Source organism: Coregonus clupeaformis, chromosome 25 (assembly GCF_020615455.1).
Source record: "Coregonus clupeaformis isolate EN_2021a chromosome 25, ASM2061545v1, whole genome shotgun sequence".
Classification (NCBI taxonomy): Eukaryota; Metazoa; Chordata; class Actinopteri; order Salmoniformes; family Salmonidae; genus Coregonus; species Coregonus clupeaformis.
Genome location: NC_059216.1, coordinates 11,868,404 through 12,009,823, shown reverse-complemented (window position 1 = coordinate 12,009,823; position 141,420 = coordinate 11,868,404). Strand labels below are relative to the sequence as shown.

The 141,420-nt window shown below is 44.9% G+C and overlaps 1 protein-coding gene across 3 annotated transcripts; it reads right to left on the bottom strand.

The window, feature by feature from the left end:
- Positions 1 to 20,127: 20,127 nt before the first annotated feature.
- Positions 20,128 to 75,826, bottom strand: LOC121538782 (fibronectin type III domain-containing protein 5-like). Of its 3 annotated transcripts, none has more exons than XM_041846947.2 (6): positions 75,302 to 75,826; positions 40,904 to 41,019; positions 37,206 to 37,407; positions 22,360 to 22,443; positions 21,828 to 21,961; positions 20,128 to 21,271 (listed from the first exon to the last, which is right to left on the bottom strand). In XM_041846947.2, exons 1-6 carry the CDS (start codon positions 75,372 to 75,374, stop codon positions 21,212 to 21,214), a joined length of 669 nt encoding a protein of 222 aa, XP_041702881.1. In that variant the 5' UTR covers positions 75,375 to 75,826; the 3' UTR covers positions 20,128 to 21,211. The 3 variants fall into 3 exon arrangements, with proteins under 3 accessions (XP_041702881.1, XP_041702883.1, XP_041702882.1); XM_041846948.2 differs by having other exon boundaries at positions 21,202 to 21,271; positions 21,774 to 21,961; XM_041846949.2 differs by lacking the exon at positions 22,360 to 22,443.
- Between the last annotated feature and the right edge of the window lie 65,594 nt (positions 75,827 to 141,420).

Here is a 141,420-nt window from a genome sequence, read left to right as displayed (position 1 = left end):
CTCCTACGTCTGTTTAACCCTTTCCTTGGTTCCTGGTGACTAATTCTAACTAGCTGAACCAGTAGAACCGGGGCGCACGTACCTAGCCACCCTTTTGGTATTCCCTGCCTTATACTGCCTTTACTGGTACACACCCACCACACATCGGTTACAGGGGCTGTAAGGTTCAGAATTCTCTCCTGTGCTTTTCGAACCTAAATCAGTCACATTACTACTATTTCCAATTGACAATTCGTGGTATCTTTGTTTCTCTTTACCTCCCATCTGGATGTCCTCCCATCTGGATGTCCAGTTTAAACACTTGAGTCCAGGAACAATCCGCTGTGGGGCCCGAACCCAAATATGATGGGATTTTATAATCCCAAATTGCTTGTTGACATGTACCCCACCCATTGGCTACGTCCCTAACCCTTATTTTGAATCCTACAGTCTGCCCTTCTCTGACTCCTATTTTGTAGGCTACTCGTCCTTGATGGTCAGTATGTCGGGTCGCTTCTCTTCTCTTTTACTTTTTAACAATGTTAAGGGCATAACGTAATTGGTGCGGTGTGGTGGTGGATCTGGACATATCAGGACCATTGCCAAGACTATGATGCAGCTCAGGGTTACCCACATTCCCAAAAACCACCAACCCTCTCCTGCCCTTAGTCTTTCTGCTTGGTACCTCCCCATACTCACACCCTAAGAACACACTACAGTGATAATAGGTTGGGGTAGGAGATCTTCGTTAACAGAGGTGATCCCCAGACCCTATTGGTCCAGTTCTTCTCTCTAACTCTGCGTGTGTTCAGTGGTGCTTGTATGTGTTCCTACCTTTTTGCAGTGGGTAACGTGGACCCAGGTTGCTCTTTCTGCTATTCTAATGGCAAAGGCGGTGACCAATATAACCTGATAGGGCCCTTCCCAACAGGCCTGCTTCCAGTCTTCCTTCTTTAGGGACTGGATCCACACCAGTCACCTGTTTGGATAGAGTGGGTCACCTTCTCCTTTAGTTCACCTGTGGGGCACAAAACCTTTGACATACAGGTGTGGTTATAAACAACCTTCTCATGTGTTCTGCTAGGGTGCTCTCAATTTCTATCTCTGCCTGCTCCGGTCCTCATAACTCGGGCATTCTGTATGGTCTACCAAATACTTTCTCCAATGGCAATAACCCTTCTTTATCTGGAGTTCTCCTGATCATCATTAATACTATCGGTAGACATTGTACCCCATTTCTTCCTGCTCTCCTGTGTGTTTTCCTTAACCCCTCTCTAATCATACCGTTCACATTAGTATTTTCTTTCTAGACTGTATCTAAAAAAAAGTCTAGTATTTAGTCCTCTCCTTCGTCTATTTATCTTTAATCCTACCATCTACCATCATCCCCCCTGTTGACACATGGCTCTGCCCATGTGTCAATATTACCACCTACCTAAACAATCACTTAGGTAATATTGGTAAATTATCCTTATGCCATCCCTTTTCTTTTGAGATTGCCCCTTGCTTCTTTATTGCTCCTCCCACTTCCTTTGTCTATTATGGCGGCTAAATTCGACTTTCATTCAGTTCAGAATCAATAGTAATACAATCAATCAATCCCTTATCTTGTAAAAACACTCATGTTTAGTTTAAACTCTGTTCTACCCCGGCTCTCCCGGGCTTGACCTGAAGACTGATGGTTGGACATGACAGGTCCATACTTAAATCTTTCAAACATAAACAAACCCCCCATCATGCTGTAATCAATCAAGAAGTTAGAAAAGGAGAGAAAAAGGTTTTAGCCTGAACTCTGCTAAACCCTGGTCGCTCTTTCCTCTTTGTTTGAGGAGAGAAGCAAAAGACCCCCTTCTGCTTTCATTCACTAATAACGAGTGAGCAATTCGACCCTAGGTCAGATTCCCACTTCACCCACACACACCCCCACAGTGCAATGACTCAATGTCGTTCTGTATTTCGTCTCGGCATTTATTCCTTAACTCGTCTTTTTTTCCCCCATATCTGGACAGCAAGTCCTTATCTTAAATTATTCTATCTAGATTTCTATTATTATTATCATCCTGGTCTCATTACTGAATCCATGACCTAGGTAATAGCTGTTTCACATTAGATTGTGCCTTTTTCTGATTACTGCAGCCCATTGCATTAATTTAGTTTAAAATACCAACTTGTTGTTTAACAAATCTAGAACCTACATAAAGTTGGTGCTATCCCATCAGCATAATATTTAAAACTACCTACACTCCACTACATTCTACCTTATACCACAAATACATTTTCACCTAAAACATTTAATCTAACCCATAACACATGAATTACTACTGCTCATATTCTTGCTACAATATGCAAATGTACCAATAAATCCTCTTACCATCATTACTACCCCCTTTTCTGAACATATGAGTCACAACGTGATTCATGCTTTCAAAAACAAAATACCAACATTGTTTGTTAAACCATAATAAAAATGAAATTAAAACGACAACATTTGATAATACCTCAACTTACTTCTATCCCGTAAAGTAATCCAAGATTAGTACAATTGACTAGCAACAGGTATCCCTCATTCAGGGAAAGCTCTCTCTCTCTTTTGTTATTTTATGGTTCGAATCATATATATTATTACCAAATTATAAACTTCTTCACACTTTTCACAGTATTATAAATTACCCTCAGCTTGGTAAAATAAACTATCTTAAAGTCCTCGTCTCATGCCTTTAGAATTACCAGTGTGGATGATCAATTCACACCAGAAAGTCAAAACTGAGTTCAGAGGTCATTGAAATCATTCAACGAAATGTTCCATCCCATACATTTACATTTTAGTCATTTAGCAGATGCTCTTATCCAGAGTGACTTACAGTTAGTGAGTGCATACATTATTATTTTTTTTTTTTTTTCATACTGGCCCCCCGTGGGAATCGAACCCACAACCCTGGCGTTGCAAACGCCATGCTCTACATCCCTGCCGGCCATTCCCTCCCGTACCCTGGACGAAGCTGGGCCAATTGTGCGCCGCCCCGTATCAAATGATCCATTATCGTTTACTTGATCAACAACCTAGGAAAATCTGTTTCCCCTTCTATTATTCCTGTCACCCCTGTAAATGTCATATTTCATTCATTAACCAATACAATCACGTACTCAGCTTAAGTAAGACTAGATATTTTGTCCCAGGCATCTATTTAAAAATTGTTTGATACGTTGTCTCCTACTCTCCCCTTAACATAATGCTATAGGAGACCTCCATCAATCCTGGAAGACACTATATAATACCACGTTTCATTAAGTTCACTACACCTCCTAATATAAACCTATAAGCCCTTTCTATTAATTTAATAATCGCAACTTGTTGCATTGATGTTTTAAAATATAAACCTATTGTTTAATAACTTCATACTTACAAAAAATGTTTATTTAATCCATCATCCTAATAGTAACAACTATATCCCATTGTTCTACGTACCATAAACAGATTATAGTTTTTAGAATTAATGAACTGTCTGCATAACTCACTGTTGTTTAAACAAACTATACAATGTAATAATAATAATTACCAATTATCAAATAACGTTCCATATTCAACTATTTAGACATGTTCTTCTTATCATCCCAATTAACTTACTTTGTAAATCCTCTACCAATATCCATTATTCTCTATTGCTAACTTTCCATATAACAGTACTTTAACAGATGACAAATTATTGTAAAGTTATAGTCAAAACTAACAGAACATCTATTCACCGATATGCAACTTTAATTACTATGTTATACTATTCGCTATGTGCTGGTAAGACAATTCCTTTCACGTAATGTTTTCAATTAATCTAGTAATCTAGGTCAATAGCATCAATGCAAAATATTTGCTTTCTGTTCCTTCCTGGGCTCGAACCAGGGACCCTCTACATATATCGACAACATTTACCATCGAAACACCATTACCCGTCGCTCCACAAAATCCGCTCTCCTTGTAAAGCACGTCAAACAACCACTTCCGTCTCGCACAGCAAGCCACGTCACTACTCCAAATGTCACTAGCTCGCAACCCCAACCAGCCAGCCCTTTCATCCCAAACACTCAACCCCCTATGACTTTCTTCTCCACAGCCACCATTGATCCTCGTGCACTTAACGTAACCCATAATATCCCTTACAGCGCTCTCACGTTTCAGCAAGCCCCAATGGTTAACACCCGCAGACAAAAAACATGGACATTCTTCCATTTTTTTTACTAGTAGACATAATAAAACACACTCTCAAACAGCGTTCTGCATTTACCTCTATCATAGGGTTTAAAAACGAACGTAACAACATTAACCATCCTAAATTGCTGTAGTAACGTCACGTTTGGTTCAGTTTATCACCAATCCTCCATTATCAGAATACATCAGATCTAGGTAATATCCTTTCTAAGTAGGCTAGAAGTAACACCAAACACTTGCTGTATTTTACCATCATATATTGAATTCATATCCATATTAAATTCGATAGTCCACATTACAACTCTTTTCTCAGTAGTTCTTAAACTATCAACTAATTTAGCAACACAAAAATAATTATTTTACTCCCCTCACTATTCTCGTTGAATAAGTGAGTCATTACTAAAATTCCCTTACTATCTTACCTCTGCTCCGAAATGTAGATAGAAATAATGCTTAACCTATTTCTACCATGAATCATTTCGGACCCACTTTCTCAATGGATCTCACCCGGTGCCATTTTCTATTTATCCAGAATACTGGCGCATAGTTTTCTCTAGATAAACGTCTAAAAACGGTTCACCTGATGAATCCCCTTCGGATTATCGGCGGATCACTACCCTCACTACAGCAGATTAAAAACATTTATATTGCAGCTCTCAGATATCAATCCCTCCAAAAGCCATGAATACAAATTACTGACCTCGTCCTTGCAGCTGGGACTCAATTTTGGTTAGATTTCATCACTGTTTCTGTCGTTCATCAGTTTTTGCCACCGGCCTGTAAAGAACCCCCCTGTCTCAGAGCCCAGGACTTAGTCTATATACGGATATATTATCCGCCCGTGCACGGTTTTTGTTATCCCCTGGAACGACAAAAACGGATATTGAATCCGGGCTCGAAGGACCAATTGTCACGAGAATTTTATCTCTAATACTCAAACTTTGAATAATCCCCAGAGGGTGTAAGACTCTAGTTAAGAATGAATTAAACAAATTGTCCGGTCTGCAAGGGATCAGCCATTTTTATTCAATGAGAGCGCTCTCCCGCCAAAACATACAACCAGCCTTTTTATATCCCTTCACACAAAGGAACTTTGCTCTGCCTGCCTTTAGGCGGCCTGTACATTTCCACAGTATAGAATGATTAAGCAGTTTCTAAGTCCCCCTCCTTGGTTAATGGGTTTATACTACATTATAACTCTAAAACCGTTTACACAGTCATCATCAGTATCGGGGTGGAACCATTTTAGTCATTTTACCATAATTCCTCTATCAGCAACATATATCGGATCCTTGCCAGCCAGTACGATCCACTCGGCTTCATCGTCCCATACCCCACACGGGCCAAGGTTGTGGTCCAGAGGCTCTGGAATAAGAAAAGAGGGTGGGATGACCCAGACCTACCTGAAGATATTCTCCAAGCGTGGCTTATTTGGGAGAACAAACTTCCACAGCTGTCTCAGGTCACACTGGCAAGGTGTTACGTCAGCCCCGTCATGGACCTCACAACCAGCATAAGAAGTGTTCACGTCTTCAGTGATGCCTCAGAACGTGCGTACGGTGCCGCTGCATACCTCTGTACTGAAGACACCAATGGACGGATCCAAATAGCATTCCTTGAAGCAAGATCAAGAGTGGCCCCAAAATGACAACAGTCGATGCCAAGACTCGAGCTCTGCGCTGCACTCACCGGTGCACAGCTGGCCGTGACCATCAGAAATCCATGAGGTCACGTACTGGTCGGATTTTACAACAGTCTTAACCTGGCTCCAGTCAGACTCCTGCAGGTACAAAGTATTTGTAGGCACAAGAGTCACAGAACTACAGGAGCTCACAGACTCCCAGGCCTGGCGTTACGTGGAAATGGAGAGAAATCCGGCTGATGATATCACACATGGCAAGACGCTGTGTCAGCTTTCAGAACACAACCGTTGGAGTCAAGGTCCTCCATTCCTGTGGCAGGCCCAGTCCTCCTGGCCGAGAAGACCAGACGAAGTACCTCTTGCCAAAGCAGATGAGCTGCGGAAGCCTACCTTCTGTGGACTCCTGTCAGCGGACACCAAGTCGTCTCTCCCTGATGTTGCCCAGTTCAACACTTTCCATGAGCTGGTGGAAGCCACAGTGCAGTTGCTACACGGGGTGGCCAGTAGTGCCGACAGCCCTTCAGCCGAAGATTTCAAGCAAGCAGAACTCAAAGTACTCAGACATGCTCAGTCTGAGAGCTTCCCAGAAGACGTCTCCCTACTAGAGGCAGGCAAGCCAATCCTTCCAAGCAGCCGTCTGGTGACGCTGGCACCGGAGTATGATGACGACACCGGACTGATTCGTGTTGGAGGTCGCCTTCGGAGGTGTGACCAGCTGGGCCCTGATGTTCTTCACCCAGTGGTTCTGGACCCAGGTCATCCGCTCACCAGGTTGCTAATCAAGAAATATGATGAGCAGCTGAGGCACCCGAGCCCAGAGAAGGTGTTTGCTGAGTTACGTTGAAGGTTCTGGATTCTGAGAGGGAGGGCAGCCATTCGCCGTTTTCAGCTTGGCTGCACCGAATGCAGGAAGTGGCGAGGCCAGCCAGATGTGCCTAGGATGGCTGACCTGCCTCCAACCCGACTGCGGCTCCACAAGCCCACATTTTATTCTACAGGTGTGGACTGCTTTGGACCGTATATCATCAAGATTGGCCGAAGAAATTAAAAGAGATGGGGCATCATCTTTAAGTGCATGACCTCCCGGGCTGTACATGTGGATCTACTGATGAATATGGATTCTGATTCATTCCTAATGGCGTTGAGACACTTCATCACTCGAAGAGGAAAGCCCTTTGAGATCCTGTCCATTCGAGGAACAAATTTCAAGGGAGGGGAGCGAGAGTTACAGGAGGCCTTCATGACTCTCCACCCACAGCTCCAGGAACAGCCAGTCAGAATACTCGCTTCGCCTTCAACCCACCAAGTACACCACACATTGGAGGATGCTGGGAGAGGGAGATCAGATCCATCAAGACTGCCCTGCAAACCACTCTTGGTGCGCAGACCATCTCCGAAGAGGTGCTGAGGACAGTCCTAATCGAAATAGATGGGATCTTGAACTCCAGCTCATCTCCTTTCCAAGACCCCAACTTTCTTTTGGTTTTCCTATTGGAATAAGGTCAGGCCAATCATCATCATTTTATTAGCCAATCAGCAGCATTTTCCCCCGGGACTTAGCGTAATACCCGACCAGGCAGGGCCTCAGGCAGTCTGTAGTTTCCATTCTGATGACCAACCAGTTTTTCTCTCTTGCTTATACTACCTCCTTAGAAGAAATTGCATTTCTTTCTGATGTTTATTGTGCGTGCAGCTAAATAACCACAATTGGTATCAGAGAGAGTGGTGTTGTATGTGTGTGTGTGGATCTTCATTAAACCTTGATCTGGAACTACTGCTTCCTTGTGTTCTGAACGGACACCCTGTGATGGTTGCTACCGGCCTAAAAATCCAGCACCTACGTTTTTTATCCCTTTTTATTGGTCCTTCGAATTCATAAACAACCCATATTTTTCACATAGGCTTAGTAGTGAGAAACCAAGCAGAGATGATAATGATAGTTTTGGCCACTTGAGACCACTCTGTGTATTCCAGAATGATAACTTGCGAAAGTGGTAGGGTTAGTCCATTCTGAAACTTGAAAATAGAGATTGTGAACAACAATGCCCTTAGAAGTCACAAGAGGCAATTGGATGACTCCTGCCTTGATGACACGTACAAGACTCCTTACAAAAAGCCCCGTAGTCCAAAGGCAGTCTCCCCAGACCTGGCTTGTGTTGTAGATTCATGCAACCCCCTTCCAGATGTAGTCACTGTCTCCCCTGCTTCTGACCCCCAAGAAGTTCCATCTAGTGTGGAAAATACAGTCAAAGATAAAGTTAAAGGTACACCAGAAGCTATATGTGTGCCAAACTTTGATCATGTCCAGAGTGGGCAAGCAGGAGAAGCAGGCAGTAGACAGGGCTCCAAGGAGCCCAGCGTCTAACGTCACCGAGGCCTGGTTTGAGAGCCACAAGCCTGAGAAGGTCACAATGGACCTTGGTCCATGTGCCTGAGCCCCATTGACAGCGACGGGGGAGTGATGAGGGCATTGAAGCCTTCGTCGAAAGCTGTAACAGCTTTCAAGATGAGGACAGTGCCCATAACCCCAGTGACGGAGACAACCAGCAAACTAAGCCTCTCTTGGCTCAGTCCAACACAGGTTACAGTGGAGGGAGATGATGAGGGGGAGGATGAAAAAGGAGAGGAGATGGTGAGAGAAGGAGAAAGGGAAGAAGAGGCCAAGGGAAAGATTAACCAACAAGAGGAAGAGGAGAGCGTGAGCGATGAGGGTTATTTCTCCAGGTCCTACCTAGAAGAACTGAGGGCAGGGAAGGATGTGTCTCAGGCTGTGACGCCCCTGCAGCCCCACATCTTGTCTAGTACTTTGGTCAGGGGGAGGGAAGGATTGCAGAGGCCGCAGGTGGCTGTGTCAGAAGAGGGGGAGCCACTGTATCCCCCAGGTTTCCCTGAGCCCAATGAAGGCTAGGCTGTGGTTTTCCAGCCGATCGACTCTTTCACTCTGGAGGTTGTATCTTATGGGTTACCAGCGACCTTCTCGGGGCGGCAGGTATCTTAGTGGTTAAGAGCGTTGTGCCAGTAACCGAAAGGTCGCTGGTTCTAATCCCCGAGCCGACTAGGTGAAAAATCTGTCGATGTGCCCTTGAGCAAGGCACTTAACCCTAATTGCTCCTGTAAGTCGCTCTGGATAAGAGCGTCTGCTAAATGACTGAAATGAAATGAAATGAAATGTTATATGGGGCACCTCTGGTCCCAGTGGAGGGTGCAGATGAGGGCGTGGAGGTGGAAGGGGGGCTTGATTCATTCCATAGACTCTCCAAGTCCAGGTAAGAGGTCCTTAAGCTGACCAGAAATGTGACAAATTGACAATTATGCTTAGCGTTAAAACAGCCATTAAAAAAAAACTGCACCTTGTTTACTGTCTTTATTTGCTTTTTGAATGCTGTGCGTATTTCACTGCCTAAGTACTTATTTGTGCAGTTTTAATTTCTTACCCAATACATTTTGTGTTCATGCTGTTGAAGTACAAAAAACGAATCATCCAACATTTGTTTTTTTTTGTACTTGTGATTAACCTTGGTTCAGTTCGAACAGTTTGAAGGGACAATCACTTATTGATCCACCACATTTCTAAAGTGTGGTGTGATATGTATAGGTCCAGACATGCTCTTCACTTGCTGCCTCAGATGGTCTGGCATTTGTTTATTAGCATTTGTCAGAATTTAAGGTAATTTGGTCTGTGAGGCCATGTTATGCTTAATTTCCATGAGTCTCTAGCCTTTCTAGGCTTTACATGCCAGTTTTCATATCATGCAGTTTTAGTTTTGTTTCGTTTTTTGTACTTTTACCCCTTTTTCTCCCCAATTGTGTGATATCCAATTGGTAGTTACAGTCTTGTCCCATCGCTACAACTCCCGTACGGACTCGGGAGAGGTGACGGTCGAGAGCCATGCGTCATCCGAAACACGACCCTGCGAAGCCGCACTGCTTCTTGACACACTGCTCGCTTAACCCGCAAGCCAGCCGCACCAATGTGTCATCATGCTGTTTTCTACTGGTTCAGTGACCTTTGATACCTCTTATCTGACTCCTTCCCAGGCATCTTAATAGCACTATTCCCTCTGGTTCCCAGCACCATTCACAGGAGGTGACACACTTCTTGAGAGTGTTTTCAGGGAATGAGTAGAAATTTCACCTGAATTATGTATGCCAACCTCGTCTAAAGATGATTGAATCAGTCACTTATGAGCACCTGCCTTCGACTTTACAGGTGACATTGAACTGCTTCCCAGAACTTCCTAATGGAATAAAATACATTTTTAAAACAGTTTTGTAGCTACAGTTAATGTGGTGCAAATGCCGTCCCTGCAGATATCACGCTTGGTCTGTGAAATTGCCTAAAATGCCAAGCGTCAGTTCAATGTGGAGGAAAGGGAGAGAGTCATTTCTTATGTAAATGTATGTTATATAAGCCCATAGCCCTTTAACTTGCATAACATTTATAGTCCTGCACAGCCCACAAACCTCAAGAGGTCTCTCTGTGAATAAGCCAGTTGATTCTTATTATTGTAGAGTAGCATTGAAGTGGTGACAATATTTTGTATTATAATGGATCTCTATAGAATCCGGTAAAATGTATCAGTCCCAAGAGTTGGATTGTAATTATGTGTTTGTTTGTGGGTGGATGCCTCATGAATACCATCAGCTTTGTATCACCTTGTGTCTGTCTACATGTGTACATTTTTGTTGTTTCTTCTAACATTTATTGTATACTATACTGTTGTATGTGTAGCTATTTATTTGAGCGGTAGTAGTGTGTGGTCAGGTATACTGTAGCTACAGGGAGAAGTGAATGGTTGGCTGCACGGAGCGAGCCCGTGTAGGTCCTGTCACTATGTCCTCCATCAATTAAATAATGCAGGCAGCTAAAGTAAGCCTGTCTCCACAGATATTCTGACAGGCTGTCTCTAGCCAGCCATCCAGAAGCTGTGTGTGTGGGTAGAGAGGAGAGAAAAAGGGGCTACAGGACCTCTACACCCACTGACAATTTTGCGTCTAATATCACCTGTAAGATCCTCTCAGCAATGTGCATACTGTGCTTGTGTTCATCTAATGTGTATGTGTGTGATTAACATTCTTCCAAAGCTGTATTGTTAGGGTCTCTAGAGGTACGACTTTTGTTAGACAAGAAATCATAGTGTAGTAAAAAATTTTTTTTTTAAAGATGTAATCAAATTGTATTTGTCACATGCACCGAATACAACAGGTGAAGACCTTGCCGTGAAATGCTTACTTACAAGCCCTTAACCAACAATGCAGGTAAGAAAATAAGAGTTAAGAAAATATTTACTAAATAAACTAAAGTAAAAAAAAATAATAACAATAACGAGGCTATACAGTGCATTCGGAAAGTATTCAGACCCCTTGACTTTTTCCACATTTTGTTACGTTACTGCCTATGTTTTTCATCATCAATCTACACACAATACCCCTTAATGAAAAGGCAAAAACAGGTTTTTATAAAAAAACGATACCTTATTTACATAAGTATTCAGACCCTTTGACATGAGACATTCGAAATTGAGCTCAGGTGCATCCTGTTCCATTGATCATCCTTGAGATGTTTCTACAACTTGATCGGCATCCCCCTGTGGTAAATTCAATTGATTGGAAATGATTTGGAAAGGCACACACCTGTCTATATAAGGTCCCACAGTTGACAGTGAATGTCAGAGCAAAAACCAAGCCATGATGTCAAAGAAATTGTCTGTAGAGCTCTGGGACAGGATTATGTTGAGGCACAGATCTGGGGAAGGGTACCAAAAACTGTCTGCAGCATTGAAGTTCCCCAAGAACACAGTGGCCTCCTCCATCATTCTTAAATGGAAGAAGTTTGGAACCACCAAGACTCTTCCAAGAGCTGGCCACCCGGCCAAACTGAGCAATCGGGGGAGAGTGGCCTTGGTCAGGGAGGTGACCAAGAACCCAATTGTCACTCTGACAGAGCTCCAGAGGTCCTCTGTGGAGATGGGAGAATCTTCCAGAAGGACAACCATCTCTGCAGCACTCCACCAATCAGGCCTTTATGGTAGACTGGCCAGACGGAAGCCACTCCTCAGTAAAAGGCACATGACAGCCCGCTTGGAGTTTGCCACAAGGCACCTAAAGACTCTCAGACTATGAGAAACAAGATTCTCTGGGCTGATGAAACCAAGATTGAAATCTTTGGCTTGAATGCCAAGCGTCACGTCTGGAGGAAACCTGGCACCATCCCTACGGTGAAGCATGGTGGTGGCAGCATCATGCTATGGAGATGTTTTTCAGCGGCGGGGACTGGGAGACTAGTCAGGATTGAGGGAAAGATGAACGGTGCAAAGTACAGAGAGATCCTTGATGAAAACACTCAGGACTTCAGACTGGGACGAAGGTTCAACTTCCAACAGGACAACGACCCTAAGCACACAGCCAAGACAACGCAGGAGTGGCTTCGGGACAAGTCTCTGAATGTCCTTGAGTGGCCCAGCCAGAGCCCGGATTTGAACCCGATCGAACATCTCTGGAGAGACCTGAAAATAGCTGTGCAGCGACGCTCCCCATCCAACCTGACAAAGCTTGAGAGGATCTGCAGAGAAGAATGCGAGACACTCCCCAAATACAGGTGTGCCAAGCTTGTAGCGTCATACCCAAGAAGACTCGAGGCTGTAATCACTGCCAAACGTGCTTCAACAAATTACTTAGTAAAGGGTCTGAATACTTATGTAAATGTGATATTTCTGTTTTTAATTTGTAATAGATTTGCTAACATTTTTTAAAACCTGTTTTTGCTTTGTCATTATGGGGTATTGTGTGTAGAAAAATCAATTTTAATCGTTTTAGAATAAGAATGTAACATAATAAAATGTGGAGAAAGTCAAGTGGTCTGAATACTTTCCGAATGCGCTGTATACAGGGGGTACCGGTACTGAGTCAATATGCGGTGGTACAGGTTAGTCGAGGTAATTGAGGTAGTATGTACATGTAGGTAGGGGTAAAGTGACTATGCATAGATAATAAACAGCGAGTAGCAGCAGCATAAAAAAAAGGGCAGTCTATGTTAATAGTCCGGGTGGCCATTTGATTAGCTGTTCAGGAGTCTTATGGCTTGGGGGTAGAAGCTGTTAAGAAGCCTTTTGGACCTAGGCTTGGCGCTCCGGTACCACTTGCCGTGCGGTAGCAGAGATAACAGTCTATGACTTGGGTGACTGGAGTCTTTGACAATTTTTAGGGCCTTCCTCTGACAGATGAATGTCAACTCTTAAAATCCCCAAATGTATCATCTAGCCCCCTCAAACTCAGCCAGTTCCACTGCTTTTTTTCATTGTTCCCCTCTATTCAGGGACTGATTTAGACCTGGAACACTAGGTGGGTGCAATTAATTATCAGGTGGAACAGAAAACCAGCAGGCTTCGGACCTCGTAGGATAAGAGTTGAGCACCCCTGACTAGCCTATTCTGTGCAGATATGCGATACAGATAGGGATTGGCCCTGTATTGATGCATGTGTTGGAGAGACATCTGTAAACATAATCTAACTGAATAATTGAGTGAGATAAAAACCAATTTGTAGGGTTCTGCTATGTGCAGGTATTGATTTCTGTGACAGTGTGACTCTCTGCACATTTCTAGCACAGGTTGCTAACTCTACATTAAAAGCAGTTGCCTGAAACCCTGTTGTTGATAGATTTTTTTACAAGGATAAATATCTATCCCAGTCAGAATACCATATATAAAGCTCTCTAACATCTTTACTTGTTATCTTTTAGATTCTCATAATCATATCATTGCTATTCTAAACCTCTGATTTAAATGTATTGCTGCTAACGGCTTTAAATAGCCTATGATTGAAGTACCCATATGTGGATATAAATACTAAGTTTGAGTTCATCCCTCTCAATTACCATGGTTGGAATCGTGGAAGAAAATAATTTGATGTACAGTAGTATTTGGACTCAAAAACGATGTGAGAAAAGGATAAAAACGAATATACTTTATTTGAAAATGTTAAATAATTTTTATTTGATTAACCATACAGAAGTAACTTAAGCATACACCATATTCCTCATTATAGAAATTGTGTAACCGTGTGCATAATTGTAGAACCATGCTGGCCCTCATTAAGCAATTACTTGTTTATTTTATACATGGAATATAAACATGATGGTATTGATAAAGCGTTTAATATTTTCTTAATCATGCTTCTTTGTAAATCCCTTTGCTGTGTTACAAAGTACCAAAGTAAAAGTAAAGATACCCACACCCAAAAATCATTGCTTTTCATTTTAAGTTTCTTTTGACTCTGCAAAATGTACAACTTAGTATAACATTGTTTTTCTCTTTTTCATTGCCTTATATAATCATTAGACTAAACCTCATGAGACAAGTCCCATCCCCTGGTTTTTGTCCTACGAGGAGATCAAATCAACAACCCAAGCAAATCTGTTTAGCAAACATAATTTTTCAGCATTATAAAATGTGTGGGTTACCACCACAAGACCGAAGTGGAATGTTAAGTTATTATAGTCTTTAAAAAAAGCTACCTTTCCCCTCAGAAGCTCCAGCTGGGTCCTATGCTTGATCAGGCCCATCTGAATACTGTATGAAAATGTCACTATCAGAAACCTCTGACAGTTGAGTTATTTTACAACTTTAAAGAATCTGTATCTCTCAAGGGACTATGATCCAAAGAAACCAGTTAATTTTTTACATTTACATTTTTAGTCATTTAGCAGACGCTCTTATCCAGAGCGACTTACAGTTAGTGAGTGCATACATTTTTCATACTGGTCCCCCGTGGGAATCGAACCCACAACCCTGGCATTGCAAGCACCATGCTCTACCAACTGAGCTACAGGAGGCCTTAATATATGGCATGTTTGCAGAGAACTGTTGGCCATATTAATAATATCTTATTTTTATGCTGTTGGCCTCCTTGCATGGATGATTGTTCAATCCCACTGTATCCCTCCTATGACATGAGGATGTGTTGAGAGGTTGTGACTGGAGACGGAGACCCAAGTGTCAGGCTGAACTCCTCCTCAAAGCCCCCATCCTGTCTGGCTGTTGGCTTTTGATGTGTCTGACACAGCCTTCTCTGATGTTTATTCAAATAACACACAGCAACAGTCGTGCTTTTAACCAGCGTCCGACTGCAGGGAGCTGCTCTCAGCTCCCAGAGCCAGTCAAGCAGATAATGCATCAATGCAGAACTGAAACAGTAGGCTCTTCAAAGCATGGTTGGACCACAACTTGGCAACATAACAAAATATGCTTTACAGTACATTAGGCCTAAATATATGAATTTTATTGAAACAGGAATTACATTTAGATTTTATTTACATTGGCAACATAGGGCAAACGGTGTGCTGTAATGAAAAGTTCTTATAGTACACTTAATTGAGTAACTTTTTTTGAGAATCAACATTAAGCAACTTTTAATATAAGACTTGAGCACTGTATTGATTATGTTTGGCCCTGACTATGAATCTCAACGTAACTGAAAGTTTAGAGTTGCCAAATCCAATGCGGACAGTAAGATACCCAACTCTGCAAGTAAGTAGGTGAATGAGAAATAAGCAATTCCTGGGTGCAATTGAGGGATGTTGTGCTGGCACACTGCAGACAGACATGGCCCCAGTTCACAGAAATCATCCAGGGAGATGATCATCACTATCCGTTACTGAGTCGACGGATGCCTATCAATTGCAAGGAGCTACCAGTTACAGCAGTCTTAAGGACAGATGGTTTCAACCTTCAGCACAGAAACTTTTGTGAGAAGTGCTGAGGGCTCTTGGGGTAATGCAGCAGAACAACGTTTGGAGACCTCACCACTAAGTTTGTCCTCCAAACATCCATATGTCTGTATTAATCAATCAAATGGGCCCTCTCCTTCTCATTCCTTCCTTCCTCTCTCTCTCTCTTTCTCCCTCCCTCATTTTCTTTTCTCTCTCTCCCTCTCTGCCTAAAGCCTGCTCTTGTTCCTGACATGAATCACTGTTCCCCTATTTCTCATTAACGGTGGAAGTGAGGAGAGAGAGAAAGAAAAAACCCTGCCACTGTATTAGTCATCAGTCAGCCCCCTCCCTCTATAACCTATGTATACATCGCTAGGCTCTGCCTGTCATTACAGTCTGCCTCTCCCCCACAGCCAAGGTTAATCACCTGCAGGGAGGACTGTCTGCACCGCGACGGGTACAGCTGGAATTACTGTGTGCTACCTTACTGTGTGTGCACAATTAATGTGTGTGCTACCTCAGTGTGTGTGCGTCTAGGTGTCTGTGTGTGTGTGTGTGTGTGTGTGTGTGTGTGTGTGTGTGTGTGTGTGTGTGTGTGTGTGTGTGTGCGCGTGAGCTGTGCGCGTGAGCCGTGCATGCGCGTGTGCTACCTCAGTGTTTTGTGTGTGTGTAGGTCTAGTTGTGTGTGTGCGTGCGTGCGTGCGTGCGTGCGATTGGAAGGTGGAGAGTAGCGGATGGCTGTTTGATGTGTCAACAGTCACAGTTCAGTAATGGCTAGTCTGACACATAATATGATGTAACAGAGCTGGAGTAATTCATGAGAGTAGAATACAGATAGTCAATACAGTACAAATCAGTGGAGGCTGGTGGGAGGAGCTATAGGAGGACGGGCTCATTGTAATGGCTGGAATGCAATTTATGGAACGGTTTCAAACATATGGAAACCACATGTTTGACTCCATTCCATTGATTCCATTCCAGCCATTTCAATGAGCCCATCCTCCTACAGCTCCTCCCACAAGCCTCCACTGTTTTGTTTATGGCTATTGTGAGAATTGTTTTATTTTTTATTTGGTAATGTCTGGTTGATCAGTACATATTAGGCAGGTAGCTTTTTTAGAGTGTCCACAGGAACGTTCTGTGACAAGTATTAAACTTGCTCTATTCCTCTATATTCACAATTAACAAGATTGTTTAGTATTGGATATAGGCTAAATAAGACAACCATAGAATGTGATAGAAATACATTGAAAGCAAAGAAGTGTCATGAACACATTTTCAAAGAGTCTCTACAATACAATTATATTTACATTGCCCTTGAGACTCCTAAACAATTTCCTGAAAACATATTTCTGTTACCAATACCACTCCCACTCTCTTACAGAATGTAAAAAGGTTGACACATTTCTCAAATAATATGTGTATGCAGCATTTCTAGAAAGCACATAATAAAAACGGAGAAAATGTATGTATACATTTATGTGTCATGCTCTTCATTGAGCATTACGTTCAACCATCCCTTAGGAAAGTTATCTGAAATCAAATGATCGTTTTCCTCTTAGCATGTTTCCCCTAAACCAACTTCAAACGGTTGTAGACAGACCACCATACTGCTGCTTTCCCATGTGACAAGTGGCAGGGAATGGCGAAATGGAAAACATGTGGAACAAATTGGACCTTTATCATTCCATCCTATCAAACAAAATGGAAGATTTAGGTATTTAAGGCGGTGCTTTTTTAGTCAGCCCTAAAACACATAACCTCATTCACCACAACGATGTCCCCTTCATGGGGATGTGAAGGAGGTTGTTTGGCCCATTGAGAATCTCCTCAGCATAGTCTCTTCATACAGCATGTCAACAACATCTCTGTCTGTGATACACAATACATGGGGTGGGGAGGATGCACTCACACACGCTGAAGAAGATGAGTCAGTAGAAGCAGAGATACTGTATATAAAGACGAGATGTTTTTGTCTCCTCCCACCCTTAGCGGATGCATCCGGTTTTAATAATAATAATAATATAATAATATGCCATTTAGCAGACGCTTTTATCCAAAGCGACTTACAGTCATGCGTGCATACATTTTTTGTGTATGGGTGGTCCCGGGGATCGAACCCACTACCTTGGCGTTACAAGCGCCGTGCTCTACCAGCTGAGCGGTTTTCAGGGATACAGCCCACTGGGCACAGACGTCAATTCAAAGTCTATTTTACATTGGTTCAACTTAATTTCATTGAAATTACGTGGAAAAAATGTTGATTCAACCAGTGTGTGCCCAGTGGGAGATATCTTCAACCTAGCTTCCTTTTCCGCTGAAAATCGGATGTGGGAAATCCTCTCAAGCGTTGTGGGAAATCCTCTCAAGCGCCCTAACAATGGGAGTTGTTATCCCAAAGGCGGGAAGGCAGGCGGTCTGCTTATCGGTATGCTTATCGGTCTGCTTATCGTGGACAGATTTTGACGGTAGTAAACCCTTTCGCTTCGCCTCTTTCTCTTTGGCAGAAGCCCTTCTGTCAACCTGGCAACTAGTGATGGGACTGAATTAAAGGGATCAAAGTTTAGAACGAACAGATGGAGCTCATGTGATCAAATCTTTGATTAGGCCTGGGCACCCTAGTGCCAACCTTCAGGGCAAGTTGGCAGTGGCAGGCATTTCATAGAAATGTATTTCATAATCAAGGATACTCATCAAATAAAACGTATTTAAACCCCTCAAAAACTCCTAACAATGTTCATCACCTTTTAAAGTGTGTTGAGTATTGGTGCCCCCGAGCTGAACATGCTGGGAAGTACGTGGACAGATGTGGACCTCCCAGGTTCTTCATGGCCTGCCGGTGTGTGAAATGCTCCACTGCTCCACTCAGCGCTGTTATTGCTAACACGGGAGAGGCCTGTTTACCCCTTCCTCAGAGATACATCCAGTCAATGCACATGAGTCAAGCCCCAATTGAGTCCATAAACTAAACAAGACTTGACTAAATCGCATTTGTTTTCTCCTCTCTAGGATGCTCACTAATAAAAGTAGGTGATAATCAACAATATAAATCTAATAATCAGTAAAAAAAATTACTTTAAGGAAAATGCAATATTTAAGATAAATTCATGATAAATAAGAATTCTCTTGGTGTGCGTATGTACAGACCGGATTTGTTTATCAATGACATTGTTCTTTCTGCTGTCAGAGCTAATAAGCTTTAATACTGCAGAAACAGTGCATTCGGAAAGTTTTCAGACCCCTTGACTTTTTTCACATTTTGTTACGTTACAGCCTTATTTTAAAATGGATTAAAAAAATGTTTTTTAAATACCCCATAATGACAAAGCAAAAATAGATTTTTTGAAATTGATATTTAATAACAAAACGGAAATATACATTTACATAAGTATTCAGACCCTTTACTCAGGACTTTGTTGAAGCACCTTTGGCAGTGATTACAGCCTCGAGTCTTCTTGGGTGTGACGCTACAAGCTTGGCACACTTGTATTTGGGGAGTTTCTCCCATTCTTCTCTGCAGATCCTCTCAAGCTCTGTCAGGTTGGATAGGGAGCGTTGCTGCACAGCTATTTTCAGGTCTCTCCAGAGATGTTCGATAGGGGTCAAATCCGGGCTCTGGCTGGGCCACTCAAGAACATTCAGAGACTTGTCTCAAAGTCACTCCTGCGTTGTCTTGGCTGTGTGCTTAGGGTCATTGTACTGTTGGAAGGTGTATGTTCGCTCCAGTCTGAGGTCCTGAGCACTCTCCTTCATCAAGGATCTCTCTGTTCTTTGCTCCGTTCATCTTTCCCTCGATCCTGATTAGTCTCCCAATCCCTGCCCCTGAAAAATCCCCACAGCATGATGCTGCCACCACCATGCTTCATCGTAGGGATGGTGCCAGGTTTCCTCCAGACGTGACGCTTGGCATTCAGGCCAAAGAGTTCAACCTTGGTTTCATCAGACCAGAGAATCTTGTTTCTCATGGTCTGAGTGTCTTTAGGTGCCTTTTGGCAAACTCCAAGTGGGAAGTTGTGCCTTTTAGTGAGTCTGGCCACTCTACCATAAAGGCCTGATTGGTGGAGTGCTGCAGAGATGGTTGTCCTTCTGGAAGGTTCTCCCATCGCCACAGAGGAACTCTGGAGTTCTGTCAGAGTGACCATCGGGTTCTTGGTCACCTCCTTGACCAAGGCCCTTCTATCTCAATTGCTCAGTTTGGCCGGGTGGCCAGCTCTAGGAAGAGTCTTGGGAACCTTCAATGCTGCAGAAATGTTTGATACCCTTCCCCAGATCTGTGCCTCGACACAATCCTGTCTCGGAGCTCTATGGACAATTATTTTAACCTCATGGCTTGGCTTTTGCTCTGACATGCACTGTCAACTGTGGGAGCTTATATAGACAGGTGTGTGCCTTTCCAAATTATGTTCAATCAATTGAATTTACCACAGGTGGACTCCAATCAAGTTGTAGAAACATCTCAAGGATGATCAATGGAAACAGGATGCACCTGAGTTCAAGTTTGAGTCTCATAGCAAAAGGTCTGAATACTTATGTAAATAAAGTATTTCTGTTTTTTATGTTTAATACATTTACAAACATTTCAAAAAACCTGTTTTCATTTTGTTATTATAGGGTATTGTGTGTAGATCGATAATTCAAGGGGCACTGTATTTTGAGAATTCTGCAGCACAAGTGTCTTGCCGTCGCCTTGCGTCAGGAAGGCCTCCCAAATTAGCCTTGTGTTGTCTGGATTCCCTGATCGAATGAAAACATCTCTCAGATGATGTTTCAGGGAGTTTAACCAGAGGGAGATTTATTAAAGTGGTACCTCAGCAATAAGATAACTGATCTCTGTTGGTATACTCGCAAATAAGTTTTCATGAGTAGATTGATAAAAAAGAAAACAGATTTTGATACAGTGATATAGTTTGAGTTTGAATAAGAGGCATAATATGTCAAACGAGATAAACGGTAGTAAGGACAGTATATGCCTTACAGCAAGAGCTTGATAGGAGACAAATAAGTAAATAAACAAGGTTACTGTGTAAGAGAGGAGATACAACAGGTGGTATTCATTTTCACAGGGTTCTCAGTGCTCCAGCCTCGGTTGCAGCATGGTGAACAGGGGGGAAACAGTGTGTTTCAGTTCATTGATAACAAGCTGAGCAGTGGAGGCTGCTGAGGGGAGGATGGCTCATAATAATGGAATGTTAATGGAATGGTAACAAACACATGGTTTTCATGTTTTTGACAAGTTTGATACCATTCCATTAACTCCATTCCAGCCATAAATCTCTGTTCCAGCCATTATTATTAGCAGTCCTCCCCTCAGCAGCCTCCACTGAAGCTAAGAGAGTGATGGTCTCTGGCCCGGGTTACCTGCAGTCCCCTGGCCATGTTCATATCTCCCGTCTGTTTCTCAGCTTACAGCTGAATCCATTTGGCCCTTAACTCCTTGGCCCTGTGGCAGTGATTAGAGCAGTGACAGCCACCGTCCTGCCACCACACCTAGAGCCTCTCCACTGAGGCCTGACCCCTGGAGTCCGGGGGGCCCAGTTCACACCCAGGCCCGTGCCAAAGGGCTGGGCACGACCGAGGGGGCGCGCCCACAGTCCCAGCTTCACCCTAACAAGCAGATGGGCATTTTGGTTGCTCTGTTCAGAAGACACTCAGTCCTTTGGATTAGAGAGGGTCCTGGCCATCACAGCCCGATGATGTTCACAGATGGCGTCCGGTTGTTGTTGTTATTGTTCTTGGGGAACTGTGGAGGGGAAGAAGGGGAACAGCAGTGATGAGAAAGATGAAGGCCACTCTCTAAACCTGGAATAAAGTATCATTCTGCTATGAGCACGGAGCACCTCGACAGAATGGGAGGATGCCTTGGTCTTATTTGATCATTTTAGTGTTGCTTTTCTAAGTGTCAGAATTGGTCTGAGTTGGCTTGATCGGAGATGGGGGCATCAGCCAGTTGTTGAGAGAGATGGAGAGGAGCGAATGGACATGGGACAATCATGCCAGCAGCGTATGGGCTGTCTGTGCATTGATTTAAAGGATTTGGATTTATAGCACTGTTGTGGCTTATGTCCTTAGAGAGATGCATGTTTACATTTTAACTGTGTTTTTTAAGATGAAGTGCTGCCGAAAATGCAAGTAAATCAATGCATATTCTGTTTTAGGGTGGGCGTAGCTCTGATGGTACTATGTGTGTTACTGTGTTAGGTGCGGGTGGAAGTGGAAGGTTTTAAGTCACTGGGACGATTCACCTGTCCGGTGCCGGTGGGGACCCAGTGTGGAGGCGGGGGGGGGTGTGGTTATACCTTACTGCGCAACAGCCCCCCCGTCGGGTGCTCCGGAGTACTGCATTCTGATGAGGTCTTGGCTTTGTCCTTGTTGTTGTTGGGCTCGTTGTCTTTGATGATGTCATACTGACGGCAGAAGAGAGCGATCACACCTGACAGAGAGAGGAGAAGAGGGCACACAGACAGATCGTAAATAACAACCACATTACAGAAGTGAAGAGCAGACGGAAATAATTTTACAACGACAAATTACTACACATTGTGGACCATATTTGTTTAGAATATACCCTTCCTTTGTTCTACACTCATGAGGGTGTATGTGTGGTGGTCTGTGGTGTGTGTGTGTGTGTGTGGTAGGGTTGCAAAATTCCGGTAAGTCCCCAACCAGAAATCCTGGTTGGAAGATTCCCGGAATCAGGAGGAAATAAGTAGGAAATCCAGAATCCTCCAAACATTTCTGGAAAACCTGAGAATTTGGGGAAACTTACTGGAATTTTGTATCCCTAGTGTGTAGGTAGCACTCTGACCTTTGGAACATTCCACCCCTCACCTGCCCACATGATCAGCACCACCACGATAATGATGAACTCCCCCGCCCTCAGCTGAGCTCCCACTTCCTCCATGGTCACCTCGTCTGGAGGGTCAAGATACAGCAGCACAATCAGTTGATCGCCATGGCAACACCATCATCAGGGTTATTATTGGTAACTGGCAGCTTATTAAATATTCTGACTTCACTGGTGCTCACAACAGGCCAGTCTAATGATGGGGGAGTGTTGGGGTAAAAGCCGTCATCTGTTAAGTGAATAGGAAGGACAGAACCTCAGTGAGCTCCGCATACACTCTCCTCTCTACTGTAACTATACATACACCGTAGTGGATCTGCTCCTTGTCAGCTGGATAGAACCGTTTGCTGCTGACAGTGTATTGTGTAGACTGATCTCTCAATTACTCTCCAGTCCCAGGATGGCACCACTCATCACTGTCTCTCTGTCAGTTAGCACAGCTTCAAACAGGCCACGCTTTTCATGATTCCAGGTGATTCTGGCACAACCCTAAAAACTTGTGCACAGCCTCCACAATTATACTGAACAAAAGTATAAACGCAACATGCAATTTCTTTGATTTTACTGAGATACAGTTCATATGAGGAAATCAGTCAATTGAAATAAATTCATTAGGCCCTAATCTATGGATTTCACATGACTGGGAATAAAGATGTGCATCTGTTGGTCACAGATTTAAAAGAAGGGCCACAAAATGGGCCTCAGGATCTCGTCACAATATTTTTCTGCATTCAAATTGCCATCGATAAAATGCAATTGGGTTTGATGTCCGTAGTTTATGCCTGCCTGCCCATACCATAACCCCACCGCCACCATGTGGCAAACTGTTCACAACATTTAGATCAGCAAACTGCTCGCCCACATGACGCCATACACTTGGCAAAATTCTCTGGCAACAGCTCTGGTGGACATTCCTGCAGTCAGCATGCCAATTTCACGCTCACTCAAAACATGAGACATCTGTGATATTGTGTTGAGTGACAAAACTGCACATTTTAGAGTGGCTTTTTTATTGTCCCCAGCACGAGGTGCACCTGTGTAATGATCATGCTGTTTATTCAGCTTCTTGATATGCCACACCTGCCAGGTGGATGGATTATCTTGGCAAAGGAGAAATGCTCACTAAAAGAGATTTAAACACATTTGTGCACAAAATTTGAGAGAAATAAGCTTTTTGTGCTAATGGAACATTTCTGGGATCTTTTATTTCAGCTCATGAAACATGGGACCAACACTTTACATGTTGTATTTATATTTTTGTTTAGTGTAGCTCCCCAATGAAGAGTGCTGCTATGTGGGAACCTCACAGCACACGCCCCAATTAGCCCACTCTGTCTGAGAGAGGCTGATAGTGTCAAATGATTCAGTAGAAGCTGAGCATGAAGAGAATACATAAGGCTGAGGCAGGGCCAGTGGGGATCCCCACTCTGAAGGGGTTGGAGAGAGACAGTTAATCACAGCAGCCAGGATTGATTGAGCTGGGCCTAGATATAACTCAATAATCCTTATTATTACTACTAATAAAGCACTAAAAAGGATAAATCCTGGCTGCTGTGTGTGTATGTGTGTGTGTGTGTGTGTGTGTGTGTGTGTGTGTGTGTGTGTGTGTGTGTGTGTGTGTGTGTGTGTGTGTGTGTGTGTGTGTGTGTGTGTGCATGCGTGCATGTGTTTTGTGTGTTCATGGTCCACTCATACAAAGCAACTGAAAGCAACATCACATCTTAGACTGTTTGTGAAAATCGCTGGCTAAAGTTCACCACACAACAGCATACTGAGTGCCCCCCATTTAAAGACCAAACAGAAGGAGGCAGTGACCCTGACATTCTGAGGGCCCTGGGTAGCTCCACCAAACTCCTGCAGGTTCTCCCAATGAGCGATTCAGCCAATCGATAGGCCTATGTACCCTGGCATTAACCAATCAAAGCTGGACAGCCAGAGGCTCCTGACACCACCGCCAGATGGCCTCCATGTGGCTAATATTGGTCAGCTCTAATGTCCCAGGCACACAGTCTCCAGTCCCAGAGACAGGTTGAGTCCCCTGCAGCCATGAAGAGGTGGGGCTTTACTGTATGTAGAGGAGGGAGTTTGCAGGTGGGTGCATTCAGGGACATGGTCAACTGTATGCTATATAGCTGCAGGATTATGCGAGTAAAGAAATAGTATTGGAGTGTTATACATCTGTTTTACTGCAGCACTGTTTTGCAGACATCCCACTGGTCACACTAGAAAACCTCCCTCATCAGAGTCTTATGCACAGACCACATGTCTGTTCTATATATATGGTCTTGGGAGACAAACACATACAATGCCTTCAGAAAGTATTCATAACCCTTGACTTATTCCACATTTTGTTGTTTTACAGCCTGAATTCAAAATGGATAAAATGTCCTTTGATCATCCTTGAGATGTCACTACAACTTCATTGAAGTCCACCTGTGGCCAATTCAAATGTTTGTACATGATTTAGAAAGAAACACACCTGTCCATATAAGGTCCCAAAGTTGACAATGCATGTCAGAGCAGAAACTATACCATGAAGTCCAAGTAACTGTCCGTAGATCTCAGAGATATAATTGTGATGAGGCATATATCTGGGAAAGGGTATAAAACTTTTTCTAGAGTGTTGAAAGTATCCAATAGCGCAGTGGTCTCCATCAATGGGAAATTGAAAAAATGGGGAACTACCCAGACACTGCCTAGAGCTGGCTGTCCAACCAAACTGAGCAACAGGCCAAGAATAACATTGGTCAGGGAGGTGACCAAGAACCCAATGACCACTCTGACAGATTTACACAGTTCCTTGGCTGAGATGGGAGAACCTGCCAGAATGACAACAGTTTCTACAGCACTTCACCAATCTGGGATTTATGGGAGAGTGGCCAGACGGAAGCCACTTCTGAGAAAAAGGCACATGACAACACGCCTGGAGTTTGCAAAAGCGCACATGAATGACTCTGAGAGCATAAGGAAAAAGATTATGCGGTGTGATGAGACAAAAATGTAACTCTTTGCCCTGAATGCAAAGCGCAATGTCTGGAGAAAACCAGGCACAGCTCATCACCCGTCTAACACCATCCTTACCATGAAGCATGGTGGTGGCAGCATCATGCTATGGGGATGCTTTTCAGCGGCAGGGACTGGGAGACCGCGCATGTCAAAGCAGTTTGTCAGTTATACAAGGGAGAATAATTGTGTTTTGCTTTGAACTCTGACAGGATCTCTCATTTTGCCTGATCACAGCTTTCTCTATTTCCTCTCTTCATCTCCTGTTCTCTCTCTCTCTCTCTCTCTCTCTCTCTTGCTCTCTCTCGCTCGCTCTCTCTCTCTCTCTCGCTCTCTCTCTCTCTCCCTCTTCTCTCGCTCTCTCTCTCTCTCCGCTCTCTCTCTCTCTCTCTCTCTCTCTCTCTCTCTCTCTCTCTCTCTCTCTCTCTCTCTCTCCGCTCTCTCTCTCTCTCTCTCCGTCTTCCCCTTGCTCTGCCTTTGATCTCACACAGTATATGTGTCCATTGTGAATAGCAAAAAATGGGAATATTCTGCTTTTTGGGTCTGTTTCTCTCTTTCTTTTATCTCCTCAGATCGCTATGTCTAAGGGGGTTTTCACACTTGGTCCCTTTCAGACAAGTTTTGTGAACTCAGTGTGGGTTGCTTAATTTTTTGTGCCGTGTGAACACTCCAACAGAACTCAGACCCCTAAAAAGAGCCACCGAAGCGAATCAAACCGAGATCATCTCGAAAGGTGGTCTGAGTTCGGTTCGCTTGAATTCCGCGGTCCGGTTCCATTTTTTAGGGCAATGTGAACACAAAGCTCCCCAGGTCCACTTGTCATTATTCCCGCACCACACACTAGACTACTGCAACACTGTTCCCCCTGGCATAAACCCTCACATTGGTGCCACAAAAGAGAGAAGATGATGTGCAGGTCAGTGGAATTTTTTGTTGTTGCTGTTTTTGGATATTTATTAGTGATTGTCAAGGACACACAGAAATGCCAAAATGTGTGAAGTTTTTAGTTCAGATTATTTGTTTGCAATATGTGATCTATAGGCTAAGAGAGCTTCATAAGCTGTTTATTGATTGTGGGGTTTGAACAGTGTGAGAAGACAACATAGTTGGTGAGAATCACAACATAGGGTACAAAATCTATTCTATCTCTTAAAGGGACAGTAGCCTACATTGGGTGTACACTTTTCAATTACAGCATTAATTATTCTGCAGTTATTCTATTGGTATTTATTCAGTTACCAATCAAATGTACATGTTAATAGAATCTTCTGATTACAATTATTATGTCTCATATTTTAATTAAATGCAATCTATTAGCTTCCATTCTGATTGAATGGCTTGTCCTGCACTTTGCAAAAACCCAGAGTGCATGTTGGAAAAATATCTTATAATATATATAATAATATGCCATTTAGCAGACGCTTTTATCCAAAGCGACTTACAGACATGTGTGCATTCATTTTTACGTATGGGTGGTCCTGGGGATCGAACCCACTACCCTGGCGTTACAAGCGCCATGCTCTACCAATTGAGCTACAGAGGACCAGATCTTGGTTCTGTTCTAAACATAGCAATGTGAATGCAAAGAGGACTCTGTCCACAAAATAGTTGAAGTGAACTGGCAAAAGAGTTGGGTCCTCATTCAAAGGCAAGGGCAGTGTGAACACAAAGAGAACTGAGTTCTTTAGCTTCTTTATTTTACCCCAGAGTTCACTTTAAAGAGGACTGAGATCGGTTATGGCAGAGGAGAGACCTACAGTAGAGAGGGGGCCGGAGGACGGTTCATTTCATACTCCCCCATAGTTCCCCTGGTAGGATAGTCTGTTAGCCTCACTAACAGGTCCATACTCCCCCATAGTTCCCCTGGTAGGATAGTCTGTTAGCCTCACTAACAGGTCCATACTCCCCCATAGTTCCCCTGGTAGGATAGTCTGTTAGCCTCACTAACAGGTCCATACTCCCCCATAGTTCCCCTGGTAGGATAGTCTGTTAGCCTCACTAACAGGTCCATACCACCCAAGGTCTTACTGGACCACAGCTCATGTAAGAATATTATTGTGAGAGAATGTTAAAGTAAACCGAAAGTCACCTTTTAAATCGGTGTTGTATATGCAGTAGCGGTGAGGGGATAAAATCACTGGGGAAGCCAGAAAAAAAAGCCATATTACAACTGTTGTGGAAATTCTAATCAATAATGAGGAGAGACACAGTCAATCACCAATCAGGATATTACTTTATTCAAAACGTATTAATAAGGTAGTAAGTGAGGCTGGTCATACAGACAATACAAATATATTTTATAGCAAAGATACACCCTCTCAGTCTACATGACAAACAGCAGATGTATGGAATGAGTCAAAAGGTTAGGATTTGTATGAAATAAATGAATAATTCACAGCTGACAGTATCTGCGGTGAAGACTGTTCTCATTGAATAGAAACCACGGTTTGGCCCCCAAGACAAGGTTCTGTCACGGGCAAGTCATTACAGTTCTTATCAACTATTCAAAACAGATCTCGTCCCTGGTAACTTACACACACAGACAACAATTCAGTCTATGAAAATGCAGGCTCAGTCAGACCAGAGACATCTCCCTTTCACACACCACTAATCATAGAATGGAATGTGGCTGTTGGTTTTATCACCTAGCCTTTCATAAATCAATTGTCAGCTCCAGATACCCCTATCTCGAGTAAAACCCATGTCCTTGACCACACGCCTAGACTAGCTACAAGGAGCTGGAGTAGAAATCATCCCTTCACAAAAACAGAGCTTCATAATATAGAACAGTATATAATTGTTAACTATTCATATTAAACAAAGCATGTTCATTTTTCTCTCACACAACACATGTGTTGTGATAACTGCGTTGTTTACTCTATTTTTATTTATTTAACTAGGCAAGTCAGTTAAGAACAAATTCTTATTTACAATGACGGCCTACCCCGGCCAAACCGGCAGGTAGCTTAGTGGGTAAGAGCGTTGTGCCAGTAACCGAAAGGTCGCTGGTTCTAATCCCCGAGCCGATTAGGTGAAAAATCTGTCTGTGCCCTTGAGCAAGGCACTTAACCCTAATTGCTCCTGTAAGTCGCTCTGGATAAGAGCGTCTGCTAAATGACTAATTATTATTATTATTATTATTAAACCAGGAAGACGCTGGGCCAATTTTGCGCCGCCCTATGGGACTCCCAATCACGGCCGGATTATGATACAGCCTGGAATCGAACCAGGGTCTGTAGTGACACATCTAGCACTGAGATGCAATCTACACACAATACCCCATAATGACAAAGCGAAAACAGGTTTTTAGAAATGTTTGCAAATGTATAATAACAAAAGTAATAAAATCCTTATTTACATAAGTATTCAGACCCTTATGCTGCTATGAGATTCCTTGAGATGTTTCTACAACTTGATTGGAGTCACCCTGTGGTAAATTCTATTGATTGGACATGATTTGGAAAGGCACACACCTGTCTATATAAGGTCCCACAGTTGACAGTGCATGTCAGAGCAACAACCAAGCCATGATATCAAAGGAATTCTCCTTAGAGCTCCGAGACAGGATCTGGGGAAGGGTACCAAAAAATGGCATTCTTAAATGGAAGAAGTTTGGAACCACCAAGACTCTTCCTAGAGCTGGCCACCCGGCCATACTGAGCTATCGGGGGAGAAGGGCCTTAGTCAGGGAGGTGACCAAGAACCCGATGGTCACTCTGAAAGAGCTCTAGAGTTCCTCTGTGGAGAACCTTCCAGAAGGACAACCATCTCTGCAGCACTCCACCAATTAGGCCTTTATGGTAGAGTGGCCAGACGGAAGCCACTCCTCACTAAAAGGCACATGGCAGCCCGCTTGGAGTTTGCCAAAAGGCACTCAGACCATGAGAAACAAGATTCTCTGGTCTGATGAAACCAAGATTGAACTCTTTGGCCTGAATGCCAAGCGTCACATCTGGAGGAAACCTGGCACCATCCCTACAGTGAAGCATTGTGGTGGCAGCATCATGCTGTGGGGATGTTTTTCAGCGGCAGGGACTGGGAGACTAGTCAGAATCTAGGAAAAGATTAACGGATCAAAGTACAGAGAGATCCTTGATGAAAACCTGCTCCAGAGTGCTCAGGACCTCAGACTGGGGCAAAGGGTCACCTTCCAACAGGACAAAGACCCTAAACACACAGCCAAGACAATGCAGGAGTGGCTTCGAGACAAGTCTCTGATGTCCTTGAGTGGTCCAGCCAGAGCCCGGACTTGAACCCGATCGAACATCTCTGGAGAGACTTGAAAATAGCTGTGCTGCGACGCTCCCCATCCAACCTGACAGAGCTTGAGAGGATCTGCAGAGAAGAATGGGAGAAACTCCCCAAATATAGGTGTGCCAAGCTTGTAGCGTCGTACCCAAGAAGACTTGATGCTGTAATCGCTGCCAAAGGTGCTTCAACAAAGTACTGAGTAAAGGGTCTGAATACTTATGTAAATTTGATATTTTATTATTTTATTTTAAATAAATTAGCAAACATTTCTAAAAACCTATTTTTGCTTTGTCATTATGGGGTATTGTGTGTAGATTGATGAGGGAAAAAACAATGTAATCAATTTTAGAATAAGGCTGTAACGTCTAGGGGTCTGAATACTTTCTGAAGGCACTGTAGGCCTAAGGCTGAGACAATAAGAAGACACAGTGGCAGAATAAATTCAACCACACCTTTGTTTCATAAAAAACAAACAGAGAGCAACCTCTGTCCGGTGAAGTCCACAAAGCATATTGCATGTAACAAACAGTTACATGACCTACAGCATGGTCAAGCAAGTGAATGTCTCTGACATTTTCGGACTACTAAACAACTATGGATTTAGAACCACAGAGAGTTATCGCAAATCGCAAAGAGAACAGGCGCTTCCTCCACTATTCTAGCACCATTTCAACTTCAACATTTCAATATCATCAAATCACCTATACTTATTCTGATACAGTGAAAACTAAAAAATCCCAAAAACTATTTAGTCCAATCAACGTCAGCTAAACATGATGTGGCTGTCCATGGTTCTGATTACTGTGTGTGTGTCTGTGTGTGCGTGTGTGCGTGTGTGGGTCTGCGTGCGTTCGTGCAAGTAGAAAAAACATGTTGACTCACCCTACTTGTAGAGAAACACCAATGCCATCCTCCTCTCTTTCATGTTGATGAAACAGTCTATGACTCTGTCATATAGTACACACTACTTGCACGAACGCACACCAGGGGCACAATGTATGAATTTATGGTTGGATCAGAATCGCAGTTATAATTATTGGCCAGTATGGAGAATTAAGTAAAACCACAAGTCCAAATCCCTATCTCCATCCATGGCTAATTTAGGAAAGGGCCAATTTTAGCTAGCTAGTGGGGTGTCTAAGGAATTCATGACTTTGCTAACGTTTGCAAATGGTATCTTGGAGGATGTTGATTCAGCTTAGGGAAGCATCTGGGGAGCAGTTTTATAGGGGCACCCCATAAAACAGAGGAAGTCTGTTGTGTGGAGTCATGGGATTGGTCTCTAGGGAAAACCACCCATATCATGTTAAAGATTATAAATACTTAGTTGAGACAAAGGAGGACAGAACAACATATTATTTTGGGTCATTGTTCTCCAGATGCCTGCAGATGTCTGTAAACTTACGCTGAAATCTTGTGATATAAATAAACCTTTATAATCAAAGTACAGTGTAAGCGGACTCCTTGGTCTCACAGCATAATTAGCATTATTATTTAGATACAACACTAGCCACCGGACAACAACACAACAAGATGCAACAATTAAAGTTTTTCTGTCAATGGCGTATTGCTCTCGATGTGATGTGAGTGGAGAGAAGCCAAATCCAAACTGGCATCCCTTGACACTTTCTTTTGGTGTGCCAAATGCTCACTGGCTTCCTTCCCTTGCGTTCAATGCTACGGGCAGCAACAATGTCATACTCTTTTTGAACAGACAGAATCAGATAGATGGCCTACACATACAGAGACAGAGGGGCGCTGTTTCGCTCGCTCGGATGCTATCTCTGGTGAGATACATTCAGCCTCTTGCGAACTGAAGGAAAATTATGAAACACAGAGAGACGAAAGATACATTATTTTATGTTTTTTTCTTTTTTTTCTTGGCCAATTTTTTGGTGAAGCCTGGCTGATCACAAGTTCTCCATGAATACAGGTCACTGTATGGGATGCAATGTGTGGGGGAACTTGATTGGTATGTGTGATGGTGTATTTCTTGGGGAAATGGATGAAAGTGTGTGGTGTTCATGGCAGTGTTTATTGCAGTGTGTGTTTAATGGTGCAGTCAGTGTATACCGGTATGTAGAAAAAGGTGTGTATGTGTTTGTTTTTGTGTGGGATGGTAATGTGTGATTGTTTGTATATGCATCTATGTGTGTTTGTGTGATATGGTGCAGTGTTTGGGGAAATTGATGTCTGAGCTGAACCAGAAGGGTGTTGAGTCCCAGAGTAGTGCCCTTGAGTGGGATGTTGTGCCCTTGAGTGGGATGTTGTGCCCTTGAGTGGGATGTTGTGCCCTTGAGTGGGATGCCTATTCTAAATGGCCTCATTGGATTTCACAACACATAAATATACACTACATGACCAAAAGTATGTGGACACCTGCTCGAACATCTCATTCCAAATTCATGGCCATTAATATGGAGTTGGTCTCCCCTTTGCTGCTATAACAGCCTCTACTCTTCTGGGAATGTCACGCCCTGACTCAGGGGACGTTTATTTGTTGAGTCAGGGTGTGTATATTCCGTATTATGTTGTGTTTTTCTATGTTTAGTTCTAGATCGTTTAGATCTATGTTGGCCAGGGTGGTTCCCAATCAGAGGCAGCTGTAGCTCGTTGTCTCTGATTGGGGACCATACTTAGGCAGCTTGTTGGCACCAGTTAGTTGTGGGATCTTGTTCTGTATAGGTTTGTTTTGTGTAACCTTTAGACTTCATGTATCGTTTGTTTGTTGTTTTGTCGTGTTCAGTACTTGAATAAATATGTACGCTTATTACGCTGCGCATTGGTTCGACCAGTCATTAAACGATCGTGACAGAAGATCCCACCAACGAAGAACCAAGCAGCGTGTCCAGGAGCAGACAGCCTGGACCTGGGAGGAGATCCTGGACGGGAAGGGATCCTGGACTTGGGAGGAGATTCAGGCTGGAATGGATCGCCGTCCTTGGGAGGAGACTGTGGAGGTGCGCTATAGAGAGGAGCAGCGGCAACGCAGAGGGTATCGGCCGAGGAGGAAGCCTGAGAGACAGCCCCAATAATATTTTTTGGGGGGGCTAAAAGGGTGGTTGGCGGAGCCTAGGGTTAGAGCAGAGCCAACTCCCCGTACTCATGCAAAGAAGCGTGTGACTGGGCAGGCTCCGTGTTATGCGGAGCCACGTACTGTGCCGCGAGTGTTCCGGCACAGTCCTGTACGTCCTGTGCTAGCACCACGCACGTGTCGTGCGAAGATGGGCATTCAGCCAGGACGGGGTGTGCCGGCTCAACGCTTGTGGTCTCCAGTACGCCTCCTCGGTCCCGTATATCCTGCGCCGGTGCTACGTGCTGTATCGCCAGTACGCGTGCACAAGCCAGTGGTGCGTGTTCCCAGTCTGGCCCGGCCTGTTCCTGCTCCCCGCACCAAGCCAGTGGTGCGTGTTCCCAGTCCGGCCCGGCCCGTTCCTGCTCCCCGCACCAAGCCAGTGGTGCGCGTCGCCAGCCCGGTCTGGCCTGTTCCTGTCCCTCGCACCAAGCCAGTGATGCGCGTCGCCAGTCCGGTACGACCCGTTCCTGCTCCCCGCACCAAGCCAGTGGTGCGCGTCGTCAGCCCGGTCCGGCCCGTTCCTGCTCCCCGCACCAAGCCAGTGGTGCGCGTCGTCAGCCCGGTACGGCCCGTTCCTGCTCCCCGCACCAAGGCAGTGGTGCGCGTCGTCAGCCCGGTCTGGCCCGTTCCTGCTCCCGCACCAAGCCAGTGGTGCGCGTCGTCAGCCCGGTCCGGCCCGTTCTGCTCCCCGCACCAAGCCAGTGGTGCGTGTGTCCAGTCCGGCACGGCCCGTGCCTGTTCCACCGGTGCCTGGTCCGGCACCGGTCAGCTGCTCCACTCCGGAGCCAGAGCAATCCGCTCCATCGGGGTCCGGTCCAACTCCAGTCAGCGGATCCACTCCGGAGCCAGAGCAATCCGCTCCACCGGGGTCCAGTCCAGCTCCGGTCAGCCGCTCCACTCCGGAGCCAGAGAAGTCCGCTGCAACGGTGCCCAGTCCAGCTCCGGTCAGCGGCTCCAGTCCGGAGCCTGTGCAGTTCGATCCACCGTCGTCGGGTCCAGCTCCAGTCAGCGGTGCCAGTCCAGACCCAGACGTCAGCCCCTCTCCAGGTTTGGGGTCTCCCACACCAGGGTCCAGACAAGGCTTGGTACTTCGTGGGAGGAAGGAGAGGGGAAGCAGCGCGCCGAGGTCCAGACCAGACCAGGGGCGCAACAGGGAGGTGGAGAGAAAGTGGTGGTCACGCCCGGAGCCGGATCCGCCTCCGAGGCGGAATGCCCACCCGTCCCCTACCCTGTTATGTTTATGTGGCGCGGTCGGAGTCCGCACCTTTGGGGGGGTACTGTCACGCCCTGACTCTAGAACTCGTATTTGTTGAGTCAGGGTGTGTATTTTCTGTGTCGTGTTGTGCTATGTTTATTGTCTATGGTTAGATCTAGTATGTATAGATCTATGTTGGCCTGTGTGGTTCCCAATCAGAGGCAGCTGTCTCTGATTGGGGACCATACTTAGGCAGCCTTTTTGGCACCAGTTTATTTGTTGAGTCAGGGTGTGTTTATTCCGTGTTATGTTGTGTTTTTCTATGTTTAGTTCTAGATCGTTTAGATCTATGTTAGCCAGGGTGGTTCCCAATCAGAGGCAGCTGTAGCTCGTTGTCTCTGATCACCATACTTAAGCAGCTTGTTGGCACCAGTTAGTTGTGGGATCTTGTTCTGTATAGGTTTGTTTTGTGTAACCTTTAGACTTCACGTATCGTTTGTTTGTTGTTTTGTCGTGTTCAGTACTTGAATAAATATGTACGCTTATCACGCTGCGCCTTGGTTCGACCAGTCATTAAACGATCATGACAGGGAAGGAGTTCCACTAGATGTTGGAACAACGCTGTGGGGACTTGCTTCCATTCAGCCACAAGATCATTAGTGAGGTCGGGCACTGATGTTGGGCGATTAGGCCTGGCTCGCAGTCGGTGTTCCAATTCATCCCAAAGGTGTTCAATGGGGTTGAGGTCAGGGCGCTGTGGAGGCCAGTCAAGTTCTTCCACACCAATCTCGACAAACCATTTCTATATGGACCTCGCTTTGTGCACAGGGGCATCGTCATGCTGAAACAGGAAAGGGCCTTCCCCAAACTGTTGCCACGAAGTTGGAAGCATAGAATCGTTTAGAATATCATTGTATGCTGTAGCGTTGAGATTTCCCTTCACTGGAACTTAGGGGTCTAGCCCGAACCATGAAAAACAGCCCCAGGCCATTATTCCTCCTCCACCAAACTTTACAGTTGGCACTATGCATTGGGGCATGTAGCGTTCTCCTGGCATCCGCCATACCTAGATTCGTCCGTCGGACTGCCAGATGGTGAAGCGTGATTCATCACTCCAGAGAACGCGTTTCCACTGCTCCAGAGTCCAATGGGTGCGAGCTTTACACTACTCCAGCCAATGCTTGGCGTTGCGCATTGTGATCTTAGGCTTGTGTGCGGCTACTCGGCCATGGAAACCCATTTCATGAAGCTCCCGACAAACAGTTATTGTGCTGACGTTGCTTCCAGAGGCAGTTTGGAACTCGGTAGTGAGGACAGACGATTTTAACACGTTACGCCCTTCAGTACTCGGCGGTCCCATTCTGTGAGCTTGTGTGGCCTACCACTTCGCAGCTGAGCCGTTGTTGCTCCTAGACGTTTCCACTTCACAGTAACAGCACATACAGTTGACCGGGGCAGCTCTAGCAGGGCAGAAACTTGACGAACTGACTTGTTGGAAAGGTGGCATCCTATGATGGTGCCACGTTGAAAGTCACTGAGCACTTCAGAAAGGCCATTCTACTGCCAATGTTTGTCTATGGAGATTGCAATGGCTGTGTGCTCGATTTTATACACCTGTCAGCAACGGGTGTGACTGAAATAGCTGAATCCACTAATTTGAAGGGGTGTCCACATACTTTTGGAGAGAGGGATGGAAAGAGAGGGAGAGAGGGATGTAGAGAGAGAGAGAGGGATGGAAAGAGAGGGATGTAGAGGGAGAGAGGGATGGAAAGAGAGGGATGTAGAGGGAGAGAGGGATGGAAAGAGAGGGATGTAGAGGGAGAGAGGGATGGAAAGAGAGAGGTGGAGGGAGAGAGGGATGGAAAGAGAGGGATGTAGAGGGAGAGAGGGATGGAAAGAGAGAGATGTGGAGGGAGAGAGAGGAATGTGGAGGGAGAGAGGGATGGAAAGAGAGAGATGTGGGGGGAGAGAGAGGAATGTGGAGGGAGAGAGGGATGTGGAGGCCCTATCATTATGCGACTGGCTCTGAGTCATGCCTCGACACTGTAGCCATTAATCACAGTGGCTGCCTGGCTTTACACAGGGAAACAAACACTTCTCCGAGACACGCACAAATCAGCCTCAGCCACATTCATCTCATCTCAGCCCAGCTGTCGCTCACACACTACCACCACTTTCACTGCACAGGGTCTCGTCTCAACTCATCCACCTATGTGGATGTAGCTCTGGGAAGGTCTGGGCCCATAGGGACTGGAGGTCAATGTGACAGAGCTGTTCGCAGCATTTTATGCTAGTTTCTCCTAGCTGAGAATCATGAGAATGTCCCTATTACGTTACCTGGGAGAAGTGTTGTGTGTGTGTGTGTGTGTGTGTGTGTGTGTGTGTGTGTGCGTGCGGCCATGTGTGCAAACAGCCTATGCGCCTGTGACTGAGAAGTGTTCCCAGAATCACAAGCCCCCTGCTGTCCCTGCCTCTCTGTTTCCTGTGAGTGTGAGTGAGGAGTGAGTGAAGAAGCGAGGCGACGAGGAGGTGAGGAGTGAGTGAAGGAGCGAGGCGACGAGGAGGTGAGGAGTGAGTGAAGGAGCGAGGCGACGAGGAGGTGAGGAGTGAGTGAAGGAGCGAGGCGACGAGGAGGTGAGGAGTGAGTGAAGGAGCGAGGCGGTGAGGGGGGTGAGGAGTGAGTGAAGGAGCGAGGCGGTAAGTGGGGTGAAGCGTGAGTGATGGAGCGAGGCGGTGAGTGGGGTGAAGCGTGAGTGATGGAGCGAGGCGGTGAGTGGGGTGAAGAGTGAGTGAAGGAGCAAGGCGGCGAGGGGGGTAAGGTAAGGGGTGCCAGCCAAAAGCACATCCATTTGCATCTTGCTGCCCTGAATATCTCATCACCACTTTGACAAACACATCCCCTCAGCATTGCCCTTCCTGTAGATAGAGCACAGGGCAGGACCTGGGGGCAGTTGGGGTAGAGACACATCAATACATCATGAAAAGCACCCTGAAGGTGTTGTATTCATGAATTGTGGTAAGAGTGCTTGATGTTTAAGAGCATTCTGTTGTGAAACTTAATTTCTCGCTTTGTGTCCCCGTTGATTTTAATTGGCCTTTACGGAATCAGTCAAGAGTTGTAAATAGTCCAACTGCAAGCTGTACTCTAGGCATGGTATGTGGAGGCACTGTTGTGCACAGAGTTTTCTCTTCCTTTTTTGGCACCGTACGTGTATTACAATACAGTTCAGGAATCCAGAGAAGTACTTTAGACTTTACTTTAGGTACTGTATGTATTTGCTTGTTGAGTTTGTTGAGATTTTTACCTTTACTCTTGGAGGCCAGTGTCTCGGCCTCCTTGGGCGTGCGGAAGCGCAGGGGTTCGCTGTGCGGACTCATGGGCCCACTCATGCTGATGGACTGCACGTGCACAATATAGTCGGTCTCCTCCGCCAAGTCCCATAATGCACAGGAGCGGGTGGTAGTGTTCACTTCTTGGATGAAGCGCAGCATGCGCACATCCTTTTTCTGTTGGCACATCATCACAGAGGGGCGTTTAGTGAGCAATGTAACACAAACATATCCACTGATGTTGAATAGAAGTCTCAAACACAAAATGGCGCCCTAGTGAACTTCTCACAGATATCACCCTCTCACTCCCAGTAAGTTTAGTTTAGTTTATTAGGATCCCCATTAGCTACTGCATATGCAGCAGCTACTCTTTCTGGGGTCCACATAAAACATACAAATACATGACAAAGTACAGAACAGTTATAGACAAGGACATGAAAAATAAATACAAATAATAATAATAATAATAATAATAATAATTAAAAATTATATATATATACACTATCGTTCAAAGGTTTGGGGTCACTTAGAAATGTCCTTGTTTTTGAAAGAAAGGCCATTTTTTTGTCCATTACAATAACATCAAATTGATCAGAAATACAGTGTAGACATTGTTAAGGAGCTATTGTAGCTGGAAAAGGCTGATTTTTATGGAATATCTACATAGGCGTACAGAGGCCCATTATCAGCAATCATCAGTCCTGTGTTCCAATGGTAAATTGTGTTTGCTAATCCAAGTTTATCATTTTAAAAGGCTAATTGATCATTAGAAAACCCTTTTGCAATTATGTTAGCACAGCTGAAAACTGTTGTGCTGATTAAAGAAGCAATAAAACTGGCCTTCTAGAGACTAGTTGAGTATCTGGAGCATCAGCAATTGTGGCTTCGATTACAGCCTCAAAATGGCCAGAAACAAATCACTTTCTTCTGAAACTCGTCAGTCTATTCTTGTTCTGAGAAATTAAGGCTATTCCATGCGAGAAATTGCCAAGAAACTGAAGATCTCAAACAACGCTGTGTACTACTCCCTTCACAGAACAGCACAAACTGTCTCTAACCAGAATAGAAAGAGGAGTGGGAGGCCCCGGTGCGCAACTGAGCAAGAGGACAAATACATTAGAGTGTCTAGTTTGAGAAACAGGCGCCTCACAGGTCCTCAACTGGCAGCTTCATTAAATAGTACCCCCAAAACACCAGTCTCAACATCAACAGTAAAGCAGTAGTAGTAGTAGTAGTAGTAGTAGTAGTAGTAGTAGCAGTAGTAAGCAGGTACTGTACAGTAATAGTAGACAGAAATAGACTATGTGGAGAGGAGCTGTATGTGGAGGAGTGGAGAGAGGGAGCAGCAGTCAGGAGATGGGCAGGACCAGGGCTCTCAGCTGGGCCTCTGGGACCAGGAAATAATCTGCTTGATGGGCTAGAATGAAGCCGAACCATTGACTCCATTTCAAAGGTTATGCCCTGATCTTTGCCTGCAACATATACCACTACTTCTCAGTAAAGTGTGTGTCCAATATGGATTTGTCAGGTTTGATTAAAATAACCCACGGGAACAGCTTTACTCAGGCCTACTGCTCCATGCTTGGATCAACAACTTTATTTTGTACTATTTCACTTCTGTCACATTATGGTTGTCAAATATAAAGGTCAAAACATCATTAAGTGTCTCCTAGTCTTTATCCTCTAACCCAGGGGTGTCAATCTAATTTTGCCCCTGGGGCCGCATTTGGTCTTCCACGAGGTCCGGAGGGCCACAGTCAAAATTGGTTACATTTCCTCGCCATCAAAATGTTCAAGATATAGTCCTCTATCCATCGTTTATGGAATTTTCAATGCTCCCTTAATGTCTAGCTTTCATTTCGGTAATTATTAGCTAGCTGGACAAACTCAATAAACTTTATGAATGTAGGTCTATTAGAATTTCTAAACAGTTTCAATTTGGTTTGAAGTATATTGAGTTCATTCCCTCGCGGGTTGGATTCGGCCCGCGGGGAGTATGTTTGACACCGCTGCTCTAATCCTAACCTACACTTTGCTGTCTTTAAAAAAATATATATATATATATTTCACCTTTATTTAACCAGGTAGGCCAGTTGAGAACAATTTCTCATTTACAACTGCGACCTGGCCAAGATAAAGCAAAGCAGTGCTATAAAAACAACAACAACATAGAGTTACATATGGAATAAACAAAACGTACAGTCAATAACACAATAAAAAATCTATATACAGTGTGTGCAAATGTAGTAAGTTATGGAGGTAAGGCAATAAATAGGCCATAGTGCAAAATAATTACAATTTAGTATTAACACTGGAGTGATAGATATGCAGAAGATGATGTGCAAATAGAGATACCGGGGTGCAAATGGGCAAAATAAATTACAATGTAAATAACAATATGGGGATGAGGCAGTTGGGTGGGCTAATTACAGATGGGCTGTGTACAGGTGCAGTGATCGGTAAGCTGCTCTGACAACTGATGCTTAAAGTTAGTGAGGGAGATAAGTGTCTCCAGCTTCAGAGATTTTTGCAGTTTGTTCCAGTCATTTGCAGCAGAGAACTGGAAGGAATGGCGGCCAAAGGAGGTGTTGGCTTTGGGGATGACCAGTGAGATATACCTGACCGCGGCAGCTTTCCAATCTCTGGGGATCTCAGACGATACGAAAGAGAGGTTAAACAGGCTAGTAATAGGGGTTGCGACAATTTTGGCGGCTAATTTAGAAAGAAAAGGTCCAGATTGTCTAGCCCAGCTGATTTGTAGGGGTCCAGATTTAGCAGCTCTTTCAGGACATCAGCTATCTGAATTTGGGTGAAGGGGGGGGGCATGGGCAAGTTGCAGCGGAGGGTGCAGAGCTGGTGGCCGGGGTAGGGGTAGCCAGGTGGAAAGCATGGCCAGCTGTAGCAAAATGCTTATTGAAATTCTTGATTATCGTAGATTTATCGGTGTTTCCTAGCCTCAGTGCAGTGGGTAGCTGTAAAGACACTTTACAGTGTCCCAAAACTTTTTGGAGTTAGTGCTACAGGATGCAAATTTCTGTTTGAAAAAGCTAGCCTTTGCTTTCCTAACTGATTGTGTATATTGGTTCCTGACTTCCCTGAAAAGTTGCATATCGCTGGGGCTGTTCGATGCTAATGCAGTATGCCACAGGATGTTTTTGTGCTGGTCAAGGGCAGTCAAGTCTGGGGTGAACCAGGGGCTATATCTGTTCTTAGTTCTGAATTTTTTGAATGGGGCATGCTTATTTAAGATGGAGAGGAAAGCACTGGCCAAGTTATCTACACTGACTGTCATATTGACCACACACCTGTCCATCTGCATTTCTACGCTGAACTACAGAGTGTGTGTTCAGAGATATTCAAAGCATTGATGTGTGCTGTGCAGGGACTTTGTGTGCCAGGATAAATAATATTGATTTTCCCTCTTTACATAGCTGTCATCGTCCACTGCCGTCGTCGAGGAGACAGGCGCTCTGGCATGATCGTCCCGGCAACACAACGTCCCGTGACACAACGGTTCTGCAAAACAAGCGGCTGGCCGGGTACACCACGGAGAAATGGTGGGTAACGATTGGTGACAGGTACTAATTAATCTCCTGTTGGCGAGTGTGTGTGTGTTTGTGTGTGTGGTGTGTGTCAGTGTATCCTCCTCTGCGTTGCGCTCTGTCTCTCTCACCTGTTGTGTGATTGCGAATCCGATGACGGGGTCCCCCTCGGGGATGTCCCATGTCACCACAGCAGAGTTGGCCTTCAGAGCCTTGATGGTCACATTGACAGGAGCCGCCAAGCTGTCTGCAAACAAACAGAGAAAGAGAGAAAGAGAGGGAGAGAGGAGATACATATGAAGTCAATTAAGTTGACTTTCTTACTGTCTAGTGGGTACTGGGTAGAGTGGGTACAGTCATGGGTACATTTATTATTTACACCGCCTCAATAGAGTACTTCAAACAATTCAGAAAATCGCAGAGCGGTTTATAAGCTAATCCATAGGAGAGCTTGGCTAGTCTAGACAGTATGGCTACAGATTGGCCATCAGGCTGTGGAGCCTGGTGCTTATTGCAGACAGGGAGGCCTGTGATCACTGCAGCCTTCCTGAGGTGGTTTCACTGTTCACTACTACTTACCGTGGAAGAGCTGTGGCCTGATTCATTATTCACATCCATTCAGCATAATTATATGATTCATAAGAAATACAACTGCAATCAAATCTAGAGTGGGGTTGAATTTTGAATAGCCTTACAATTAAGGGTAGAGTTTTCAATAGGTTCACATTTAGCATCAGTCTCTCTCTCTCTTGCTCTCTCTCACTCTCTCTCTCTCTGAGTACGTTTACATGCAGACTTATAATGTAATTTTAAATTGATTATGGCCATAGCCGCGGGAAGATGTTTGGGGGTGATGCAAAAAAAATTGCCTGCCCTACAGAAGGCTATATTGGTCCGCTAATGCAGAACTAGTAAAGGCCCAGTGCACTACTTTTGCGGCTATGATTATGGCAGTAGGCAGAGTATGGAAATAGTCATGTAAACACTTTACCCTGCTTATCTTAATCAGCGTAAGGCCAAAATCGAAATAAGCATATGCCGATTAAAACACATGGTTTTCTGAGCAATCTTTAGAATTATTAGGACATGTAAACAGCTTAATCAGCGTTCCAGGGGTGTATTTGTGCCATCACCGGTAGCGCAAGCCTCCCTCTTATGGGCGAGTGAAGTGAGTTCGAAAAAACCCGAAAGTATGCATCTTAGAAAAAAAAATCACATACAAACTGTCCGAACACAAAAATAACATGGTCTCTGTGGTAAAACGTTTATTTTGATTGTCGAGTTTATTTAAGTCCCATCAGATTTGAGATATATCCATGTAAACAGGATTATTAGGGAAATTGTTCTTCTTGCAAAGCATGTAAAAGTTTTCAATTAACTATTATATTAATCTGACTATCCACAATAATCGTATTACTGTGTGCATCTATTATTGTGTGCATGTAGTCGTGCTCTCTGTCTCTATCTTTCTCTTCTCTCTCTCTATCTCTCTGCTCTCTTTCACTCTCTCTTTTTATCCCTTTCTCTCTCTCTGTCTCTGTCTCTCTCTCTCTCTCTCTCTCTCTCTCTATCTCTCAATTCAATTCAATTTCAATTTAAAGGCTTTATTGGCATGAGAAACGTGTGTTAACATTGCCAAAGCAAGTGAAGTAGATAGTAAACAAAAGTGAAATAAACAATAAATATGAACAGTAAACATTACACTCAGAAGTTTCAAAAGAATAAAGACATTTCAAATGTCATATTATGTATATATACAGTGTTGTAACAATGTACAAATAGTTAAAGTACAAATGGGAAAATAAATAAACATAAATATGGGTTGTATTTACAATGGTGTTTGTTCTTCACTGGTTGCCCTTTTCTTGTGGTAACAGGTCACAAATCTTGCAGCTGTGATGGCACACTGTGGTTTTTCACCCAGTAGATAAGGGAGTTTATCAAAATTGGGTTTGTTTTCGAATTCTTTGTGGATCGCTGTAATCTGAGGGAAATATGTGTCTCTAATATGGTCATACATTTGGCAGGAGGTTAGGAAGTGCAGCTCAGTTTCCAGCTCATTTTGTGGGCAGTGTGCACATAGCCTGTCTTCTCTTGAGAGCCAGGTCTGCCTACGGCGGCCTTTCTCAATAGCAAGGCTATGCTCACTGAGTCTGTACATAGTCAAAGCTTTCCTTAAGTTTGGTCAGTCACAGTGGTCAGGTATTCTGCCACTGTGTACTCTCTGTTTAGGGCCAAATAGCATTCTAGTTTGCTCTGTTTTTTTGTTTGTTCTTTCCAATGTGTCAAGTAATTCTCTTTTGTTTTCTCATGATTTGGTTGGGTCTAATTGTGTTGTTGTTGTTGTTGTCCTGGGGCTGTGTGGGGTCTGTTTGTGTTTGTGAACAGAGCCCCAGGACAAGCTTACTTAGGGGACTCTTCTCTCTCTCTCTCTCTCTCTCTCTCTCTCTCTCTCTCTCTCTCTCTCTCTCTCTCTCTCTCTCTCTCTCTCTCTCTCTCTCTCTCTCTCTCTCTCTCTCTCTCTCTCTCTCTCTCTCTCTCTCTCTCTCTCTCTCTCTCTCTCTCTCTCTCTCTCTCTCTCTCTCTCTCTCTCTCTCTCTCTCTCTCTCTCTCTGCTCTCTCTCTCTCTCTCTCTCTCTCTCTCTCTCTCTCTCTCTGTCTCTCTCTCTCTCTCTCTCTCTCTCTCTCTCTCTCTCTCTCTCTCTCTCTCTCTCTCTCTCTCTCTCTGTCTCTCTCTCTCTCTCTCTCTCTCTCTCTCTCTCTCTCTCTCTCTCTCTCTCTCTCTCTCTCTCTCTCTCTCTCTCTCTCTCTCTCTCTCTCTCTCTCTCTCTCTCTCTCTCTCTCTCTCTCTCTCTCTCTCTCTCTCTCTCTCTCTCTCTCTCTCTCTCTCTCTCTGTCTCTCTCTCTCTCTCTCTCTCTCTCTCTCTCTCTCTCTCTCTCTCTCTCTCTCTCTCTTCTCTCTCTGTGTCTCTCTCTCTCTCTCTCTCTCTCTCTCTCTCTCTCTCTCTCTCTCTCTCTCTCTCTGTCTCTCTCTGTCTCTCTCTCTCTCTCTCTCTCTCTCTCTCTCTCTCTCTCTCTCTCTCTCTCTCTCTCTCTCTCTCTGTCTCTCTCTCTCTCTCTCTCTCTCTCTCTCTCTCTCTCTCTCTCTCTGTCGTCTCTCTCTCTCTCTCTCTCTCTCTCTCTCTCTCTCTCTCTCTCTCTCTCTCTCTCTCTCTCTCTCTCTCTCTCTCTCTCTCTCTCTCTCTCTCTCTGTCTCTCTCTCTGTCTCTCTCTCTCTCTCTCTCTCTCTCTCTCTGCTCTCTCTCTGTCTCTCTCTCTCTCTCTCTCTCTCTCTCTCTGTCTCTCTCACTCCTCTCTCTCTCTCTCTCTGTCTCTCTCTCTCTCTCTCTCTCTGCTCTCTCTCTCTGTCTCTCTCTCTCTCTCTCTCTCTCTCTCTCTCTCTCTCTGTCTCTCTCTCTCTCTGTCTCTCGCGCTCTCTCTTTCTCTCTCTCTCTCTCTGCTCTCGCTCTCTCTCCCTCTCTCCCCCTCTCTCTGTTCAAACCCAGCCATGTTAATAAACCCGTACTGCATTATGGATGATTAGCACAGAACTAGGTCAAGGAAGTGGGATGTTGCCATGAATTACAGTGTATGTGAGTGTGTGCGAGTGTGTGCATGCGTGCGTGTGTGCGTTCATGTGTGTACTGTATTCAGATGTTTACACCTGGCGACATACTTGCTCAATAAGTGAGCATATGATTTTATGATTACAAATGAATGAGAGATCAAAACCCAGCTGGAGTAGGTACATACCAACAGAGGCTTGAATGAGGCTTTCAATTCATACATTCCATATAGTGAATGCGAGGTTCATAATAAGGGCTTCCCTGAATGAACAGAGGGGTTTGGTTGTGATGACTCATGGGATGGGGGAGTGTCTGCAGAGTAAATTCAAATACAATCTCCCAGTGGCTTTGTTGGAGATGTACTCCTGGCCAAACATCCCAAATGGAACAGTGCTACTTTTGACCAGAGCCCAATGGTCCTTGATCAAAAGTGTAATGTGGCCCAGCCCCCAAACAACTCCGATGCTTATAAAAGGGTCTTAGATTCATTGTCTCTTTCTCTTTTGTTCCTGACCTGCACTGGTGAGATACACTCTCTCTTTCTTTCTCTCTCCACTCCAGGGAGTCTTGGAGCATGGCCTTTCAGGCTGACTTCTCTCTCTCTCTCTCTCTGATCATGCCTAGAATAATGCCTTGCAATGTTTGTTAATGCTTTGTAACTTAAGCTTTATGCCTTGTATGTGAATTCATTTATTTTACAATGATATTAAATCTACTTGTATTTAGAATTCCATTCTCAGACCTTTCTTGATGACATATTACTGTAACTCAACTATAGTCTCTTGCATATTTCTAAATCATCTTTATGGAGTCAGATAATTCATGTAGCCCTTTCCTGCAGTCAATGTACCTAGTGGCCTCATGGGTGGAATGTTATTAGTATTTTTCATAATTTAATCATTAATAAACATTATTTTTTTTAAACAGCCGAAAATGTGGTGTTTCTATGTCAAACTGTTTGTTATATTTCAGTCTTCTGTGATGTATATAAAGTGTAATATTGGGATGCAAACTAAACAATTTAATACATTTCAACTCTGTATCTAACATGGTACAGGTGTCTTCTTTTTTTTAAGCCCATAACCATGTGTGTGAGGTGTATACTTTTGTTTCAAGGTAGATTTGTTTAAGACTACCAAGAAACACTCTGTGTGACCCTGATTTAGCCCACTGCAATATACTTTGTTAACATATTAATTGCATAGTCTTATCACAAGTCACATAGGAGGTAGATATACAGTGGGGGAAAAAAGTATTTAGTCAGCCACCAATTCTGCAAGTTCTCCCACTTAAAAAGAAGAGAGAGGCCTGTAATTTTCATCATAGGTACAAATTCCAGAAAATCACATTGTAGGATTTTTAATGAATTTATTTGCAAATTATGGTGGAAGATAAGTATTTGGTCACCTACAAACAAGCAAGATTTCTGGCTCTCACAGACCTGTAACTTCTTCTTTAAGAGGCTCCTCTGTCCTCCACTCGTTACCTTTATTAATGGCACCTGTTTGAACTTGTTATCAGTATAAAAGACACCTGTCCACAATCTCAAACAGTCACACTCCAAACTTCACTATGGCCAAGACCAAAGAGCTGTCAAAGGACACCAGAAACAAAATTGTAGACCTGGACCAGGCTGGGAAGACTGAATCTGCAATAGGTAAGCAGCTTGGTTTGAAGAAATCAACTGTGGGAGCAATTATTAGGAAATGGAAGACATACAAGACCACTGATAATCTCCCTCGATCTGGGGCTCCACGCAAGATCTCACCCCGTGGGGTCAAAATGATCACAAGAACGGTGAGCAAAAATCCCAGAACCACACGGGGGACCTAGTGAATGACCTGCAGAGAGCTGGGACCAAAGTAACAAAGCCTACCATCAGTAACACACTACGCTGCCAGGGACTCAAATCCTGCAGTGCCAGATGTGTCCCCCCTGCTTAAGCCAGTACATGTCCAGGCCCGTCTGAAGTTTGCTAGAGTGCATTTGGATGATCCAGAAGAGGATTGGGAGAATGTCATATGGTCAGATGAAACCAAAATAGAACTTTTTGGTAAAAACTCAACTCGTCGTGTTTGGAGGACAAAGAATGCTGAGTTGCATCCAAAGAACACCATACCTACTGTGAAGCATGGGGGTGGGAAACATCATGCTTTGGGGCTGTTTTTTCTGCAAAGGGACCAGGACGACTGATCCGTGTAAAGGAAAGAATGAATGGGGCCATGTATCGTGAGATTTTGAGTGAAAACCTCCTTCCATCAGCAAGGGCATTGAAGATGAAACGTGGCTGGGTCTTTCAGCATGACAATGATCCCAAACACACCGCCCGGGCAACGAAGGAGTGGCTTCGTAAGAAGCATTTCAAGGTCCTGGAGTGGCCTAGCCAGTCTCCAGATCTCAACCCCATAGAAACTCTTTGGAGGGAGTTGAAAGTCTGTGTTGCCCAGCGACAGCCCCAAAACATCACTGCTCTAGAGGAGATCTGCATGGAGGAATGGGCCAAAATACCAGCAACAGTGTGTGAAAACCTTGTGAAGACTTACAGAAAACGTTTGACCTGTGTCATTGCCAACAAAGGGTATATAACAAAATATTGAGAAACTTTTGTTATTGACCAAATACTTATTTTCCACCATAATTTGCAAATAAATTCATTAAAAATCCTACAATGTGATTTCCTGGAGAAAAAAATTCTCATTTTGTCTGTCATAGTTGACGTGTACCTATGATGAAAATTACAGGCCTCTCTCATCTTTTTAAGTGGGAGAACTTGCACAATTGGTGGCTGACTTTTCGTCTTTTGAGCTTCTAGTCATGAAATCTATGCAGCCTACTCAATCACTTTTTATAGCTACTGTTTACAGGCCTCCTGGGCCATATACAGCGTTCCTCTCTGAGTTTCCTGAATTCCTATCAGACCTTGTAGTCATAGCAGATCATATTCTAATTTTTGGTGATTTTAATATTCACATGGAGAAGTCCACAGACCCACTCCAAAAGTATTTCGGAGCCATCATCGACTCAGTGGGTTTTGTCCAACATGTCTCTGGACCTACTCACTGCCACAGTCATACTCTGGACCTAGTTTTGTCCCATGGAATAAATGTTGTAGATCTTAATGTTTTTCCACAAAATCCTGGACTATCGGACCACCATTTTATTACGTTTGCAATCGCAACAAATAATCTGCTCAGACCCCAACCAAGGAGCATCAAAAGTCGTGCTATAAATTCTCAGACAACACAAAAATTCCTTGATGCCCTTCCAGACTCCTTCTGCCTACCCAAGGACGTCAGAGGACAAAAATCAGTTAACCACTTAACTGAGGAACTCAATTTAACCTTGCGCAATACCCTAGATGCAGTTGCACCCCTAAAAACGAAAAACATTTGTCATAAGAAACTAGCTCCCTGGTATACAGAAAATACCCGAGCTTTGAAGCAAGCTTCCAGGAAATTGGAACGGAAATGGCGCCACACCAAACTGGAAGTCTTCCGACTAGCTTGGAAAGACAGTACCGTGCAGTACCGAAGAGCCCTCACTGCTGCTCGATCATCCTACTTTTCCAACTTAATCGAGGAAAATAAGAACAATCCAAAATTTCTTTTTGATACTGTTGCAAAGCTAACTAAAAAGCAGCATTCCCCAAGAGAGGATGGCTTTCACTTCAGCAGTAATAAATTCATGAACTTCTTTGAGGAAAAGATCATGACCATTAGAAAGCAAATTACGGACTCCTCTTTGAATCTGCGTATTCCTCCAGGGCTTAGCTGTCCTGGATCTGCACAGCTCTGCGAGGGCCTGGGATCGGGAGAGACACTTAAGTGTTTTAGTACTATATCTCTTGACACAATGATGAAAATAATCATGGCCTCTAAACCTTCAAGCTGCATACTGGATCCTATTCCTACTAAACTGCTGAAGGAGCTGCTTCCTGTGCTTGGCCCTCCTATGTTGAACATAATAAACAGCTCTCTATCCACCGGATGTGTACCAAACTCACTAAAAGTGGCAGTGATAAAGCCTCTCTTGAAAAAGCCAAACCTTGACCCGGAAAATATAAAAACTATCGGCCTATATCGAATCTTCCATTCCTCTCAAAAATTTTAGAAAAGCTGTTGCGCAGCAACTCACTGCCTTTCTGAAGACAAACAATGTATACGAAATGCTTCAGTCTGGTTTTAGACCCCATCATAGCACTGAGACTGCACTTGTGAAGGTGGTAAATGACCTTTTAATGGCGTCAGACCGAGGCTCTGCATCTGTCCTCGTGCTACTAGACCTTAGTGCTGCCTTTGACACCATCGATCACCACATTCTTTTGGAGAGACTGGAAACCCAAATTGGTCTACACGGACAAGTTCTGGCCTGGTTTAGATCTTACCTGTCGGAAAGATATCAGTTTGTCTCTGTGAATGGTCTGTCCTCCGACAAATCAACTGTACATTTCGGTGTTCCTCAAGGTTCCGTTTTAGGACCACTATTGTTTTCACTATATATTTTACCTCTTGGGGATGTTATTCGAAAACATAATGTTAACTTTCACTGCTATGCGGATGACACACAGCTGTACATTTCAATGAAACATGGTGAAGCCCCAAAATTGCCCTCGCTAGAAGCCTGTGTTTCAGACATAAGGAAGTGGATGGCTGAAAACTTTCTACTTTTAAACTCGGACAAAACAGAGATGCTTGTTCTAGGTCCCAAGAAACAAAGAGATCTTCTGTTAAATCTGACAATTCATCTTGATGGTTGTAAAGTCGTCTCAAATAAAACTGTGAAGGACCTCGGCGTTACTCTTGACCCTGATCTCTCTTTTGACGAACATATCAAGACTGTTTCAAGGACAGCTTTTTTCCATCTACGTAACATTGCAAAAATCAGAAATGTTCTGTCCAAAAATGATGCAGAAAAATTAATCCATGCATTTGTTACTTCTAGGTTAGACTACTGCAATGCTCTACTTTCCGGCTACCCAGATAAAGCACTAAATAAACTTCAGTTAGTGCTAAATACGGCTGCTAGAATCCTGACTAGAACCAAGAAATTTGATCATATTACTCCAGTGCTAGCTTCCGTACACTGGCTTCCTGTTAAGGCAAGGGCTGATTTCAAGGTTTTACTGTTAACCTATAAAGCGTTACATGGGCTTGCTCCTACCTATCTTTCCGAGTTGGTCCTGCCGTACATACCAATACGTACGCTACGGTCACAAGACGCAGGCCTCCTAATTGTCCCTAGAATTTCTAAGCAAACAGCGGGAGGCAGGGCTTTCTCCTATAGATCTCCATTTTTATGGAACAGTCTGCCTACCCATGTGAGAGACGCAGACTCGGTCTCAACCTTTAAGTCTTTACTGAAGACTTATCTCTTCAGTAGGTCATATGATTGAGTGTAGTCTGGCCCAGGAGTGTGAAGGTGAACGGAAAGGCTCTGGAGCAACGAACAGCCCTTGCTGTCTCTGCCGGGCCGGTTCCCCTCTCTCCACTGGGGTTCTCTGCCTCTAACCCTGTTACAGGGGCTGAGTCACTGGCTTGCTGGTGCTCTTTCATGCCGTCCCTAGGAGGGGTGCGTCACTTGAGTGGGTTGAGTTACTGACGTGATCTTCCTGTCTGGGTTGGCGCCCCCCCTTGGTTTGTGCTGTGGTGGAGACCTCTGTGGGCTATACTCGGCCTTGTCTCAGGATTGTAAGTTGGTGGTTGAGGATATCCCTCTAGTGGTGCGGGGGCTGTGCTTTGGCAGAGTGGGTGGGGTTATATCCTTCCTGTTTGGCCCTGTCCGGGGTTTCTTCGGATGGGGCCACAGTGTCTTCGGACCGCTCCTGTCTCAGCCTCCAGTATTTATGCTGCAGTAGTTTATGTGTCGGGGGGCTGGGGTTAGTTGGTTATACCTGGAGTACTTCTCCTGTCTTATCCAGTGTCCTGTGTGAATTTAAGTATGCTCTCTCTAATTCTCTCGTTCTCTCTTCTCTCTGAGAACCTGAGCCCTAGGACCATACGTCAGGACTACCGGGCATGCTGACACCTTGCTGTCCCCAGTCCGCCTGGCCTTGCTGCTATTCCAGTTTCAACTGTTCTGCCTGCGGTTATGGAACCCCTACCTGTCCCAGACCTGCTGTTTTCAACTCTTAATGATCGGCTATGAAAAGCCAACTGAGATTTATTCCTGATTATTATTTGACCATGCTTGTCACTTATGAACATTTTTGAACATCTTGGTATGGTTCTGTTATAATCTCCACCCGGCACAGCCAGAAGAGGACTGGCCACCCCTCATAGCCTGGTTCCTCTCTAGGTTTCTTCCTAGGTTTTGGCCTTTCTAGGGAGTTTTTCCTAGCCACCGTGCTTCTACACCTGCATTACTAGCTGTTTGGGGTTTTAGGCTGGGTTTCTGTACAGCACTTCGAGATATTAGCTGATGTACGAAGGGCTATATAAAATAAAATTGATTGAAAATTGATTGATTGACTAAATACTTTTCTTCCCCACTGTAATATGTATACATATCAAATATTACCACGCTACAAAAGTAGTGCAATATAAAGGGAATAGGGTGCCATTTGGGATGTACTCCTCTTCTGTAGTTTGGCCTGCTGTTGACACAAAGAATAACAACAGATGAGAGGTGAATGCAGTGTGAAGCGCCTTGTTCTAGTGCAGAGCACCAAACACCAACCACCAAATCTCAGGTGGATGTTTTTACATGTTGGTTTTGGGTTGCTGTTCGTTTCTTTTGACTCTAGAGTTTGTGTTTGTTTGTTTGGGATTCTGTAAAAAGCTGCAGGGAAGTGTAACCCAGGCAGGCTGGTCGGCTGGCATGCAGGCAGCACCGTAAACGAGCCTGTGTGACAGATCACACTCATTGTCTCTTTATTAATCATAATGTGGGTTGGTCCCACTGCTCTCCAGGGACTGGCAGTGGAGACACACAGCAACCAGCACTAAACCAACTCCCCGGTCTAAATGTGCTGTGACAGACAGTGTTTAGTTCCCAACGTCGTCAGCTGGGGGATACATACATTTCTGTGACTGTGACACAAATCAGTTGTTTGTGCATTCGCACGCATGGATGCACGCAAACACGCACGCACACACACACATTTGCTTTGTGTATTGTCAGTTCTGTGCATGATAACCCAACTTGTGAATGAGTGGTTATGACGGAGCAGGAGAGCGAGACAGACAGACAGACAGAGTACTTCCAGTCACTGAGTCAGTTTGATTAAAGTAAATCTGATTGTTCTCCGTTTGGCTCTATGACGCCCCACAAAAAATGATATGTGATGACATTGAATCAACCTGGAAAACTGATAGGATTTGCAAAAAGTCGTCAATGTAAGGGAATTTCGTATATATTTTCAACATAACTTATTTTTTTGTTGACTTCACATTGAATTCACATTAGTTGACAAATAAACCAAATGCACATCAAAACTAGATGTTGAACTGACGTCTGTGCCCAGTGGGTAGGCATGTTAGTGCAGTATAATGAGATGTGTGATTTACAACAGTCAGAATGACACCCTGATTATAATGACAAGCAGTGGTGTTTTTTTTTTTTTTGCACCGACAGATGTATCCACCTGAATAGCTTATCATTATAGAATATGCATAAAATACATTCTCCAATTGCAACGTCTTGTCACGACTTCCGCCGAAGTTGGTGCCTCTCCTTGTGCGGGCGGCTATCGGCGGTCGTCGTCACCGGCTTTCTAGCTGCCACCGATCTACGTTTCTGTTTTCCATTTGTTTTGTCTTGTTTGTACACACCTGGCTCCCATTGCATTATGATTATTTCCCTATTTAACCCTCTGGTTCCAACATGGTTTTGTGAGTGTTTGTTTGTTGTGTTGTGTCATACACTTTTGTGAGCTGGTGTGTTTTCCCTGTGTGGAAATTAGTGTTAGTTTTTTTAGAGTAAAGTATGTCGTGTACTCAGTTCTGTGTCCTGCGCCTGACTCCGTCCAACCGATGCACATTTGACACATGACACGTCTGACCCACACATACTGTCTCAAGAAAAATGTATATTTTTAATACCCTCAAACACCAAGTTAGGCATAGGCTACCTAATTTAAAAATAGGCCATCATCACTGTCAATCGTGAATTATAATTATTTATGGTTTACTGGTGAAATGTCCAAACTGCATCTCCATGCCAATCATTTGATTGATCTCAATCAGTTTCATGGGAATATGCATTTAGATCTTCTTGAATTACTGTTTCGTGAGCAAATTAGGGCAGATGGTGTTAACAAACTATTAGCCTTTCTTGTAGTTTGTTTAAATCAAAGCATATTTCCTGCCTAGTGGCGCGCACTGTTGAGTTTTGGCGCATGTGAAAAAAAAAAAAAACTATTCAGCTTCAGCTAACCATCCTAAAATCTTACTAGAAATGAGGAAGTGTTTTTGGTGTAACAGTAGGCCTACTAAGCTATGGTAATACAGTTGAAGTCGGAAGTTTACATACACTTAGGTTGGAGTCATTAAAACTCGTTTTTCAACCACTCTTGTTAACGAACTATAGTTTTGGCAAGTCGGTTAGGACATCTACTTTGTGCATGACACAAGTAATCTTTCCAACAATTGTTAACAGACAGATTATTTCACTTATAATTCACTGTATCACAATTCCAGTGGGTCAGAAGTTTACATACACTAAGTTGACTGTGCCTTTAAACAGCTTGGAAAGTTCCAGAAAATGATGTCATGGCTTTAGAAGCTTCTGATAGGCTAATTGACATCATTTGAGTCGATTGGAGGTGTACCTGTGGATGTATTTCAAGGCCTACCTTCAAACTCAGTGCCTCTTTGCTTGACATCATGGGAAAATCAAAATAAATCAGCCAGACCTACACAAGTCTGGTTCATCCTTGGGAGCAATTTCCAAACGCCTGAAGGTACCATGTTCATCTGTACAAACAATACTACGCAAGTATAAACACCATGGGACCACGCAGCCGTCATACCGCTCAGGAAGGAGTCGCGTTCTGTCGCCTAGAGATGAACGTACTTTGGTGCGAAAAGTGCAAATCAATCCCAGAACAACAGCAAAGGACCTTGTGAAGATGCTGGAGGAAACAGGTACAAAAGCATCTATATCCACAGTAAAACGAGTCCTATATCGACATAACCTGAAAGGCCTCTCAGCAAGGAAGAAACCACTGCTCCAAAACCACAATAAAAAAGCCAGACTACGGTTTGCATCATGAGGAAGGAAAATTATGTGGATATATTGAAGCAACATCTCAAGACATCAGTCAGGAAGTTAAAGCTTGGTCGCAAATGGATCTTCCAATTGGGCAATGACCCCAAGCATACTTCCAAAGTTGTGGCAAAATGGCTTAAGGACAACAAAGTCAAGGTATTGGAGTGGCCATCACAAAGCCCTGACCTCAATCCTATAGAAAATGTGTGGGCAGAACTGAAAAAGCATGTGCGAGCAAGGAGGCCTACAAACCTGACTCAGTTACACCAGCTCTGTCAGGAGGAATGGGCCAAAATTCACCCAACTTATTGTGGGAAGCTTGTGGAAGGCTACCCGAAACGTTTGACCCAAGTTAAACAATTTAAAGGCAATGCTACCAAATACTAATTGAGTGTGTGTAAACCTCTGACCCACTGGGAATGTGATTAAAGAAATAAAAGCTGAAATAATTCATTCTCTCTACTATTATTCTGACATTTCACATCCTTAAAATAAAGTGGTGATCCTAACTGACCTAAAACAGGGAATTTTTACTAGGATTAAATGTCAGGAATTGTGAAAAACTGAGTTTAAATGTATTTGGCTATGGTGTATGTAAACTTCCGATGTATATTCGGTTCTGTTATGTAAAATGCAAATTAATCATTATGTGATCTTGCCAGACAATGATTCAGCTTTGATCTAACTTTACTAAACAAGCAACATGGTGAGAAGTGACAATCTTCTATTTGTAATAATAATAATAACTGATGAGTAGGACTATTAGGCGTAGACAACAGATCTTGATGAGATGTCATTTTAATCGATTGGAGCACCCTTCGTGGTGCTGAAAGGACAACACCAGGATCGTGCAATGATGTTAAAGAAGTTTAACCAACTTGTGGTGCTGAAGGATAGCTCTGCACATTCGGTCAGTTCAGGAACAAACAACAATAATTTGCAGTAGGCCTATAGCCTACAACTACATGGTATGGCTATTTGTAGGCTATAGCCTTATGTAAATACCTACAGCTTAATATCATTGTACTGTTTGCGACGGGAGCGTTATTGCTAGTAGGCATTTCATTGTATTGGGAAAGGGGATACCTAGTCAGTTGCACAACTGAACGCATTCAACCGAAATGTGTTTTCAGCATTTAACCCAACCCATCTGAATCAGAGATGTGTTGGGGGCTGCCTTAACCGAGGTCCACGTCATCGGTGCCCGGGGAGCAGTTGTTGTTAGGGGTTAACTGCCTTGCTCAAGGGCAGAACAGCAGATCTTTCCACCATGCCGGCTCGGTGTGGCATATCAAGAAACTGATCAAATAAAATCAAATAAAATGTTAATAGTCCGGGTAGCCATGATTACCTGTTCAGGAGTCTTATGGCTTGGGGGTAGAAGCTGTTAAGAAGCCTTTTGGACCTAGACTTGGCGCTCCGGTACAGCTTGCCATGCGGTAGCTGAGAGAACAGTCTATGACTAGGATGGCTAGAGTCTTTGACACCGCCTGGCATAGAGGTCCTGGATGGCAGGAAGCTTGGCCCCAGTGATGTACTGGGCCGTACACACTACCCTCTGTAGTGCCTTGCGGTCGGAGGCCGAGCAGTTGCCATACCAGTTGCCATACCAGGCAGTGATGCAACCAGTCAGGAAGCTCTCGATGGTGCAGCTGTATAATTTTTTGAGTATCTGAGGACCCATGCCAAATCTTTTCTGTCTCCTGAGGGGGAATAGGCTTTGTCGTGCCCTCTTCACGACTGTCTTGGTGTGTTTGGACCATGATAGTTTGTTGGTGATGTGGACACCAAGGAACTTGAAGCTCTCAACCTGTTCCACTACAGCGCAGTCGATGAGAATGGGGGCGTGCTCAGTCCTCTTTTTTTTCCTGTAGTCCACAATTATCTCCTTTGTCTTGATCACGATGAGGGAGAGGTTGTTATCCTTGCACCACATGGCCAGGTCTCTGACCTCCTCCCTATAGGCTGTCTCATCGTTGTCGGTGATCAGGCCTACCACTGTTGTGTCGTCGGCAAACTTAATGATGGTGTTGGAGTCATGCCTGGCCATCCAGTCATGGGTGAACAAGGAGTACATGAGGGGACTGAGCACGCACCCCTGAGGGGCCCCCTTGTTGAGAATCAGCGTGGCAGATGTGTTGTTACCTACCCTTACCACCTGGGGGCGGCCCATCAGGAAGTCAAGGATCCAGTTGCAGAGGGAGGTGTTTAGTCCCAGGGTCCTTAGATTATTGATGAGCTTTGAGGGCACTATGGTGTTGAACGCTGAGCTGTAGTCAATGAATAGCATTCTCATGTAGGTGTTCCTCTTGTCCAGGTGGAAAAGGGCAGTGTGGAGTGCAATAGAGATTGCATCATCTGTGGATCTGTTGGAGTGGTATGCAAATTGGAGTGGGTCTATGGTTTCTGGGATAATGGTGTTGATCATTACACACGTGCACCTTGTGCTGGGGACAATAAAAGTCCACTCTAAAATGTGCAGTTTTGTCACACAACACAATGCCACAGATGTCTCAAGTTTTAAGGGGAGCGTGCAATTGGCATGCTTACTGCAGGAATGTCCAACAGAGCTGTTGCTAGAGAATTTAATGTTAATTTCTCTACCATAAGCCGTCGTTTTAGAGAATTTGGCAGTACATCCAACCGGCCTCACAACCGCAGACCACATGTAACCACGCCAGCCCAGGACCTCCACATCCATTTTTTTCACCTGCGGGATCGTCTGAGGAGGCGGAGGGAGGGTGCTGAGGAGTATTTCTGTCTGTAATAAAGCCCTTTTGTGGTGAAAAACTCATTCTGATTGGCTGGGTCTGGCTCCCCAGTAAGTGGGCCTATGCCCTCCCAGGCCCACACATGGCTGTGCCCCTGCCCAATCATGTGAAATCCATAGATTAGGGCCTAATGAATTTGTTTCAATTCACGGATTTCCTTCTATGTACTGTAACTCAGTAAAATCTTTGAAATTGTTGCATATTGTGTTTATATTTTTTTTCAGTATAGTTCTTCATCATTCTCGCCACCGCTAGAGAGAAGACAGGGAGGAAACCACCATTTACCTCTAGGCTGCTATTCATATTTATTTGGTTTGTCATTCTATCGTTTACATGGAGTTTTTGTGGTAATTAAATACAATTTATTTAGATTTTTTAGAATACATTTTCCAGAAATAGTTCTACCACCTCCGTGCAATAGTGTATTCTCAAATTGAAAAAAGTGATAGAGCGCCATCCTCCACGCTCCGGCAGCACTACACCCCTGGTACAGAACATTTTTGATATTTTTTTACATAGAATTAGATTGCAGGAAAAAGCTGTGTATGAAAAATCCCCCCAACATTCTCACGTACTTCGTGCCTCCTCTAAAATAATGGGTGCATGACGTGTGTGTGTGTGTGTGTGTGTGTGTGTGTGCATGCTTGTGAGGGAGCAGACACCGGAGTGTCTTTGTTAGAGTCATCAGAGTGACAGGCAGTAGTGTGTGGAGCGCTGGGCCGGGTCATGAGGATGACAGTTTTCAGGGGGTGACAGCTCACTAACATCTTCCTTCATTACAGAGCACTGCTCGAGGGTGGCTGAAGTCTTTCAAACACAAGTACTGCAGACTTCCAAGGAGAGGGGTATATAGACGAGCAAGGCTGTATGTTTGGGCGTAAGCATCTTTCTCTGATTACAAAGGTTGCAAGTTCGAATCCAGCGATAGAAAGTTGTTTTTGAGATTTTTGTTTTTAAGCCTATCCCAAACCAATATTCTGACGTGATACTGTGAGAGCTAGTTGTAATTGTTACCCAGAAATGATTTGATTTTGGAAAAAAAAACGGCTGTATTGGACCTTTAAGAACTTGCACACACACACACACACAAACACACACACACACACCCTGGCTGTCTCCCACCTAGTCTCATTCTCATTAATGAACGTTCTTCTCTGGCCTCCCCAGGCCCTTCTCTCTCAGCTCAGACTAGCCGCTCTCTCTCTCTCTCTCTCTCTCTCTCTCTCTCTCTCTCTCTCTCTCTCTCTCTCTCTCTCTCTCTCTCTCTCTCTCTCCTCAGACCAACCTTTCTTTGTTTCTCTCTCTCTCTGCACTGCTGTGACACAAGCCACATATTAATACAGACAGAGATGTGGGCACACCTGCCCCTGTGACCTTTCTTCCCTCTGTACTGTCCATCTGTCCCAGAGAGATGCACTCTCTGAGTGTTGAACCAAGGCTGATTCTTTCTGAGTGTTGAACCAAGGCTGATTCTTTCTGAGTGTTGAACCAAGGCGGATTCTGACTGAGTTGCTTTGCTGATCTTAGACCCTGGTGTGGTCCTGCAGCATTTCATCCTTTCACACCTCTGTGTTCTTACAGCTCTTACTGCTCAGCAATCAGAGACACCCTTCTCATTTCATTGGTAAATATCACATGGACAGGCATGCTGGCAGTAATAGCTGAGGGGAGTAGAATATCAAAGTGGACCCATACGGTGGTGCTTCTCTCTGATGTGTGTGTGCATTGACCCAATGGGCACACCCTGGTTGAATCAACGTTGTTTCCACGTAATTTCAATGAAATTACTATGAACCAACGTGGAATAGACGTTGAATTGACGTCTGTGCCCAGTGGGGAGAGACCATGAACAGGCAAATTAAGTGAACCTTGGGTTGCTGTCTCAGCCATAGCCTGCCCTGCTGGGGATATGAGCTGTGATAAATTAGCACATGTTCATTAACACGTCCTCGCCTGCTGCTAACGAGCACGCCGGGGGAATTACAAGTGGCTTTTCAATATCCTCCAAATGTGTCATTGAGATTGCAAGAGCAAACACTTCTCCCTTTGTGCTTCCCAGTCATTCCTACTCTTCCTTAGGCTGACTGTACTGTGCAGTATGTCCCTGCATTATCAAATACGGTTGGCAGGTGTATTCTTTGTTCATTCATAGTTAATGATAGAGAAATCAGTGGTTTGTGCTGATCTGTAGTTTGCCAGAGAGGACCTTTGCGCCCACTCCTTTCCCTATCTACACATGTGCACACTGTGCACACACACACACACACACACACACACACACACACACACGCATACAGGCAGTCACATACTCACTTTCACACCCACAGCAGTTAAAGAAACAGCAGGAAAGGCTGAGGCAGAGTTGGAACAATATAGTTAATGTGTCTCATTTGGCATCTAAAGCAGCTGTTGAATAATTAAGGTCTGCGATAGGCGCACAGGGAGAGACTGGGAGCCATAACACAATGGCATGTTCAATTACGAATGCACTATCACCTGTTTTATTAGATCTAGCTGTTGAATCTCACTCTATCGCCATTGCTTATTGCCGCTGCATGGGGCCCAGGGAACAATTAATTTTCCTGTTCTCTTGGTCACTCTTTCTCTTCCGCTCCATCTTTCTCATACATGCTCTCTTTCCCTCCTCTTTCGTTCAGCCATTCTCTCTTTTCTTCTCTATCTGACTCAACAAAGCTATCTTTAAAATGCTTTCCCTCTCCCTCTCCCTTCATCTGTACCTGTCTCCATCGATGTGGTTGGTGTGTTTGTGCTCCAGTAGGGCCTCTCCTGACAGGTGGGCTGCAGACAGTCTCCTAGTCCTTCTGAGTGTAAACAGTTCTCAGGAGGACTGACACTTCAGTGGGAGCTGCTCAGTGCCTCCTCCACTTCAGACAGTAGAAGTTAAAAGTTAAGGCTTGGGATACAACAACCACCCCCTACCACGACCCCACCCCCCTCATCATCTCTGCATCCCTCCAACCACCCCCTACCACTAACCCCACCCCCTCATCATCTCTGCATCCCTCCAACACCCCCATATCAATCCACAGCCTCTAAAATACAGCACGCTATGACTCACTTGCATACTGTTAACATGGTTTGTATTATGCATTCCTCTGTTTTTAAATGGCAGAAGAAGTACAGTATGGGTAAATAGATACAGTCCAGGTTTGCAGTAAATACAGAGTTATAGAGGCACAGACAGCTCCCAACCAAGAGCTCATTAAGACCTGGTTTATCGTAGAAAATGGTATGGTCTATGGTTTACTGTGGAAATGTACAACCCAGAATGCGAACCACTGAAGTGTGGTTTCAAACCCCTTGCCCAAAGCCACAGAGAACAGTGTGTGTATGCATGAGTCTGGGTTTTCCCTGGCTTTTCACTCCTCATGCAGTAGCTCCACTCCACAAATGAGTGTTGTGATAAGCAGACCTCCAAGGCTCTTTTGAGGAGAAATGAGTTATTTACTTTTACCAAATGAATTCTCCAACCTGCCGGCCAAGACAGCGGTAAAGAGGCAGGCGCCGAAATAGCGTCTCACTCTCTCACTCTCTCACCCACTCACACTCCCCCTCACTCGTGCAATTTAATGTCAAAAGCCAGAGTATGGAAATCAATGCTGTGTTCTGTAGTATCGCGGCTGAGGATGCAGCTAATTCAAAAGCAAAGGAGTGTAACAGATGTCCCACGAAGACAAGAATACTGGTCTCGGCACCACAGATTTGTATTTGCATTTTCATTTATTATGGATCCCCATTAGCTGCTGCCAAGGCAACAGCTACTCTTCTTGGGGTCCAGCAAAATGAAGGCAGTTACAATTTTAAAAACATTACAATACATTCACAACAGATTTCACAACACATTAAGTGTGTGCCCTCAGGCCCCTACTCTACTACCACATATCTACAACACAAAATCCTTGTGTTCGTGTGTGTATAATGTGTATGTTATTGTGTGTTTGTATGCATGTGTCTGTGCCTATGTTTGTGTTGCTTCACAGTCCCCGCTGTTCCATAAGGTGTATTTGTATCTGTTTTTTAAATCACATTTTACTGCTTGCAAGAGTTACTTGATGTGGAATAGAGTTCCATGTAGTCATGGCTCTATGTAGTACTGTGCGCCTCCCATAGTCTGTTCTGGACTTGGGGACCATGAAGAGACCTCTGGTGGCATGTCTTGTGGGGTATGCATGGGTGTCCGAGCTGTGTGCAAGTAGTTCAAACAGACAGCACAGTGCATTCAACATGTCAATACCTCTCACAAATACAAGTAGTGATGAAGTCAGTTTCTCCTCCACTTTGAGCCAGGAGAGATTTAAATACATATTATTAATGTTAGCTCTCTGTGTACATCTAAGGGCCAGCTGTGCTGCCCTGTTCTGAGCCAATTGTAATTTTCCTAAGTCCCTCTTTGTGGCACCTGACCACACGACTGAACAGTAGTCCAGGAGCAACAAAACTAGGGCCTGTAGGACCTGCCTTGTTGATAGTGCTGTTAAGAAGGCAGAGTAGCGCTTTATTACGCACAGACTTCTCCCCATGTTAGCTACTGTTGTAGCAATATGATTTGACCATGACAGTTTACAATCCAGGGTTACTCCAAGAAGTTTAGTCACCTCAACTTGCTCAATTTCTACATTATTCATTACAAGATTTAGTTGAGGTTCAGGGTTTAGTGAATGATTTGTCCCAAATACAATGCTTTTAGTTTTTTTAATATTTAGGACTAACTTATTCCTTGCCACCCATTTTGAAACTAACTGCAGCTCTTTGTTAAGTGTTGCAGTCATTTCAGTCACTGTAGTAGCTGACGTGTATAGTGTTGAGTCATCCGCATACATAGACACACTGGCTTTACTCAAAGCCAGTGGCATGTCGTTAGTAAAGATTGAACAAAGTAAAGGGCCTAGACAGCTGCCCTGGGAAATTCCTGATTCTACCTGGATTATGTTGGATAGGCTTCCATTAAAGGACACCCTCTGTGTTCTGTTAGACAGGTAACTCTTTAGCCACAATATAGCAGGGGGTGTATAGCCATAACACATACGTTTTTCCAGCAGCAGACTATGATCGATAATGTCAAAATCCGCACTAAAGTCTAACAATACAGCCTCCACAATCTTTTTATCATCAATTTCTCTCAGTCAATCATCAGTCATTTGTGTAAGTGCTGTGCTTGTTGAAAGTCCTTCCCTATAAGCGTGCTGAAAGTCTGTTGTCAATTTGTTTTCAGTAAAATAGCATTGTATCTGGTCAAATTCAATTTTTTCCTAAAGTTTACTAAGGGTTGGTAACAGGCTGATTGGTTGGCTATTTGAGCCAGTAAAGTGGGCTTTACTATTCTTAGGTAGCGGAATGACTTTTGCTTCCCTCCAGGCCTGAGGACACACACTTTCTAGTAGCCTTAAATTGATGATATGGCAAATAGGAGTGGCAATATTGTCCGTAATTATCCTCAGTAATTTTTCATCCAAGTTGTCAGACCCCGGTGGCTTGTCATTGATGGACAACAATCATTTTTCACCTCTTCCACACTCACTTTACGGAATTCAAAATTACAACGCTTGTCTTTCATAATTTGGTCAGATATACTTGGATGTGTAGTGTCAGCGTTTGTTGCTAGCATGTCATGCCTAAATTTGCTCATCTTGCCAATGAAAAAATCATTAAAGTAGTTGGCAATATCAGTAGGTTTTGTGATGAATGAGCCATCTGAAAAAAAAAAAAAAAATGACTCAATGAATGATGCAATAAGTTTGCCTTTTTGCCCAGAGCAGCAGTAAAATAAAATAACAGTAGGGAGGCTATATACAGGGTGTACCGTTACAGAGTCAATGTGTGGGGGCACCGGTTAGTCAAGGTAATTGAGGTAATATGTACATGTGGGTAGAGTTAAAGTGACTATGCATAGATAATGAACAGAGTAGCAGCAGCGCAAAAGAGGGGGTGGGGCTGGGATGGGGTGGGGTGGAGGGGGCAATGCAAATAGTCCGGGTAGCCATGATTAGCTGTTCAGGAGTCTTATGGCTTGGGGGGTAGAAGCTGTTAAGAAACCTTTTGGACCTAGACTTGGGGCTCCGGTACCGCTTGCCGTGCGGTAGCAGAGAGAACAGTCTATGACTAGGGTGGCTGGAATCTTTGACCATTTTTAGGGCCTTCCTCTGACACCGCATGGTATAGAGGTCCTGGATGGCAGGAAGCTTGGCCCCAGTGATGTACTGGGCCGTACGCACTACCCTCTGTAGTGCCTTGCGGTCGGAGGCCGAACAGTTGCCATACCAGGCAGTGATGCAACCAGTTAGGATGCTCTCGATGGTGCAGCTGTAGAACTTTTGGAGGATCTGAGGACCCATGCCAAATATAGGGGAAATAGGCTTTGTCATGCCCTCTTCACAACTGTCTTGGTGTGTTTGGACCATAATAGTTTGTTGGTGATGTGGACACCAAGGAACTTGAAGCACTCAACCTGTTCCACTACAGCCCCGTCGATGAGAATGGGGGCGTGCTCAGTCCTCTTTTTTTCCCTGTAGTCCACAATCATCTCCCTTGTCTTGATCACGTTGAGGGAGAGGTTGTTATCCTGGCACCACATGGCCAAGTCTCTGACCTCCTCCCTATAGGCTGTCTCATCGTTGTCTGTGATCAGGCCTACCACTGTTGTGTCGTCTGCAAAATTAATGATGGTGTTGGAGTCGTGCCTGGCCATCCAGTCATTGGTGAAGAGGGAGTACAGGAGGGGACTGAGCACGCACCCCTGAGGGGCCCCCGTGTTGAGGATCAGCGTGGCAGATGTGTTGTTACCTACCCTTACCACCTGGGGGTGGCCCATCAGGAAGTCCAGGATCCAGTTGCAGAGGGAGGTGTTTAGTCCCAGGGTCCTTAGCTTAGTGATGAGCTTTGAGGGCACTATGGTGTTGAACGCTGAACTGTAGTCAATGAATAGCATTCTCACGTAGGTGTTCCTCTTGTCCAGGTGGGAAAGGGCAGTGTGGAGTGCAATAAAGATTGCGTCATCTGTGGATCTGTTGGGGCGGTATGCAAATTGGAGTGGGTCTAGGGTTTCTGGGATAATGGTGTTGATGTGAGCCATGACCAGCCTTTCAAAGCACTTCATGGCTACAGACGTGAGTGCTACGTGTCGATAGTCATTTAGGCAGGTTATCTTAGTGTTCTTGGGCACAGGGACTATGGTGGTCTGCTTGAAACCTGTTGGTATTACAGACTCAGTCAGGGACATGTTGAAAATGTTAGTGAAGACACTTGCCAGTTGGTCAGTGCATGTTCGGAGTACACGTCCTAGTAATCGGTCTGGCCCTGCGGCCTTGTGGATGTTGACCTGCTTAAAAGTCTTACTCACATCGGCTACGGAGAGCGTGATCACATAGTCATCCATAACAGCTGATGCTCTCATGCATGCTTCAGTGTTGCTTGCTTAGAAAGCGAGCATAGAAGTGATTTAGCTTGTCTGGTAGGCTTGTGTCACTGGGCAGCTCGCGGCTGTGCTTCCCTTTGTAGTCTGTAATAGTTTTCAAGCCCTGCCATATCCGACGAGCGTCGGAGCCGGTGTAGTACGATACAATCTTAGTCCTGTATTGACTCTTTGCCTGTTTGATGGTTCGTCGGAGGGCATAGCAGGATTTCTTATAAGTGTCCGGGTTAGAGTCCCGCTCCTTGAAAGTGGCAGCTCTACCCTTTAGCTCAGTGCGGATGTTGCCTGTAATCCATGGCTTCTGGTTGGGGTATATACGTACGGTCACTGTGGGGACGACGTCATCGATGCACTTACAGTGGCAAGTGGAAACATAATCAACCCAGTTAAAGGAGCGTGGGCGTCGGTGCTGAGTATTTGACAAGCCTGTGCATCTGCTCGTCTGTTAACTGCAAATTAAATATAGTCCCTATCAAGGCTCCTACACAATCAATGGGCACATAATACACACAGCACATAACATGGTAGGATTTTGTTCACTATTCTCTCTTTCTACTTCTTTCACTCGGTCCTATTCATCACTCTACTTCCCTGTAACCTACTCCACTCTCCTATCCACTCTCTTGCTCTCTTTCTCTATCTCATCATCTATCTCTCCATCCCTGTTTTACTCTTTCTCCTCATCCCTCACTTCCTGTCTAATTCTCTCTATTTCTCTCCTCTTTCTTTCTCTCTCTCTCTCTCTCTCTCTCTCTCTCTCTCTCTCTCTCTCTCTCTCTCTCTCTCTCTCTCTCTTTTTCTCTCTCTCTCTCTGTCTCTCTCTTCCTGTCTCTCTCTCTCTCTCTCTCTCTCTCTCTCTCTCTCTCTCTCTCTCTCTCTCTCTTCTTCTTTCTCGTCTCTCTCTCTCTCTCTCTCTCTGTCTCTCTCTCTCTCTCTCTCTCTCTCTCTCTCTCTCTCTCTCTCTGTCTCTCTCTCTCTCTCTCTCTCTCTCTCTCTCTCAGAGTAAGCCACTCTGTTGAGCAGTGAGGCAGCTGGTGTGGTAATGTTTAGCTTCCTGCTTAAAAGGTTGGCACTGGGATGGAGATGAGGGCGAGAGTGAGAAAGAGATGTGGCTTTCTCTCTTTCTCTTGCTTTTTTCAATCTCCATATCTCTCTCACTTTCTTTCTCTGTCTGACTGCATTTCCCTCTCACTTTTTTTCTCTCACACTCTTGGTCTCCCTCTCTCTCCCTCTCTTGTTTTATATTTCTCTGTGCCTCTCTCTCTTCCTTTTCTCTCTCTCACTTTCTCTCTTTCTCCTGGTGAGCGTGACTGTTCCGCTCTGAGAGGCGCCTGTGGTGGCGAGAGGCATGCCTCTCTCCCTCTTCCCTGTCTGAACGGCCTGAATGTCCCCAGGCCTGTAGCTCTTACACTGGATTTGGCAGCAGGAGACAGAGTGTATCTCATGCACACACACACAATTTCAGGAGGACTAGGGAAAATTTGAGTTTTATACTGTGCAGCAGCAGCAGAGAGGATTAGCACTGGGACTAGTGCAGCAGAGCTCTGGGAGCAGAGTTAGACAGTATGCTATTACAGGGAGAGAGAGAGGGGGAGACTGGTACAGCTAAACTCCTGGAAGCACACTAGCGTAACTCCCACCATCTGGGTTATCCCCCAGGACGTTAACAGAGAGGAGAAAATAATAACTGTATTTCTACACTCTGATGAGCTGCCGAGGGGGCTATGTGTGTGTGTGTGTGTGTGTGTGTGTGTGTGTGTGTGTGTGTGTGTGTGTGTGTGTGTGTGTGTGTGTGTGTGTGTGTGTGTGTGTGTGTGTGTGTGTGCGTGTTGTGTGTGTGTGTGTGTGTGTGTGTGTGTATAACAGGAGCATATAACAGCACCATAACAGTCACTGGCACACACCACCCCTCCATTATCATATTGTACTCATGGGCTCTAAATGGCAGATTGGACCAACCACCCCCCAACAGCTCGGCATCCCACCAATACCCCCTGCAATTCCCCTCCTCACCACCCACTCTTGGTAACAGAGCAGACTCCAGACTGCGTCAGAGACATGGCAGGGACACGTCAGTCTGTTGGCAGTGCCACCTCGCAGGCCTGATGGCCAGGAGCTACTGTCTGTCTGTCTGTCTGTCTGTCTGTCTGTCTGTCTGTCTGTCTGTCTGTCTGTCTGTCTGTCTGTCTGTCTGTCTGTCTGTCTGTCTAAGTCTGTCTACTGTGTGTTCTCAATGACAGCAACAAGGCCCCTCAGTCTCAGACAAGCACAAGCACATCCATTCATCTCCATCTATCTCAGCTCTCTGAGATCAGAAGTGGAGAAAATATGGACTATGACAAAAAATGTGCAATCGATCACATTACATGGTGCGCTGGAAAATAAGCTGCTGAGATGACTTCCACTGTAAAAAGATGCTGAACAGATGCTGTTTTGTTGAGTTGTATTTCAGTTAACCTTACACAACAGTTCCTAAATATACCCTCACAGAAGCCAGCAGAAAAGCAACAAGGCTTAGTCCTCCATCTTAATCTGTGCACTCTAGGGCTTTGAGTCATGTGCAGGAGCAGGCAGCAGAGCATCAGCAGCCCTGTGTTTGTGTGTTTGTGTGTGTGTGTTTGTGTGTGTGTGTGTGTGTGTGTGTGTGTGTGTGTGTGTGTGTGTGTGTGTGTGTGTGTGTGTGTGTGTGTGTGTGTGTGTGTGTGTGTTAGTGTGGTCTAAGCACTCTCTAAGGCCCCTCTCTCTTTACAGTGTCTGAGTTAAGGCAAAACCAACCAGACTAATTATTTTGGTCTGAGGAAGATTCCACTTATCTCTGTTGCTGCTATTTGCTGGTGCTTCAGCACTGCTCGTGCTCACTGACATTTGCCTTTTCTCTGGTGTTTGCCTACTGTGTTCAAAAATACCACCAGCATGTCATTAAAGCTGTTCTGTTTGATTAACAGGGGGAACATGGCTTTATTAGTGCTTTCTTAGTGCTGGTAATGGCTTTAGCTTATCTGTGTGCTGAGCTGCAAGTGCCCTCTTGAGAGAGTTCTCTGCTTTTGTCTACAGACCTACTGCCAGATAACTCATTGAACATTTCAGTAATACAGCCAGCCAATGAATGATTACTATTAAACTGTTTCCACACACACACACACACACGCATAAACACACACTCAAGCAGACACTCATGCATGCATGCACACTGGCACACACTCCACTCATATCGTAAAATGCCCTGCCTCCAAACAGACCTCATACATGTAGTATGTGTAAGCTACCCTCCCTTTGCTGCATAACCCCATGCATTTTCTGTTTCCTCCTCTTTTGGCTGTGTGTCTGTCTGCTGGGTATTGTCCAAGTCTAAACAGCCTGTTCTTTTGAAACAGTGATGATTCACCCAATCAGAAGTGGCTGGCCTAGTCACTGAAGCCAGATGACGTTCAAAACTGTAGCTACGGGCTAATATTACCATTATTAATATTTCAAAAGATTCACAGCATTATTTAGCATAAAGGAGAACAATGGTAGACTAAAATGAAGAAAGAGAAAGTGGCATCAAGGAAATACTGTTGAAGACAGACCTTCAGGAACCACAGTGTATCTCCCCCTAGTTTGTTTAACATACTGTGATTTGAGGTGTTTTTCTGATAAACCTCCTCCCAGTAAATATTCTAGAAATAGCTTTTGAGCCAGCTAGTGATTTGGCAGTAGAGTGGAGATGATGAGTGTTTAACTACCTTTGGCTACTCTGTCTGGGTGCTGTAACTCCTCCAGGTGGATGGTGTGATGACTTGACACTTGACAGTTAATATACTACCGCTACTGAGAATCTGTGGCAGGGTTAGGGAGTGCCAAGACTCCTCTGGTTCACCAGCATTAGAGTCCTCAAAGGGGGAGTTTAATAGTCATATTACATTATATAGCAAAAAACAAGGTATTTTAGAACAGCTACTCGGTTCATCAGAACATGAAAGGGTCTCTAAAGGAGGACTTGCTGGGCTTTTCTACTAATTGGTTACTGTTTAATGATTTGATTGATTGATTGATTGGTTGATTTGATTTCTTGATTGAGTAATATATTGTGTTTCATGGCGAGCCTGTTTCAGAGCAGGAAATGGCTGGTGGAATTTACACCCTCGTTAGCTTTGCATTCGTCGTCCAGGGTGACTGACACTTTATGACTCACAATAAACAGAAACGCATTAAAGGACATCACAACTGTAAAGTATACAGCGTGTTGACGCACACCCACACGCTTGTGTCAATCTATCCGTCCTACTCACAACCTAGCTTCTCATACCCTCTCCTCTGGTTACCTGTCATGCTTTCCTTTCTCCTCTACTGTCACGGATTCAGCCGAGGCTGCTCTTCCTCCTTGCTCGGGCAGGCTTCGGCGTTCGTCGTCCCCGGAGTACTAGCTGCTGTCGATCGATGTTTCGGTGTTTGTCTTGTTTGGTCTTTATTGTTTACACCTGTTTCCCATTATGTTGGATTGTATTCCCTATATTAACCCCTGTCTCTCATTTGGTTATTTTGTGTGTGATTGTTCGTTTGTCATTCCGGCAGTTTCTCGTTTGTACGGGTCTTTGTGTTTTCCTCCCTCTTTTGGAGGTTTGTTGTTTTGTACGTTTATTTTACTGCGTTCAGTAAAGAACGTTGCCAGCCGCTCTGTGTCCTGCATTTGACTAAGAACGTTGCCAGCCGCTCTGTGTCCTGCATTTGACTTCGCTAACCGCATACACGTCGCTTGACAGAATCACACACCTAGACATGGAGTCAGCAGGAGCGGCGGTGCCAGATGGATCACTGGAGGAGCGCGTATCACAACAAGCGGCCATGATCCAGGCTCTTGGCACCGCCATGGAAGGGGTGATGAACACCTTGGAGCGATGGGAAAGAGGAGGTTTGCCCACACCTCCTCCGAGGATACCACCACCATCAGCTATACCCATCGCCTCACCTCCGGAGTCCAGTGGGATTCGGCTCTCGCTCCCGAGGGCTTATGATGGCACCGCGGCCGGGTGTCAGGGTTTCCTGCTCCAAGTGGAACTCTACCTGGCAACCATCCACCCAGTGCCCTCGGGATACGAAAGCGTGTCCGCCCTCATCTCCTGTCTGTCCGGCAAGGCACTGGAGTGGGCCAACGCCAAGTGGGGGGGAATAGACGCTGCTACAGTCAACTATGCGGAGTTCACCCGCCGCTTCAGGGCGGTGTTCGATCATCCCCCAGAGGGGAAGGCGGCGGTTGAGCGTCTGTTCCACCTCAGACAGGGGAAGAGGAGCGCGCAGGAGTTCGCACTGGACTTCCGGACTCTGGCTGCCAATGCGGGATGGAATGAGAGGGCCCTCATCGACCACTACAGGTGCAGCCTGAGGGAGGACGTGCGTCGGGAGTTGGCCTGCAGGGACACCAACCTTCGATCAGCTGGTGGACATGTCGATTCGCCTAGATACCCTGTTGGCTACCCGCGGACGTAAGGAGTCAGGGCCGTCCATTCCATCCCCCAGCACTTCCGAGCCGAGTCCTATGGAACTCGGGGGTGCTGGTGCTAGGGAGACAAGGAGAGAGACCAGGAGAGAGGCCGTCCCCTGCACCAACTGTGGCCGCAGTGTGTCGGTGGGTTCGGTGCTGGGGAGGGTCTCCTAGGAATCGAGGCAGTAGGCCGCGCACTGATGAGTCATACCAGGTGAGTAAGCACCCATCTCACCCAGAGCTCTCTGTTGTACATATGTGTATTAAAGTTGTGTTTCCCGAGGTTTCTTCTCATTCCCAGCATAAGGCGCTAGTAGATTCAGGCGCAGCTGGGAATTTTATCGATCGCCGGTTCACGTATAAGTTAGGGATTCCTATTGTACCAGTTGATGTGCCCTTCCCCATCCATGCCCTAGATAGCCGCCCTTTGGGGTCGGGATTGATTAGGGAGGTCACAGCGCCACTTAAGATGAAGACGCAGGAAGGCCATGAGGAGATAATACAGTTGTATTTGATTGACTCTCCTGCGTTTCCCGTGGTGTTGGGACTTCCCTGGTTAACATCTCATGACCCCAACATTTCATGGCAACAGAGGGCTCTCAAGGGATGGTGTGATCAGTGTGTCGGGCGGTGTGTAGGTGTTTCCGTAGGGGCAACGACGGTGGAAAGTCCGAACCAAATTCCCACCATGCACATTCCTCCTGAGTATGCCGATTTGGCACTCGCCTTCTGTAAAAAGAAGGCGACTCAATTACCACCTCATCGACAGGGGGATTGTGCGATAGACCTCCAGGTAGGCGCTGCGCTTCCTCGTAGTCATGTGTATCCCCTGTCTCAGGAGGAGACGGCAGCTATGGAGACATACGTCACCGAATCTCTGAGACAGGGATACATACGATCGTACACTTCTCCTGCGTCCTCGAGTTTATTTTTTGTGAAGAAGAAGGATGGGGGTTTACGCCCGTGTATTGATTACCGTGGTCTCAATCAGATTACAATCAAATACAGCTATCCTCTCCCTCTGATTGCTAGTATGACGGAGTCATTCTACACGGGGCGCGATTCTTCACAAAATTGGATCTCAGGAGCGCTGTATAACGGTGCGCATTAAGGAGGGAGATGAGTGGAAGACAGCGTTCAGTACCACCTCGGGTCACTATGAGTACCTCATCATGCCATACGGTTTAATGAATGCTCCTTCAGTCTTCCAATCATTTGTGGACGAGATTTTCCCGGGATTTGCATGGACAGGGTGTAGTGGTGTATATTGATGACATTCTAATATACTCCGCTACACGAGCCGAAGCATGTGTCCCTGGTGCGTCGGGTGCTGGGTAGACTGTTGGAGCATGACCTGTATGTGAAGGCGGAGAAATGTCTGTTCTTCCAGGAGTCCATCTCCTTCCTGGGACATCGGTTGTCCGCGTCAGGGGTGAAGATGGAGATTGACCGCGTTTCAGCCGTGCGTAATTGGCAGACTCCCACCACGGTGAAGGAGGTGCAACGGTTTTTGGGTTTTGCCAATTACTACCGGAAGTTTATCCGGGGCTTTGGACAGGTAGCAGCTCCCATCACCTCCCTGCTAAGAGGGGGCCCGGTGCGTTTGCAGTGGTCGGCTGAGGCGTACAGGGCGCTTAGACATCTGAAGGACCTGTTCACCTCGGCCCCGGTGCTGGCACATCCGGATCCCTCTTTGGCGTTCCAAGTTGAGGTGGATGCGTCCGAGGCGGGGATCGGGTGCTATACTGTCTCAGCGCCGGCACGCCTCCAAAACTCTGCCCCTGTGCTTTCTATTCTAAGAAGCTCAGTCCGGCGGAACGCAATTATGACGTGGGGGACAGGGAGCTGCTAGCGGTGGTCCAAGCCCTGAAGGTGTGGAGGCATTGGCTTGAGGGGGCTAAACACCCTTTTCTCATTCTGACTGACCATCGTAACCTGGAGTACATCCAGGCAGCGAGGAAACTGAACCCTCGTCAGGCTAGGTGGGCCATGTTTCTTACCCGGTTTGTATTTAAGCGCACTTATATACCAGGGTCACAGAACGCTAAGTCAGACGCCCTGTCCCAACATTATGACACAGAGGAGAGGTCCATTGAGCCCACTCCCATACTTCTGGAGTCTTGTCTGGTGGCACCGGTGGTGTGGGAGATCGATGCGGACATCGAGCGGGCGTTACGTGCCGACCCTACTCCCCCAGAGTGTCCAGAGGGACGGAGGTACGTGCCGCTCGAGGTCCGTGATCAACTGATATATTGGGCTCACACGTCACCCTCCTCTGGTCATCCTGGTATTGGTCGGACAGTGCACTGCCTTAGTGGGAAGTACTGGTGGCCCACCTTAGCTAGGGACGTGAGGGTTTACGTTTCTTCCTGCTCGGTGTGCGCCCAGTGTAAGGCGCCTAGACACCTGCCCAGAGGGAAGTTACAACCCCTACACGTTCCACAACGGATTTTGTCACGGACCTTCCCCCCTCCCAGGGGAATACCACGATCTTGGTCGTTGTGGATCGGTTTTCTAAGGCCTGCCGTCTCATTCCTATGCCAGGTCTTCCTACAGCCCTACAAACGGCCAACGCCCTGTTTACTCACGTCTTCCGGCACTACGGGGTGCCTGAGGATATAGTGTCTGATCGGGGTCCCCAGTTCACCTCTAGAGTCTGGAGGGCGTTTATGGAATGTCTGGGGGTCTCGATTAGCCTTACCTCGGGTTTTCACCCTGAGAGTAATGTGCAGGTGGAGAGAGTAAACCAGGATGTGGGTAGGTTTCTGAGGTCCTATTGACAGGACCGGCAGGAGGAGTGGTCGGGGTATATCCCCTGGGCAGAGATAGCCCAAAACTCACTCCGCCACTCCTCCACTAATCTTACGCCTTTTCAGTGTGTGCTGGGTTATCAGCCGGTCCTGGCACCCTGGCATCAGAGCCAGATCGAAGCCCCTGCGGTGGATGAGTGGTTTCGGCGCTCAGAGGTGTCATGGAACGCTGCGCATGTCCATCTGCAGCGGGCTATCAGACGGCATAAAGCGAGCGCCGATCGCCACCGCAGTGAGGCTCCAGTTTATGCACCGGGAGATCGGGTCTGACTCTCGACCCGAAACCTGCCCCTTCGCCTGCCCTGCCGGAAGCTGGGTCGGTGGTTTGTGGGACCATTTAAAGTCCTGAGGAGATTGAACGAGGTATGTTATAGGTTACAACTGGCCATTAATTACCGCATTAACCCCTCGTTCCATGTGTCTCTCCTCAGGCCAGTGGTAGCTGGTCCACTCCAGGAGAATGAGATACGAGAGGCTCCTCCGCCCCACTAGAGCATCGAGGGGCTCCCGGCGTACTCAGTCCGCTCCATCGTGGATTCGAGGCTTCGGATGGGGGTCTGCAGTACCTCGTGGAGTGGGAGGGGTACGGTCCAGAGGAACGGTGCTGGGTCCCTAGGAGGGGACATCCTAGATCCCTCCCTATTGAGGGATTTCCACCGGAGTCATCCGACTCGCCCTGCTCCGCTCCTCCTGGCCGGCCCCGAGGCCGGGTCGGCGACGGCTGGAGCCGCGCGTCAAGGGGGGGTACTGTCACGGATTCAGCCGAGGCTGCTCCTCCTCCTTGCTCGGGCAGGCTTCCGGGCGTTAGTCGCCCCCGGAGTACTAGCTGCTGCCGATCGATGTTTCGGTGTTTGTCTTGTTTGGTCTTTATTGTTTACACCTGTTTCCCATTATGTTGGATTGTATTCCCTATATTAACCCCTGTCTCTCATTTGGTTATTTTGTGTGTGATTGTTCGTTTGTCATTCCGGCAGTTTCTCGTATGTACGGATCTTTGTGTTTTCCTCCCTGTTTTGGAGGTTTGTTGTTTTGTACGTTTATTTTACTGTGTTCAGTAAAGAACGTTGCCAGCCGCTCTGTGTCCTGCATTTGACTTCGCTAACCGCATACACGTCGCTTGACATCTACATTGACTTTCTGAAGACTTTTCAGAAGAAACACATTCTTAAGAGTATGTTAGACAAGTGCAATGTTCTCTCCAATCCACTCCAATCCAATCTCCATCCAGAAGTGCCCTTGACTCTCCACTCAACACTTCTACTAAGGAGATGGAAGAGGTTTAATGGTCTCTCTGATTGTCTGAGTGTTCTTCAATCCTGGTCCTGGAGACCCACAGGGTGTTAGTACTGGACTGGAACAAAAGCCTGCACACTCTGTGTATACCTAGGTCCACTGGATTGAAGAACACCATTAGATATATGAATTAGGGGCTAGCTGCATTGCTACAGTATGTGTATTGTCTCTCTAGTACAGTACTGTCTTGTGAGATTACATCATACAATAGGTGAAAGTTGCTGTGGTTATAAGGAGGTTGATGTAGATGGAGGAGGGATTAGAAGTGCATTCTCTCTGCAATGCCTGCAGGACTGGCTCATGAATCAATGCTTTATTGAATCATCCAGCACAATCAGAATGCATGAATCAATTATGAGCCCATGCCACCCATATGTGCACTCCACTTTTTGCGAAATGTGATGTGTTTACACAGTAAGATGTGTGTGTGTGTACGTGCGTGCATGAAATTGTCTTTGTCTAGGGTATGTCTAAGTGTCTGTGTGTATGTATGAGTGTGTGTGAGAAAGAGAGAGACAGTGATAGGTGGTATAAAGAGGAGGCCAATGGGAGCAATGCAATCCAGCTGAAATGTAAACGCTGTTGAGGGCAAGGTGGCGTGGACCAGAGGTGAATTCTGATTGCAGTAGTGTGTCAGTTTGATGAGCAGCACTCCGTCAAGATGAGCGGTGAAAGCCACAGCACTCAAAGTGTTTCGGGCGCGAACAATATAGGGTAACAAATTCTGCTGAGGTTCTTCTCACCAGTCTATTCCCCGGGTTCACTCCCACGCATAGATCAGCCAGCACGCCTTCCAAGGAACAATTTGAAATTGTTATTTTCCTCCACAGATTGTATTGCAAGCTGTGCCAATGGTACAATCACTGTTAGTTTGGTCCCTGCTGTATAGATATGACATATTACTGTGATGTGTGTAGAAAAATATAATAATTAGTCATTTAGCAGACGCTCTTATCCAGAGCGACTTACAGGAGCAATTAGGGTTAAGTGCCTTGACAGATTTTTCACCTAGTCGGCTCGGGGATTAGAACCAGCAACCTTTCGGTTACTGGCACAACACTCTTAACCACTAAGCTACCTGCCGCCCTAATAAGATGTGTATAGATTTGTTATCCTACTCCATCATTATGTGATAACAGTACATGTGACTCATAGCCGGAAAACTTGATTTCTGGATAGTAAAATAATCTACTTTTATTAAAGCTATTTCATTACCTGGGACATTAGGCTTGATCCTGTACAGTGTACTGCTTAATTAAATTCAAAGGTCAGTTTGACTTGGAACACACACACATACACACACACACACACATACAAACACACACACACACACACACACAGTTGGTTATCTATAAACCTGTTTTGGTTAAGTCAGTTTAACATAATATGAGTCTAAATCTTATGAAAGTAATCACTTCGCAACTGCTTGGCTCAATGTCTAGTGTTATTCTTGCTTATTTGTACTAAATATGAAATAGGCTACAGTAATTAAAACATACTGGAAACATAACGTAGGCAATAAAAAACGATTGGTGCTGAATTGTTGCAAATGAATTTGTCTAGCCTTTAAATCCGGAAACGTAACTGATCTTGTTCCATAGCATATAGAGTGTTTATTCCACATATATCCTATTGCATTACCTAATTATATGGTTTCTTCACCAGTATAGACCAGTACCAGTATAAAATGGAGCATTGTATCAATACAGGTTCTTACACGCACAAGCTTCGTCATTCATTGCACAGAATAGGCTAGCCTAAATGCCAATTAGAAACAAATTAGGACAAGTATTCACTTATTCCCATCGTTTATTTGCACGAAAACCAATGCAATCTCCCTAACGCTCGCACATTAACCTTAGCGTTCTCACTACAAGGCAAATACGTGAATGCATGGGTGAATAATTGCTGAAAAAATATATGTTTAATTAGCCTACAGAAATATTAACTTACCCGCTAAGACGCGAGAGACACCTAGACAGCTGAGAATTAGCAGTGGCACGGTTGACAGGAACAATTTCTCCATCCTTCAAACATTAGAGGACTTGAGATCCCATTTACTCTGAACAGCGCTATGTTAACCGCCTGGCTGTTGTTCAGCATTCACGTCAGTCCATGCGTATTGTCTCGACCATAAGCCGTTTACTGTCTCGCAACACTTGCCACAGATCCGCTGGCGAGCGCATTCAGCACCGGGGACAGCGACAGCACTCTGCCACCTGCATTCAACAGTAGCTTAACATGCTGCGGACCTTGTTCGTGTGTGTCGCCCACGACCGCTCTTCCTCGCGCCACCTCAACTAGGAGAGATAATTATAGACATTAAATTCGACGAGAGACGACCAGACTTAAATTGACGAGAGACGACCAGACAAATATGTGCCACTGAAGTCGGGTGGTGCTCAGGGGCATTCAACTAGGGTACCGCAGACAGAAGGTGCTCGCGCTGCTCTCACTGACTGTGCCACTGGCTCGAGATGCCTGTCCATTGACTCTAGCTTGCGTAATCATGGGCTAAAGAGGAGAGATGCATCATGCACACACACAGGCATACACTCTAAGCTTCAGTTATTATTAATATGCGCTGCAATTAATTATACCTCTATGCACACAGAATGTCCACTTGGAGACTTTATTAATTATGATTAAATATGGTATGAAAGCATCTCACAGACTGCTGTTGGTTACACTAAACAGAGATAACTTTGACTTTTGCTCAAACTGTCTGTATATTTTTCTCGGGTATAGACAAAGGCTGTGAAAGCCTATTTATAACACTCTGATCTTGAGTTCAGTAGTTTCAGCTTGAATATTCAGACATTTCAGACTTGCATTTTGGTAGGCTATACAGCCGTCGGGTAGGCTATGTGGCATATTTCAAGTTTGCATAGTTTGTATAGCCTACCCACTGGGCACAGACGTCAATGCAACATCTATTCCACGTTGGTTCAACGTAATTTCATTGAAATTACGTGGAAACAACGTTGATTTAACCAGTGTGTGCCCAGTGGGTACTTAGTGCTCTATAGGCAATTATTATGGTGTACTATGGCTATGACAAAATGCTAGGCCTGCAGAATAGAACAAATGCAAATAAAGAAAAAGGAGCACTCTGTTTCTGCATAGATCTGATAATTTATTGACGGGACATACAAACATATTTTCCTGGATAGTCATCTGTTGAAGTGTCCTGGGGTAAGGAATGTGTTTTTGAATAAAATAAAGCATTCCAATTAAATCTGAACTTTTCATGTAATAATTTCAATTTTCATACAGTTACACATGGGGTGAAGCTATATTTCACTGTGATTGATATCTATAAGACCAAGTCGATCCAGCGGACGTCCCATTTGTCTTTGACCATCAAGTTAAAGATTCTGAGTCTGTCATTTCACCCTCTTCAGTGATGTGATCGTGTGCACTCTGTCAACGACACCCCGTCGTATCCGTTTGCATGCTTGGTAAGACAGCTCTAATAATTATTTTCAGCCTACACCACTATCAAATAATGCATGGACAAGCCCACGCTAAAAACAGCCGCCTGTGCATAGATTTGCGTTATAAATTATGTAGTCCTCTGACACCCTGTTGAACCGCACAAATCCGTCCGTTCACTATAGTTAAAGCAGCCACATCACCACACCCATGACCTCCAATGACTATTTGAATAGATATAATTGCCGATAATTATTTTACAGATACAAGTTACATGAAAGCCGATCTTACCTGAGCTGTAGCCTATATCAGTCGCCGCTCAAAGATGTGTGCACATGGTTCACTTTGAGAAAGCTTCGTCAGGAGTTTAGAGTGCACCCGTCCGGAGTCGGGCTGCCCAACTGAGAAGCGAATGTCCTCTGTGTCCCAAGACAGGCACCACACCACACAACCTCTCACACTACACACAGCCTTAAAGCATCTGGCAGGGTGATGGCGTGTGTGCGTGTGAGAGAGGATAAGTGAATTAAGGTGTGCTTGCGAGTGTGTGTTTGTGTGTGTGTGTGTGTGTGTGTGTGTAATTGTCCTTTGCAGCTTTGCAACATTAAAATGTAAAACTCTGTCTTTGTGGACAAACATTGTTCTGGTGCAAAAGCTTCAGTGTGTCACTTGTGCATGGTTAATGGGACATCAGGTGAAATATACTGCTGCTACTCAGTCCAGCCTGGTCTCATAGACTAGACATTAGGTACTTTGTTACATAAGACAGAAGGTTACTTAATAATTAAGGCAAAAATTAAAGGAGGGTGGTTGGTTGGGGTGGATGGGTAGGTGTATTCTCCATGAATCTCATCATGGACAACTTTAGCATTTTTGCTAATTAGCAAATTTGCAACTACTTACTACTTTTTAGCTATTTTGCTACTACTTAGCATGTTAGCTAACCCTTCCTAATCTTACCCTCTAAAGGGAATCTATGCAGACGGTTATACACTCGTATCCCCCGTGGACCGGTTCATACATAAAACATTCTCCTTTCAGGATGCAAAGGCATTGATTTCCTCCTTAACTCGATTTAAGGGTGAGAAGGCAGAAAAAAAAACAGGAAAAATATGTGTACTTTCTTTATGAACCACCATTTCCCACCAGTGGCTAATGCTAGTTCCGGATGTTGCAGCGCTTCCCTTCCTTCTTTTTTTCTACAGCACAGTGGATTGTTGACCGGACCCAAAAAGATCTCTCAAGTCTAGGGCTAATAGAATATTAATGGGCTTTAAATTCACCACTCAGCAAACACATAAAGGACTCAGTCCAAGCGTGTAATTTGCTTTTGGAAAGGGCTTCACTGATACCTTACAGTTCACAATATTAGATGCCGATCAAGCAGAAAATCACTAATAAATCAGAGCTGTTTTTATGGACATTGTGGTGTATCCATTCTCCCTGAGGTCCTCACTCTGATGGAAGATGCTGAACGTTTACACTCTGTCTGGGTTTGTTTTGGTGTGTGCGTGTGTGTGTGTGTGTGTGTGTGTGTGTGTGTGGATTTCTATGGTTGCTGTAATCATCTCAAAGTAAAAAGGGAGCCATAAAGAGGAACATTAGACTGGAGTTAGTGAGAATGAATACGATATAGTGTTGATTTTCCAACCTTTTTAAGTTTTCCAATCTGCCTGGGACCCATCTGCCGCCGTACATGTGGAGGCTGTTGAAGCCAATGGCTCTGTGTTTGCATACAGAATTAATTGGTCCAGTCATTCCTGACAGATTAGCAATATGGTAGTGACATTGAAAACAAGAGCTGAGGGACTGTTGATTTGGCATTTCTCTGGGTTGATCAGAGAGCTTTATTTTGATGATCATTAGTAGGTGGATGTAGATCAGGCTGTTGAGACCCTACAGTGGTCACACTGACAGGTTTTAATGCATTCCACTGGTGTTTGAGGCAGAGGTGGTTGGCCTTGGCTTGGGATAGATGGATTCATTTGTAATGTATTTTGTGTGCATTTACCGTTGTAAAAACCTGCAGCCATTTTCAGTTGCTGAGGCAGAACTCATAATGTGTGACTTTCAAGGAGGACAGAAAGTTATATCTATCTGTTCTGAATGAACATGATGACCATGTGCAAGCCTAAGGGATGGGTTATAAACCACCCAGCAACATTTAATCCCAAACTTTATGTTGGAATTCATAACCTGAATCAGCATTTTATGAGGGAGGGGAAAGCAAACAAGTTACCTGAGCATGAATATTTCACACACAAATATTTCCTGATATGACATTTTGATTTACCTGGGACTATCCCTCAATTCAAAATGAGTTTTGGATTATGAGCTGTGAAATCTATCTCCTGGAGGTTGTGGGGGGAGACAGGGTGGCAGGGCTACTCTGGTTGGAGGTCCAGCGGAGGCAGCAGCAGGACAGGAGTCCTTTGTTCTCCGTCACAGGCTTACAGAATTGGGATGCTGGCCCAGAAGATGTTATGTGAGCCTAGCTGGCCAGAACACCAGGAGGAAATGGACAGGAGAGAAGAGGAGAGGCTCAGTTAGTGTGGCTCAGTTGGTAGAGCATGGCACTTGCAATGCCAGGGTTGTGGGTTCAATTCCCACGGGAGACCAGTATGAAAAGAAAAAAAAAGTAAAAAAAAAAAAAAAGTGCTCACTACTGTAAATTGCTCTGGATAAGAGCGTCTGCTAAATTACTAAAATCTAAAGAGGAGAGGGCAGAGAAGAGGGGCGGGAAATAAATAGGTAGGGAAAAGGGAAGGGAATTGCCAGTCACTAAAACAGATGCAGGGCTTGTGTATGATGATGATAACTAAAAGAAAGGAGTTCACAAGATAACCTAAATTACCTCAAATCCTTGTGTCACACTTTGAGCCAATTCATAAAAATCTGAATCAATGGATTTTAGATTTAGCATGTTGGTTTTTATCTCTATGATTTCTGAACAATTTCAAAACAACACCTGCAAATGTATGATATGAGCTAAAATATCTTCATGTTCTCATGCAGCACTCCTGTGGCTTGTGTTTTCTTGGCCCAGACACAGTTTTTGCTCAAGCGGATGAGCACTCTCTGCTCATGTGGAGTTCGGCATTGAATGATTGACTTCCCGGTTCTAATCTCATTACGGCTCCATTGAATTCAGAGTAAATATTTCTGCTTTGTGCCGAGGCACGCTCCCATCGGAAAAGTAGAAAATCTGAACAAGCAGTAGCACACCGCCTCAAAGCCTCTTATGGCGTAACACGAGAAATTATGCAGTACAAATTTGAACAGTCACGGAAAGACTAGCAACACAACTCATGATCCATGGTAGATATTTTTATCCCCAAAAGTCCCCATTTATCAAAATGTCTATCTATCTCCTTATTGTGATCACTGCTTTTGATAAATTGTTTCTTGAGCGACACTTAATTGAATCAATTATTATGTCTAGTGTCGTGGATCCACTCCACTCCTCTGTGTGTGTGTGTGTGAGTGTGAATGTGAGTGTGAGTGTGTGTGAGTGAGTGTGTGTGTGTGCGTGTGCGTGTGTGTGTCTGTGTGTGTGCAGGGGCGGACTGGGACCAGAAATTGACCCTGGCATTTCTAACACAACGGCCCATTTTTTTCCCTCTAGGCCCCCACACCGGACCATTTTTTTCCTTGAGGCCCCCAGTATTAGCCAGATAATGATAATTTTTTGCACACAAAAAAACAAGTTAGACAGGCCCACTGGGCTAAAAGTGGACCAGCCAGTCCATCCGTGTGTGTGTGTGTGTGTGTGTGTGTGTGTGTGTGTGTGTGTGCTTCTGTGCATGTGTGTGTGTGTCTGTGTGTGTGCAGGTGCGGACTGGGACCAGAAATTGACCCTGGAATTTCTAATACACCGGCCCATTTTTCCCCACAGTATTTTCCGGATAATGATCATAGCTAAAAATGGGCCATGCCATCTGTGTGTGTGTGTGTTTGTGTGTGTTTGTGTGTGTGTGTGTGTGTGTGTGTGTGTGTTTGTGTGCGTGTGTGCATGTGTGTGTGTGTGTGTGTGTGTGTGTGTGTGTGTGTGTGTGTGTGGATGCTGTGGATGAGGGTTAAGGGCGGTGGACCCTAAATCTGATGACCCTTCGTTTATGGATGAGAATGCATCCCTCTCTCTGGGACAGAGGAAGAGAGCCTGGCCAAGAATAGAACCAGAGTTATCTGCTGTGGTGGGTAGCTTACCTCAGCTTCCAGTCACCCTCACTCCAATACCCCATGTCTCCTCCACCACTAGGCCTACATCCGGAGAAATTGATTTGTCTGACTTTGAGAAATCACCGGTAAATTAATGAAATGCAATGTTTTTTTTTCATTCTCTCCTTTTGCAGGACATTCTAGGACTAATCTCTATCTCTCTCTCTTTCTCTCTCTCTCTATCTGTGTACATTCAGTGGCCAGTTTATTAGGTACACCCATCTAGTACCGGGTCGGAGCCCCCTTTGCCTCCAGAACAGCCAGAATTCTTCAGGGCATGGAAATGTTGCCAATTGGTATCAAGGGACCTAACGTGTGCCAGGAAAACTTTCCCTTTCCTTTACACCACCGCCACCAGCCTGTACCGTTGACACCAGACAGGATGGGGTCATGACGCAACAGGAACCGGGATTCGTCGAAGCAGACAATATTTTTCCACTCCTCAATTGTCTAGTGTTGGTGATCGCGTGCCCAATGGAGCCGCTTCTTATTATTTTTAGCTGATAGGAGTGGAACCCGGTGTGGTCATCTGCTGCATTAGCCCATCCGTGACAAGGATCGACGAGTTGTGTGTTCCGAGATGCCGTTCTGCACACCAATGTTGTACTGTGCCGTTATTTGCCTGTTGGTGGCCCACCTTTTAGCTTGCAGGATTCTTGCCATTCTCCTTCGACCTCTCATCAACAAGCTCTTTTCGCCCACAGGACTGCTGCTGACTGGATGTTTTTTTGTTTCTCACCATTCTCGGTAAACCCTAGACACAGTCGTGCATGAAAAGCCCAGGAGACCGGCCATTTCTGAGATACTGGCACCGGCGCACCTGGCACCGACAATCATCCAACGCTCAAATTCACTTAGATCACTCGTTTTGCCCACTCTAACATTCAATCGAAACGGAACTGAATGCCTTGATGCCTGTCTACCTGCTTTATATAGCAAGCCACTGCCACGTGACTCACTGTCTGTAGGAGCGAACCATTTTTGTGTACCTGGCCACTGAGTGTATATACAGTTGAAGTCGGAAGTTTACATACACCTTAGCCAAATACATTTAAACTCAGTTTTTCACAATTCCTGACATTTAATCCTAGTAAAAATTCCCTGTCTTAGGTCAGTTAGGATCACCACTTTATTTTATGAATGTGAATAATAGTAGAGAAAATTATTTATTTCAGCTTTTATTTTTTAATCACATTCCCAGTGGGTCCGAAGTTTACATACACTCAATTAGTATTTGGTAGCATTGCCTTTAAATTGTTTAACTTGGGTCAAACGTTTCGGGTAGCCTTCCACAAGCTTCCCACAATACGTTGGGTGAATTTTGGCCCATTCCTCCTGACAGAGCTGGTGTAACTGAGTCAGGTTTGTAGGCCTCCTTGCTCGCACATGCTTTTTCAGTTCTGCCCACACATTTTCTATAGGATTGAGGTCAGGGCTTTGTAATGGCCACTCCAATACCTTGACTTTGTTGTCCTTAAGCCATTTTGCCACAACTTTGGAAGTATGCTTGGGGTCATTGCCCATTTGGAAGACCCATTTGTGACCAAGCTTTAACTTCCTGACTGATGTCTTGAGATGTTGCTTCAATATATCCACATAATTTTCCTTCCTCATGATGCCATCTATTTTGTGAAGTGCACCAGTCCCTCCTGCAGCAAAGCACTCCCACAGCATGATGCTGCCACCCCCGTGCTTCACGGTTGGGATGATGTTCTTCGGCTTGCAAGCAACCCCCTTTTTCCTCCAAACACAACGATGGTCATTATGACCAAACAGTTCTATTTATGTTTCATCAGACCAGAGGACATTTCTCCAAAAAGTATGATCTTTATCCCCATGTGCAGTTGCAAACCGTAGTCTGGCTTTCTTATGGCGGTTTGGAGCAGTGGCTTCTTCCTTGCTGAGCGGCCTTTCAGGTTATGTCGATATAGGACTCGTTTTACTGTGGATATAGATCCTTTTGTACCTGTTTCCTCCAGCATCTTCACAAGGTCCTTTCCTGTTGTTCTGGGATTGATTTGCACTTTTTCGCACCAAAGTACGTTCATCTCTAGGAGACAGAACGCGTCTTCTTCCTGAGCGGTATGACGCCTGCGTGGTCCCATGGTGTTTATACTTGCGTACTATTGTTTGTACAGATGAAGGTGGTACCTTCAGGCGTTTGGAAATTGCTCCCAAGGATGAACCAGACATGTGGAGGTCTACAATTCTTTTTCTGAGGTATTGGCTGATTTCTTTTGATTTTCCCATGATGTCAAGCAAAGAGGCACTGCGTTTGAAGGTAGGCCTTGAAATACATCCACAGGTACACCTCCAATTGACTCAAATGATGTCAATTAGCCTATCAGAAGCTTCTAAAGCCATGACATCATTTTCTGGAATTTTCCAAGCTGTTTAAAGGCACAGTCAACTTAGTGTATGTAAACTTCTGACCCACTGGAATTGTGATACAGTGAATTATAAGTGAAATAATCTGTCTGTAAAGAATTGTTGGAAAAATGACTTGTGTCATGCACAAAGTAGATGTCCTGACCGACTTGACACAACTATAGTTTGTTAACAAGAAATTTGTGGAGTGGTTGAAAAACGAGTTTTAATAACTCCAACCTAAGTGTATGTAAACTTCCGACTTCAACTGTATACCTATTAGACGGTGTCAGGTACAATTTTAATAGTCTTTAAGTAGGGATGTCCATGCCTAGTCCCACAATAGGATGGGTCTCAATGTAGTAAGATTTAGGGCAATCCCTCAGTCAGAGCTAATTCATGAAGGAGCCAGGCAAGGAGTCAGTCTACCCAAATAATTACACCCATGAAACAGGTAATGGATGTGTCACGACTTCCGCCGAGGCTGCCTCCCCTCCTTGTTTGGGCAGGTTTCGGCGTTCGGCGTCACCGGCTTACTAGCTACTGCCGATCCATTTATCATCACTCCATTTGTCTTGTCTTCAATCACACACACCTGGTCCTTATCCCTCATTAGTCATTGTATAAGTGTTCCCTCTGCTTCCTTGTCTGTGTGGGTGATTGTTTATTTGTGGAGGTTAGTGAAGCTCGGTGGAGCTTGTGTACTTTGTATCAACGGGAGTATTTCCCGTGTGCCTTGTATTTTCCAGTGCGCCTGTTTTGTGCCCTGGAGTGTGTTTGACGCATTTCTATGTAAACCTGTATTTTGTGGATTAAAGCCTGTTATTCTGTGATTTACCCTCCTGCGCCTGACTCCTTCAACACCACCTCATCACAGGATGAGCCAAGGAAGAGATTCAGGGCCATGGACAGCGCTCAAGGTTGTAGTCTACATTCAAGACCATGGACACTGCTTCTAGTTGTAGTCTATGCAGTTATATTCAAAGTCAATAATAGTGTAGGCCCTGTGTCTTCTAATGTATGATCAAATAGGTGATTTTCAGGGGTAACGGCGAGAACATTTTCAATCCATATTTAAAGGACATTATTTATTACATTCGGATCCATGGTTACAGTGCGAGGGGACATTTGCTACTAGAGTGGAAAAGTCAATTTAACTTGAATGGTTCTGCATAGCAGAGAGTGATTCCATTATATCTTTTATGAGTGTTTTGCAGCCCTCGTAGGAAAATGGTCTCCCTCTGCAATGGTCACACATTTAATCTACGGTTTAATATCCAATGCAATTGTGAAGAAGTAATGTTAATTTGATGAAACAAGTATGAAATGATGCAGGAGGGAAAATTATCTTCCCATGAGGCATCAGAGAGTATAGGCAACATTACAAGTAAATCTGACTTTAAGTTAGAAAAGAAAGTGAATGCATTGGTTGTGATTAAACTCAAAGGATGCACTTTGCACTCCAACAGAAAGGCAGTGCTTTGTACCCGATGGTCAGGTAAATCAATAAAGCACAGTGCTGCTTGGCAGATAGATCATCTCAATCTATTACAGTATGTGCGTGCTATTCTAGTTTCGTTTAAACATATTTTCTTTGGATTTCAAGCATAATAACCTCCTTTTAGATCCACAATGTAGCAATTCAAAGGGGAAGCTGGCACTGGAATGCATTGTGTTAAAATAAAATACCTCACTGAATTTACTGAAATAACACAAATCAAAATAAACAAAGGAATCTGCTATAGGGGACTGAATGTGGGGAATGATGTGATTCATACAGTATTTTTTGTCAAACTAGCTCAGTCAGTTTATCAAACCAGTTTCTTATTTTGCCCAGGTTTGGTGGATCTCATTCACTATCCCACACAAATGCCTTATTTCTACTAGTTTCCTATTTCTCTGCACTAGTCATCAAAGCAGAAAGCTCTAAATCCACCTCCTCTAAGACCTCATTGTTGGCTGTGAATGAATCAGTTCATGTGAATGAGAGTGATTGATTTAGGAAAAATCCCAAAGCAGCATCTATAGGATGCTGAGAGTTCAGGACTGCAATGTCATTGAAGTTCCATGCATCGCTCCAGGAAACCACTGTGGAAAAGCACTGCAGGGAAAACAGCTGACACCACCTTTCCCCGAACCATGAATATTCATGATGCGGTTGTGAGGCTGCATGGTGCTGGTGACCATGTTGTTGGACATGGCGTCCGAGAGGCAGGAGGTCATGCATGTCCTCTCTGCAGCAGGATGACCTTGTTCCCCTTGTGCCTTTAGAGAGGGAGACCAGGAGATCTGGGTAGGGAGAGGATGGGGGAGGAGAGGGTAGAGGGGAGAAAGAAGATGTGCTGAGGGAGGAGTGCACATTTCACAAGTTCTACACAGATTGGCACAGTGACAAGAGGTCACCTCCTTGGCACAGAGAGGGCTGTCAGAATCACTGTGGCAGAAAGAGTACAGACTGACGTAGCCTTGGAGAGGAGAAGATACCCATTGTTATGTGGGAAGACTGAGGTGCTTTGGGTCACCAGAAGAGTTTGTGTTGACCTATCTCTGCACTCATCTGCTTGTCTCATACTGTAGCTTTATGTGGTTGAAAAGTTTTGTAGATAGGACATGTGAGTTTTTCCAGATGATACTCTGCCTCTTCCCAATCTAAAGTGATCAGTAGCCCTGTTATAGCAGTAACGTGTGCTGCTCTCCGATAAAAAAAGCAATTTTATGATAAACCCAAGGACGCACCTGTCCTCAGGCCATGCTTTTAGCTGGCCATTCTGACTCATCCCCTCTCTCTCTTCAATCCCTCCCTCCCTCCCTCCCTCCCTCCCTCCCTCCCTCCCTCCCTCCCTCCTTTCTTTTCTTTCTTTCTTTCTTTCCTTCCTTCCTTCCTTCCTTCCTTCCTTCCTTCCTTCCTTCCTTCCTTCCTTCCTTCCTTCCTTCCTTCCTTCCTTCCTTCCTTCCTTCCTTCCTTCCTTCCTTCCTTCCTTCCTTCCTTCCTTCCTTCCTTCCTTCCAGATAGAACATCATAATAATATTTCACTCCTCATGAGATGGAAGCAAGAGCAGCAGACGTCCTCTGTTTGGCTGTTCTTTCCTCTTCCGCATAATGTCTGTTCCTGCAGTGACAGGCCAGTAAATGCAGTGCAGGAATCTCACATATCCACTGTCGCTTGGCAGAAGCCTCCTCATCCTCCTTTTTACCTGCCACTCACTGCCGCTCTCAATGAAATGGCCCACTAACCACAACTATTACTATCCAAGGAGAGATTTCCTGCCAGCGGCCATGTGCTGAAGGCTGGGGCTGAGAAACTTTTCCTCCCACTGTAATAAACTCTATTTCTGGGGGACATGGAAAAGGATGATGTGGCTATGACAGCTTTGTGTTTCTGTTACCAGTGACTGTTGACTTCTGAGCAGGCCCATATGTGCAGCTCTGGCTGGCTGGCTGGCTGGTTGGCTGGCACAGGTGAAACAGTGTGTTTGTCTTCAACATGACAGAGAAATAGATATTTTGAAATTCATATTGGTTCCAGTTTATGACAAGTCTTTTCATGAATGTTCTTTTATAATTGGCTGTTTATTTGATGGAGAAATAACATTCAAGTAATGTTTTCGCATGCATGATCTGAGTGTGAGAGGAAAGCAGCCTAACATTCCAGGAACTAATCCACCAGGGAGGACAAAGCACCAATGCATATTTTAAAGTGTGAGTTCTGCTCTGCCCTCTGATCAGGAGGCTGTCTTTCTACACGCCCACGTGTCCTTCCTGACTGGATGTAATGGTGTACTTTCACACATACTTCTTACTGACATAATGTATACAGACAGTATGTATGCTCTCTTTGTCTTCTACACACCAGTCATAAGATTTAAGTATAAAATATGACGTCCTACTGATGTGGTTGACATGAGAAGGGTGTGTCCATTTGGTCAGGTAACTATGGTAGCAACATGTTGCTTCAATGTGGAGACTAGCAGATACCACAGTCCAGGCAGACTAGTTAAAAATATGGAAACGTGTTAATTGTAAAGTTGAGTTCAAATTCATCATAGTTAGAGTACTGGGGAAAAAAACTCAGCTTTTACAGTATGTTTGGATAACAAATGTTTTCCCGTTAAATTTGGTGTGCTTATCAAATCATGGAAAGTGATATCAACGTTAATGCAATGTAAAATAAAATTACACCCATTGTCATGATAATGTGTCAGGAAGTTTTATGGCTACCCATACAGAAGTGGGGTCATTAATCACTATGACTAATAAGAATCCCTCATTGTGAATAGTCCCTGCTATTCTTTATAACACTTGTATTATTGGACTTCCTTATTTATGTATGTTAATTAATAGGTAACATTTGCAGGCCATCTGTATTGCCTGTAATCCGTGAATAAATCGCTGAGGTCTGTCCTCTTAGTCTCTTTCTCACTATTGATTTATCTCTGTGTGGAGAGGAATGTATTGAAAAACAACACAATTGTGTTCCCATGATTAGATTACCTTCCCCAAGCCTGAACAGTATAGTGTATATATGGATATAAATGACCATTCATACCACACTTAGTTTCACTCTGTGAAGATGGCCTTGTCCAAGACAATGGGGAAAACACCTGTCAATCTTCTCCCTCACAAGCCATGGTTTTACATTCGGTTTTCTCTCTCCCATTCCATCTATTTCTGTCTGCTTTCTCTCTCTCCCTCTCTCACCCACTTTCTCTTTCTTTCTTTCTCCCTCTCTTCTCCTTGGGTGCAGGTCATTCCTATTAGAAATCATTCAGGGCTGACACAGGCCTACCTGCTGAATGCTGATACAGCCAGAGAGCAATGTTCACAGGACCAGCCTTAGCCAGAGTACTCTAATACAACTAACACACACACACACACTCAATAAATCCCTCTGGTAAATGTAGAACAATGGAGTGGAAGAGAGAAAGGTAGGGAATGAGAGTGGAGAGAGTTTGAGAAGTATGGATGTAGTAGAAAGAAAAGCGGCTGTTTTGATAGAAGGCTTTAGAATAAAGGAGGGACAGAGGAGGGACAAACCTGCGTTGCAGTGAAGTGAAGATTGAAGATGTGCAAAAAAAGATTGCATGTATTCAGGGGAAGAGGAAGAGGAGCGAACAGTGATGGATGTACAGGAGGGAGGGATGATGTAGAAGAATGACAGGAAGGGAATTGTTCTTGGGGTGACATACTGATGGGGATGGCAATGGAGCGGGGCATGAAGGGAGGAATAGAAAAGCAGCGGAGGTGAACCTGACTTTAGTAGGGGTCAGCTGCAGTGTGTTGTGTACACCTCACACAGCCTCCCAGTCTATTATATACTCTGTATTGTGGTCAGTGTGTCTGGGAGTGTGTGTCTTAACGCTCCTGGCTCACAGGGGTTTCTGTGTCTAGCTGAGCACTAAAGGACCAGACAGCAAGAGTGGAGGGTCACTACACAATGAGATCCAGCTATCCATAAGGGGAAAGGAAGAGGAAGCAAGATGTAGAATCAAATTGTTACTGTATAGATGACGAATAGCAGGACAGGAGAAAGAATGAGAAATAGATGATGAAGAGAGAAAGATGGAGAGATAAGGGGAGAGGGAAAGTAGAAAGGGAAGCAGAAAGAAAGAAAGAAAGAAAGAAAGAAAGAAAGAAAGAAAGAAAGAAAGAAAGAGAGAGGGAGGGTCAAAGAAAATAGGAGACAGAGAGAGAGGGAGAGATGGTGTGAGCAGAAAACCAACACCTCCTCCTTCCTAAAGTACAGTAGCACATGGCTGTTGATGAGAAGATGCATGATGAGGTTGTGATATTTACAACAGCGCCTGCATGTCTGTTCGGTGGCCTTTCCAGAGTCACGCATCATGGAAGCCTCATGGAAGTCTGTAGAGAGAACCTGTGACACAAGGTGGACCTCTCTCTTCACATCCATTTGAGGTTTGACTCAGTCATTGGCTTTCACATCCAAGACTGATTTAGTTCCTTAGCTAAATACTTATTTTATAATTATTGCAGAGAGAGAGAGAGAGAGAGAGAGAGAGAGAGAGAGAGAGAAAATAGATTGAATATGCAAATTAACTGTAATTCAAACATGCCTTAACCATTTACGAGGTAGAACATCAATACTATTCACCATAAATATGCAAATAAATAAAGGAGGCAATTAAGGAAGTGAGAAGAGTGGTGCTCTCTACAGCTTTCAGGTATTGAAGATCGATTGAAACATCATTACCCGTTGATAAGTGCAGCTCCCTTTAATATCACTCATAAACAGCCTAACCACAGCCTAAACAGCCTAAAGGCAACATTCATCACCTACCCACTTAACTATCATCACTTACCCACATAGGAGGCTTAAAACATTTAGGGAGGAACTAAGAGCATTTCAAGCTGACCCTGTTGGCGACTCCTTTCACAGATGCACTGGTTTTCTCAACTGTACTGGTTGTTGGCTGAGAGAACAGGTTGTTGACTCTGGCTACTCTACAGCACAGCCACTGGGATGGGACTACTGCCTCATTGCAGGAGCACTCACTGACTTTATTGTGATTGGATGAGACAGGATAGCTGGTCGTAAACAGGAAATGAACCTGTCATCAGATGTTTACCACTTCAGATTAATTGATGTGTTTCTTTGATACTTGGAGGAGTGTTTAAAAAGTTGGTCTTGATCGTTAACTGGTGACATCATGGCCAGATGGTTGCTGAGTCATCTAGTTTCATGACTGACATTCATGAGTTTCCTTGGATGTTTGATGGACATCTTCTCTGAGATAATTATATGTAAGAGCTGCCTCATGGTTTGTATTTGGTTTGCAGGTTTTAACTATTCCCCCTATTGAGCACAGTAGAAGGTATAGGACAACAAGAAAACTAAACTTGACTTAACAATATCAGAATAGGAGACAACAACAAGTCACACCTCCATCTCTATGGAGAACTAGTTTCTGTGGAGGATAGGCAGCAGACAGTCACCTCCTAGCACCTGACCTGCCCAGCACCTGAACGAATGAAGCACATCATTGCACAGGCCCCGCAAGGCGAGGCAGCACCTCTACTGGCCTGGGCCCCCTCCCTCCCTCCCTTCCTTCGGCTGCATCCTGAGCAAGCCAGGCAGGCCACAGCACTACCAGATGGGCCATTTCATCAGCAACGAGCTTAATGAACTAGAGGAGAGCAGAGCTAAGGAGGGAGCAGGGGAACAAAGGAAAACAAAGAGCCAGGGTCCTTTGTGATAATAAAGAGTCTCTCTCCCTAATGAAAAACACAGTTTTGTTCACACTCTGCTCTCTCTGAGGAGCGGACTTAGCGGACAAACGGACCACTAACATTCAGAGATTTGATGAATGTTCAAACACTGTATTATTTTCCCTCTTTGGGGTGTTTAATTCTGACAGCTCTTCATTGCTCTCTCCTTGTACTTAATTGAATTGTTTGAGATTTGTGACCTCCCACCCCACCTCCTACTTATTATAAACTGAGCTGCCATTTCTCTGTCTTTCTAGAGGCACTTCCCTCAGAATCCAACATTTCAATACCAACTGCAATCAGCATCATCAGCCCCAGTCTGTCAGGAATAGTGGAAATGCAGGTTTAGTTTTTTAAAGACCAGTGTCTTTAGCTTGTTAGCTTATCTCTTATCTGAATATCCAACACTATTATTCCTCCCTATCCAACTCTTTTTGTAATCCCACAACATTTACATGCAGGGCTGTACTTCTAGACAAAGTTGTTTCAAATGCCTACCTCTGACGTCTTAAAAAATATAAAACCCAAACCACTTTTTGAGCAGAGTACTGGTTACGTGACTGGGAGGCTGAGGCCTCTTTGTAGAATAATTTTTTGATATATATATTTTTTGCTCCTAACCAGAGTTACATAATTAAATAGACAATCACTCAGAAATAGATATATGTTAAGAAGTACCACCATTTACTGGAAGGAAAAAACACAACGTTTACTGAGGAATGGTTTTAGAGAACATTACTTGTAACACAATTTAAACGTTATACTAGCTGGTAGTAATCATTCAAGACCCCCTCTGCCCCAGCTCTCACTCTCACTCTCACAGTCTGAGTCTCTCTCTCTCTCTCTCTCTCTCTCTCTCTCTCTCTCTCTCTCTCTCTCTCTCTCTCTCTCTCTCTCTCTCCCTCTCTCTCCCTCTCTCTTTCCCTCTCTCTAGCTATGCTGATTGTGGCATTGCTGCAGCTAGTGGTTGTGAAAACGTTATGATCCAGCATTTCTCATTCCACTGAGTTGAAAGACGTTTTCCCAGCCTGTGTTTGTGTGTCTGATAGAAGTTACTTGATAGATGTGTTTTTGTATGGGTATGTGCCAGTTGAAAGCCCGGCAGGTTATGGGGAACACCTGGTGTGTTTGATCATCACAATATTGAGAAAGCTGTTTACACGGCGTCCCTTAAACAAACTTGGTTATTCTCTTAAACTAAGCCTGCAAAGGCAGCCGCACGTGACCCATTTACATTTAGAGCAATTTTATTGAGGCTGCAGGAATGATAAAGCATATGATTTATGCCCAGTAACAGCATACTACACCAAACTTCATCTTATGGAAGTAGAGTGCCCACCAGTTCTATTCAGAGAGGGGAAGAGGCCAGTTTGGGAAATTTCAGATTGCATCTGAGATTTGTAATTGTAGATTACAGTATGTTCGGAGATAAAGATTTTGCTTCCTGAATACAAAAAAGGTAAACATGTCTGTGTGATGAATCAAAACATAAGCATTCCAGGGAGTATCATGAGCAGATAAAATGTTCCACTTTGTTGAAGGAATAGCTTAGTGGTTAATGGCGGCAGGTAGCTTAGTGGTTAAGAGCATTGTGCCTGTAACCGAAAGGTCGCTGGTTCTAATCCCCAAGCCTAGGTGAAAAATATGTCGATGTGCCCTTGAGCAAGGCACTTAACCCTAATTGCTCCCGTAAGTCGCTCTGGATAAGAGCGTCTGCTAAATGACAAAAAAAAAAAAAAAAAAAAGGAATACATTTCATTGACTGCTCTCCATTAGCCAGCAGACTGGTCACACACTCCATCTGTTAGCCTCGAGCTACTGCTGCTGCTCACCACAACTTTCAGCACACTCACACTACCATCTCTCTGAACATACAGTATAGCTACTAACTGTTTACAGACAGATTATTTCACTTATAATTCACTGTATCACAATTCTAGTGGGTCAGAAGTTAACATACACTAAGTTGACTGTGCCTTTAAACAGCTTGGAAAATTCCAGAAAATTATGTCATTGCTTTAGAAGCTTCTGATAGGCTAATTGACATCATTTGAGTCAATTGGAGGTGTACCTGTGGATGTATTTCAAGGCCTACCTTCAAACTCAGTGCCTCTTTGCTTGACATCATGGGAGAATCAAAATAAATCAGCCAAGACCTCAGAAAAGAAATTGTAGACCTCCACAAGTCTGGTTCATCCTTGGGAGCAATTTCCAAATGCCTGAAGGTACCACTTTCATCTGTACAAACAATAGTACGCAAGTATAAACACCATGGGACCACGCAGCCGTCATACCGCTCAGGAAGGAGATGCGTTCTGTCTCCTAGAGATGAACGTACTTTGGTGCGAAAAGTGCAAATCAATCCCAGAACAACAGCAAAGGACCTTGTGAAGATGCTGGAGGAAACAGGTACAAAAGGATCTATATCCACAGTAAAACTAGTCCTATATCGACATAACCTGAAAGGCCGCTCAGCAAGGAAGAAGCCACTGCTCCAAAACCGTCATAAAAAAGCCAGACTACGGTTTGCAACTGCACATGGGGACAAAGATCGTACTTTTTGGAGAAATGTCCTCTGGTCTGATGAAACAAAAATAGAACTGTTTGGCCATAATGACCATTGTTATGTTTGGAGGAAAAAGGGGGTGCTTGCAAGCCAAAGAACACCATCCCAACCGTGAAGAATGGAGGTGGCAGCATCATGCTGTGGGAGTGCTTTACTGCAGGAGGGACTGGTGCAAATAGATGGCATCATGAGGAAGGAAAATTATGTGGATATATTGAAGCAACATTTCAAGACATCATTCAGGAAGTTAAAGCTTGGTCGCAAATGGGTCTTCCAAATGGACAATGACCCCAAGCATACTTCCAAATTTGTGGCAAAATGGCTTAAGGACAACAAAGTCAAGGTATTGGAGTGGCCATCACAAAGCCCTGACCTCAATCCTATAGAACATTTGTGGGCAGAACTGAAAAAGCGTGTGCGAGCAAGGAGGCCTACAAACCTGACTCAGTTACACCTAAATTGGGCCTAAATTCACCCAACTTATTGTGGGAAGCTTGTGGAAGGCTACCCGAAATGTTTGACCCAAGTTAAACAATTTAAAGGCAATGCTACCAAATTCTAATTGAGTGTATGTAAACTTCTGACCCACTGGGAATGTGATGAAAGAAATAAAAGCTGAACTAAATCATTCTCTCTACTATTATTTTGACATTTCACATTCTTAAAATAAAAGTGGTGATCCAAACTGACCTAAAACAGGGAATCTTTACTACGATTAAATGTCAGGAATTGTGAAAAACTGAGTTTAAATGTATTTGGCTAAGGTGTATGTAAACTTCCGACTTCAACTGTACCTCATGGTGGGATTCTGCTGGGATGTTGTGTGTTTAGATGTTCACATGTCCTCGTCTACAAGGGATTGTAATGGGAGTTTGGAAAGAGTTTGGTTTGGTTCAGGATTCAGTGCTGTGGGTGGTGTTTGGTTCTGCATGGTATTCAGCACTGTAGGTGTGTGGAGTGTAGGTTTGGCAGATAGTGGGGATATATCTTGGCCTGATGGTCGGTCATGCTGAATTCCATCAGGCTGCATCCCTCACTCACTCGCTAACACCCTTCTATGCATACCACTAGTCTTCAGTACTTGATAGAGATAGATAATGGGAGACATGTTTACAGATGAGCTCTGTAATTCTCCATAATGACCTGTAAACCTGTTAAAGGTCTTATATCTCCTTTCTATGTCTAATAGATTAATGTAAAGTAATATACATCATGCAGTCCCTCCCATGCTGAGCCTGACTGAGACACTGGATCGCACGGCTCAATGTGTAACAGCGTGGACCATTCCCAATGCAAATCTGGCATGGGCCACAATAGTAGGCTTAACGCAGTTTCATTTGCTGCAGGGATTACATGGTGGAGGTGGAGCAGTTTATCTCTGTCTGCGGCGCGGATGAGACGTTCTCTCACATTTAAAATGACTTATAGAATGGGAATAGGGAGCGGAGAACGGGAGAAGGGTGTGGTGAATGATGGACGGAGTCAGGGGCAGGAGTAAAATAACCGGATGCAGATTTATTCCCTCCAGACATACAATGCGCCTACAACGGCAATCGAAACAGGTACAGGGGAAACAATCCTCCCTGACCAAACACAGTCTCAGAAAATACAATAAATGTAATGACACAGGGGAAAATCAACCCTGGCAAAATAAATGAGAGAGTATCTCAACCGAGCTACTCTCCTCCCACATAGAACAATCACTCACAAAGACAAGGGGGCAGAGGGAACACTTATACACAGACTAATTAGGGGATGAGCACCAGGTGTGTGTGATTGACAAGACATGACAAGTGGAGTGATGAGAATGAGATCGGCAGTAGCTAGTAAGCCGGTGACGACGAACGCCGAAACCTGCCCGAACAAGGAGGGGAGGCAGCCTCGGCGGAAGTCGTGACAAAGGGGGATGTGGGAGTTTGCCTCGGAAATGGCACGGCAGAGATAGGAACAGTTGAATTGGAGAAAATATAGAGGCAGGCAACGGCAGCCAAAGAACACAACAATCTGTCAGGTTAAATTCAACTGGCTGCAACATTCATGTGGTACAGCCACATCCATTTCTTTCTGTTAAATATCTACACGAAAGAGTTGATTGCACACGACACATATCTGGAATCAGGACTAAGCCCTCTGAGCAGATGGCTCATTTTGTCCTTAATTAGTGAAAGTGTCCCTCCTCCATGTTGTCCCCTCCACACCCACACCCACACTCCCACCTGTGTTGCCGGAGTGGCAGGTGTCACAGAGAGGGGTGACACTGAGTGACGAGTCACTTCCCTCCTCACATCAAAAGGCCATTGAGCCAGACGGAGAGCTGATGGGTGGCTTGTTATTGATGTGCTCCGCCAGGGGAATGGATCGATAAAGAATAAAAATGACCTCAAAAAGTAGACTTGGCAAGCGCTCATAACCAAATGGCAGCCTCTTATGAACGATGTGAAAAGGATCGGCTTTTAACCTCATGCATTATCAGAATAAATGTCAGCTAGTTGGACGATCAAAATAAAGATTATATTACATTATATATATTATATTACACACACACCGCCCATGCCCTTGTCCATCCACACACTGGTTAATACTAATGCCCCACCAGCATTAAGCTGGCAGAGCCAAATGACATATTGGCAATTAGAGAAGAGCATGTTTGATGATTTCATCAGTGCTGCGGTATGGTCCTGCTTTGTTTAATTGCATTCCAGAGAAAAGATCTGGAGTGGTGACAGAATGCCAATACATTGCTGGGAGGACAGAAATGTTGCTGATGATATGAGTCGTACCAGGCCTTATGTTTTAACCAGGATTAAAATAGCTTTGCTTGTTGTTTAGTTTGACACCAGATTAATTAATTAACAAGTGGGAGGCCTCTCACATACGCTCAAATTAAATAGATATACCTGCGTCATGGTTTTAGCTGTTTTCTCATATTGATGGACATTTTTGGACAGCCTCTTTGGCTCAAACTTGAGATTCTGAAGCAGTATTGGCAAATAATGGGCAGACTACAATGTGGCTTTTCCAGACACTACTAATGGGGATGGGGGAAAAATCGATACGGTAGAGTATAGCAATAATATTTTAGCAGATTTTATATCAATACTATATATTTTTTTTTTACTTGGTTGTTTACGTTAGCTAGCGCTAGTCGTTTATACCTGCTTCAAAACTCAGGTATTTATCATCCTATAGCTTGTACTCCATCTTATTTTTAAATGTTTTAAATGGTGAGCAAACATGTTTTGAGCAATTTTACCTCCAAAAGTATCGAATTGCAATACATATAGAATCGTGATATATATAGAATCACAATACATATCGTATTGGCACCTAAGTATCGTAATAATATCATATTGTGAGGTCCCTGGCAATTTCCAGCCCTGCCTACCGAGCCCTGCCTGAGATGATATGAACGGTCATGTGTGTGATTTACTATAAGTCTCACATATCTGTGAGCAATGGGATGGAAGCACCAGTGACTCGGTTAATAAAAAAGTGGTCAGATGACGCAGATGCTAAGCTACAGGACTGTTTTGCTAGCACAGACTGGAACATGTTCCGGGATTCTTCAGACAGCATTGAGGAGTACACCACATCAGTCACTGGCTTCATCAATAAGTGCATCGATGATGTCGTCCCCACAGTGACCGTACGTACATACCCCAACCAGAAGCCATGGATTACAGGAAACATCCGCACTGAGCTAAAGGGTAGAGCTGCCGCTTTCAAGGAACGGGACTCTAACCCGGACGCTTATAAGAAATCCCGCTATGACCTCCGACGAACCATCAAACAGGCAAAGAGTCAATACAGGTCTAAGATTGAATCATACTACACTGGCTCTGACGCTCGTCGGATGTGGCAGGGCTTGAAAACTATTACAGACTACAAAGGGGAAGCACAGCCGCGAGCTGCCCAGTGACACAAGCCTACCAGACGAGCTAAACCACTTCTATGCTCGCTTCGAGGCAAGCAACACTGAAGCATGCATGAGAGCACCAGCTGTTCCGGATGACTATGTGATCACGCTCTCCGTAGCCGATGTGAGTAAGACTTTTAAGCAGGTCAACATTCACAAGGCCGCAGGGCCAGACGGATTACCAGGACGTGTACTCCGAGCATGTGCTGACCAACTGGCAAGTGTCTTCACTGACATTTTCAACATGTCCCTGACTGAGTCTGTAATACCAACATGTTTCAAGCAGACCACCATAGTCCCCGTGCCCAAGGACTCTAAGATAACCTGCCTAAATGACTACCGACCCGTAGCACTGACGTCTGTAGCCATGAAGTGCTTTGAAAGACTGGTCATGGCTCACATCAACAGCATTATCCCAGAAACCCTAGACCCACTCCAATTTGCATACCGCCCCAACAGATCCACAGATGATGCAATCTCTATCGCACTCCACACTGCCCTTTCCCACCTGGACAAGAGGAACACCTACGTGAGAATGCTATTCATTGACTACAGCTCAGCATTCAACACCATAGTGCCCTCTAAGCTCATCACTAAGCTAAGGATCCTGGGACTAAACACCTCCCTCTGCAACTGGATCCTGGACTTCCTGACGGGCCGCCCCCAGGTGGTAAGGGTAGGTAACAACACATCTGCCACACTGATCCTCAACACGGGGGCCCCTCAGGGGTGCGTGCTCAGTCCCCTCCTGTACTCTCTGCACGACTCCAACACTATCATTAAGTTTGCCGACGACACAACAGTGGTAGGCCTGATCACCGACAACGATGAGACAGCCTATAGGGAGGAGGTCAGAGATCTGGCCGTGTGGTGCCAGGACAACAACCTCTCCCTCATCGTGACCAAGACAAAGGAGATGATTGTGGACTACAGGAAAAAAAAGAGGACTGAGCACGCCCCCATTCTCATCGACGGGGCTGTAGTGGAACAGGTTGAGAGCTTCAAGTTCCTTGGTGTCCACATCACCAACGAACTATCATGGTCCAAACACACCAAGACAGTCGTGAAGAGGGCACGACAAAGCCTATTCCCCCTCAGGAGACTAAAAAGATTTGGCATGGGTCCTCAGATCCTCAAAAATTCTACAGCTGCACCATCGAGAGCATCCTGACTGGTTGCATCACCGCCTGGTATGGCAACTGCTTGGCCTCCGACCGCAAGGCACTACAGAGGGTAGTGCGTGACGGCCCAGTACATCACTGGGGCAAAGCTTCCTGCCATCCAGGACCTCTATACCAGGCGGTGTCAGAGGAAGGCCCTCAAAATTGTCAAAGACTCCAGCCACCCTAGTCATAGACTGTTCTCTCTGCTACCGCACGGCAAGCGGTACCGGAGTGCCAAGTCTAGGTTCAAAAGACTTCTCAACAGCTTCTACCCCCAAGCCATAAGACTCCTGAACAGCTAATCATGGCTACCCGGACTATTTGCACTGCCCCCCACCCCATCCTTTTACGCTGCTGCTACTCTGTTAAGTATTTATGCATAGTCACTTTAACTCTACCCACATGTACATATTATCTCAACTACCTCAACTAGCCGGTGCCCCCGCACATTGACTCTGCAACGGTACCCCCCTGTATATATAGCCTCCCTACTGTCACTTTATTTTACTTCTGCTCTTTTTTTCTCAACACTTTTTTTGTTGTGGTTTTATTCTTACTTTTTTTGTTTAAAATAAATGCACTGTTGGTTAAGGGCTGTAAGTAAGCATTTCACTGTAATGTCTGCACCTGTTGTATTCGGCGCATGTGACCAATAAAATTTGATTTGATTTGATTTGATTTGATGGGGGTGTTTCTCTGCACCAATGTACTTTAGTGAATGATAATGCGTTCTTGGTGTGACAAAGAGGGTGTGACAGACCCTGTCTGTGTGGACTTACCCATTATTTTGAATGACTTTGTATGCCCTGCATGTGTGACAGACAAGGTGAGTGTGTTTGTGTGTACAGTATAAGTATGTGTGTGTGTGTGTGTGTGTGTGTGTGTGTGTGTGTGTGTGTGTGTGTGTGTGTGTGTGTGTATACCTGCGAGCTGCGCTGCAGATCAGTCTGGCTGCAGGCCTAGATCTCCTGTCAACTAATGCCATCACCCCCTCATCATTGTCAGCATGTCAGCACCCATTATCTTTGGTCCCCCCCCTCTTCCACGCTCTTCCCCCCTCCTCACCCCCAGCCTGCCAACAGAATGCTAATGGTGCCCTAGGACAAGATGGAGAGGACTCTGTTCTATTGACGGACCACGGAGCCTGAAGACCAATACTTACTGTAGAGAGAGGGTGTGTGTGAAGGGCCTACTCACATCACTCTTTTCAACTCCAGTTATAAGAGTGTCAGTAATGGCAGTGATGCGTGTTGCAGTAGAGCAGTGTAATGGTAGTTGGGGGAATCGATAGAGTCCTTTATATTGTAGTGTAGTGTGGAGATGGAGAATGGTATTGTTGGTCATTAGGGGTGCTGTTCCTGGCCCTGGCCTGCTGAGGTACTAATGTACAGACCAGCCTCTTGATTCATGTATCAGGGGGACTGGGGCTGTGGAATACCAATTCACCCGCCGATTCCCAACCCTCATCAGTACTCTGTGCTGTTGTGCTAATGCCGAGTTGGATGTCATTCCTGATTGAATAACTCCAGGAATATTGGTGTTTTCGACTCCGGTCTCGCCTCCCCCTCAGTGGTGGCCGCAGCTCCGGACAGAGATGCCATAGTGGTGAAATTGAAATTCATTGATCCGGCCAAAGGGAACCTCAAATAAAGCAGAAAAATAAAGGAATAATTAATTATTTTCCTCCACTGGCACTTTATTGATCAGGGAAGTTTGGGGCCCTTCCTCCAAGTAATAACCTGCCGTCTGGGCACTTCTGGAAAAAAATACCAGCGATTGAAAAATAGACGTAGACTGTGTGAGGGTTTCAGAAGACTCGCTAAAGTTGTGGAAACATGGGGCATAAATCCTGCCCATGTTTCATTTAATTTCTCCCTCTCTCCAGAGTTATTAATGTCTGAGCCTAAATTACTTTGTGGACGGTGTCAAGGTGTGCTCCATGGAGGAGCCACTCTTCACAGGAGCACCTTTGTAAGAAGCACTTTGGAATGTCATTAATGGACAGGACAAAACCATGAATAGCAATGTGGTGAATATGTCATTTCTCCAATGCCTTGCTCCCCCTCGGCCCCCTCCCTCCCCTCTCTTCCCAGACTCCTCTTTAGGGAGCACTTACGCTGTTTCACAGCCGAGTGGTTCATTTGAAGGAGGGCCGTTAAATGAGGATGCGTGTTCAATCATAAAGTCTACGATAGTGACAAGGCCAAACGAGTTACAGCTCCACTCTGTGACCATACAATACATTGCCTCGGGCCAGACACCTCTGTAGTGGATGGCCAGGCATGGCCTGATTAAAAGTATACACAATCACATTTGCCAGACAGCAAATTACCTTCATTCCATCTTACCACTCATAACTCACTGTGAAGAGGCACAACTTCAGGAGACCCTTTCCGAGACGAGTTGCAACATCAGCAATACTTGATGTGGGGAATGTGGATGGAGCTCAGTGAGGAACAGACAGTAAATCCTTTAGTGTGGTTAATTTCTCTGATAAGAGTGTGTGTGTGTGTGTGTGTGTGTGTGTGTGTGTGTGTGTGTGTGTGTGTGTGTGTGTGTGTGTGTGTGTGTGTGTGTGTGTGTGTGTGTGTGTGTGTGTGTGTGTGTGCGTGCGTGCGTGCGTGCGTGCGTGCGTGCGTGCGTGTGTGCGTGCGTGCGTGCGTGCGTGTGTGCGTGCGTATGTGTGTGTTTAACACTGGACATGTTAGATTAATACCCAGCCATTTGAGGAGGATGGATGGGCATCATTAGCCAGGTATAGGATCTAAATCATTTGGCCTGAAAAAGGGGTAAAACTGTGGTAGTGGTGCCTATAGCATTACAACAGGCTGCTGCTTGATAATCCTTATAATCCCTCAATCACTGGAGTCTCCATTCAGCCACGATTGACAAGTCAACTTTCTCCACTTCCTGCCTCCTGCTCCTCTCCACTTCCTCTCCTACTGGCCAAAGATGAAAGGAAAAGCGACTGTGGAAATCTTTTCTGCCACATTTTCTGGAATTACATCCCACAGTTCCCGCAGCTTGGGTTCTGGAATCCAAAGGCACCATGGATAATGCTGCATGGCTATTGGCACTAATGGGAAGAATTTGAAAGTGACGCCGCTAAGCATTGGGGCTAGACTGTGCAGGGAGACAGAGGTTTACTCCAGCAAATGGTGTCTGTTCTATTCACGGACTGCTACTCCAAGAAGCTGCTCAACTCTCTCTCCATCTGTGAGCTGAGAGCTGAGGGATAGCTTCCCCATACTTCTTGGAGAGCTAACTGTGTGTTGTTTTCCCACCTTTCATCACAGGTGCCACTCTTAAGTTGTCTTAGGTATTACTGACCACTGCACAAGGACTGTTGCTATAAATTGGACCTATGATAAGCAATTGTGGTATAGCAAATGAAAAGATAAACTCTTTGAACCGACCAGTTACCCACCGCACAGCCCAGACTCCACTGACAGGAGTATATCCACAAGCGATAGATTGAATTGACCTGCATGCAATATCCAGAGTCCCTGCGGTGTTAGACAGACAGATTGACCACCATGATATACCCTCAGCTCCTAATGTGTGCTTAGAGTCCATTGACAATCATATACCCCCGGCCCCTGGGGTGTGTTAAACACTAATGGAGGAATGATCTCCAAGGCTCTAACTCACTAACTGCTCTAGCTCACTGACAGCACAAAGTTCAGTTCCGTCCCGACTCTCTCCAGTATTCTCTCCTCTCTCTCTCTCTCTCTCTCTCTCTCTCTCGCTCTCTGCATATGATCATTATATTCTCTCATTATATCCCTTTTAAGCTTCCTCTCTAACTGTGAACCCAATGAGAACAATCATAAGAACGTGAGGGTATGCAAGTGTAGAGTAAATACAGTTGAAGTCGGAAGTTTATATACACTTAGGTTGGAGTCATTAAAACTTGTTTACATTCTACAGTTTTGGCAAGTAGGTTAGGACATCTACTTTGTGCATGACACAAGTAATATTTCCAACAATTGTTTACAGATTATTTCACTTATAATTCACTGTATCACAATTCCAGTGGGTCAGAAGTTTACATACACTAAGTTGACTGTGCCTTTAAACAGCTTGGAAAATTCCAGAAAATGATGTCATTGCTTCAGAAGCTTCTGATAGGCTAATTGACATCATTTGAGTCAATTGGAGGTGTACCTGTGGATGTATTTCAAGGCCTACCTTCAAACTCAGTGCCTCTTTGCTTGACATCATGGGAAAATCCAAAGAAATCAGCCAAGACCTCAGAAAAGAAATTGTAGACCTCCACAAGTCTGGTTCATCCTTGGGAGCAATTTCCAAATGCCTGAAGGTACCACGTTCATATAATTGGTCATTTAGCAGACGCTCTTATCCAGAGCGACTTACAGGAGCAATTAGGGTTAAGTGCCTTGCTCAAGGGCACATCGACAGATTTTTCACCTAGTGGGCTTGGGGATTAGAACCAGCGACCTTTCGGTTACTGGCACAACACTCTTAACCACTAAGCTACCTGCCAACCAAGTATAAACACCATGGAACCACGCAGCCGTCATACCGCTCAGGAAGGAGATGCGTTCTGTCTCCTAGAGATGAACATACTTTGGTGCGAAAAGTGCAAATCAATCCCAGAACAACAGCAAAGTACCTTGTGAAGATGCTGGAGGAAACAGGTACAAAAGTATCTATATCCACAGTAAAACTAGTCCTATATCGACATAACCTGAAAGGCCGCTCAGCAATGAAGAAGCCACTGCTCCAAAACCGTCATAAAAAAGCCAGACTACGGTTTGCAACTGCACATGGGGACAAAGATCGTATCTATTGGAGAAATGTCCTCTGGTCTGATGAAACAAAAATTGAACTGTTTGGCCATAATGACCATCGTTATGTTTGGAGGAAAAAGGGTGACACTTGCAAGCCGAAGAACACCATCCAAACCGTGAAGCACGGGGGTGGCAGCATCATGCTGTGAGGGTGCTTTGCTGCAGGAGGGACTGGTGCACCTCACAAAATAGATGGCATCATGAGGAAGGAAAATTATGTGGATATATTGAAGCAACATTTCAAGACATCAGTCAGGAAGTTGAAGCTTGGTCGCAAATGGGTCTTCCAAATGGACAATTACCCCAAGCATACTTCCAAAGTTGTGGCAAAATGGCTTAAGGACAACAAAGTCAAGGTATTGGAGTGGCCATTACAAAGCCCTGACCTCAATCCTATAGAAAATGTATGTGCAGAACTGAAAAAGCATGTGCGAGCAAGGAGGCCTACAAACCTGACTCAGTTACACCAGCTCTGTCAGGAGGAATGGGCCAAAATTCACCCAACTTATTGTGGAAAGCTTGTGGAAGGCTACCCGAAACGTTTGACCCAAGTTAAACAATTTAAAGGCAATGCTACCAAATACTAATTGAGTGTATGTATACTTCTGACCCACTGGGAATGTGATGAAAGAAATAAAAGCTGAAATAAATAATTCTCTCTACTATTATTCGGACATTTCACATTCTTAAAATAAAGTGGTGATCCTAACTGACGTAAGACAGGGAATTTTTACTAGGATTAAATGTCAGGAATTGGGAAAATCTTCAACTGTAGGTACAAGCAGGCACGTTGGGATCTGTGTCCTGTTGTGATGAATTACTAGCCTGTGTACCAGTCTGTTTAGGTTTAGAAAATGTCACTCCTTGTTCTCCTTGTTAACCTCTACGGGATCGGTTGAGCTAACGTGCACTAATGTGATTAGCATGACTGTTGTAAGTAACAGCAAACCTTCCAGGACATAGACGTGTTATATTGGCAGAAAGCTTAAATTCTTATTAATCTAACTGCACTGTCCAATTTACAGTAGCTATTACAGTGAATAAATACCATGCTATTGTTTGAGGAGAGTGCACAACAAAAAACTTATCACGGCAAATGGTTTGATACATTCACCTCTGAAGGTAAATAATGTACTTACATTCAGTAATCTTGCTCTGATTTGTCATCCTGAGGGTCCCAGAGATAAAATGTAGCATAGTTTTGTTTATTCAAATATTTGTATATTCAAATGTAGGAAGGGGTTCTACAGTTTGAACCCCTGCTGTCTCTGGCTCCACACCCACCCCGCCCGGCCATCTAGATGTGTGAAAGTTAGTGTATAAGCTAATGATCCATCATGTATGACATTCCTGGGAGTGTGTAAACTTACATTTTGTATTACCATATTATTTTTGTATGTTCTCTGTAGTTATGTAAGTGCGTGTGTGTGTGTGACTTACAAAATAGCCTCCAACACTCTACTCAGCAAATTGGATGTTGTCTATCACAGTGCCATCCGTTTTGTCTCCAAAGCCCCATATAATACCCACCACTGTGACCTGTACGCTCTTGTTGGCTGGTCCTCACTACATATTCGTCGCCAAACCCACTGGCTCCAGGCCATCTATAAATCACTGCTAGGCAAATCCCCGCCTTATCTTAGCTCATTGGTCACCATAGCAACACCCACCCGTAGTCTGCGCTCCAGCGGGTATATCTCACTGGTCATCCCCAAAGCCAACACCTCCTTTGGCCGCAATTCCTTCCAGTTCTCTGCTGCCAATGACTGGAACAAATTGCAAAAATCTCTGAAGCTGGAGACACTTATCTCCCTCACTAACTTTAAGCATCAGTTGTCAGAGCACCTTACCGATCACTGCACCTGTACACAGCCCATCTGAAATTAGCCCGCCCAACTACCTCATCCCTATATTGTTATTTATTTTGCTCATTTGTACCCCAGTATCTCTATTTGCACATCATCTCTTGCACATCATTCCAGTGTTAATACTAAATTGTAATTATTTTGCACTATAGCCTATTTTATTGCCTTACCTCCATAACTTGCTAAATTTGCACACTGTATATTATATGTATTTCTGTTGTATTTTTGACTTTGTTTTGTTTTACCCCATATGTAACTCTGTGTTGTTGTTTTTATCGCACTGCTTTGCTTTATCTTGGCCAGGTCGCAGTTGTAAATGAGAACTTGTTCTCAACTGGTTTACCTGGTTAAATAAAGGTGAAATAAAATAAAAAATAAAAATATGTACTTGAAAATGTATCAATTGAAAATTCGGCACATTTGGACAGACTTGATACAAAATAGTGCAGTATTGTAATGCTTCACTGGATCAATTTGAAACTTTGCACACACACTGCTGCCATCTATTGGCCAAAATCTCAATTGTGCCTAAACTGCAATATTATATTGTGGCCTTTCTCTTGCATTTCAAAGATCATAAAAAAAATAAAAAAAAAATAAAAAAAAAATGCATGTTTTTTGTTTGTATTAGCTTTTACCAGATCTAATGTGTTATTTCTCCTACATTCATTTCACATTTCCATAAACTTCAAAGTGTTTCCATTCAAATGGTATCAAGAAAATGCATATCCTTTCTTCAGGTACAGAGTTACAAGCAGTTAGATTTGGGTGTGTCATTTTAGGCGACAATTTAAAAAAATGGGTCCGATCCTTAAGGGGTTTTAAACATGTTTGGCATGACAATAGACTGGCACCCAGGCTAAGGAAATAGGGTCAGGAAAATGTTAAACCAGATTGATATGTGTGGATGTGCTGGCTTGATGTTTGATGATGGTGTGAGAGTACACACAGGGCCACCACAGATGGCTGATTAGGCAATTGTTTGATCGAGCCCTTCTCTGCTCTCCCTCACCACTCCTCCTCTTCAATCTTCAACCCTTCCATCCCACTGTCATCCTTCTTCCATCAGTATAGAACTATACCAGCTGCTCAGCAACACCACATCTAAGGAGGAGTTCAGAGACATCATGCTGTACGTGTGTGTGTACGTTTGTGTGTACGCGCGTGCATGTGTGTGTGCGTATGGGTACGTGAGAGAGTGCATGTGTGCATTACATGTGCTTGTCTCAAACTTGCAGCTAAAACTTATAACAGTGTATGCCAAATTATACAAGTAAATATTTTGTGGTATCCCCTAATGAATTATGAGTTGTTGTGTATATATTGAATTATGTGTGTGTGTGTGTGTGTGTGTGTGTGTGTGTGTGCTGTTTCGTATAATCACCAAATTGATTGTTTCGTGACACATTGTTTATAACTTCTTTGCGGAGATGTGCTGTCCTGTAAATTAGTGAATTGCGAGTTTATGTTAGTCATTACATAGAATCCCATTATGTGGGCGTATGCCTGGTGTCCACTATACACTGTAAGTGAGTTTGAGTGTGGATGAGATGTTGTATATCATTCTATTACAGTGTCCTGTACATTATTTCATTATGTAATTGGGTTCTACAGCCCTCCAGTGACTGTGAGAATCCTTGTCTGGATGGCCATCAGAGGGCCACAGCGCCTCATCGGCACAGTAATAACCAGCCTGAGTCCTTCACCCCACCCACCATACTGTACCATACACACATGCACACCAGTGCACGCACACTCTCTCTCATCTCTCATGGCCATAAACAGCTCTTGAATTAAACAAGCTCTCACAGTCTCACATCAGAATTGGACGTTCATGCATGTTTCTCAAACATCCAATTTCGAAGTGTTTGGTTACTTCTCTGTATCGTTCGAACGTTAAGTTTAGGCATTGACTCCGAATTTTTAAGAATAGGCATTAACTCCAAACTTCTTAAGGTTAGGCATTAACTCCGAATGGTTAAGGTAAGGGTTAAGGTTTGGGTTAGGCTAAAAACAAAAATATAAAAAAGTACTTTCTCCCCCTTGGCGTTTTTCCTATTTTGTTGCATTACAACCTGTAATTTAAATTGATTTTTATTTGGATTTCATGTAATGGACATACACAAAATAGTCCAAATTGGTGAAGTGAAATGAAAAAAATAACTTGTTTCAAAAAATTCAAAAAAATAAAAAACAGAAAAGTGGTGCGTGCATATGTATTCACTCCCTTTGCTATGGAGCCCTAAATAAGATCTGGTGCAACCAATTACCTTCAGAAGTCACATAATTAAATAAATAAAGTCCACCTAAGTGTCACATGATCTGTCACATGTCAGTATATATACACCTGTTCTGAAAGGCCCCAGAGTCTGCAACACCACTAAGCAAGGGGCATCACCAAGCAAGCGGCACCATGAAGACCAAGGAGCTGTCCAAACAGGTCAGGGACAAAGTTGTGGAGAAGTACAGATCAGGGTTGGGTTATAAAAAAATAGCAGAGCACCATTAAATCCATTATTAAAAAATGGAAAGAATATGGCATCACAACAAACCTGCCAAGAGAGGGCCGCCCACCAAAACTCACGGACCAGGCAAGGAGGGCATTAATCAGATGAGACTAAAATTGAGCTTTTGGGCCATTAAGGAAAACGTCTGGCACAAACCCAACACCTCTCATCACCCCGAGAACACCATCCCATGTTTTTCATCGGCAGGGACTGGGAAACTGGTCAGAATTGAAGGAATGATGGATGGCGCTAAATACAGGGAAATTCTTGATGGAAACCTGTTTCAGTCTTCCAGAGATTTGAGACTGGGACGGAGGTTCACCTTCCAGCAGGACAATGACCCTAAGCATACTGCTCAAGCAACACTTGAGTGGTTTAAGGGGAAACATTTAAATGTCTTGGAATGGCCTAGTCAATGCCCAGACTTCAATCCAATTGAGAATCTGTGGTATGACTTAAAGATTGCTGTACACAAGTGGAACCCATCCAACTTGAAGGAGCTGGAGCAGTTTTGCCTTGAAGAATGTACAAAAATCCCAGTGGCTAGATGTGCCAAGCTTATAGAGACATACCCCAAGAGACTTGCAGCTGTAATTGCTGCAAAAGGTGGCTCTACAAAGTATTGACTTTGGAGAGGTGAATAGTTATGCACGCTCAAGTTTTCAGTTTTTTAGTCTTATTTCAAAATAAAACATATTTTGCATCTTCAAAGTGGTAGGCATGTTGTGTAAATCAAATGATACAAACACCCCAAAAATCTATTTTAATTCCAGGTTGTAAGGCAACAAAATAGGAAAAATGCCAAGGGGGGTGGGGGGTGAATACTTTCGCAAGCCACTGTATATGGAATCAATTAACTAGTCACTTTCAGCCACCTCTGCACTTTTGTCACTAAGGCTCCAATCTATTCCAGTCAGTGAAGGGAGACTGCCTGTAGCTTCCTGTGCTAGGGACATGATAGTAAACTCGTAGAAAAAATAGTTATTTGGTTGTCCCCATAGGAGATTCCTTTTTGGTTCCAGGTAGAACCCGTTTGGGTTTCATGTAGAACCCTCTGATGAACGGGTTTTACATGGAATCGAAAAGGATTCTACCTGGAACCAAAAAGGGTTCTTCAAAGGGTTCTCCTATGGGGACAGCCGAAGAACCCTTTTAGGTTCTAGGTAGCACCTTTTCTTCTAAGCGTTTATTGTTTGCTGTTTCTACAGGATGACTGAGCCTAAATTGCCTGGGACCGCCTATTTTGGGCACTTATCTTTAATGTAAAATAATTATAGTGTAGCAGCAGAGGTGTGAGACATGACAGACCATAATGTAGCAGCAGAGGTGTGAGACATGACAGACCATAATGTAGCAGCAGAGGTGTGTGATATGACAGACCATGAAAGGTTTTTATGAGTGATGAATATTGACTGATTGGAACAACATCACTTAATGAGGCCTGGGGTAATACGATCAATAGCAAGCACACCTCAAAGAAGGACAGACAGAGAGGTGGGAAGGCTGTTTTAATTTAACATACTTGGGTGGGTGAATGTCTAACCTTGTAAGTGACGTTATCAAATGGGTTCAGATCAGCTGTGTAATACGTAATATTCCCTGGCAGTTTAGCATGCAGGAATGTTGGGAACAGGTTCCGGGGCATACATTTGTACATTTCAGTCACTACTCACTGGGCAGAACTGGTTGAATCAACGTTGTTTCCACGTCATTTCAACAAAAAAATGCAATGTGATGACATTTTAATCAAAGTGGAAAACTGATTGGATTTGCAAAAAGTAATCACCATAAGATAATTTTATATTATTTTCACCCAACTTTTAACCTAAAGCCAATGACATGGTGACATTGGCGATTTCATGTTGAATTCAAGTTAGTTGACAAATCAACCAAATGTAACTCAAAAATAGATGTTGAACTGACATCTGTGCCCAGTGGGTATCTACCCAACCCTCAGGCTGTTTTTCCCACTCTGTGTCAGACACCGATGGCTCCTCTTTCTTCGTCTTCCGCACACAATTTGAGTCATGAGTCATGCTGCTTAAAATCCGTGGATGAAATTTTTATAAATTCCCTCTTATGAGCTCTGCTGAAAGTTCTCTGACTGTACCAATAAGTACAAGTTTGTCTCCCTATCTCTAAGTGCACTTTCAGTTCAAGCGTTTGGTAACACTTTATAATAAGGTCCAGTAAGTGGTAGGGAGAATTTATCTCTTCCAAGCCTGTGTGGCTCTTAGACATTTCTGAGAGGAGAGAAGAGGAGAGGGAAGGGGAGGAGTGGAGAGGAAAGGAAGAATCTTCACTTCAGAGGAAATTAATATTCTACCTCTTTAGTTGCTGTGGGTGTGATGAAATATTCAGAGTATTGTGAGGAGCAGAAAATCTCCCATTGAGGAATCACTATGGCTCCTCAGTGAGGCTGTAACACAGCTAATAACCATTCTTGAAATATTGATGGAAAATCCATGAGATTTGTCTGCTTTAAAGAGCTTTGATACCTTTCGGTTTGTGTTTCTACTTCTCCAATTGCTCTTGTCTTTCCAGGAAGACAGTATAGACTAATGGCTTGTACTGATAGGTGTAATTGCATCTGCACTAAGCAGCCCTTCTCAATGCATTGCGCATGTATGTGCATTCACATGTGTGCGTTGGCTCCCAGGGTGTGGATGGCTCCCTGCTGTCAGTCATGTTAGATCAGTGTTTCCCAACCCTGGTCCTCGAGTACCCCCAACAGTACACATTTTTATTGTAGCCCTGGACAAGCACACCTGATTCAACTTGTCAACTAATCGTGAAGCCCTCAATGAGTTGAATGAGGGGTGTTTGTCAAGGGCTAAAACAAAACTGTGTACTGTTGAGGGTACTCGAGGACCAGGGTTGGGAAACATTGTGTTAGATTATAAGAGATAAGGATGGTGGAGATGGGAGATGTAGCATGTGGATCCGACAGGGAGAGAAGGAACGGTCCCAGTCCCTCACTAATGAAGGGTGACCCAGATGCCCCCTCAGCCCCAGAGAGCATCTCTATCCCCAGCCTGCACCAATTAGAGCTGCTTCTCAACCAAGGAACACAGACGCAGAGATTCCACAGGATCAGAGGGGCAGACACTAATGAAAGTGAGTTGGTTGGGAAGGGATGGTGTTATCTCCCTCTCTCCCTCTCTCTAAATATCTCTCTGAGGGTGTGCATGCACACCAAGGTTATTATAGAAAATGAAAACTATTAATGGAAAAACAATTTAGTAAACTGAAATAAAATAATTAATAACCCCACTAAAACTATACTGAAACTATTATATTTGACTCCAAAACAAAATAAAATAAAATAAAACCAGAATCAATTATGTTTGGGGGGCAAACATCAAATAGGTTTTTTAACATTGATATTTACTTTATAATTAAAGGTAGGCTCAGCAAGATGACGTTGCCACGAGCAGCATTGCAGACATTGGGCGCGATTGGGTGGTAAGGCTAAAGCAACCGACTGTAGACGAAAGTCCAGGAGTGAAGTCGAGGAGGTGCATCTGAGAGAGCCGAAAGTCGGACACTGATGTGGTTTTTCAATATCCCATTTATTTGTTTATATCCACTGTATACATAAATGTACATAAATCGCGGTTTCAGTCATGTCTTTGGTCACGTTTGCATGGGTCAAACAAAAACACCCTAATGATTGGTTGACAATAGAGCCTCCCACAATGCAGGCGATGGCTGCAGGATGAAGGTGGTGAAGAGCAACTGAAGAAACTTGCAGTTGACTGCAATCAAGACTTCATGACCTTTTATCACATGATTTTTGTAAAGTTCATGGAGTTGACATGTAGGCGCAAGTCCGCCAATTTTTATCCCCAGAATGCAACACACTTTGAAAGGAGTGACCAGTGCCTTGACAAAAGTGGTCCACTCTAACCCGGCCATTGAGGTGAGCATGATTAAAGACTTTGCTCTCACACAGTCACACAGAGTATCTGCATACAGTGGGGGAAAAAAGTATTTAGTCAGCCACCAATTGTGCAAGTTCTCCCACTTAAAAAGATGAGAGAGGCCTGTAATTTTCATCATAGGTACACGTCAACTATGACAGACAAAATGAGGAAAAAAAATCCAGAAAATCACATTGTAGGATTTTTAATGAATTGATTTAAAAATTATGGTGGAAAATAAGTATTTGGTCAATAACAAAAGTTTCTCAATACTTTGTTATATACCCTTTGTTGGCAATGAGACAGGTCAAACGTTTTCTGTAAGTCTTCACAAGGTTTTCACACACTGTTGCTGGCATTTTGGCCCATTCCTCCATGCAGATCTCCTCTAGAGCAGTGATGTTTTGGGGCTGTCGCTGGGCAACACGGACTTTCAACTCCCTCCAAAGATTTTCTATGGGGTTGAGATCTGGAGACTGGCTAGGCCACTCCAGGACCTTGAAATGCTTCTTACGAAGCCACTCCTTCGTTGCCCGGGCGGTGTGTTTGGGATCATTGTCATGCTGAAAGACCCAGCCACGTTTCATCTTCAATGCCCTTGCTGATGGAAGGAGGTTTTCACTCAAAATCTCACGATACATGGCCCCATTCATTCTTTCCTTTATACGGATCAGTCGTCCTGGTCCCTTTGCAGAAAAACAGCCCCAAAGCATGATGTTTCCACCCCCATGCTTCACAGTAGTGTCAGCTTCCTGCCTCCTGTTTGTCTCCGGGCCTCTAGAGGTCATCTGTGTTCCCCTCTGCCTTAGTTCTTCCTCGTGTGTCCTAATTAGCTTGATCCAGGTCACCTGTGCCTTGTTTCCCCTTGTGTATTTTAGCTGTGTGTTTTCCCCTTGTTTCTCACTTGGTTATTGAGTCCTGGCTATGTGTCTCCTGCTTTGTTCCACCGTGTCTTTCCAAGTAAGGTTTTCTAAGTTATCTTTAGTTTGTTTTTCTCCCTCGTGGAGTTATTTTGTTTTGCCTCCTGTTTTGTTAACATACCTCTTTCTGAGAAGAACTTTTGTTGGACTATTTGTGAATGGCGAAGAACCTTTGTTTTTACATTAAATCTACTGGCCTGGAGTATTGCCTTGGGTGTTTCATTTGGGTCCTACTACACCTCCTCTGTGGCTAAGGGGTATTACCCCCAGCTCTCCACATCTGAGACCGGAGTTCTAGCACGGCTTGTGACAGAATAACCAAGTCAATCATGGACCCAGAAACACTCAGTTCCCAGGACCTGTTGGCGGTGATCACTCGACATGAGGCTTCTTTCCAGCGCCATGAAGCCGTTCTCAGCCGACAAGAGGAGCTGATGGCTAGACATTCTCAACTCCTGGCCGAAATGATGAGTTCCCTTCACCAGCTCTTTGAACGCCTCCTTGGTCCTCTCCCTTCCCCCAGGTCACCTCCCAGTGACGACAGGCCTTCTCGGTTGGCGGAGCCCCGACTACCACCTCCCAAGCCCTTTTCTGGGGATCCAAGCTCTTGCCAGGGTTTCCTCACCCAATGCTCCCTCACCTTCGAGCTCCAATCCTCAAGTTTTCCCACAGACCGTTCCAAGATTGCCTACATCATTACCCTTCTTTCAGACAAGGCGCTCGCCTGGGCCTCTGCGGTGTGGCAGTCCCAGGAGGCCTGTTGTGATTCCCACGCTGCATTTGTAGAAGAGTTCAAGCGGGTGTTCGATCATCCTGTCAGTGGGCGGGAGGCTTCCAAGCGCCTACTGTCTCTCCGTCAAGGCTCCCGAAGCACGGCAGATTTCGCCATTGATTTTCGGACCATAGCAGCAAGGAGCGGATGGAATGATGAAGCGCTGAGGGTCTGCTTTCAGGGAGGGTTATCTGAGCCCCTTCAAGATGAGTTAGCCACCCGAGAACCAGCTGGAGATCTCGAGTCCCTCATAGCCTTGGCCATCCGCCTGGACAATCGTCTAAGAGAGCGGAGAACGGCTCACCGCCAGGTGTCTCAGTCCCAAGTTCCTCGGAGCAGCTCTGTTTCTCCTGTTTGGACTCCGTCATTCAGAGCTTCCCCGGCTCCTGAACTGCTCCAGGATTCCCCGGAGAGCATGCAGTTAGGCCGTTCCAGGCTTTCTCCCAATGAAAGGGAACGTCGCATGAGGGAGCGTCGGTGCCTCTACTGCGGGGTTGCCGGCCACTTCCGATCCACTTGCCCCGAGCTTGGGAAACGCCAGTCCCCGCCCAGCTACAGGAGGGCTGTGATGGGGAGAATTAGAGCTCCTCCTACTAACGCTGTCCTGGCTATTCCAGCCACTCTGTCCTGGGAGGGCCACCAGCATCGGGTCCAGGCTATGATCGATTCCGGTGCCGCAGGTGATTTCCTGGATGTAACCTTGGCTAAGGAACTTAAGATCCCTACCCAACTACTTCCTCAGCCCCAGGCAGTTACAGCCTTAGATGGCAGACCTCTGGAACCAGGAAAGGTTACAGAGGCGACTCAGTCCCTGCGACTTACCATCTCTCAACACCAGCAGGAGGAAACCTTCTATCTCATTGACTCTCCCGAGTATCCTATTATCCTGGGTCACCCTTGGCTATGCAGACATAATCCCCAGATCGACTGGCCTACTGGCACCATTCTAAGCTGGGGTCCCACTTGCCAACTCACCTGCATGCTTCAGAGTCCCTCAGCCCCTAGTACCCAGTTTCAAGAGTCTGTTGACGTCTCCCTAGTCCCCAGTGTTTACCATCGGTTCAAGGCTGTGTTCAGCAAGGCCCGGGCTACTTCCTTACCGCCTCATCGCACGTATGACTGTGCCATTGATCTACTCCCTGGGTGCTGCCCTCCTAGAGGTCGGATCTTTTCCTTGTCCTCCCCGAGCACGCAGCTATGGACACCTACATTAAGGAGTCCTTGGCAGCCGGCCTCATCCATGCCTCTACTTCCCGGCTGGGGTGGGCTTCTTTTTTGTTGAAAAGAAGGACGGGGTCTTAGGCCTTGTATTGATTACGGGGACTCAACAAGATCACGGTTCGGAATCGATATCCTCTTCCTCTCATGGCCACTGCTTTTGAGCTGCTTCAAGGGGGCTTCCATTTTTCTAAACTGGATCTCCGCAATGCTTACCATCTCGCGCGGATCCGGCAAGGTGACGAATGGAAGACGGCGTTCAACACGCCCACGGGGCACTATGAATATCGGGTGATGCCGTTCGGGCTCACCAATGCCCCCGCAGTATTCCAAGCCCTGATTAATGATGTTCTCCGGGATATGCTTAATCTGTTCGTCTTCGTGTACCTGGACGATATCCTCATCTTCTCGAGGTCACTGAAGGAGCATGAGGGGCATGTTAGCCGGGTTCTCCAGAGGCTCCTTGACAATCACCTCTATGTTAAACCTGAGAAGTGTGAATTTCATGTTTCTCAGACTCAGTTTCTCGGGTTTATTGTCACTCCCGGGCACCTAGAGATGGATCCCAAGAAGGTCGAAGCGGTCCGCAGCTGGCCCACACCTGCCACGGTCAAGGAGGTTCAACGGTTCATTGGCTTTTCTAACTTCTATCGGAAGTTCATCAAGAATTTCAGCTCAGTGGTAGCCCCCTTGACGACGCTTACCAAGGGAGGAGGGACCAAGGTTCACTGGGGTCCGGAAGCAGCAGGGGCCTTCGAGGATCTCAAGCGCCGCTTCACGTCTGCTCCGATTCTGGTGACTCCTGACCCAGAAAGACCTTTCGTGGTGGAGGTGGACGCCTCAGAGGTGGGGGGTGGGAGCCGTCCTGTCACAGAGGGGGTGAGGATGGGAGATTACACCCTTGTGCCTTCATGTCTCGCCGCCTGTCTGAGGCCGAGCGCAACTACCACGTGGGGGATCTAGAGTTGCTTGCAGTAAAACTGGCCTTGGAAGAGTGGCGCCATTGGCTTGAGGGGGCTCAGCACCCGTTCCAGGTTCTCACAGACCACAAGAACCTGGAATATCTCCAACAGGCTAAGCGGATGAACCCTCGGCAAGCACGATGGTCCCTTTTCTTTAATCGATTCCAGTTCCTCCTGTCTTACCGACCTGGCACCAAGAACGTCAAGCCGGATGCCCTGTCTCGAGCCTATTCTCCCGAGGTACAAGAGAAGCCCTTGGCATCGATTATTCCGAGGTCTAGGATCGTCGCACCTCTTCAGTGGGAACTAGAAAGAGGGGTACGAGAAGCCCTTGTCCATGAGCCCGATCCAGGCGGTGGTCCTGCCGGTCGCCTGTACGTTCCTCTCTCTGTTCGGGCCCGCGTCTTGCAGTGGGGTCATGAGTCGCCCTTGACATGCCATCCAGGCAGTGCTCGCACACTGGAATTCCTCCGACGGCGGTTTTGGTGGCCGTCCATCAAGAAGGACGTGCAGGTCTATGTTGAGGCCTGCCCGGTGTGCAACCAGGGAAAGTCGACGCGCCAGCGACCCCAGGGACTGCTCCATCCCTTACCTATTCCTCGAAGGCCATGGTCACACCTTTCTCTGGACTTTGTTACGGGACTTCCTCCATCCCAGGGCAACACCGTCATCCTAGTGATCGTTGACCGGTTCTCTAAGGCTGCCCGGTTTATTCCCCTGCCCAAGCTGCCCTCGGCTAAGGAGACTGCTGAGCTCCTCATGAACCATGTCTTCCGGATATTTGGCATTCCCCTGGACGTGGTCTCTGACCGAGGTCCCCATTCTCGTCCCGGTTTTGGGGGGCCTTCTGCAGGCTTATTGGGGCCACAGCCAGCCTATCGTCAGGGTTCCATCCAGAGTCTAATGGCCAAACGGAACGGATTAATCAGGATCTGGAGACCACCCTGCGGTGTATGGCGGCCAGTAATCCCACGTCTTGGGCCACCTATATCATTTGGGCTGAATATGCCCACAACACCCTCCAGTCTTCAGCCACCGGATTGTCCCCCTTCGAATGCCAGTTCGGTTACAACCCTCCATTATTTCCAGAGGAAGAGGCGCAAGTTGGTGTTCCCTCGGCCCAGCGCTTTGTCCAACGCTGTAGGCGGACCTGGAAGAAGGCCAGGTGTATCCTCCTTCGGACCTCCGAGAGATACCAAAGTCAGGCTAATCGACACCGCCGGACGGCCCCTAGTTTCCGAGCTGGTCAGAGAGTTTGGTTGGCCACTAAGAACCTGCCCCTCCGGGTCGAATCCAAGAAGCTTTCCCAGAGATACATCGGCCCTTTCCGCATTGCTAGAAAGGTTAACCCTGTTTCGTATCGTTTGGTTCTGCCTCGCTCCCTTAGAGTTAACCCCACTTTCCATGTTTCACTCCTTAAACCTGTCTTGTCTTCTCCTTTTGCCCCCCCACGCAGACCCCCGCCACCTCCCAGGATCATTGACGGCCAGCCAGCCTACACAGTCCGCCGGATACTAGACTCCCGGAGGGTCCAGAACTCTCTGCAGTATCTGGTGGACTGGGAGGGCTACGGGCCAGAGGAGCGCTCCTGGGTTCCAGCCAGGGACATCCTGGACCCAGGTTTGATCCGAGATTTTCGCACCCTGGGGCCGGGGTGTTCTGGAAGGAACGTCAGGAGTCGTTCCTAGAGGAGGGGGTCCTGTCAGCTTCCTGCCTCCTGTTTGTCTCCGGGCCTCTAGAGGTCATCTGTGTTCCCCTCTGCCTTAGTTCTTCCTCGTGTGTCCTAATTAGCTTGATCCAGGTCACCTGTGCCTTGTTTCCCCTTGTGTATTTTAGCTGTGTGTTTTCCCCTTGTTTCTCACTTGGTTATTGAGTCCTGGCTATGTGTCTCCTGCTTTGTTCCACCGTGTCTTTCCAAGTAAGGTTTTCTAAGTTATCTTTAGTTTGTTTTTCTCCCCTCGTGGAGTTATTTTGTTTTGCCTCCTGTTTTGTTAACATACCTCTTTCTGAGAAGAACTTTTGTTGGACTATTTGTGAATGGCGAAGAACCTTTGTTTTTACATTAAATCTACTGGCCTGGAGTATTGCCTTGGGTGTTTCATTTGGATCCTACTACACCTCCTCTGTGGCTAAGGGGTATTACCCCCAGCTCTCCACATCTGAGACCGGAGTTCTAGCACGGCTTGTGACAAGTAGGTATGGTGTTCTTTGGATGCAACTCAGCATTCTTTGTCCTCCAAACACGACGAGTTGAGTTTTTACCAAAAAGTTCTATTTTGGTTTCATCTGACCATATGACATTCTCCCAATCCTCTTCTGGATCATCCAAATGCACTCTAGCAAACTTCAGACGGGCTTGGACATGGAGGCCATAGTGGAGTTTGGAGTGTGACTGTTTGAGGTTGTGGACAGATGTCTTTTATACTGATAACAAGTTCAAAGAGATGCCATTAATACAGATACCGAGTAGAGGACAGAGGAGCCTCTTAAAGAAGAAGTTACAGGTCTGTGAGAGCCAGAAATCTTGCTTGTTTGTAGGTGACCAAATACTTATTTTCCACCATAATTTGCAAATAAATTCATAAAAAATCCTACAATGTGATTTTCTGGATTTTTTTCCCTCAATTTGTCTGTCATAGTTGACGTGTACCTATGATGAAAATTACAGGCCTCTCTCATCTTTTTAAGCGGGAGAACTTGGTGGCTGACTAAATACTTTTTTTCCCCACTGTATGTGCACGGGTGCACATTACGCTACTACAACATGGTAGCTACGGGACCAAAACAGCAGAGACGTTTAGCCTCGCGCTCCTGGTTGTTGTGGAAATTGACACACTACCACTGTTTACTTTGTGCATCAATGTCATCTTGCTGAGTCTACCAAGTGGTGAAAGTAGGCAACCACACCTCCGCCACGCTGATACGCAACACGGGGACCCCACAAGGGTGAATGCTCAGCCTCCTCCTGTACTACCTGTTCACCCATGACTGTGTGGCCACGCACGTCTCCAACTCGATCATCAAGTTTGCTGATGACACAACAGTGGTAGGCCTGATTACCAACAATGACGAGACAGCCTACAGGGAGGAGGTGAGGGCCCTGGCGGAGTGGTGACAGGAAAATAATCTCTCCCTCAACGTCAACAAAATGAAGGAGGTTATCGTGGACTTCAGGAGACAGCAGAGAGAGCACGCCCCCATCCAAATCGATGGATCCAAAGTGGAGAGGGTGAAAAGCTTCAAGTTCCTCAGCGTACATCACTGACAACCTGAAATGGTCCATTCACACAGACAGTGTGGTGAAAAAGGCGCAACAATGCCTCTTTAACCTCAGGAAGCTGAATAAATTTGGCTTGGCCCCTAAGTCCCTCATGAACATCTATAGATGCACCATTGAGAGCATCCTGTCGGCTGTATCACCGCCTGTAAAGCAATTGCACCGTCCGCAACCGCATGGCTCTCCAGACGGTGAGGTCAGCCCAACGCATCAGCGGGGGCACACTGCCTGCCCTCCAGGACATCTATAGCACCCAGTGTCACAGGAAGGCCAAGAAGATCATCAAGGACCTCAGCCACCCGAGCCAAGGCCTGTTCACCCAGCTACCATCTAGAGGGTGGAGACAGTACAGGCGCATCAAAGCTGGGACAGAGAGACTGAAAAACATATTCTATCTCCAGGCCATCAGACTGTTAAATAGTGACCACTAGCCGGCCTTCGCCCAGTATCCTGCCCTGAACCTTAGTCACTGTTACTAGCCGGCTACCACCAGGTACTCTTCAATGCACCTTATGGCACAATTCCACTAGAGGTACCAAACCGTGCCAGCCATGCTGAAACCAGCACAAACTAGCTTTGTTGGTTCTTGTTTTTTTTCCATTTGCCATGGAACTGGAAACAGGACTAGGTTTATTTAGCCGGGAAAAACTGCTTTGGACGATTTTAAGATAGCAACCGATGAATCAATTAGACAGTGACATTGTTGTGATCCTTGGTGACTGGCAGTATGGAGGAGTTAGATGGCTATTTTGTGTCATCCTTTTAATTTCTCTTTGTGGGCAGCAATGGAGACTGGACGAGAGGAGACAGCTGAAAAGAGACAGAGAAATACACAACGGAAGTTATCATCATGCGAGGAGTGAATCGCTTCAGCCGGTTGAAAAACCAGCTTACGCGTCAAAAGAAACACTCAAGAGAGGTATGTGTATCTGTTTAGCTAGCTGTTGTGTACCTATATTTGTGAATTGTTCAAAACGTATTTGGAATGAGGACAGCTATTACAGTTGCTTGCAATAAGGTGCAGTCCTGCAATATGGTATTACTCCTGCTTTATGCTGTGTGTGATAGGCTCCTAGGAGGTATGTACGATGCATCTATTTAGCTGGCTACATAATGTGTATCTATCTGTCTTTGTGATAGATATACATTGTACATACCTAGGCCTACATCATACACGGCATACTGCAAGAGTAATATTGCAGGACTGCACCTTATTGCAAGTGTAATAGCTAGCTGTCATCATTAAATACTGCAAGAGTAATTTAGCAGAACATTCTTATGAGAAACACTTCCTGACCTAATCAGACGATAAGTAATCAACCCAATCAACTATGTTATTTCCTCCTATGCTATGGTGAGTTTATGTGTGTCCCACTGACAAATAAACACAATGTTTAATGTTTTTTCTTTCTTTGTGATTTTCTCCCTCCTCTCACAGACACCCAACTACACCAACACCCTTTGGACAACACCTGGACCAACAACAGAACTACTAGCATGACAGACCAAGCCTGGACCCTTAGTTCTATCACATGATTTTTAAAGTACTAATATACTCCCTATGTTCACTTTACATATGTTCTTATAAGTTTAGTTTTTTTACCCTCTGTGAATACCATACTACACAATTTCTATCTTCTATGTTCGACCGATGTTTGATTGTTGTTTAATAAAAGTGTGTAAATCATAGTATAGTATAGTATGTCTAATCCTTATTTCTTACATTTAAAATCAACAACTAAGCATGTTAAAGAGGTTTATTTCTCCAAAATCTGCAAAATGTACATCCTTTTAATTGTTTAACAGTAGGCTAAATTAAATGAAGAGTAATTGAAAGCCAAATTCACAATGCTTTTGGTGTAGTGCAAATGTACACAAGTATTTTACATAAGAACTTCAGCCAGTTTAGTCTAGTGACATGTCTGCTGCTGGTGTCTGAAGTCCTTTTATGGCTTGGACAAACTGTCCAAATACAGCTATGAAGCTGTTGTTTAACGAAGCAGTCTGGGCCATCTCAGCCGCCCTGGCTGTCCTGTCTGCTGCACTGGCTGCTGCCTCATCTTCCCGCAGCTGATTAAAGTGATTTGATTTGCTGATCCTGCTGCTGACGTTGGGCCTCAAGTGTCTCCAGGTATGAGGCCTCGGTCTCCCTCATGAAATTCAGGTATTCGCTGGTTGTGCTCGCAGTGTGTTTTCTCTTCCCTGTGAAAATATATAGGCAGACGTAATGACGTGTACGGTTCAGGAATGATAAAGTACAGTTTTATATATACATTCCAAGATCCACACTCTTTACTTGAATAATGTTTAGGAACATAACCCTGCCTTGACAAAAGCGATGAGATTGGCCACCCCTGTTGAAGACAACTAAATTGTCTGATTTTTGACAATCAGTTGACAGTAAACTGTGTACCAACCAAGAATGGACATTTTGCACCTGATGGTGCAGGGCTCAGGGGTTGTAGGAGCATTGATTGTGTTGATGGACCATAGGTGTCTTGGGGTGCAGGGCTCTGAGGTTGTGACTTCACTATTCGAGCACGCAGCTTCCTCTGAGTCCGTAGGTTCAGGAATGTCCTCTGAAAAGTATGTTTGTATAATGCAAAGTTGGGTACTAACTAATGTCAAACATGCAGCTAAGCCCACGGCATTGGCCTTCCACAGATGTTTATATGACAAGTTGTAGACCCAGGTTCACATCTCGCGCAGTGCTCACTCTCATATGCTACAGCTAGCTATACTGATAGTAATTTGGCTAAAAACAATGTATTACCGTGCTGATCATCGCTGCTCTGCGTCATCATGGCTTCAAATATCGCTGTCTGATCCACTTTTTCCTGTTCTTTGTTATAGTTTTATTTTATGGATTTATTCCGCATGAATCAATGACCCTACCACCTTTCATAGTGGTGTTGCAGACTCTGGGGCCTTTCAGAATAGGTGTATATATACTGAGATCATGTGACGCTTAGATTGCACACAGGTGGACTTTATTTAACTAATTATGTGACTTCTGAAGGTAATTGCTTGCACCAGATCTTATTTAGGGACTTCATAGCAAAGGGGGTGAATACATATGCATGCACCACTTTTCCGTTATCAATTTTTTAGAATTGTTTGAAATAAGTTATTTTTTTAATTTCACGTCACCAATTTGGACTATTTTTTCTCCAAACATAACGATGGTCATTATGGCCAAACAGTTCAATTTTTGTTTCATCAGACTAGAGGAAATTTCTCCAAAAAGTACGATCTTTGTCCCCAGGTGCAGTTGCAAACCATAATCTGGCTTTTTTATGGCGGTTTTGGAGCAGTGGCTTCTTCCTTGCTGAGCGGCCTTTCAGGTTATGTCGATATAGGACTCGTTTTACTGTGGATATAGATACTTTTGTACCTGTTTCCTCCAGCATCTTCACAAGGTCCTTTGCTGTTGTTCTGGGATTGATTTGCACTTTTTGCACCAAAGTACGTTCATCTCTAGGAGACAGAACACGTCTCCTTCCTGAGCGGTATGACAGCTGCGTGGTCCCATAGTGTTTATACTTGCGTACTATTGTTTGTAGAGATGAACATGGTACCTTCAGGTGTTTGGAAATTGCTCCCAAGGATGAACCAGACTTGTGGAGGTCTACAATTTTTTTGCTGAGGTATTGGCTGATTTCTTTGGATTTTCCCATGATGTCAAGCAAAGAGGCACTGAGTTTGAAAGTAGGCCTTGAAATACATCCACAGGTACACCTCCAATTGACTCAAATTATGTCAATTAGCCTATCAGAAGATTCTAAAGCCATGACATCATTTTCTGGAATTTTCCAAGCTGTTTAAAGGCACAGTCAACTTAGTGTATGTAAACTTCTGACCCACTGGAATTGTGATACAGTGAATTATATGTGACATAATCTGTCTGTAAACAATTGTTGGAAAAATTACTTGTGTCATGCATAAAGTAGATGTCCTAACCGACTTGCCAAAACTATAGTTTGTTAACAAGAAATTTGTGGAGTGGTTGAAAAAATAGTTTTAATGACTCCAACCTAAGTGTATGTAAACTTCCGACTTCAACTGTAGGTGTTCCTCTTATCCAGGTGGGAAAGGGCAGTTTGGAGTGCAATAGAGATTGCATCATCTGTGGATTTGTTGGGGCGGTATGCAAATTGGAGTGGGTCTAGTGTTTCTGGGATAAAGGTGTTGATGTGAGCCATGACCAGCCTTTCAAAGCACTTCATGGCTACCGACATGAGTGCTACGGGTTGGTAGTCATTTAGGCAGGTTATCTTAGTGTTCTTGGGCACAGGGACTATGGTGGTCTGCTTGAAACATGTTGGTATTACAGACTCAGTCAGGGACGTGTTGAAAATGTCAGTGAAGACACTTGCCAGTTCTGGTGAGGCGTCCAGAGAACAAAACACAGTGGAAAATCCCTGTATATATAGAGTTTCACTCTGTTCTCTGAGACTTGGGGTTGAGCTGCTACACTACCTGCTACACAAAAACTAAAACTCTTCTTCAAAGTTTCAGTAGAGCAGCTTCCTTCCCCAGCAGTTAGACAGGCAGGAATTTGAGGGACATGCTGATTTGTTTTCTCCACTTAACCCAATCTCTCCAGAGCTCGTCTGGATTCAAGCTCCACCTTGATGAATGAGCTCAGATCCAGACTTCTGCCATGCCTCTGATTCCACCTCCTGCTCCCTCTCTTTCTCTGACATCTGTCCTCTGTACCACCGGTACAGAAACACCACTGTGTGCCGGTAGATTCATGTCATCCATATGCATGCGCTGTATGTCTATGTGTTTGTTCATGTTCATGGTTATAGGCTTTGTTCGTCTGTGCACATCTTTGTCCGTGCACGTAGACAAAGATCATGATACACTTGGATACTGCGAATGTCCTGAGTAGTGACAGACCACTGTATTAAAGGTTAGGTTGATTCAGTGTAGTGTCTGATAAGATCCCTAATCCCTGAACCATGACCTATTTATAAAAAGTGGGTAGATTTGTAGGGTTTAGCTAGCCAGTAGTGATAATGACTGTCTGTACTATTTCACCAAGCAGTCAACACAGTGGTTATAGGATGTTCATGATTTACAGAGAAAATATTTTTGACACTTTTCACAGTGACTGAACAACAACAGATTGGAGGAGATATATTTTGTCTGTGAAGGACAATGCAGTGTCTGCCTGCCAGCCTGGCTGGTGCAGGCCATGGGAAGCTACACAAAGCAATCTTAATCCATCCTGAAATCTAACATCACGGATGCCTCTGATCCACTCAACAGGCCTCAGCTGAAAAAATACCAGGCTCGAGACATCAATATTTCCATAAATCCATGACACAAATTCCCTGCAAATAGCGTTCCTCCTCTCTCGCTCGGCGTCGGTGTGAGACAGTGGGGCCCCTGCGGGATCCTGGGAAACATTATGGTCCTCCAGGAGAATAAAACCATGGTGTTTAACAAGGTTGTTTACAGTGTGAGGGTTTTTTATGGAGGGGGAGCACTGGATGTTTTTTTATGAGGTATGGAGCCGGACTCCGTTGAGCAGGAGAACGTGTTCCGTGCCAGGAGACGTCATGAGCTTCGTAAGTCTATTGGACCAGGAGAACCAACCACATAACCCCTTTAGCTCCACATCAACCTGGCCTTCCTGTCTACTCCTATTGATAAAGGTGTTTTTGGGCCTATGGATTCTGAGGTTTACTCTGGACCAGCAGTACATTAGTTCTTACAAACCCCTGACCAAAGGCCAATGAGGTGGAACAACATCTTGCTAAGCTCTGTGCTGTGTTTACATTTTAAAGTATAATTTGACAGAGTAACATGAAATAACACATTTCCATAGCAGTGTTTCAGTCTGTATGTCTGACAGATGTCATGGTGGTTCTCCCAGGACCCAGCCACCCTCCTCAGAGCAGAATCACAGTCTGCCTGATGAGACACACGTGTGTTTTCTCTGAGGCTTAAGATTCAAGAATGTGCTCTCTCTTTCTGTGACAATGTGTGTGTCTGTGTGTGACAGTGGTGTGTGTCTGTGTGTGACAGTGGTGTGTGTCTGTGTGTGACAGTGGTGTGTGTCTGTGTGTGACAGTGGTGTGTGTCTGTGTGGTGTGTATGTGTGTGAAAGAGGAGTGAAGCGGTGTCTTGGGGACGCCCCAAGGCTCCGCTATGCTGCTGCACTGCCTTCTGGGAGATGTAATACCCCCACAGATGAGATGCCTGTGAACAACACGCCTGGAAACTCACATACTCTTTAAAAAAGAAACTCTCTCTGTCTCTCACGCTCTGCCTTTCTGTCTGTCTCTCTCTCTATTTCTATGTTATATCTCTCTCTCTCTCTCTCTCTCTCTCTCTCTCTCTCTCTCTCTCTCTCTCTCTCTCTCTCTCTCTCTCACTCTTTCTCTCTCTCTCTCTGTCTCTCTCCACACACACACTTTCTGAGACTTAACCATTAACATTAACATCAGATGAGCCGTTTAAAGGGCCAATACAGTCGTTTTAATATCAATATCAAATCATTTCTGGGTAACAATTAAGTACCTTATTGTAATAGTTTTCTATTAAAATTGAAGAAAATAGCTTTTTAGCAAAAAACTATTTATCAAGCAAGAATTTTGCATGGACTGTCTGGGAGTAGTCTGAGTGGGGATGGGAAAACGTAAAACTAGATTTTATTGGCAGAGAGATTTGGAACTCTCTTTGTTATTGGTCTATTAACAAATGTACCGCCTGGTTTGCATGGGTGGGAGTTTCGGCTTGCCTGATGTCACTAGGCAAGCCGAAACTCCCGCCCATGCAAACAGGCTGATTAGAAGGTCCTGTGTAAATTACATTTTCAAACAGCAATTATCAGGAAATAACACAGATCACATCTTTTCAAATTTTTACAGTGTTAGTTTCATCAATATGATACAAAACACAGGAAAAACAGAATTTTGACGGCACTGGGCCTTTAAGAAGTTACCTTGGGTTACCCCTGGCTGCCTACTATACATGCCTGACTGAGCACATGTTATTACCTTACTAAACCCTTCTCTGAGAGAGGTTCCACATGTTACGGCTCGTTTAAGCCTGTTGGTGCCCCGGGTGTGAAATGTTGAATAATTAAACAGGTTTGACATTTCTAAATAATTTCAGCCTTATGAGTTATGTAACCAGTCTGCCCCGGAAAATATGTTCTCCTAATGTGGATGTTCCTTAACCTCCCCACCATTACACTCAGCCCAATGAACCCAATGACTGGGTTACATGAGGTTTACCATAGAGGCCCTGATGAGGACTCCTGTAAAGTGATGTAACACCACCAACCAGGGCTCTTTGTCTTCTACAGGCAACTTTTCTTATTTGACATGAGAGGCAATGATGCTCTACTTTTGCTGCCAGAATTGGTCTTGTGGGCAGAGCTCCATAGTGCCCCAGTCAGCCATAGTAAACCCTCTTCCCAGTGGAAGACTTAGTAGTGCTCTGATCTCTCTGTGTTCAGCTCTCTCGCTCTCTCTGATCACTCCCCATGTAGTCGTGGACCTGCAGCTGAGTCACACTGACAGTCTGCACAGTGGAAGTGTTACAGAGCAGGCAGTAGGGCCACCAGGGAGTACAGTAAATATTACTGGTAAGCAGACACACACACACACACAAACATACACACACACAAACACACACATACACACACACGCATAAACACACATGGAACAGGGAGCCTGTTTATCTCAGCCTCAGCTGTTTGCTGTGTGCATGGTGTAGGGCTGACTCATCAGGTCTGGCTGGGATTTCTGTTGTTGTGATGTTTAATCTCTCCCACAGGCCTGTAGGGGGTCAGAGGGTTTAGAGGTCAACCTGATAGAGTGACCATACCTCCAGCTCATACTCATACTCTCTCACACACTCTCCCTTTTCATGAAGGTCAGTGAAATGGCCTGTAATGTTTGTTATCCCATAAACAGCCCATAAAACTGATGTCCCTGACTTGAACAGACTCCTCAAAGTCATAGTGATGAGAGAGTTGACCAGGCCCAAAGATGTCTCTCTATGTTTGTTATATGCCTTACTGAAAACCAAACATTTGTCCCACCAGGCGGGAGGCTAACAATTTCTTTGTCATTGTCATTAAGCAGCTCATGTTCAATGACAGCGGAATCGTAGGAGGAGGGAGGAAGGTAATACAGCCGTGAGCCCCTCCAGCTCTTCCTCTTCTCCTCTCCTTCTCTTTCTCACATTGGAAAAACGGGATGCAGAATTAAATTACTTTTCAGAGTGACAGAGGAGGGAGGGGAAATTAATGAAAAGAGAACAGGCTTCCAGTGCACCAGGATATCTCAGCTTCCTCTCCCAAAGTGTAGGATCTTTAGAGCTGCAAATTTGGAAAGAAATTAAAGGCAATAATGTGACAGTTTATCTGCAGCGTGTGAGTGGGATTCTGTAATCCACTTCTACTACACACCAGCAGTCGGAAAAGAATAGGATGTTTTATTCAAAATTATAGTTTTACAGGCAGAGATTGACATTCAGGCAAATACACATTTTTTGGGTGAAAATTTGAACAGAATATGGAATCTGGAGGATTTAGTCAAAGTTGAGCTGATGGGCTTTGTGTCCTTTAGAAGATGGACATGTGAAATGTAATCCTCTGCTTTACTGCAGAGCATCCTAAGCCTCCTAGCTACGGGCTTGTCCCGGTCCATGGAGGGGAGGTTGATAAACACAGACCTAACACCAGAGGCCTACTACAGTAAAACGCATACAATCTCTGAGTCCCTGCCGCTCTGCCATCACTGAAGCCTGTTGGCTCCAGGCAGTAGTCGCCCCGGCCTAACCACGGATCTAGGATCAGATTACCTTATACATTGTACATCCCTTCCAAATCATTAGGTGGATTTAAAAAATATCAGTGAGGGCCAATATCTATCACCTGCTCCATCCTACTGTTCTGTTGGCAGCTATGAGTTAGTAGTTTTCTGGCAGCCTTAGTTCTCCTGGGGGAGGAGGTGTTCTCCTTGGCCTCACTTTGTGCATTTACGCTCATAAATGTTTGAACTTGCACGTGGTACTTGCACTTGCCTGGATGTTCGGCCCCCTCCTCTAGCCACCCTGGTGCCATTAAATATGGAGAGCGCACCTTCACCTCGCAGACAGGGAAGAGAGAAAAGATGGAGAGAGGAGAGATGGAGAGAAAGGAGAGATAAAGAAATGTAGAGGGGTTCTGAGGTTTACCTACTGAGTCGTGTAAACAGAGATGTATCTCCTCCCCTGGACGGCTTTTAGTATAATATCTTCAGACATAACACAAACACACATCAATAATGAGTGATGCATGAATTACATTAATGGTGATAACTACTGTATGCAAGTAATAAATATCCTATGATAATCAATCCCTAATCTACCATCCTAACCTTGTCATTATTTACATGGGCCAGTGGATAAGGACTTGCCTTCTGTGTCATCCTAAGGGAACTCACCCCTCTAACCCAGTGTTACGTCTGTTAGGAAAATGGCTTCCTACTTTCAAAACAAAATCACCACCTCATCCATACCGAGAGTCCCTCTCTAAGGTAACTGAGGGCAGACTGAACCAACATCAGGATGGGTAGAATCCCCAGAGTATAGCAGTATAGATCCCATAGGGAAGTGGTGGTGGTGAGGTGGCTGCCACTTCAAAGACTAGATCAGCTAAACTCAGCATCAGCTCCTCCTCCTCCAGCCTCAGTCTCAGTCTCAGTCCCAGCTCTCTTTCTTTCTTTCTTTCTTTCTTTCTTTCTTTCTTTCTTTCTTTCTTTCTTTCTTTCTTTCTTTCTTTCTTTCTTTCTTTCTTTCTTTCTTTCTTTCTTTCTTTCTTTCTTTCTTTCTTTCTTTCTTTCTCTCTCTCTCTCTCTCTCTCGCTCTCTCTATCTCTCTCTATCACTCTTGCGTAACTCTCCCCCGTGCCAACCTGCCACACAAATGTGCCTCATCTAGCTGGCACCACTGCATTATTCATCCTGCGAGCGGATATGAGTGATTCTCAGAAAACACATCCAAGATTAATGTTTTACTCTGTGATGGAGCACAGAGTAAAAGCCTCAAGTGGTCCTTTTTAAAAGCCTCAAGTCTGAATTTTAAGAGGGCCTCTGTGCCTGAGTGACAGAACCTAATATGATGTGCAATGTTGGGGTTGGCTGTGGTGACATGGCGTCTTCCCTTGAAATCAAACATATAACTGGTATGTTACTATGGTTTTTAGAATTAAGGTAATTTCAAAAGGTTACATTTAATTAGAAATACAGTAAAAGAGTGTTTGCACTCTGTGACTGTACTGTGACTACATATCTTGGTGCTAGGTTTTTCTACACCAGTTGGAAATTATGTTTCATTTATTACTGGAGGAACAGCTTTTCTCAACTCCATAGCCTCTGGGTGGCATGATTCACTGCACAGCACTGCACTGCAGTACTATAGAACTACTTAAAATAAACAGATTACATGTGTGATTGATACCACTAGGGGGCGCACAAGCTCTTATGAAGGTAGTCCAGATCCATCTTATCTGATGGTAAGCATAGAAACGATCACTTTTATTACAGACAAGACAGCAGCAGAGAACAGACAAATAACCACGAGAGATATAATAAATTATAAAATGGTAGCTGAAAGCTGAAAGCAAGATTATAACAGTTCTATAAACGTAAAGACTTCTAATAATCTATGAAGATGCAGAAATGGTCACAAATATTTCCCAAATCTTTCCAATGTTTGCAGTGCCTCCACCCCCCTTAAACCCTTGCGGTAAATATGACCTTTCCCATCCACCTCACCACATTCCACTGTGTGTATGACAGCATGTGATCAGGGGAGAACCCACTGTGAAAGGAAAGTAACTAATTCCGTCATTTTACAGGATATTCTTATCTAAACCCTACCCACCCAACCATTAATTGAGGATCATGTTTTATACTATTGGTCTGTATCTAACCAAATCCTGAGGTCTTGCGAATGTGATCTGATCCATTTCCCCTCTCTCAGGGGGCTGAGCAGAACCTGGGTTAACCCCCCCTGTGCCCCTCGCATCACAAAGACAGGGTAAGTTCCCGCTCTTTAACACTCATTTTCCCAAAACATACATATATCATGGATCCCCCCTCCTAAAGACCTGTTGTTCCCTCTCCCACTGCTACATACAGAGCACAACCACTGGACCTCGCGGCGAAACTAGGGTCTCTCTGTATATTTGGTTTGACCCTACAGCTCACCTATTCAGAAGGAATGTTGACCTTGATAGAAAGAATGGTCTCAATGATATTCATTCCATGTAACTTTATCGATTACTATATTTGGCTATATCAGTATTAGTCAGTCACATTGGAAAATATGCATGACCTAGCTAACAATACAACATTTAAAACGTTTTATTGTTAGGGGATACACAATGTAAAATATGTACATAATTTTATTGCCTGTAACCAGCTGTGCAGTGGAGATACTTATTTTATCCATCAATCCATCCATTCATCCATCCGACCAGAAACAACATTCCCCCTTAACTATTCTCCAACCAAAACCCTCCTCTCAGGTAACTCTGAGAAGTACACTTTTTAGGTTGCCAGGCTTGGAGACTGCACAGCAACTTTTCTCTCATTCTCTAGTTAGAACATAACCATCTTCAGCCCTAAACCACACCCTTAGGGGTTAGGATGTCCCTGGCTGGGAGTGGAACACTGTCTAAGCCACTTTAGTCTTGATTTTATAACAATATGTTTGATGTTGAGGATGACAGTTGAATACACTGCAATGTGACCCCTCCTTAGAGATTATTATCCATGTTATTATTACATTGTGTATTGTTAGGCATCTGTCACATTACACTAGATGCAGAGGAGGCTGGTGGGAGGAGCTATAGGAGGATGGGCTCATTGTAATGGCTGGAATGGAATCAATGGAATGGTTTCCATATGTTTGATGTGTTTGATATCGTTCCATTTACTCCATTCCAGCCATTACAATGAGCCTGTCCTCCTATAGCTCCTCCCACCAGGCTCCTCTGGCTAGATGTCATTTTTGATCGGATAAAGTTAAAATGTTGATGATTCAAACTTTTTCATCAGTTGATGCCCCCATCAGCCACATTATTACATTCATAAAGATGTCATGGGGTCTCCAATCTCTTTATCTCCTCCGTTACCACTGGGATGATGATTTTCCATGGTGCATGAGACACATTATGCAACACTATAATAGACTTGCCATTCAAAGTTATTGGGATTATATTTCAGGCTCTCCGTTGACATGTCTAAACACAGCATTGTGCTGAAGGAAAACTTTTCTGAAATAGATTTTGGGAGATGTTTGTTATTTATATTTACATTTTAGTCATTTAGCAGACGCTCTTATCCAGAGCGACGTACAGTTAGTGAGTGCATACGTTTTTTTTTTTTTTTAGGTTGGCTGTAATGTGAATTTAGGAATGTGAACTGATAGAACTGTGGTGAATTCATTGTGATTAATTATATTTTAGTATGGTATCTAATAGTGTGGTAATTCTTATCACGAAATCTGTGTATTTAGGTTTGTGTGTTTTTAAACATGCATATTTGTTGTCTAAAACATAATTGTTTTATACAGATACTGCACACTGTGACCTCTAGTCAAATCTGCTAGTGAATCCATCCCTTCTGCTCAGTTTAACAGAACAACATTCAATTTAGGCTCTGTTTTATTATCAGTCTCCTTAGAGCCTTTCAGCAGCGCAGCAGAAGGCAATTGTTTAAGAGAGCATAGACTTGGGAGGAGACGTGGAGCAATCTTACAAGAGTTTCCTCTTTCTCGGATGCCCAATAAAAACTGGGATAAAGACTGAAAGTGAATGGCTGGAATGGGGTCATTTATGGAGAGAATGGCAGAAGAGGAGAGGAAATCTAATATGCTTGCAGATGCAAATTTTATTGAGCACCAATTAAGGATATTGTTTTATGACGTTTTTCTGCGAAAACAAAACAACCCAGTTCTGGTTGGGAAAACAGCAGAGCTCCCCAGTCCTGGTAGGGAGCCCCTGGCAGAGTAACCCTGTGGCCCCTGTGCAGCAGTGAGAGGCCCCCTCCAGCCAGCCTAGCCTAAACGGCATGGAGCCCAGGCCCTAATGGGCTGGCAGCTCCTTTGTGCCTGCCTTTGCCCACATTGTGAAAATGAGGCCATATCTGGAAGGCCTCATGTTCCGTCCATCACTGTCACACACCAGAGACACATAAGAGGAGGACTACATTTTTTACATTTTTAGTCATTTAGCAGACGCTCTTATCCAGAGCGACTTACAGTTAGTGAGTGCATACATTAATTTTTTTATTATTTTTTTTCATACTGGCCCCCCGTGGGAATCGAACCCACAACCCTGGCGTTGCAAACGCCATGCTCTACCAACTGAGCTACATCCCTGCTGGCCATTCCCCCCCCCTACCCTGGACGACGCTGGGCCAATTGTGCGCCGCCCCATGGGTCTCCCGGTCGCGGTCGGCTACGACAGAGCCTGGATAGAGGGGGGCTCGCCCTGTCCAAGCTGTCCCTTTTTGGGTTTTTACGACCGGGTTTCCCATGTGTTGACTACCCCAGCCTGGACCCATACATCTCCATCTGAGTCTTCGGGACTGACGGCTTTTGTATCGGCTCACTCCGGCTGCCAGGACCTGTCTCCTACACTGCTAACAGGGGCCTGGGCAGAGCTGCTAACTAGACAATAAGGCATGGCCCCTCCCGGCCCTGGCCCTGCAATGGTTAACCAGCATCCAGCCCACTCACTCCCCATTCCGGCCTCAGCCCGGCCCCGTAGCCCCCTGGGTCTTTGTGGGGACAGGGTTAATGTTTTAAGGGCCGGAGCTTAGCCCCTCCCCCTTCAACCCACTGTCCCCCAAATATACTGCAGTGCAGTCAGTAGAGCTGTACTTTAATTAGGCTTTTTGTTTAAGTACAGTGTGCTCTGCCTTAAAATCTACAGCGCATTATTGCCTTGTGGATCCCTAAAGTGTGTTGCACATTAATGCGCAAAGGTTTTTACTCTGATATTATTATTTGACATTATGCTGAGTAAAAGGATTACAAATCAATCAATCTTCCTCAATGCAAAGATCATATTAGTAAAAGCTATAAGTCGGCTTGAAGAGGATGATGAAATACAGATTGCAGAAATAGGATTGCAAATCAATTACAGGTCGACAATATCAATCAGTGATAAAGGATTGATAATGGAATATCAGTATCACAGTCAGACAGGTAAAAGGTGGATAGGCTTCTGTTACTGTGTGGTGCTGTTTTGATGTTTCCTTCTCTCCCTCAATCTCTCTATCCATTTATCTACAACCAGGGTCGGCCCTTGCCTTTTGGGGGCCTGTCATGCCAAATAATGTCCCCCGGCCAAATAGTGTCCCCTTCTGTGTCACAGTGGGATTCGATAAACTATTAGCGTCTGTTGCTATATCAACGGTGTGACTAAGTTAGTCTATTCCTAGAAAACATTGAACCGCTGTAGTTTACATCAATTATAGTTTCTGAGGTGGAAGTTGTGAGAGTTATATTTGGGTGTTTCAGTGAAACGTAAGTGAGGGAGGCCCCGCTCTCTCGCTTTCCCAGATGTTTAGTTCATTTCATTCTGATCTCCTTTGCATTATTGTAGCCATTTTCTGTAGCCTGTCAACTATGCCTCTGTCTATCCCTGTTCTCTCCTCTCCGCACAGGCTATACAAATGCCTCACACCGCGTGGCTGCTGCCTCTCTAACCTGGTGGTCCCTGCACGCACGACCCACCTGGAGTTCCAGGTCTCCGGCAGCCTCTGGAACTGCTTTTCTGCGGCCAACAAGGCAGAGTTCATCTCAGCATATGCTACCCTCCAGTCCCTCGACTTCTTGGCACTGACGGAAACATGGATTACCACTGAAAACACTGCTACTCCTACTGCTCTCTCCTCGTCTGACCATGTGTTCTCGAATACCCCGAGAGCATCTGGTCAGCGGGGTGGTGGCAAAGGAATCCTCATCTCTCCCAAGTGGACATTCTCTATTTTTCCCCTGACCCATCTGTCTATCTCCTCATTTGAATTCCATGCTGTCACAGTCACTAGCCCATTCAAGCTTAACATCCTTGTCATTTATTGCCCTCCAGGTTCCCTTGGAGAGTTCATCAATGAGCTTGACGCCTTGATAAGTTCCTTTCCTGAGGATGGCTCACCCCTCACAGTTCTGGGTGACTTTAACCTCCCTACGTCTACCTTTGACTCATTTCCCTCTGCCTCCTTCTTTCCACTCCTCCCCTCTTTTGACCTCACCCTCTCACCGTCCCCCCCCCCCTACTCACAAGGCAGGCAATACACTTGACCTCATCTTTACTAGATGCTGTTCTTCTACTAATCTCACTGCAACTCCCCTCCATGTCTCCGACCACTACTTTGTATCCTTTTCCGTCTCGCTCTCCTCCAACACTACTCACTCTGCCCCTACTCAGATGGTAATGCGCCGTCGCAACCTTCGCTCTCTCTCTCCCGCTACTCTCTCCTCTTCCATCCTATATCCAGATCTCTTCCCTCTGCTCAATCCTTCTCCCTCCAATCTCCTGTTTCTGCCTCCTCAACCCTCCTCTCCTCCCTTTTTGCATCCTTTGACTCTCTATGTCCCCTATCCTCCCGGCCGGCTCGGTCCTCCCCTCCTGCTCTGTGGCTTGACGACTCATTGCGAGCTCACAGATGGAGGAAAACTAGACTCCCTGCGGACCTGGCATCTTTTCACTCCCTCCTCTCTACATTTTCTTCCTCTGTTTCTGCTGCTAAAGCCACTTTCTACCACTCTAAATTCCAAGCATCTGCCTCTAACCCTAGGAAGCTCTTTGCCACCTTCTCCTCCCTGCTGAATCCTCCTCCTCCTCCCCCCCTCCTCCCTCTCTGTGGATGACTTCGTCAACCATTTTGAAAAGAAGGTTGACGACATCCGATCCTCGTTTGTTAAGTCAAATGACACTGCTGGTCCTGCTCACACTGCCCTAGCCTATGCTTTGACTTCTTTCTCCCCTCTCTCTCCAGATGAAATCTTGCGACTTTTGATGGCCGGCCGCCCAACAACCTGCCCGCTTGACCCTATCCCCTCCTCTCTTCTCCAAACCATCTCCGGTGACCTTCTCCCTTACCTCACCTCGCTCATCAACTCATCCTTGACCGCTGGCTATGTCCCTTCCGTCTTCAAGAGAGCGAGAGTTGCACCCCTTCTCAAAGAACCTACACTCGATCCCTCCGATGTCAACAACTACAGACCAGTATCCTTTCTTTCTTTTCTCTCCAAAACTCTTGAGCATGCCGTCTTTAGCCAACTCTCTTGCTATCTCTCTCAGAATTACCTTCTTGATCCAAACCAGTCAGGTTTCAAGACTGGTCATTCAACTGAGACTGCTCTTCTCTGTGTCACGGAGGCTCTCCGCACTGCTAAAGCTAACTCTCTCTCCTCTGCTCTTGTCCTTCTAGACCTGTCTGCTGCCTTTGATACTGTGAACCATCAGATCCTCCTCTCCACCCTCTCCGAGTTGGGCATCTCCGGCGCGGCTCACTCTTGGATTGCGTCCTACCTGACCGGTCGCTCCTACCAAGTGGCGTGGCGAGAATCTGTCTCCGCACCACGTGCTCTCACCACTGGTGTCCCCCAGGGCTCAGTTCTAGGCCCTCTCCTATTCTCGCTATACACCAAGTCACTTGGCTCTGTCATATCCTCACATGGCCTCTCCTATCATTGCTACGCAGACGACACACAACTAATCTCCTCCTTTCCCCCTTCTGATAACCAGGTGGCGAATCGCATCTCTGCATGTCTGGCAGACATATCAGTGTGGATGACGGATCACCACCTCAAGCTGAACCTCGGCAAGACGGAGCTGCTCTTCCTTCCGGGGAAGGACTGCCCGTTCCATGATCTCGCCATCACGGTTGACAACTCCGTTGTGTCCTCCTCACAGAGTGCAAAGAGCCTTGGCGTGACCCTGGACAACACCCTGTCGTTCTCCGCTAACATCAAGACGGTGACCCGATCCTGTAGGTTCATGCTCTACAACATTCGGAGAGTACGACCCTGCCTTACACAGGAAGCGGCACAGGTCCTAATCCAGGCACTTGTCATCTCCCATCTGGATTACTGCAACTCGCTGTTGGCTGGGCTCCCTGCCTGTGCCATTAAACCCCTACAACTCATCCAGAATGCCGCAGCCCGTCTGGTGTTCAACCTTCACAAGTTCTCTCACGTCACCCCGCTCCTCCACACACTCCACTGGCTTCCAGTTGAAGCTCGCATCTGCTACAAGACCACGGTGCTTGCCTACGGAGCTGTGAGGGGAACGGCACCTCCGTACCTTCAGGCTCTCATCAGTCCCTACACCCAAACGAGGGCATTGCGTTCATCCACCTCTGGCCTGCTGGCCCCCCTACCTCTGCGGAAGCACAGTTCCCGCTCTGCCCAGTCAAAACTGTTCGCTGCTCTGGCACCCCAATGGTGGAACAAGCTCCCTCACGACGCCAGGACAGCGGAGTCACTCACCACCTTCCGGAGACACTTGAAACCCCACCTCTTTAAGGAATACCTGGGATAGGATAAAATAATCCTTCTACCCCCCCTTACCCCACCCCAAAGAAAAAAACAAAAAAAAACATATTGTAGAGTGGTTATCCCACTGGCTATAAGGTGAATGCACCAATTTGTAAGTCGCTCTTGATAAGAGCGTCTGCTAAATGACGTAAATGTAAATGTAAATTATGACTTATATTTTAAATATCTCGCATTGCTCATTAGTACACCCTTGTGGTTGAATATATATGTACAGTGGCTTGGAAAGTATTCAGCCCCCTTGGCATTTTTCCTATCCAACCTGGAATTAAAATAGATTTTGGGAGGGTTGTATCATTTGATTTACACAACATGCCTACCACTTTGAAGATGCAAAATATTTTTTGGGGTGAAACAAACAAGAAATAAGACAAAAAAAACAGAAAACTTGAGCGTGCATAACTATTCACCCCCCCAAAATCAATACTTTGTAGAGCCACCTTTTGCAGCAATTACAGCTGCAAGTCTCTTGGGGTATGTCTGTATAAACTTGGCACATCTAGCCACTGGGATTTTTGCCCATTCTTCAAGGCAAAACTGCTCCAGCTCCTTCTAGTTGGATGGGTTCCGCTGGTGTACAGCAATCTTTACGTCATACCACAGATTCTCAATTGGATTGAGGTCTGGGCTTTGACTAGGCCATTCCAAGACATTTAAATGTTTCCACTCAAGTGTTGCTTTAGCAGTATGCTTAGGGTCATTGTCCTGCTGGAAGGTGAACCTCCATCCCAGTCTCAAATCTCTGGAAGACTGAAACAGGTTTCCCTCAAGAATTTCCCTGTATTTAGCGCCATCCATCATTCCTTCAATTCTGACCAGTTTCCCAGTCCCTGCCGATGAAAAACATCCCCACAGCATGATGCTGCCACCACCATGCTTCACTGTGGGGATGGTGTTCTCGGGGTGATGAGAGGTGTTGGGTTTGCGCCAGACATAGCGTTTTCCTTGATGGCCAAAAAGCTCAATTTTAGTCTCATCTGACCAGAGTACCTTCTTCCATATGTTTGGGGTGTCTCCCACATGCCTTTTGGTGAACACCAAACGTGTTTGCTTCTTTTTTTCTTTAAGCAATAGCTTTTTTGTGGCCACTCTACCATAAAGCCCAGCTCTGTGGAGTGTATGGCTTAAAGTGGTCCTATGGACAGATACTCCAATCTCCGCTGTGGAGCTTTGCAGCTCCTTCAGAGTTATCTTTGGTCTCTTTGTTGCCTCTCTGATTAATGCCCTCCCTGCCTGGTCCGTGAGTTTTGGTGGGCGGCCCTCTCTTGGCAGGTTTGTTGTGATGCCATATTCTTTCCATTCTTTTATAATGGATTTAATGGTGCTCCGTGGGATGTTCAAAGTTTCTGATATTTTTTTATAACCCAACCCTGATCTGTACTTCTCCACAACTTTGTCCCTGACCTGTTTGGAGAGCTCCTTGGTCTTCATGGTGCCGCTTGCTTGGTGGTGCCCCTTGCTTAGTGGTGTTGCAGACTCTGGGGCCTTTCAGAACAGGTGTATATACACTGAGATCATGTGACAGATCATGTGACACTTAGATTGCACACAGGTGGACTTTATTTAACTAATTATGTGACTTCTGAAGGTAATTGGTTGCACCAGATCATATTTAGGAGCTTCATAGCAAAGGAGGTGAATACATATGTACACACCACTTTTCCGTTATTTTATTGATTTCATTCCACTTCACCAATTTGGACTATTTTGGGTATGTCCATTACATGAAATGCAAATAAAAATCCATTTAAATTACAGGTTGTAATGCAACAAAATAGGAAAAACGCCAAGGGGGATGAATACTTTTGCAAAGCACTGTATCTATTGTAGGTCCTAGGATACAACAATGAATAATGTGGAACAAAAAAATACCATCAAAGGATACCTTACCACTTACAATAATGAACATCTTGTGAAACAGCTGTGAAAACTAATCTGGCAATATTTAAGATTTTAATACATAAACGTTGATAGTTTTTGGTACAGTTGTGTCATTAATTAATTTTCACAGATTTTTTGTATACTCACATGGCAATCATAGACTAAAATACTGAATTCTGGTGTGTGGAATATAGAGGAGGTGGTTGCTGTGTGGGTGGGAGGTTCTGCCTGTCATTTGTTCTCAACAGGCAGCCACTCTCGGAAGGGGGACTTGAAGAGGGAGACTGCAAAGTCCAGGCACTGCTGCTCTCTTTGTTCTGAGTGTTTGCAGTGCTAGTGTTTTCAGTTAATCTGTGTATCTCACATATTATGTGCCCAGTATGATAGAGCAGATAATGACAACAACAGTAGCTGTAGATTATGTAATGAAAAGTTGGAGGGTGGTTGGTAATGGAGGACATCATCGTGGATCATCGTGGATCCACATCTGGGTGTTGGGCAGAACCCTTAGGTCCTGGAGAACAGGAGCAGAGTTAAAGGGAACAGGGTAGGAGACAGAGACGTAAACAAGCAAACACACAGGTTACACTTTACTGTGAGAAAACTTGATGGATTAGTGCGGTGTTATAAATGGGAGATATGTACTTTTCAGTACTTTTGGAAGGTATATCCTACCTCAAGCTGGTCCCCCTGCGACTCAGAGCACAGAGAATCAGACTGATCCGAACTCACTGGTTCTGGTGGATGGGATACCTCCTAGGGGGCTCGGACAGTCGATGCTCCTAAAGTCATTTGGAGAGGTAAATTGAAGAGGTACATTTAACTACCATTTCTTGCTTTCTCAAATGTCAACCAAAGCTTAACATACTTTGTCTATTGGGCTTCACTGAAGTGTAGGGCGTCAGTTCTTTCAGTGGTTGACCGTCCAACTAGAACTAGAACTGCCCGCATCCTCCTTCCTTCGTGACTGCTACGAGGTAAAATAGAACCAAGCAACCAGCATAGCAATGTACGCTTTGGTTCATTATGTAATCCGGTCAGAATTTTGAAAGTTCTAGCAACAGCCCTAGCAATAGAAGCTATAACCCATCGAATCCCATTGTGACGCAGATGGGGACACTATTTGGCCATGGGCCCAAGCAAAATGTTGGGCCCATGGCTACCCTCAATGTTGGGCCCCCCCTATTCTACTATTCTAACTCTCAACAGTAAGTTGAGACACTGACTGAGTTCCAATTGATAGATTTATTTATAATAAAAACTAATTGGGTTGGGGGCCCCCTAGCGGCCACGGGGCCCTCAGTGGTCGCTTATGTCGCTTATGCCTTGGGACGGCCCTGTCTACAACCCTCTCTTCTACACCACCCTCCCTTCCTCCTGATACAGATGGCAGGTGAGGTCTATGCATCTCTCTTTTCATTGCTCCCTCTCTCTCTGAGCCCTGCGTTTATGACCCTCATAAACGTGTATTGATATTTAATGCCACACTCAGCAGGGCAGGTTCTGTTAGCCCAAACTCAGGGCCCTGCGACTCTTCAACAGGAAAAGAGAAGTGCAATGCAAACATCCATATGACATCTGCCTGTAGGATCATATGAGGAGCAGGTGCCTGTTTGGCCTAATGAGAAAATATGACAGTCAGAAGAAAGAGCTACAAGCTAGCTCCATCCTATTAATCAGATCTACCAGCCCCAAAACTCCTCAGGTCTAGAGGGTCATTTTAGAGAAAGGAAAGAACAATCAGATAGCTGGGAGTTTTAATCTTGATATAAGTGGATGATGATCCTGATAAGAGTGATGCTGAATTTTTAATGATTACATTTGAGGATTAGACAATTCATGATGTTCGAGGGCCATGACAATAATGTGATTGGCATTTCCGTGGTAGTGATACAGTGACAGACCGAATGAATTGTCTTTCATCCATCCAGAGCCTATAGAGAGGGCAGGTCTGAAACTCCATCCCCCTCAGCCCTGTTCAATAACTCCTGTTCCACTCGTTAAACAACAGGAGGCTGATGAACCTCAGGGTCGTGGCCTCTCTATTGTCAGGCTATCAGAGTGGAACAGGACCTATTTAGGTGGAGAGGGCAGTGAGAGTTTGGGTTTCTGTAGGAGTGGGAGTACGTGGGTGCACGTATGCCTATGTGTGTGTGTGTTTGCTTGGAGATATCCTGACCATCTGTAAATCCTTGACTGTTACATCTGTAGGATACTGTGGTTTTCACTTGGGTTGTGACATGCACAAGCAGAGCTGATCTCATGATTACAATTCAGACCTGCCTGAATGTGAATGACCATTTAATAGATATTCTTAATCTCCCACTTTAGCCCCATCTGTGTTAGATCGTGTGTGTGTGTGTGTGTGTGTGTGTGTGTGTGTGTGTGTGTGTGTGTGTGTGTGTGTGCGTGCATGCGTGCGTATTGTGTGATTTCAACGGCAGTAGATTTTGGAGCAGTTAGTGCAAACACACATCATAGCATACTATTCTGTCAAATGAAACACACATCACAGCATAATATTCTGTCAAATGAAACTGCAACTACAATTACTACCCTCAATATCTCACATGGCCAAATCATTCTTTAGTTTTATTTCACTACAAGACTAAGCACTTTGGGTATCTTGGGCCAGACAAATCAGGCATAAAGCTTTACAGTAATAAAGTGCTATAAACCTTGCATTCACAGTCCTTTAATGTCATGACAAGGCATGTGCCCATTGAAGTAAATTGCAGTTATTCATTTAAATTAATCAAACCATCAGCCAATAAACCCAGTTGTGTGTCACTAACCAGTCTGATGCCATCAAAGAGCTGATAGACAGGAGGAGCACACTAGATTTGAAAGGGCTTGCGCACCCCTTGAGGAGGATGGCGCACACAAACACACACACACCCTCCACATCCTGTCAATCACTGGGGAATGAGGAGGTACAGTGACCACCAACACTTGTGTTTTGTGTGCTGTGACCTTGGGGTCAGCAGTAAGTAGCTCTGTGTTTATAGTATGCTATGATGTGTGTTTGCACTAACTGCTCCAAAATCTACTGCCGTTGAAATCACACAATACACAATACACACGCACGCACGCACGCATGCACACACACACACACACACACACACACACACACACACACACACACACACACACACACACACACACACACACACACACACACACACACACACACATGATCTAACACAGATGAGGCTAAGGTGGGAGATTAAGAATATCCATTAAATGGTCATTCACATTCAGGCAGGTCTGAATTGCAAGACAAAGGAGATGATTGTGGACTACAGGAAAAAAAAGAGGACTGAGCACGCCCCCATTCTCATTGACGGGGCTGTAGTGGAACAGGTTGAGAGCTTCAAGTTCCTTGGTGTCCACATCACCAACGAACTATCATGGTCCAAACACACCAAGACAGTCGTGAAGAGGGCACAACAAAGCCTAT

Excerpts from the sequence above, each read along its gene's own strand:
- LOC121538782 (XM_041846947.2), bottom strand. The coding sequence starts at position 75,374 with ATGGAGAAATTGTTCCTGTCAACCGTGCCACTGCTAATTCTCAGCTGT. Across the intron at positions 22,444-37,205 it reads ACTGGCCTCCAAGAGTAAAG|ACGAGGTGACCATGGAGGAA; the intron begins GTAAAAATCTCA and ends TTGACCCTCCAG. Across the intron at positions 21,272-21,827 it reads GGGGGCTGTTGCGCAGTAAG|TTCCCCAAGAACAATAACAA; the intron begins GTATAACCACAC and ends TCCCCTCCACAG.